The sequence below is a fragment of the Hypanus sabinus genome, chromosome 11, assembly GCF_030144855.1.
Source record: "Hypanus sabinus isolate sHypSab1 chromosome 11, sHypSab1.hap1, whole genome shotgun sequence".
Lineage (NCBI taxonomy): Eukaryota > Metazoa > Chordata > Chondrichthyes > Myliobatiformes > Dasyatidae > Hypanus > Hypanus sabinus.
In genome coordinates, this window is record NC_082716.1 from 3018318 (window position 1) to 3162496 (window position 144179).

The window sequence follows — 144179 nt, forward strand, 5'->3', positions numbered from 1 at the left end:
GCCTGTAACAACCGTTCTACTCCTTGCCTGTAGCAACCGTTCTACTCCCTGCCTATAACAATCATTCTACTCCTTGCCTGTAACAACTGTTCTACTCCCTGCCTGTAACAACCATTCTACTCCTTGCCTATAACAATCATTCTACTCCTTGCCTGTAACAACCGTTCTACTCCTTGCCTGTAACAACCGTTCTACTCCCTGCCTGTAACAACTGTTCTACTCCTTGCCTGTAACAACCGTTCTACTCCCTGCCTGTAACAACTGTTCTACTCCTTGCCTGTAACAACCGTTCTACTCCCTGCCTTTAACAGCCATTCTACTCCTTGCCTGTAACAGCTGCTCTACACTTTATTCTGCATTCTATTATCACTCACTTTTCTACTACCTCAGTACACTGATACAATGAAATGATCTTCATAGATGACAGGCAAAATAAACATTTTCACTGTTCTTCCATAACACCAATAAACCAATGATACATGTCTTGTTTTATGCCGGATGTTGGAATCCTGGGAGACCCAGAGTCTCCCAGGGAACAACATCCTGTGTGAGGTGCATCCGGCTGCAGCTCCTTGAAGACCGTGTTAGGGATCTGGAGCAGCATCTGGATGATCCTCAGCTTGTACAGGAGTATGAGGAGATCATCGATCGGAGTTACAGGGAGTGGCCACCTCAAAGTTTCAGGAGGCGAGTAGCTGGGTGACTGTCAGAAGAAATGATGAGGCGAATAGGCAGTTAGCGCAGAGCACCCCTGCAGCCATTCACCTCAGTATAGGCATACTGCTTTAGATAATGTTGTGGGGGATGATCTCCCGGGGAATGCCACAGCGACCAGGTTTCTGGCACTGAGCATAGGTCCGTGGTGCAGAAGGGAAAGAGGCAGAGGAGGGGAATGGTAGTGAGAGGGGACTCAATAGTCAGAGGAACAGACCTGGAGATTCTGTGAACGTGAACCAGGGGGCACCTGGATGTTATGTAGCCTCCCAGGTGCTAGGGTCAGGACATCACGGATCATATCCACAGCATTTTGGAGGGGGAGGGAGAACAGCCTTCGTACATATTGGTACCAATCACAAAGGAAAAGCAAGGAGGTCCTAAAGAGAGAATTTAGAGAGCCAGGTAGAAAGCTGAGGTGCAGGACCTCCAGGGTTGTAATTTCTGGATTGCTATCTGTGCCACACACCAGGATGATTTGGCAGATTAATGTGTGGCTGAGAAGCTGGTGCAGGGGGAAGGGCTCCATGTTCCTGCATCAGTGCAATCTCTTCTGGGGGAGGTATAACCTGTACAAAAGTGTCGAGTTGCACTTAACCTGAGGAGGACCAATATTCTCGCAGCCAGGTTTGTTAAAGCTGTTGGGGAGGGTTTAAACTAATTTGGTGGGAGGGGGCGTTGGGAGCCCGAGTGAAGGGACTCAGGATAGGATGGATGGTAGAAAAAAGTGTCCAGTCAGACTGTCAGGAAGGGCAGGCAGATGATAGGACAAAATTGCAGCCAGCAGCGTGAGTAGTGCATTTGGGATGCAGACTCAGAAAGCTTAGCAAATACAGTACTCGAAGTGTTATATCTCAATGCACAGTGTTGCACTTCTACAGATTGTCGGGTATGATGTTGTGGCCATCACTGAATCGTGGATGAAGTATGGTTGTAGTTGGGAGATGCTAAGGTTACAGACTGTATCACAGGGATAGGAATGTAGGCAAAAGGAATGGTATGGCTCTGCTGGTAAAGAATAACATCAAATCAGTAGAAAGATGTGACATAGGATCAGAAGATGTTGGATCCTTGTGCGTTGAGTTAAGAAACTGCAAAGGCTAAAAGGACCCTGATTGCAGTTATATACAGGCCTCCCAACAGCAGCTGGGATGTGGATCACAAATTACAATGGGACATAGAAAAGGCGTGTCAAAAGGGGAATGTTATGATAGTCATGGGAGATTTTAACATGCAGGTAGATTGGGAATATCAGGTTGGTAATGGATCTCAAGAGACTGAATTTGTTGAATGCCTATGACATGGCTTTTCAGGGCAGTTTGTCACAGGGAAGTCAAAGCTAATATAAAAGCAAAAGAGGGGACATAGAACAAAGCCAAAATTAGCAGGAAGACAGAGGATTTTGAAGCTTCTAAAAATCTACAGAAAGCAACTAAAAGAATCATTAGGAGGGAAAAGATGAAATATGAAAGCAAGGTAGCAAGCAATATCAAGGTGGACAGAAGAAGCTTTTCCAAGTATATAAAGAATAAAAGAGAGATGAGTGTGGATATAGGACTGTTAGAAAATGAGGCTGGAGAAATAATAATGGGGGATAAGGAGATGGCAGATGAACTAAATGAGTATTTTGCATCAATCTTCACTGTGGGAGACACTAACAGTGTGCCAGATGTTGAAGGTGGGAGGGAAGAGAAGTGAGTGCAGTTACTACTACAAGGGAGAAGGTGCTCAAAGTCTTTCATAAGTCACCCAGACCAGATGAACTGCATGCTAGGGTTCTGGAACAGGTAGCAGTAGAGATTGTGAAGCATTAATAATGATATTTCAACAATCACTGGAGTTTGGCATAATGCCAGAGGACTGAAAAATAGCGAATTATACGACACTCTTTAGGAAAGGAGGAAGGCAGCAGAAAGGAAATTATAGACCAGTTAGCCTGACATCCGTGGTTGGGAAGATGTTGGAGTCAATTGTTAAGGATGAGGTGATAGAGTACTTGGTGACACAGGTCAAGATAGTATGAAGTCAGCACGGTTTCCTTAAGGGAAAATCTTGCCTGACAACCTGTTGGAATCCTTTGAGGAGATTACAAGTAGGATAAATAAAGGGAATGTGGGGGATGTTGTATATTTGGACTTTCAGAAGGTCTTTGGCAAGGTGTCTCACATGGAAAGTTGCTGGCATGGGTAGAGCATTGGTTGATTGGTAGGATGCAGCAAGTAGGAATAAAAGGATCCTTTTCTGATTGGCTGCCAGTGACCAGTGGTGTTCCACAGGGGTCGGTGTTGGGACCACTTCTTTTTCTGCTGTATATCAATGAGTTAGATGATGGAGTAGATGGCTTTGTTGCCAAGTTTACAGCTGGTTTGAAGGTTGGTGGAGGGGCAGGTAGTGTTGAGGAAACAGGAAGGCTGAAGAAGGATTTAGACAGATTAGGAGAATGGACAAGAAAGTGGCAAATGAAGTACAAGAGCAGGGATTGACGCTGAGGCTTTACAAGGCACTGGTGAGGCCTCACCTTGAGTATTGTGAATAAGTTTGCATTCCTTATCTAAAAAAAGATGTGCTGGCTTTGGAGAGGGTTCAGAGGGTTTACAAAGATTATTCTGGGAATGAAAGCGCTATCATCTGAGGAACATTTGATGGCTCTCAGTCTATACTCACTGGAATTTAGTAGGTGGGGGGGGGGGATCTTTCCCCCTTAAAACCTTTCAAATGTTGAAAAGCCCAGACAGTGAAGATGTGGATAAAGCTACATCCTTTTCAAACAGAGATGCGGAGAAATTTCTTTGGCCAAAGTGTGGTGAATTTGTGGAATTTGTTGCCACATGCAGCTATGGAGGCCAAGTCATTGAGCGTATTTAAGGCAGAGATCAATAGGTCCTTGATTGGACATGGCATCAAGGGTTACGGGGAGAAGGCCAAGAACTGGGGTTGAGGAGAAGAAGGAAAAATAGGATCAGCCATGATCATAGATGGCCTAATACTCCTATGTCATATGGTCTTATACACTCCTCTGTCCTGAGGCTGTGCCTCTTGTCCTAGACTCCGCCACCATGGGAAACATCCTTTCTACATCTACACTGTCAAGGACTTTCAACATTTGGAAGATTTAAATGAGGTCCCCCCTTATCCTTCTGAATTCCAGTGAGTACAGACCCAGAGCCATCAAACGTTCCTCATATGATAACCCTTTCATTCCTGGAATCATCCTTGTGAACCTCTTCTCAACCCTCTCCAATGCCAATGCACCTTTTCTAAGATGAGGGGCCCAAAATTGTTCACAATACTCAAGGTGAGGCCTTATAAAGCCTCAGCACCACATCCCTGCTCTTGTATTCTAGACCTCTTGAAATGAATGATAACCTTCCTCACCACCAACTCAACCTGCAAGTTAACCTTCAGGGTGTTCTGCACAAGGATTCCCAAGTCCCTCTGCATCTCAGATTCCTGAAGTTTCTCCCCATTTAGAAAATAATCTGCACATTTATTTCTACTACCAAAGTGCATGACCATGCATTTTCCAATGTTGTATTTCATTCGCAAACAAGAGGAAATCTGCAGATGCTGGAAATTCAAGCAACACACACAAAAAATGCTGGTGGAATGCAGCAGGCCGGGCAGCATGTATAGGGAGAAGCGCTGTCGACGTTTCATGCTGAGTCCTGATGAAGGGTCTTGGCCTGAAACGTTGACAGCGCTTCTCCCTATAGATGCTGCCTGGCCTGCTGTGTTCCACCAGCATTTTGTGAGTGTTGCTTGTATTTCATTTGCTACTTTCTTGCCCATTCTCCGAATCTGTCTAAGTCCTTCTGCATCCCTACCTGTTTCCTCAACACTACCTGCCCCTCCACCAAGCTTTGTATCATCTGCAAACTTGGCAACAAAGCCATCTATTCCATCGCCCAAATCATTTATATACAGCATAAAAAGAAGTGGTCCCAACATCAACCCCTGCGGAACACCACTGGTCACTGGCAGCCGATCAGAAAAGGATCCTTTTATTCCCACTCGCTGACTCCTACCAATCAGCCAATGCTCTAACCATGTTAGTAACTTTCCTGTAATACCATGGGCTCTTACCTTGGTAAGCAGCCTCATGTGTGGCACCTTGTCAAACGCCTTCTGAAAGTCCAAATATACAACATCCACTACATCCCCTTTATCTATCTTACTTGTAATCTCAGAATCAGAATCAGAATCGGGTTTATTGTCACCGGCATGTGACATGGAATTTGTTAACTTAGCAGCAGCAGTTCAATGCAATACATAATACAGAGAGAATAAAAATAAATAAAATAATAATAATAAATAAATCAATTACAGTATAGATATATTGAATAGATTAAAAAATGTGCAAAAATCAGAAATTGCAAAAAAAAAGTTCAAAAAAAAAGTGAGGTAGTGTCTAAGGGTTCAATGTCCATTTAGGAATCAGATGGCAGAGGGGAAGAAGCTGTTCCTGAATCGCTGAGTGTGTGCCTTCAGGCTCCTGTACTTCCAGCCTGATGGTAACAATGAGAACAGGGCGTGTTCTGGGTGCTGGAGGTCCTTGATAATGGACGCTGCCTTTCTGAGACACCGCTCCCTAAAGATGTCCTGGGCATTTTGTAGGCTAGTACCCAAGATGGAGCTGACTAGATTTACAACCTTCTGAAGCTTCTTTCGGTCCTGTGCAGTAGTCCCTCCATACCAGACAGTGATGCAGCCTGTCAGAATGCTCTCCACAGTACATCTATAGAAGTTTTTGAGTGTATTTGATGACATGCTAAATTTCTTCAAACTCCTCATGAAGTACAGCCACTGTCTTACCTTCTTTATAACTACATCAATATGTTGGGACCAGGTTAGATCCTCAGAGATCTTACCACCAGGAACTTGAAACTGCTCACTCTCTCCACTTCTGAGGATTGGTATGTGTTCTTTTGTCTTACCCTTCCTGAAGTCTACAATCAGCTCTTTTGTCTTCCTGGTGTTGAGTGCCAGGTTGTTGCTGTGGCACCACTCCATTAGTTGGCATATCTCACTCCTGTACGCTCTCTCATCACCACCTGAGATTCTACCAACAATGGTTGTATTGTCAGCAAAATTATCGATGGTATTTGAGCTATGCCTAGCCACACAGTCACATGTATATAGAGAGTAGAACAGTGGGCTAAGCACACACCCTTAAGGTGCGCCAGTGTTGATCGTCAGTGAGAAGGAGATGTTATCATCAACCTGCACAGATTGTGATCTTCCAGTTAGGAAGCTGAGGATCCAATTGCAGAGGGAGGTACAGAGGCCCAAGTTCTGCAACTTCTCAATCAGGATTGTGGGAATGATGGTATTAAATGCTGAGCTATAGTCGATGAACAGCATCCTGACGTAGATGTTGGTGTTGTCCAGGTGGTCTAAAGCTGTGCAGAGAGCCATTGAGATTGCGTCTGCCATTGACCTATTGTGGTATTAGGCAAATTGCAATGGGTCCAGGTCTTTGCTGAGGCAGGAGTTCAGTCTAGTCATGACCAACCGCTCAAAGCATTTCATCACTGTCGATGTGAGTGCTACCAGGTGATAGTCATTAAGGCAGCTGACATTATTCTTCTTAGGCACTGGTATAATTGTTGCCTTTTTGAAAAGAATGGGAACTTCCACCCATAGCAGTGAGAGGTTGAAAATCTCTTCTAAGATTCCAACAGGCTCGTCAGGCAGGATTTTCCCTGAAGGAAACCATGCCATGCTGACTTTGAACTGACTTGCCCTGTGTCACCAAGTACTCCATCACCTCATCCTTACCCTAACATCTTCCCAACCACTGAGGTCAGGGTAACTGGTCAATAATTTCCTTTCTGCTGCCTTCCTCCTTTCTTAAAGAATGGAGTGACATTTGCAATTTTCCAGTCATCTGGCACCATGCCAGAGTCCAATGATTTTTGAAAGATCATTTCTAATGCCACCACAATCTGTAACACTCCCTCTTTCAGAACCCAAGGGTGCAGTTCCTCTGGTGCGTGTGACTTGTGTACCTTTAGGCCTTTCAGTTTTTTGAGCACCTTCTCCCTTGTAACAGTAACTGCACCCACTTCTCTTCCCTCACACTCTTCAACAACAGGCACATTGCTAGTGTCGTCCATAGTGAAGATTGATGCTAAATACTCATTTAGTTCATCAGCCATCTCCTTGTTCCCCATTATAATTTCTCCTGCCTCATTTTCTAGTGGTCCTACATCCACTGTCATTTCTATATAACCATATAACGATATAACAATTACAGCATGGAAACAGGCCATCTCGGCCCTTCTAGTCCATGCCAAATGCTTACTCTCACCTAGTCCCACCGATCTGCACTCAACCCATAACCCTCCATTCCTTTCCTGTCCGTATACCTATCCAATTTTACTTTAAATGACAATACCAAACCTGCCTCTACCACTTCTACTGGAAGCTCATTCCACACAGCTATCACTCTCTTGAGTAAAGAAATTCCCCCTCGTCTTACCCTTAAACTTTTGCCCCCTAACTCTCAACTCATGTCCTCTTGTTTGAATCTCCCCTACTCTCAATGGAAAAAGCCTATCCACGTCAACTCTATCTATCCCCCTCATAATTTTAAATACCTCTATCAAGTCCCCCCTCAACCTTCTACGCTCCAAAGAATAAAGACCTAACTTGTTCAACCTTTCCCTGTAACATAGGTGCTGATACCCAGGTAACATTCTAGTAAATCTTCTCTGTACTCTCTCTATTTTGTTGATATTTTTTCTATAATTCGGTGATCAGAACTGTACACAATACTCCAAATTCGGCCTTACCAATGCATTGTACAATTTTAACATTACATCCCAACTCCTATACTCAATGCTCTGATTTATAAAGGCCAACATACCAAAAGCTTTCTTCACCACCCTATCTACATGAGATTCCACCTTCAGGGAACTATGCACCATTATTCCTAGATCACTCTGTTCTACTGCATTCTTCAATGCCCTACCATTTACCACGTATGTCCTATTCGGATTATTCCTACCAAGTCATTCAGCCCACTCTTCTAACTGGCCTAAATCTCTCTGCAAACCTTGAAAACCTACTTCATTATCCACAACGCCACCTACCTTAGTATCATCTGCATACTTACTAATCCAATTTACCACCCCATCATCCAGATCATTAATGTGTATGACAAACAACATTGGACAAAGAGAGTAAGTTTCTCTTTTACTTTTAACGTACTTGAAAAAACTTTTACTATCTACTTTGATATTATTTGCTAGCTTGCTTTCATATTTAATCTTTTCCCTTCTAATGATATTTTAGTTGCTCTGTGTAGGTTTTTAAAGAGTTCCCAATCCTTTATCTTACACTAATTTTTGCTTTGTTGTATGCCCTTTCTTTTGCTTTTACAATAGCTTTGACTTCCCTTGTTAGCCACGGTTGTACTATTTTACCATCTGAGAATTTCTTCATTTTTGGAATACACATGTCCTGCGCTTTCCTCATTTTTCCCAGAAACTCACACCATTGCTGCTCTGCTGACATCCCTGCCAGCAGCTCCTTCCAGTTTACTTTGGCCAACTCCTCTCTCTCACCACTGTAATTTCCCTTACTCCACTGAAATACTGCTACGTCAGACTTTACTTTCTTCCCATCAAATTTCAAGTTGAACTCAATCAGATTGATTCTTTTACCTTAGCTCCCTAATCGCCTCTGGTTCATTACATAACACCCAATCCAGTGTAGCTGATCCCCTAGTAGGCTCAATGACAAACTGCTCTAAAAAGCCATCTTGTAGACATTCAACAAACTCACTCTCTTGAGATCCATTCCCAACCTGATTTTCCTAATCAACCTGCATGGTAAAATCTCCAATGACTAACACAACATTGCCCTTTTGACTCATTGCCCGCTTCCTCTTGTAACCTGTGGTTGACCTCCCAGCGACTGTTGAGAGGCCTGTATATAACTGCCATCAACGTCCATTTACCATTGCAGTTTCTTAACTCAACCCACAAGGATTCAACGTCTTCTGATCGTATGTCACATCTTTCTACTGATTTGATGCCATTCTTAACCACCCCCTCTACCTACCTTCCTGTCCCTCCAATATAACGTGTAACCTTGGACATTCAGCTCCCAATACAACCATCCTTCCGCCACGATTCAGTGATGGCCACAACATCATACCTGGCAATCTGTAATAATGCAACAAGATCATTCACCTTATTTCTTATACTGCATGCATTTAAATACAACACCTTGAGTGCCGTATTTGCTATCCTTTCTGACTCTGCATCCCTAATGATTTGAAAATAGAGATGCAGAGAAATTTCTTTAGCCAGAGGGTGGTGAATTTGTGAAATATATTACCACAGACAGTGGTGGAGGTTAGGTCGTTGGTGTATTTGGGTTCTTGGTTGGACATGGCATCAAATGTTTTGCCAGGGAGTGGGGTTCAGGAGAAGACAAAAAAGGGATCAGCCATGACTGAATGGCAGAGCAGACTTGATGGGCCAAATGACCTAATTTTGCTCCTATGTCTTCTGGTCTAATTATCAGAATCAAGTTTCTTATCACAGACACATATGGTAAAATAATGAATAAGTAGTGTTAATAGAGAGAAAATGTAGATGTAGGCTTACTGAAGTGAGGCGGACAGATGGGACTTACAGTGTAAGTGACAGATTGTTGGGAGTCACAGTGTAATTTACAATCATGAAGAGTGATAGGTGGGGGGTACAGTGTAAGTTACTCTGGTGATGGCTGATTGTTGGGAGTTACAGTGTAAGTTACTGTGGTGATGGCTGACTGTTGGGTGTTCCAGTGTATGTTACTATACTGATGTGGAATGGTCAGAATTACAGTGTAAGTTACTGTTGTGGAGGATTGATGGGAGTAACAGTGTAAGTTTCTGCTGTGACGGTGGATTGCTGCAAATTATAGTGTAGATTACTGTAGTGATGGGTAATGGTGTGAGTTACAATGTAAGGTACTATATGATGGATTTTGTTGGACTTACACTATAATTTACTATGGTAAGACATTGGTGAGAGTTACAGTGTTAGTTACTCTAGTAACGGGGACTGGTTGGAGTTATAGTGTACGTTACCGTAGTGACAGGTGATTGGTGGGAGTTATGTTGTAAGTTACTCTGGAGATGGGAATTTGTTGGAGTTACACTGTACATTACAGTGGTAATGGGGTTTGTTGGGAGTTACAGTGTAACTTTGGTGACTGGGATTGGTGGGAGTTACAGTGCAAGTTGCTACAGTAACTGGGATTGGTGGGATTTGCAGTTAGGGAATTTGAAAACTACAATTGGAGAAATAAACTACAGCTGAATCTTTAGAGAGAATACAGAAAGGATTTACCCGATTGCTGCCTGGATCAGAGAGCATGTCTTATGAGGACAGACTGAGTGAGCTGGGGCTTTTCTGTTTGGAGAGGAGGATGAGAGGTGACTTGATGGAGGTATTGATGGTGTAGACAATCAGAGGCTTTTCCCTTGCGGCTAAAATGGCTAACATGTGTGGGCATAATTTTTAAGCGACTGGAGGGCATGTTAGATGCAGGCTTTTAACAGAGTGGTGGGTATGCGAACATGCGGAGAGGGGTGCTGCTAGACACCGATACGTTGGGGACATTAAAGTTGAATAGGTACATGGATGATAGAAAGATGGAAGTGTTATGTTGAAGGAAATGGTTACATTGGTCCTACAGTGAGTTAAAAGGTCGGCACAACAGCGTGGGCCGAAGGGCAGCACTGACCTGCACTGCTCTATGTTGTCTGTTGTCAAGGAAACTGAAGTGACGCTTTGCGGTAATGCACACCTAGTTCTTCCCTCAGTTTAAAATACAACTCTAACCCTGCAACAAACTCACGATAAATGTCGGTGATATAAAGACAGAAAGACTGACTTAGGCCATTCGGCCAATCGAGTCCGTTCCGCCATTCTGGCACAGCTGATTTATTATCCCTCTCAACCCCATTTTCCGTAACTATTCAAGAACCTTAAAATCTGACTCTGATCCCCACCTAATATTCACTGTTTGTAGCTCCAGGTTTATTCCAAAGCAGAACATTGCCCGATGCCGCGCTGTGAATAAGAAGTTCCAACGCAGATTCGTTTAAAATATTTCTAGAAACCCAAATAAACCCTTTTAAGTCGTCCGTGCGTGGAACCAGGATATCGGAGTACATCTCGGCTAAAGTGCCTCCACTTTCCAACGATTTTTGAAGCGCTCAGTTAAATAGAAGCCGCCGCGTTAAACTCCCACGGGCACATTGGTGATGGAGAAATGAAATCAGGTTTAGTAACACTGGTATATTCCGTGATTTTTTTTGTTTTGCGGCAGCAGTACATTGCAATAAATAATAAAATCTTTAAATTACAACAAGTATAAAAAAGTAAATTAAATAAGTAGTGCAAAAATAATGAGGTGGTGTTCATGGGTTCATTGTCCATTCAGAAATCTGATGGCGGAGGGGAAGGAGCTTTTCCAGAAACATAAAGTGTATGCGCCTCCTCCCTGATGGTAGTAATGAGAAGAGGGCATGTTCTGGGTGATGCCGCTTTTTTGAGGCATCGCCTTGTAAAAGTACCTGGAAGCTGGGTGGAGCTGGCTGAGTTTACAACTTTTTCCGATCCTGTCCGGTACCCCCCCCCCCCCCCCCCCATACCAGACGGTGATACAACCACTACCAACGCTCACGGCACATTTGTAGAAATTTCCCAGTGCTCGGTGACAGGCCAAGTCTCTTCCTTTGTGAGACGAAAGGGTTAAACTGATCTTACAGTAGTTCACCATGGGCTGAAAGGTCTGCACGGAGTTCTGTGTTCTATGGCCTATGTACCGTTCTAGCGTCCCGCGGATGAATCGATCGGTATTCAATACTTTTCCAACTGGCCACCGGCGGCAGTTTCGAGGGTATGTGAGAAACAGGTTAGCGTGTATTTGAAAGGAACGATTACGTGTAAATCATGAACTTGAATGTCAGAATTTATATCAGAGTAAATCTGTGAAGGGGAAACTCATCAAAAATTGCCTTCGCCGCAGCTGGCAGAACATACCAGATAGAGAGGGAATATTGTCACCCTCAAGATAATTTAAAAACATTTAAAATAATTGAAACATTATAATAATCTGAAAATATTTCCGTTTATTTATAAATAAATGGCCATTCTTTCGTGTCAGATCTAACAAAAAATAAAATGAACAACACACACTAAACGCCGGAGAACTCAGCAGGACAGGCAGCATCTCTGAGGGGAATAAAGAGTCGACATTTCGGGCCGAGACGCTTCATCAGGAAATGATTATTCCATACCCACAGACGCTGCCCGACCTGCTGAGTTCCTCCAGCATTTTGTGTGTGTTGCCCTGGATGTCCAGCATCTGCAAGATCTCTGGTGTTTAATATAAAATGAGTTTTCACGCTGTCAGGTGCCCACAGTAACAGCTTCCCAATCTAGTCTCAGAGGAACATCGTTCACGAACTCACTGAGGTTACAAAATTAAATTCGTAACGCACAAAATCATTACAAATTGTGAAATATACATGTCAGGGAGACTTACAGGAGTGTGTGTTTCCTACAAGAATGTAGACACAGTGGGTGTATCAAAGAACATAGTATTTAAAGTGTTTATAAAATCCGTAACACAGTGATTCACTTGCACCGATAGAGTTGGGTTGCATCCGTTAAAAAATAAATTTTAGATCTTTTTTCATTTGAACAATTGTCGGCTAAATATAGCTTACCCAAAACTCAGTTGTTTAGATATCTACAAATCAGAGACTTTCTAAGATCTCAATTATGCCCATTTGCTATAAGTGCAGATAATAACTTACTAGACTTAATGTTTAATTTGACACCTTTTCATAATAGTTCTGTATCTAATATTTATGGTATGTTACTGGAGACGAGAAATGTTCATTAAGACAAAATTAAGAATCTCTGGGAACAAGATTTACAGACATTGATATCTGAGGAAACTTGGAATGAAAGGTTTAAACTGGTTAATACTTCATCACGATGTGCTCGTCATTCCCTCATACAATTTAAGGTGGTACATAGAGCTTATATGACTAAGGATAAGCTATCTGGTTTTTATTCAGATATATCTCCCCACTGTGACAGATGTAATGATGGAGAAGTCTCATTAATTCATATGTTTTGGACTTGTCCAAATCTTGAAAAATATTGAAAGGAAGCTTTTCAAACTTTTCCCTTACTTTAAAGTCAAATTTAAGCCTAACCCTCTGACAGCTCTATTCGGTATTGTTGCTGGACAAGATATTAAAATGAAGGCATTTGATTTACATATTTTGGCCTTCAGCTCTCTTATGGCCAGGAGGACACTTTTGTTTACATGGAAAGAAGTTCTTCCTCCTGCTCATGCTCAATGGCTATGTGACGTTATGTCATGTTTAGATTTAGAGAAGATTTGTTGTTCAATTTCTGAATCTCGTCAGGACTTTCAAACATTGTGGGGACCTTTTCTGAATTATTTTCAAAACCTTCAATTCGTTGTTTAAATTCAGATGTTGGCTATTGTTAATTTTTATTGTACAAGAAGGTATTTTACCACCTTTTCTCCTTAATGAACAGCTTCGGTCTTGGTAGGGGTTAGACTTTTTTTGTAATAAATTAGTATATTTCAATATAACTATTGATTAACTTACATGAATACAAGGTAATGAGATTGTTATTATGAATAGATATAATGTAATTGGTAGTTTTTAAAAATCTTTTTTGACCTTTTATTTGTACTTGTACTCTGTATTCTTCAATGTAGAAACTAATAAAAATATTGGAAAGAAAAAATAAATTAACACTGAATTTCCAACTAAAATAATCGGGGGGTGGGGTGGGGGGGGGGGGGAGTCCACGAGAAGCCAATGTAGCAGTTGCTGTGAAGATTTCTGAGCCGTCTCCCAAGTCTAGCTGCTGAAAACTCGGCGTGCTTATGTACGTACAAAATGCTGGAACAGCTCAGGCAAAATCAATAGAGAGAAATAAACAGGTGAACTGCTTGGGGGAAAGTAAAGGCTTTTGAGTTCAATCACAAACAAGAGAAATTCTGCAGATGCTGGAAATCCAAACGCAGGAGGAAATGTGGAAAAGAGTACAGTCGACGCTTCAGGCTGAGACCCTGCATCAGCACTGTCTGATGGTCCTGGAGTGGGTGACACGTAGCCTCCTCCCTGACGGCGGTGGTACGGACAGTCCACGAGCAGGGAAAGCGAGATCCTGCATGATGATTATGGGTAATCTCCGGCACCGTTCTGTAATGACGCATCACACTGGGCAGTTTTGACTGCCCTTTGTAGAGGCTTCCTGTCCCAAATTGATTCCAGTTCTGGGTTACGATCTGTCGGATGCTAGGTTGTACAGAGGTGACTGACGAGAAATAATAAAGTCCCGGTTAGTGGGTGGAGGTGTTGATCAGCCTTACTGCTCAGGGAAAATAACTGTTTTTGAGTCTGGTGGTAGTGGCGTGGATGCTACGCAGCCTCCTCCCTGATGGGAATGGGAGATGGATGAAATTAAAGAGCTACTTTAGAATCAGATTTATTATGAATGATTTACATGACGTGAAATTGGCCGTTTTGGGGCAGCAGTATAATGCAAAGGTATAAAATAATTCAAGTTACAATATAATTAGTGCAAAATAACATCAAAGGCACAATATCAATAAGCAGCAAAAATTACGCACAATCTTTACAAGAGAGAACTCAATTAGAACAAATGGAAACACGCTCGTACGACCATTCCGCCCATCGATTCTGCTCTGCCATTCTATCATGGCTGATTTATTATCCCTCTCAAACCATTCTCCTGTCTTTTCCCCTTAACCTTTGTCACCCTGCCTAATCAAGAACATAGCAACCTCCGCTTTAAGTATACAGTGCTCAATGAATTGGGCTGAACAGCCATTAGTGGCAATGAATTCCACAGTTTCACCACCCTTTGGCGAAAGAAATTCCTCCTCGTCCCTGTTCAAGCAAACAAAAAAAATCTGTGGCCCGCACCCACTTTCCACAACTAGAAGCTCTCTGCTCCCATGCCGGGCATGGACGTGGACCCGGACCCCAAATGTTGGGGTAAGCCCTTGGCAATAAACGAACTAGCAAATCAATTCCCTCTTCTTCCCTGGTGTTCTGCCCCCTGGACGCTCCTCCTTCCAACGATCAAACTAAAAAATAAACCCGCCAGTAACCCAGATTCAAAATCAGGTTTATTATCACTGACACGTCGTGAAGCTTGCTACTTCGTACGAGAGCAGTACAGTCTTCTTCTGCAAAGCATCACTTAACCTCGGTCCTGGGCCAGTCTTCCGAGGTGCGGCCCACCTTGACCTTCCTCTCCCGGGGATGAGGTCCTTTGAGCTTCTGCTGGTGTTTCTGTAGGTCTGGGTTTTTAAAGGGGTGGGGTCCCTAGCCCCAAGCCCAACCCTCCTTTCGCAGCCGGCTTGGCGGAGTTAGTTCAATACATAAAATCTGCTGTAAGTTACAATTGGAACGAAAATAGCGTAATTCACATTGGGTTCATTGTCCCTTCAAAAGCGCCATGGTGACGAAGCTGCTCCTGAAACATTGAGTGAGCCTTGTACCGCCTTCTCAATAACGATGAGAAAAGGGCATGTCAATAGACAACAGGTGCAGGAGTAGTCCATTCGGCCCTTCGAGCCAGCACCTCCATTGAATGTGATCATGGCTGATCATCCACAATCAGTACCCCGTTCCTGCCTTCTTCCCATATTCCTTGGCTCCGCTGTCTTTAAGGGCTCTATCTAACTCTCTCTTGAATGCATCCAGAGAATTGGCCTCCACTGCCTTCTGGGGCAGAGTATTCCACAGATCCACAACTCTCAGGGTGAAAAAGTTTTTCCTCAACTCCGTTCTAAATGGCATACCCCTTATTCTTAAACCGTGGCCTCTGGTTCTGGATTTCCCCAACATCGGGAACATGTTTCCCGCCTCTAGCGTGTTCAATTCCTTAATAATCTTATATGTTTCAATTAGATCCCCTCTCATCCTTCTAAATTCCAGTGCTCCAATCTTTCAACATATGACAGTCTCGCCATCCCGGGAATTAACCCCGTGAACCTATGCTGCACTCCCTGGGTGATGGGGACTTAATGATAGATGTCGCCTTTTTGAGACATCGCTTTTTGAAGATGCACTCGATGCTGGGGTGGCTAGTGCCCTTGATGGAGCTGGCTGAGTCTACTGTAGACTTTTCTGTGCAGCTGTCCCTCCATACCGATTAGAATGCTGCACAGTACATCCGCGGAAATTTGTGAGAGCCTTTCTTGAATGAGTGGTTTCTTTGCCAAGAAGAGTTTGCGTCTGTGAAAAGCGTACTTTAGACAGTGTCAAACTGCACCGGGTCGGGAGTCGCCGAGTTGGTGACCCCCCCCCCACCCACCCCGGTTGTTTCTCTGTCAGCCCGACTAATGCCCGCGTCACTGGGATGCCGACTCTTCTCCTGTAAGGTGTTGGATACAGAGCGTCCCTCCAGCACTATGTCCATACGAACGACCATTTCAAACTTCAAAGCAAGTTCATTAACAAAGTACATATATGTCACATTTACAACCCTGAGATTCATTTTCTGCGGACATCGGCAGTAAATACAAAACACACACAATAGAATCAATGAAAAGCCGCGCGGAGAGGTGGATAAAGTGCAATAAAACTGTAAATAAACAAAAATAGTAGTTGTGTCAATAATAATAACAATCTGATTACTTACGCAGGCACAATCAAGCGGTTAACATCATTCATCAAAATCTTGCTTTAAAATACAAACCCATGAATGAAATCACACCTTACTATAAATACAAACCTGATCCAGTTTTAGAGTCAGAATACCACAAATTATATTATGACTGTTGTTATTACAGAAAGGATAATCTATAATAACCATTCAGATAATAATACAGGATAAACAAAAACAACTTATTTAATAGATATAGCCGTCCCAAACACACAGAACTTAAAGAAATCAATCCGTGAAAATCACCAGAAATGTGCTGAATTAAAAGAGGAAATTGAACTATTGTCCCGATAGTAATATCGACAACTGGGATCATCCCAAAGGACTGCACAATAGTATTAAACTAATAGAGTTACACAGCAATATTTATGTAAATCTTAAGAAAGCCAGAATACTGAACACTAATCCGAAAGTTCCTAACAACTGAGAAATGAGTGTTTGGCTATGCCCACAATTCAGGTTTCACCAACTATAGCTTAGAAAAAAAATAATAAATGAGCAATAAATATCGACACGCGAAAGGAAGAGTCCTTGAGAGTGAGTTCATGCATTGTGAGAACATCTCAATGATGGGGCGAGTGAACTGGATTGAAGTAATCCCCTCTGGTTCAGAAACCTAATGGTTGAGGGGTAATAACTGTTCCTGAACCTGGCGGTGCGGGTCCTGAGGCTCCTGTACCTCCTCCCTGATGGCGGCTGCCAGAAGAGGGAATGGTGGGTGATGGGGGTCCTTGATAGATGCTGCTTTCCTGCAGGCGTTCTCGGGGCAGGACAAAGGACTAGAATTAGGGTATTCGGCTCATGGAGTCTGTTCCGTCTTTTGATCATGCCTGATTCAACGCCCTCTCAATCCCATCCCCTCGCTTTCTCTCCGTAACCTTTCACGCCAAGAATCGACTAACCTCGGCCTGAAACACTCCCAATTACCAGGTCTTCACAGCCACCCGGGGCAACGGAATTGACAGATTCACCCCTCTCTGGCCCTCCTCATCTCCGTTCTAAATTCGCGTCCCTCTATTCAGGTCGTGTCCTCCGGCCCTCGTCTCCCACCAGAGGACCTGTTCACGTCCGCTCTTCGATAGGTTTCACTGAGAAACCTTCTAAACTCTAGTGAGTACAGACCCAGAGCCATCAAACGCTCTTCATATCATCAGCCTTTCGGTCACAGAATCATTTTCGTGTTGTCAGTATATCCTTTCTTAGAAAAGGGCCCAAAACTGCTCACAATACGGTGAGTGAGGCCTGATAAGACTCGGCATACACGCTTGTTTTTATATTCTAGCCCTCCCGCAATGAATACTAAGACTGTATTTGCCTTCCTCGCCACCGACTCAACCTGCCAGTTCTCCTCTAGGGAATCCTGCACGATGACTCACAAATCCCTTTGCGCCTCGGATTTCTGAATTTCCTCCCCGCTTAGAAAATAGTTTACACTTCTATTCCTTTGACCAAAGTGTACGACCGTACACTTCCCAACCCAGCATCGCATCTGCCACTTCTTTGTGCATTCTCCTATCTGTTGAACATTCTTTAGCCTCCCTGCCTCCTCAACACTTCCTGAATCTCCATCGCATCGTCCACAAAGCCTCACCCAGGTCATTGACTTACAGCGTAAAAAGACGCGGTCCCAACACCACCAGCCATTCAAAAATGCTCCCTTTATTCGCGCTCTTTTCCTCCTGCTAATCAGCCAATGCTCTGTCCATGCTAGTATCTTTCCTGTACTACCATGGGGTTTTAACTTGTTAAGCAGCCTCGTGTGCGGCGCCTTGTCAAGTGCCTTTTAAAAGTCTAAGTACACAACATCCACCGATTCTCTTTTATAAATCCTGCTTGTTGTTTCCTCGAGGATTACTAACAGATTTGCTCAATGGCGGGAAGGACTTTACCTGTGTGGAACGTGATGGTTACCCACCTACATTAATTGGTAGATTGGGTTATCATACGGTGAAAACTTGACTTGTATTCTGCTCATACAGATCAAATCATTACTCCGTGCATTTGGTGATAAACTGCAGAGCCTCTTTCCATTTACATGCGACGGCGATTCGTAGAACTTTGAATAGTTCCAACAGAAACTTTGGATTGTTGGAATTTTGCATGGTAGGGGAATTATGGGAAAGGCCGACGGTGGAGGCAGATCCACGGCCAGATCAGCCATGAATGGCGGAGTGGTCTCGGAATGGCTTACTCCTGCTCCTATTTCTTCTATCCTCGTAACAGAACAGTACAGGCAATTCGGTCCATGATCTTGTGCTGACTCTTTAACTCACTCGAAGACCAAACTATCCCTTCCCAAAGCCCTCCATTTTTCTTTCATCCAGCGGTACCCAGCTTCTGACCCCTTCTTTTCCGGTCCTGATGAAAGATCTCCGCCCAAAACGTCGACTGCTTATTCCCCTCCATAGATACTGCCTGACCTGCCGAGTTCCTCCAGCATTTTGTGTGCGTTGCTCTTGATTTCCAGCATCTGCGGAATCTCTTGTGTCTGTCCTCAAGGATTTGTTTAGGTAGATGCAGAGCCCCATCGCCATCAGTGCGATTCCAGGTGAAGCCAAGAATTGTACCCGCGGTCATACCCTCCCTTACGACTGATTCCAGGAACCTGCAGGGTTTCTCTGTGTGGCAATGATTGCCTCTATTAGCGATTGCACCCGGTGTAAGAGGTGCCCGCTTATTGGTAGTGATTAAAGACCCATTTCTCGTGGGCTTTGTCCCTAGTGAAATATTATTAATATGGTTCAGATGTCGGCGATTACCGGTGGGAAGTTTAATTACAGTAGCACAGGGAGCTTCTCTTTCTCAGCGGGAGAAACACGCCTGGACTCAGAGGGAATAGGGAGCGGCCACGCACTATGCCGTGCCGAGATTGCAAATATTTTCATCTGCTCGTTCCCTTCAAAGACTGCGGGGGTTGTAACCCGAGCCCGTGTTTGGATTTCAACAGAGCCCTGTAACCGATCAGAGATAAAAAAAAAAGATGGTTAGATTAGACTACTGGCTCAGCACGGCAGAGGAAGGGGTGGGGGGTGAACTAGATGTTTTTTTTGCTCTTATTGAATAAAAGTTCTCCGATGGCCAGGGGCTGTTACGTTGCGGAGGTGTGGTCTGCTGCAGTAAAACTTCCATCCGCAGAGGTAACTTTAGTAGAAATGACACTGTGACCATACGGAGCGCGGGGAGCGCACGCGATGCGGATTTGACTTCCAGCTACCATTACATTTGTGTTTCAAAGGGGGTCACTGGGAGCCCGGCGGGGTGGAGAGCGCGACGGTGACGGAGATGTACTGGAAGAGCAGCGCGGAGCCGCTGATGTGCTGCGCGGAAGCCGGCGAGAGGCGGGCAGGCAGTGCGTGTTTGAGAGAGGTAAGAGGGTCCTTCTGAAAGAGAAGACAGGCGGCCAAATCAAAGCAGCAATAGTGAGCCAGCAACTCTTCCGTGGTGGGGGGAGGATCTTCTCTTCCTTTGTCTTGTTGCCTCCATGACCCTGTTAGCGCATCAAACCTCGCTGTTTTACGGATTTATTTATTGTTAACGTGTTCTTTTCCCTTTTGAGCTACATCGGATCCAGAGGAACACTTATTTCGTCCGCCTTTCCACTCGTGTACTAGAAATGACATCAAACTATCCTGAATTGTCCCGGTAGATACACCCAAGGCCCATAACCCGAGGGAGCCCCCGCCGGTGTTCGTTTCACCGAATTCACCCGGGGGCTGGCTCAATAGTCGGCCCCAATATCAATTTGTTCAGTGAACGGCGGTTTCCATGTTTACGAAAACGACTGAAACCAAGATATTCTCATGTTTAACGGCGGTGAGCGGCGGGAGGTTGATGTGTCCGTTGTAATCGTACAAAATGCTGGAGGAACTGGACAGGTCAGGCAGCATCGATGGAAATGAATTAACCGTCCCGATGGGTCTCGGCCCAAAACTTCGGCTTATTCCATAGGTGCTGCCTGACCTGTTGAGCTCCTTCAACATCTGCATAATCTCTTGTGTTTAGACAAAAATAACCCCGTGGAGTAATTTCCTTCTGAAAGGTTAATTTAGAGAGAGTTTTAATCTTTGGCCAGTTAACGTGAATCACCTGCGCGGGTGATTATTGTGAGTGGTTGCTCACCAATGAACGAGCCGGAGCGCTCCCGCAGCAATTACCTGTCAAGTGTCGGATGTTAAATTCATTCGCTCGGCGTTGTCTCTCCAAAGATGGAAAAAAAACGTTAATTATTGGGGAAGAGAAGGCAGCTCCCCACCCCGCCCCTTCAAAGACCGGACTCGCTTATACTGACGTTAACCAGCGGCTATAAAGTCTTCACCTGGTCGCGGGTCGCAGAGAATCAGCACTAAGTACTCGCTCCGGGCAGTGGGCTGCCTCGTAGTAGACCCAACCCGGGCAATGTGATTTCCCGTCTTTGGGTGGGCAGGCAGCTGGTCTACAGGGTGATATTGGGAAACCGTTGCTGACTGCTGGCATTACAAACGCTCACCCCGCATTTTTCTCTCTTGCAGTTGAAAGCGATGTCGGCGATGTCGGCTCCGTCGGAAGCTGTCTTCATACGAGGAGGTCGGAACCCCAGGGGCGCCTGCAGCTCGGTACCTAATCCCACTCGCTTTCTACTCTCCCCCTCCCTCCTGTCGGGCGACACGGGAGGTGTTTCAGCGCCTGGGATGCGGGCTCAATTCCTGCCGCTGCCCCCCGGAGTAACACGCACAAAGTTGTGGATGAATTCTGCAGGTTATGCAGCGTCTATGGAGGAGAATAGACTGTCGACATCTTTGGATGAGGACCTCGGCCCAAAACGTTGACTGTTTATTACCCTCTATTGGAGTTGCCTGGCCTGCGTCCTGTGTGTGTGTTGCTCCGGATTTCAAACATATGCTGAATCTGTTTACGGGACGTCCCCCCACCCCCACTCCCCACGTTCCAAAGGCGTACGGGATAGGGGTATTAAGTTGTGGGCATATAGCCACATGAGGCTGCGCTCAGCGCGGCTTTCGACTGTGTGGGTTGCTAACGCCGACGGCGCATTTCACTGTACGTTTCGACGTCCTTGTAAATAAAACTAACCTGAAGTTTGAGTATGCGTGCTAACTCTCCCGCACTGCCCCTCTCCATCTCTCCAGACTGGTTCCGACCAAGTGGCCCAGGACGACCACGGCTCACCCGCCTCGACTTCTCCGTCTCCGCAGCCGGCTGCCGTCCCCCGATCCGGCCGGAACGTCTGCAGCAGCTGCGGACTGGAGATCGTGGACCGCTATTTGCTGAAGGTGAGGTCGGGCCGGGGCTCCAAAGTTACTTTCAAGTTTGAGTTTGAGATTAGCGGATAAACCAGACGGCGCTGGCAGCAACTTTACCAGCGAAACTTGGGCGGGCAGGTTCATTCGAAGTTGAAATGTGTTGCATTGCTGCTGCAGCAGCACAGTGCAAAGGCATTAAAGTACTACAAACCGCAAAATAAAATAGGGTAGTGTTCACGGACCGGTCAGGAATTTGAGGGAGGGGGAACAGCGGGTCGAGAAGCAGTTGCGGGGTATGAGAGGGCGCGGGAGAAGGGTTGGGAACTAAGACCGTGTATCAGTGTTCAAAAAATTCGTAATGGATTTATCAAAGTACACACGTCGCCATATACAACCTGCAAGATTCATGTTCTTGTAAATACAAGCAACACAATAGAATCAATGGAAGGCCAAATGCAAAACAAAAACAGGCAAGTAAACAACTTGGGGAAAACAACGAACTGTGCAAATACAAAAGGAAATAACAATATAAATAAGCAATAAATATTGAGATCATGAGATGAAGGTTCTTGAAAGTGAGTCCATAAGTTGTGAGAACAGTTCCAGGTCGGGGTACTTGGAATTATCTCCTTTGGTTCAAGAGCCTGATGGTTGAAGGGTAATAACTGAACTTGACCTGGTGGTGTGGGTTCTGAGGCACCTGAACCACATTTCTAATGGCAGCAGGGAGAGGAGAGCGTGGTCCAGATGGTGGGGGTCCTTGATAATGCTGCTTTCCTGCCACAGTGCTCCGTGCATATGTGCTCGATAATGGGACGGTGTTGCCTCTATCGGGGGTTTAAGGTACCCAATAATAGCATTAGGGTTTATATTGGGGACTGGTTTTTCTGAATGTTGTCTGTGATATGCCCTGACTCCACACCATCAGATCCGAGATTCAGAAGGCAGTAAGATGCCAGTATGTGGGAGATCTGAGATCCCACAATCCCAAACAATTCAAGCCCCGATGACTTATTGAACCACTGTCACTGAATGGTGTCCTGATACAGGGACCCAGTTCCAGCCTTTGACCCGTGCTAAAGGGATGGGTTGCACTTGAATCCGAGAGCAACCAATATTCTTGTATGCAGGTTTACAAGAGCTGTTGGGGGTGGTTTAAATTAACATGGCGGGGGGGGGGGGGGGGGGGAGCCAGTATGATGGAGCTGAGGATGAGCCAGCAGGTTTAGAAGTGGATGATGGGTGTAAGGTGGATGTAAGGAAGAACAAGACAATGATTGGGTACAAATACAGACAGCAAAGAATTAAATTTTACACATGCAAAATTCAAAATGTAATAGTTTCTTCCCAAGCTATCAGACACCTCAATACCCAGAGCCTGGACTGACACCAACTTACTGCCCTCTACTGTGCCTATTGTCCTGTTTATTATTTATTGTAATGCCTGCACTGTTTTGTGCACTTTATGCAGTCCTGGGTAGGTCTGTAGTCCAGTGTAGTTTTGGTGTTGTTTTTCATGTAGTTCAGTGTAGTTTTTGTACTGTTTCATGTAGCACCAGGGTCCTGAAAAACATCTCGTTTTCACTGTGTACTTACTGTACCAGCAGTTATGGTCGAAATGACAATAAAAGGTGACTTGACTTGAAAAGGGAAAAGAATGCAGGACTGAAGGTGCTGTATTTAAATCGGTGTAGCATTTGGAATAAAATGGATGAGCTCGTGGTGCAGTTAGAGATTGGTCAGTATGATGTAAGCATCAGAGTTGCGGCTGACAGATGGTCAAAATTGGGAGCTTAATGTCAAAGAATATACTTTATCAAAACAACAGGCAGGAAAGCATAGGGAGTGGAGTGGCTGTGTTGGTAAGAAATGGAGTTATATCTTTAGGAAGATGACATCGGGTCAGACAATATCAAATCTTTGTGCTTGGAGTTAAGAAACCGCATGAGTTAAAAAAAAAACAACACCACATTATGGGAATCGTATATAGACCTCCAAATAGTAGCCAAGGTGTGGGATTGAGACCGCAAGGGAGCTGGAAAAGACCTGTAATAAGGGTAATGACAATTGTAATGGGGACTTCAATATGCAAGGGGATTGGGAAAATCTGTTTAGTGTTGGATCACAAGAGGGAATTTGTTGAATGCCCATGAGATGGCTTTTTAGGGCAGCTTGAGCCTACTCGGGGAAAGGCCATCTTAGATTGGGTGTCGTGTGGTAACCCAGATCATATTAGGGAGTTTAACGTAAAGGAACCCTTGGATGGCAATGATCATAACATGATTGAATACAGACTGCGATTTGAGGGGGAGTAGCACAAGTTACATGTATCAGCATCACAATGGAATGAAGGAAATTAGACCTGAGAAAGGAGCTTGCTGAGGCAGATTGGAGAAGGATACTGGCAAGGATGACAGTAGAGCAAAGATGGGTGAAGTTTCTGAGAATAGTTCAAAGTGCAGGATGGATATGTCCCACACAGGAAGAAGTTCTCAAATGACAGAGGTAGGTAACTGAGGCTGACAAAAGAAGTTAAGGACTGCAGAAAAGCCAAGGAAAGAGTATATAAGGTAGCAAAAGTGAGTGGGAAGTTGGATGATTGAGAAGCTTTTAAAATCCAACAAAAGGCAACTAAAGCTACAAGAAGAAGAAAAAAAAAACTAGCCAATAAGATGAAGCAGGATACTTTAATTATGTAAATAATAAAATGGAGGAGACAGTTGATATTGAACCATAGAAAATGATGCTGGTGAGGTAGTAATGGGGTTCAAAGAAATGACAGATGAACTGAATGGGTACTTTGCACCAGTCTTCACTGTGGAAGACAGGAGCAGTGTGCCAGAGGTCTGAGTGTCATGAAGCAGGAATGAGTGCCATTGCTATTACAAAGGAAACAGTTCATGGCAAATTCAAAGGGCTTAAGGTGGGTAAGTCACCTGGACCAGATGGACTACATCCCAGAGTCCTGAGAGAGGTTGCTGAAGAAATAACAGATGTATTAGTCGTGATCTTTCAAGAATTATTTGATTCTGGCATGGTCCCAGAGGACTGGAAGATTGCGAATGTCATTCTACTCTTTAAGAAGGAAGGAAGGCAAAAAGGAATTTATAGGCTGATTAGCCTAACCTCAGTGGTTGGGAAAGTGGAGTCTAATTAAAGATGAAATGTTGAGGTGACTAATGATAGTGTAGTGTTCTCGTGCAGGGTGTAGAAACTTTGAACTAACACCAAGTTAAACTGAAGTCAATGAGGGCAGGATGGCAGTAAGATTAACCGTTTACTGTTTACTCTTCCTCATTAATGTATGATGAAAACTGTTGATAAAACAATACCAAATACAGTATGTTTCCTTGGCATCACATTTACATCATAAATACTTGTAAAAGTAAAACTACACCAAACCATATTACATTAGTCTCATTAAAGAACAACATACAGTCAGAATCTACCTATGCCATCAACAGCTTTAAATACACTTCAACACAAACTTTCCAGTAATGCTTTCAATAGCACAAGAAAATAATTTATCAACCGTCATTTCTTTTAACAGAATCAGCGTTAACATTTTCACTTTTAACATATCGACTGTCATATGAACTTATGGCATTGCTTCTATGATGTTTCTTAGTGCGTAGAAATGAAACTTTTCTCACATTGATCCTACACACACAAGCCCCCGCCTTCCCGTTACTCCAAACCAGTATTTACCCACAAGATGCGTCGAAACTGGGTGCGAAGTCATCACATGCCGCGATACGTCACAGATAATGAATTTACTTTCAACAACTGCAACGTAGTTATCAACTTTAACTTTAACTAGAAAATAATTACAAATGAATTACAAAAGCAAAAATGTAATAAAGCTAAATAAATGCCTTAAGGGCAACACAGATAGAATAATTCAAAGTCAGCATGGTTTCTGTAAAGGGAAATCTTGCCAGACAAATCTGTTAGAGTTCTTTGAGGAAGGAACAAGCAGGATGGATAAAGGAGAGGTAGTAGACGTCATTCACTTGGATTTTCAGAAGTCATATGATAAGGTGCCACACATGAGGCTACTTAAGATAAAATCCTATAGCGTTACAGGAAAGATGCTGTCATGGATAGTGGAATGGGTGACAGGCAGGAGGGAGGGAGTGAGTAGAATTAAAAGGGGCCTTTTTTGGTTGGCTGCCAGTGACTAATGGTGTTCCTGGGGATCAGTATTGTGACCACTACTTTTCAAGTTGTTTGTCAATGATTTGGATAATGGAATTGATGGCTTTGTGGCAAAGTTTGCAGATGATATGAAGATAGGTGGGGGGTAGCCATGTGATGGCAGCAGGACTTGGACAAATTGGAAGAACGGGGAAAAAATGTGGCAGATGGAATAGTGTTTGGAAATGTATGGTGATACATTTTGGTGAAAGGAACAATAGTGTGGACTATTATCAAAATGGGGAGAAGGTTCAAACATCAGAGGTGCAGAGGGACTTGGGATTCCTCATGCAGGACTCCCAGAAGGTTAATTTACAGGTTGAGTCTGTGGTGAAGAAGGCAAATGCAATATTGGCATTTATTTCAAGAGGAATAGAATATAAAAGCAAGGAGATAATTCTGAGCCTTTATAAGACACTAGTCAGGCTGCACTTGGAGTATTGTCAACAGTTTTGGGCCCCATATCTCAGAAAGGGTGTATTGTCTGTGGAGAGGGTCCAGAGCAGGGTCACAAGGATAATTCTGGGAATGAAAGGGTTAAAATGAGTAGTATTTGGCAGCCTTGGGCCTGTACTCATTGGAATTTAGAAGAATATGGAGGGACCTCATTGAAACCCATTGACTTTCAAAAAGACTAGATAGGGTGGTTGTGGAGAAGATGTTTCCTAAGGGAGGGTATTCAGAACTAGAGGGCAGAACCTCAAAATTGATGGGCAACCCTTTAGTACAGGGGTAAGGAGAAATTTTAAGCCAGAGTGTGGTAAATCTGTGGAATGCTCTGCCACAGACTGTGGCAGAGGTAAGTTCGTGGGTATATTTAAGGTGGAAGTTGGTTGTTACCTGGTCCAGTCAGGGCATCAAAGGATGTGTATGGGGTTGAGTGGAATCTGGGATCAGCCATGATGGAATGGTGGAACAGACTCAATGGGCCGAATGGCCTAATTCTGCTCTTATGTCTTGTGAAGCAATTAGTCCCCCTCCCCAACTGATATATGGCCCTGGTTCAAACATTAACCAGTACCACCTCCTCCCGCCACCCCCCCCCCCCACCCCACCAACACTGAGTCCTGGTTCAAACATTGACCAATACCTCTCCTCCCCCCTCCCAAACCAACACTGGGTCCTGGTTCAAACATTGACCAATTCCTCCCCCACCCCTCACTGTCAAGTGTTCCTGGCCCCAATTGTTGACCAATTCCTCTTCATCTCCTTACTGATACTGGGTCCTATTTCCAATATCAATCAATTCCTCAAACACCCCTCACCATCCAGACTTCTGATTGCCACTATTGACTGGTTCCTCCCCTATCCCTCACTGATGTAGGGTACCAGTTCCAAATCCTACACTTCCACCACGCCCCCCCCCCGCCAACACACACAGAGTTCCTCCAGCAGCAAACACATTGATCCATTTACTCCTAATGGCCTGAAACATTGCATGTTTGTTCCCGTGTGGATGCTTCCTGACCTGCTGAGTTCCTCCTGCATTATGCATGTGTGTGTTGCTCTGGATTTCCAGCATCTGCAGAATCTCTGGTGTTTATGATCCATTTGTACCAATCACCATCCCCCCATATTTACATTGGCTCCCTGCAGATTCCACCCCTTGCCCACACACTAGGGGCAATTTACAGCAACCAATCAACCCACCGGTTTGCACGCCTCAGATGTGGGAGGGAACCAATGCCAATGTTTATCTGACATACCCTGGTCTTGGCCTTCAAATAATTTCTTCACTCTCCAGATTGTATTGTATTTGCCAATTTGCGCATTGCAGGTTGAGTTGGTGGTAAGGAAAGCAAATGCCATGTTAGCTTTCCATTTAGAGAGGACTAGAATACAAAAAAACAATGTTGTGCTGACAACACAATGCTGGAGGAACTCAGCAGTCCAGGCAGCATCCATGAAAAAGAGTACAGTCAACATCTTTGGCCAAGAGCCTCCACAGGATCCTGATGAAGGGTCTCAACCCAAAACATCAACTGTACTTTTTTTCCATACATGCTGGCTGGCCTGCTGAGTTCCTCCAGCATTTTGTGTGGGTGTTGCTTGGATTTCCAGTGTCTGCAGATTTTCTCTTGTTAATGTTCTGCTAAGGCTTTATAAGGCTTTTCTCAGACCACACCTGGAGTATTGTTAAGTTTTGGATCTCTTATCTAATAAAGAATGTGCTGGCATTGGAGAAGGGCCAGAAGAGGTTTGAGAATGATTCCAGAAATGAAAGTGTTAATGTATGAGGAACATTTGATGGCTATGGCCCTGTACTCACTAAAGTATTGGGGGGGGGGTTCTCACTGAAACATTGAAAGGCCTAGAGAGTGGTTGCAGATGGGATGGTTTCTATAGTGGAGGAATCTATGACCAGAGGGCCCAGCCCTTGGAGTAGAAGAATGTCTATTTAGAACATAAATGAGGAATTTCTTGAGCCAGAGGGTGATGGATCTGTGGAATTCATTGTCATGGATGGCTGTGGAGGACAGTCATTGGGTATATTTAATGTGGAGGTTGATAGGTTCTTGATTAAGCAGGGCATCAAAGGTTATGGGGAGAAGGCAGGAGAATGGGGCTGAGAGGGGTAATAAATCAACCGTGATGGAATGCCGGAGCAGATCTAATGTACTGAATGGCCTAACTCTGTTTGTCTTGCCTTATCTGAGTGGACCGGTTTTATACTGGGATTCTACCCAGAACACTGCTGTTGGTACTCCACGAGGGAAAGGTGTCCGAGTGTTGGTGGTTCATGTGAAAGTGCTTTCTGCTTGCACAGAGCAGGCCCTCTGACCCATTGAGTCTGTGCTGAACACCAACCATCCATTCACCCAATCCTACACTGATCTCATTTCATTTCGCTCCACATTCCCATCAAATCCTCCTAGATTCCACCCCTCACCCACACACTGGGGACAGCTTACAGCAGCCAATCAACCCATAGACCCATACGTCCCTGGATGTGGGAGAGAACCAAAATACCCGAGGGGAACCCACATGGTCACGGAGAGAGTAAAAACTTCACACAGACAGCAGTGGAGTTCAAACGTGGGGTCTGTGGATCTGTGAGGCTACAGCTCTACCTGCTGTGCCACCCAGGTATTTTTCAATTCCTGTTTGTTTACTGGTTTCCATGGACTTCCAAACTCCGATTAGTTTTCCTGTGGATCCTTCCCTCTGATCCTGTCTGTGGAAGGATACTGTGGTGAGGCTAATGGACAATCCAGGTGGCATGTCTTAAGCCCATCTCCCCTACAGGGGTATAGCCTGCTAATAGCAGCTCACCAAAGTCCTCTGTTCTGGGTCAGTCTTTCAAACTGTCCCCACCACAGATTGTTCCCCTCCCAGGAACAAGGTCTCTGGAGCTTCTGCTGGTGTTTCTGTAGTTTTGGGCTTTTACAGGATGGGGTTGCTGGCCCTTTGCCCAACCCTCCTTTTGCACTCAGGCTTGGGACTGTCCATAGTGGAGCCTGGTTACTCCATACACTACTGACTAAGACCTTGCCTTCCTCCCACAGGTGAATGAGCTGTGTTGGCATGTCCGATGTCTGGCTTGCAGTGTATGTAGAACTTCCCTGGGTAGACATATCAGTTGCTACATCAAGGATCAAGAGATATTTTGCAAACTGGATTATTTCAGGTACCATTTGCAGCTACTTTGTTGGATAGTGTGGGCTGGCTGGGGTCCCACCGTATAACTACCTGGCCTCTGGTTTCTCTGCCCTGCCACTCTGGGTCCGAATAAGCCCTGTTCTCAGGTGAGGTGGAAGGGTGCCTTGGCCTCCGGTGGAACTCTAGGAATTGTACTAAGTTGGAATTTGTGTGAAGCCCACAGACCACTTAGTGACTACTATAGTGGATGTGGGCTTGACTTCAACATCCAACAGAAATTTGGATTGTTGTACGGATGGGAGGGATATAGAGGGTTATGGTCCAGGTATACGTCAATGGATTCAAAGTTTCATTTTGTTATCAAAGTATACAGCGCCTAAATTCAGATCTCCAGGTGGCCAAAAAACGAAGAAAGAAAAGCAAAGCAGCTTGATCAACCACCCCCAAATCCCAACACCCCATTATATATATTTTTTAAAAATGAACAATATGGATCAGGCACAGCAACCCGCAGATCCCTCCTCCCGCACAAAAATACAAACCGATCAGGCACATCAGGTGGGACTAAGCAGATACCCGCCTCCGCACCGCTCCCTTGTCCTCCGGTCTGCGTTCCCATCTTCGCGACTCTCCCTCATTCTCCGGCCAGCTTTTCAGCCTCCATACCTCAGATCCTCATTGACTCTGGCTGTTTTCGCAGGCGTTACGGCACCCGGTGCGCTCGCTGCGGCCGGCACATCCACGCGACGGACTGGGTCCGACGAGCCAAGGGCAATGTTTACCACTTGGCGTGCTTTGCTTGCTTCTCCTGCAAGCGGCAGTTGTCCACAGGCGAGGAGTTTGCTCTAGTGGAGGAGAAGGTGGTTTGTCGGATACACTATGACTGCATGCTGGACAATCTCAACAATGGTAATACTTCATCTGCATGTGGGGATCAGAATCAGGTTTATTACCAGTGATGTACAGTGCCTATGAAAAGTATTCACTCCCCGGGAAGTTTTCACATTTTATTGTTTTACGACATTGAATCATGGTGCATTTAATTTGGCTTTTTTTACACTGATCAACAGAAAAATCTCATGCCAAAATGAAAATAAATTTCTACAAAGTGGTCTAAATTTTATTACAATTATTAAATACAAAATAATTGATTGCATAATCACTCACCCCCTTCAAGTCAGTATTTAGTAGATGCACCTTTGGTAGCAATCACAGCCTTGAGTCCGTGTGGACAGGTCTCTATCAGCTTTGCACATCTGGACACTGCAATTTTCCCCCATTCTTTACAAAACTGCTCAAGCTCTGTCAGATTGTGTGGGCATCATGAGTGAACAGCCATTTTCAAATCCAGCCACACATTCTCAATTGGATTGAGGTCTGGACTCTGATTTGGCCACTCCAGGACATTAACTATTATTTTGAGCCTTTCCTGTGTGTCTTTGACATTATGTTTGAGATCATTGTCTTGCTGGAAAACAAATATTCTCCCAAGTTGCAGTTCTCTTGCAGACTGCATCAGGTTTTCCTCCAGGATATCCCTGCGTTTTGCTGCATTCATTTTACCCTCCACCTTCACAAGCCTTCCAGGGTCTGCAGCAGTGAAGCATCCTCACAGTATGATGCAGCCACCACCGTGCTTCACGGGTGGGATGGTGTGTTTTTAATGATGTGTGGTCTTTGGCTAATACGAAACATAGCATTTAGTCTAATGGCCAAGATGCCCAGTTTTGGTTTCATCAGACCATATCGACACGTTCCAGCAGGCATCAGAGCCTCCCACGTGCCTTCTGGCAAACTCTAGCCTAGATTTCATGAGCTTTTTTTTCCCAACAGTGGCTTTCTCTTTGCCACTCTTCCATAAAGCTGTGACTGGTGAAGCACCTGGGCAACAGTTGTTTGCGCAGTCTGTCCCATCTCGGCCACTGAAGCTTGTAACTCCTCCAGAGTTATCATAGGTCTCTTGGTGGCCTCCCTCACTTGTCCTATGCTTGCACAGTCACTCAGTTCTTGAGGACAGCCTGCTCTAGGCAGATTTACAGCTGTGCCATATTCTTCCATTTCTTTTTGATTGAATAACATTTGGAGTTCAGTTTAGTCAGTGATTTGGAAATTTTTTTCTTGTATCCCTCCTGACTTGTGCTTTTCAATAACCTTTTCATGGTGTTGCTTGAAGTCTCTTCTGTCATGGTGTAGTTTTTGCCAGGATACTGACTCATCAGTGGCTGGAGCTTCCAGATACAGGTGTAATTTTATTACAATCAATTAAAACATCTTGATTGCACTTGGTGATCTCCACCTAACCAATTATGTGACTTCTAAAACCATTTGGCTGCACCAATGATGCTTTGATGTGTCATATTAAAGGGGTGAATACTTGTGCAATCAATTATTTTGTATTGTACATTTCTAATTAATTTAGTTCACTTTGTAGGAATCTGTTTTCATTTTGACATGAATGTCTTTTTCTATTGATCAATGTCAAAAAAGCCAAATTAAATTGACTGTGATTCATTGTTGTAAAACAAAATATGAAAACTTCCAAGGGGGTGAATACTTTTATAGGCAGTGTATGTCATGAAATGTATGTTTTGCTGCTGCAGTGAAGTACAATACATAAACTATAAGTTACAATGGTTGGGCGAGGTAAGTGGACTTCATTTTTGGTTTTTCTTTGTTTTATTTTGAGGAATAGTGAACATGTCGATAGGGTTAGTATTTTACTCTGGGTGTCGGATGTGGTAATCCTGGGAATCTTCCAGTCTCCCAGATGGCCACATTTGGGCCAGGTGCACCAAGATGCAGCTCCCGAGAGAACATGATAGGGATCTGAAGCTGCGGCTCGATGACCCACAGCTTATTAGGGAGATAGAGAGGAGCTACAGGGAGTTAGTCACCCTGAGGCTGTAGGAGTTAGATAAGTGGGTGACGGTCAGGGAAAGGAAGAGCTCAGACAGTAGAGAGCACCCCTGTGGCCATCCCCTCAGTAATTGTTATCTTATTTTGGATGCGGTTGAGGGAGATGACCTGACAGAGGATGACCACGGCAATCTGGTCTCTGGCACTGAGCCTGGTTCCGTGGTGCAGAAGGAGAGAAGAAGAGGAATGCGGTAGTAATAGTGGATTCCATAGTGAGGGGAACAGAGAGGAGGTTTTGTTAGCCTGATGGAGATACCCGCATGGTGTGTTGCCTCCCAGGTGCCGGGGTACGGGATGTCTCAGATTGGGTGCAAAGTATTCTGAAGGGAGTTGGTGAACAGCCAGAAGTCTTGGTACAAGTTGGTACCAATGACATGGATAGAAAAAGGGAGGAGATCCTGAAGAGAGAATTCAGTGAGTTGGGTAGGAAGCTGAAAGGCAGAACCTCGAGGGTAGTAATGTCAGGATTGCTGCCTGTGCCATGTGCTAGCCAGTGCAAGAACAGGCATATTAATGTGTGGCTGAGAGACTGGTGCAGGGGGCAGGTCTTCAGATTCCTGGATCATTGGGAACCTCTTCTGAGGGAGGTATAACCTATACAAAAACCCACCTGAACCCAAAGGGATCCAATATCCTAGCAGGCTCACTTAATAGAGCTGTTAGGGAGGGTTTAAATTAATTTAGCAGGGGGATGGGAACCAGAGTGACAGGACTGAGGAAGGGGAAAACGGAAATAAATCAAAGATAGTGTGTAACAGTGATCATAGAAAGAACAGGCAGGAGATGAGGCTTAATCACAGCCTGTGGCATGAGCTACAGGACAATAGAGGCGTGATGCAGTGAAAACCAAAAGTAACAAATACTGGACTGAAAGTGTTATTTGAATACACACAGCATAAAGGATAAAATGGATGATGTTGAAATTCAGCTACAGATTGGCAAATATGATGTTGTGCCCATCTCTGAAACTTGGCTAAACGAAAGCTGCCATTGGGAGCTGAACGTCCAAGGATATACAGTGTATCGGAAAGATAGGTTAGTGGGCAGAGGGGGTGGTGTGGCTCTGTATATAAGAAATAATATTAAATCATTGGAAGGAGATGACATAGGATTGGAAGGTGTAGAGTTTCTGTGGGTTGAGTTAAGAAATGGCAAGGGTAAAGGGACTCTAGTTGTATACAGGCTGCCAAACAGCAGCCGGGATGTGGATTACAAATTACAGCAGGAGATAGAAAAGGCATGTCAGAAAAGCAATGTCATGATAATCATTGGGGAATTTAACATGAAAGTGGATTGGGAAAACCAGGTCAGTACTGGACCTTGAGGGAGAATTTGTAGAATTTCTAAGGGATGGCTTTTTAGAACAGCTTGTTGTTGAGCCCACTAGGGGATCGGCTGTTGTGCAATGATCCGGAGTGGTGATAGAGCTTAAGGTTAAGGAGCCCTTGGGGAACTATGATCGGGTTCACATTGAAATTTGAGAGGGAGAAAATAAAATTCAATATATTGGTATTTCAGTGGAATAAAGGAAACTACAATGGCATAAGAGGAGAACTGGCCAAAAGTTGACTGGAAAGGGACATTTGCAGGAAGGACAGCAGAGCAGCAATGGCTGGAGTTTCTGTGAAAAATGAGGGAAGTGCAAGATGGTATATTCCAAATAAATTTTCAAAGGGAGGAAGGACACTACTGTGGCTGAGAAGTGAAGTCTGAGCCAAAGTAAAAGCAAAAGAGGGCATATTAAGAAGCCAGAACTACTGGGAAGATAAAGGATTGGGGAACTTTTTTAAAAACTTGCAGAAGGAAATCAAAGTTCATTTGGAAGGAAAAGATGAATTATGAGAGGAAGCTGGTGACTAATATCAAAGATATTAAAAACTTTTAGTATATAAAGGGTAAAAGACGGGGTAGATATTGGACCGATACAAAATGATGTTGGAGGTATTGTAATGAGAGATGCAGAGATGGCAGAGGAACTGAATGTGTATTTTGCATCAGTTTTCACAGAGGAAGATGTCCACAGTACACTGGACATTCAAGAGTGTCAGGGAAGTGAAGTTTGTGCAATAAAAATTCTGACTGAGAAGGTGCTCAGGAAGTTTAATGGTCTGAGGGTGGATAAATCTCCTGGACCTGATGGAAAGCACCCTCATGTTCTGAAGGAAGTAGCTGGAGAGATTGCAGAGGCATTAACAATGATTTTTTCAAGAATCGATAGATTCTGGCATTGTACTGGATGACTGGAAAATTGCAAATGTTACTCAGCTATTTAAGAAGGGTGGAATGCAGCAGAAAAGAGAGTGATCTGTTAGCCTGGCATGTGGTTGGGAAGTTGGAGTTGATTGTTAGGGATGAGATTACAGAGTACCTGGAGGCACATAACAAGATGGGCCAAAGCCAGCATGGTTTCCTGAAGGGAAAATCCTGCCTGACAAACCTACTGCAATTCTTTGAGGAAATTACAAGCCTGGTAGATAAAGGAGATGTAGTAGATGTGGTGTACTTAGATTTTCAGAAGGCCTTTGATAAAGTGCCACACGAGTCTGCTTGGCAAGATAAGAGCCTATGGGATAACATGGAAGTTACTAGCATGGGTGGTCAGCAGAAAACAATGGGAATAAAGGGAACCTATTCTGGTTAGCTGCTGGTTACTAGTGGATGTTGGGACTGCTGCTTTTTATGATGTATGTCAATGATTTGGATAATGGATTAATGGATTTTTGACTAAATTTGCCGGTGATACAAAGATGGGTGGAGGAGCCGGTAGTGTTGAGGAAACAGAGAGCCTGCAAAGAGTCTGAGATAGTTTAGGGGAATGGGGAAAAGTGGCAAATGAAATACAATGTTGGAAAGTGTATGGTCATGTACTTTGGTGGAAGAAATAAATGGGCAGACTATTATTTAGATGGGGAGAGAATTCAAAATGCAGAAATGCAAAGGGACTTGGGAGTCCTTGTGCAGGATACCCTAAAGGTTAACCTCCAGATTGTGTCGTTGGTACAGAAGGCAAATGCAATGTTGGCATTCATTTCTAGAGGTATAGAGTATAAGAGGAGGGATGTGATGTTGAGGCTCTATAAGGCACTCGTGAGACCACACTTGGAGTATTGTGTGCAGTTTTGGGCTCCTTATTTTAGAAAGGTTATACTGACATTGGAGAGAGTTCAGAGAAAATTCACGAGAATGATTCCAGGAATGAAAGGGTTACCGTATGAGGAACATCTGACAGCTCTTGGGCTGTATTCCTTGGAGTTCCAGAGAATGAGGAGGGATCTCGTAGAAACATTCTGAATGTTAAAAGGCCTGAACAGATTAGATATGGCAAAGTTATTTCCCATGGTAGAGGAGTCTAGGACAAGAGGGCACAACTTCAGGATTGAAGGACGTCCATTTAGAACAGGGATACGGAGAAATTACTTTAGTCAGAGGGTGGTAAATCTGTGGAATTTGTTGCCACAAGCAGTTGTGGAGGCTATGTCATAGGGTGTATTTAAGGCAGAGATAGATAGGTTCTTGATTAGCCAGGGCATCAAAGGGTCTGGGGAGAAGGCAGGAGAGTGGGGATGACTGGACGAGTTGGATCAGCCCATGATTGAAAGCCAGGGCTGACTGGACAGGCTGAATGGCCTACTTCTGCTCTTATTATCTTGGTCTTGATTTTTCTGGAGCCACATTTCTGCAAGAAGCAGCACACAGCAGTTTCTCACCACGTGTTAGTGCAGCCACAGACAACTGCAATCCAGATCATCTTCCCCTGATGCTGGGGGACTAGCACCCTGATGGAGCTGGCTGAGTTTACAGCTTTCTGACCCTGGGCATTGGAGCCTTCATACCAGACAGTGTTGTGAATGCTCTCCATTGTTCAGTGTCCCTTGCAGACAAATAACAATGGGTGGAGAGACGGGTAGTGTTGAGGAAACAGGGAGACTTGAACAGATTAGAAGAATGAGCAAAGGCATGGCAGATGGAATATAGTTTAGGGATGTGTATGGTCATGTGAAGGAATAAAGTTGTAGTCTATTTTCTAAATGGGGAGGGAAATTCAAAGTCAGAGGTGCAAAAGGAATTGGGAGTTCTTGTGTAGGGTTCCCTGAAGGTTAATTTGCAGGGTGAATCAATGGTAAGGAAGGTAAGTTAAAGGTTGGCATTCATTTCAAGAGGACTATAATATTACCTTGTGATCGGAATCCTCATCTAATGAAGGTGAAATCACCATAAACCCTATCGACTTGCACAGTAACCTCAGAATTTATGGATGTGGACTCCAAGATCCCTCTACCTCCACATTGCTACAAATCCTGCCTGTAACCCTGTACCGTGCCTTCAGGTTTGACCTTTGAGGGAGAATAGGACCAATCAAGTGTGGCAGTGGAAAAGTGTGTATGGAACCAGAGATATTTAATGAATACTTCAGTATTCACTACAGAAAAGGATCTTGGTGATTGTAGGGATGACTTGCAGCGGATTGAAAGCTTGAGCATGTAGACATTAAGAGGGTGTGCTGGAGCTTTTGGAAAGTATCAAGTTGGATAAGTCACCGAGACTGGATGAAATGTACTCTAGGCTACAGTGGGAGGCAAGGTTGCTGAGCCTCTGGCAATGATCTTTACATCATCTATGGGGACGGGAGACGTTCCGGAGGATTGGAGGGTTGCAGATGTTGTTCCCTGATTCAAGAAAGGGAAACAGCCCAGGAAATTATAGACCAGTGAGTCTAATATCAGTGGTTGGTAAGTTGATGGAGAAGATCCTGAGAGGCAGGATTTATGAACATTTGGAGAGGTATAATATTAGAACATAAGAGGAGCAGGAGTAGGCCAATCGGCCCCTCAAGCCTGCTCCGCCATTCAACAAGATCATGGCTGATCCAATCTTAACTCTAGTTTTCACCAAATCCCACAAGGCAACAGTGCCAACCAACAGGGCACCATGCCACCCATTTCATTTTATTATTCATCCCTCCCAAACCCATGTGATCACCCCGGGGGGGACGGGGGACGGGACCGATTTGCCAATTGAGGAGAAAAAATCTGGAAAATTCCTCTCCGACCCATCCAGGCTATCGAAAACTGGTCCAGGAGATCACATGGCTGATCTAAACCTAGCCTCATGTCCACTTACCTGCTCGTTCACTGTATCCCCTAATGCCCAGGAAAATGTCTATCTCTGTTTTGAATTTATTGAGTGTAGTAGCTTCCACAGCTCTCTGGGGCAGTAAATTCCACAGCCCCACTACCCTCTGAGTCAAGAAATTTCTCCTCATCTCAGTCCTGGAACGGCATCCCATTTTAAGATTATGCCCCCTAGTCCTAGCTTCACCCATCATTGGGAACATTCTCCCCGCATCCACCCGATCAAGCCCCTTCACAATCTTATATGTTTCAATAAGATCGCCTCTCATTCTTCGGAACTCCAATGAATTGAGTCCCAATCTACTCAACCTCTCATCATACATCAACCCACCCATCCCCGGAATTAACCTAGTGAACCTTCTCTGCACTGCTTCGAGAGCCAGTATGTCCTTTCTTAAATATGGACACCAGAACTGCACGCAGTACTCCAGGTGTGGTCTCACCAATACCCAGTACAACTGTAGTAAGACCTCCCTGTTCTTATACCCCTAGCGACAAAAGCCAGCATTTCATTGGCCTTCTTGACCACCTGCTGCACTTGCATACTAACTTTTTGTGTTTCCTGCACCAGGACCCCCAGATCCCTTTGCACAGAAGCACTTTCCAGTTTCTCTCCATTTAGATAATAACTTGCTCTATTATTTTTCCTGCCAAAGTGCAAGACCTCACACTTGTCAGTATTATATTTCATCTGCCAAATGTCTGCCCAATCACTCAGCCTATCTATGTCCCCCGCAGGGTTTCAATGTCCTCCGCACTCATTACACTCACACCCATCTTTGTGTCATCAGCAAACTTCGATACGTTGCACTTAGACCCTTGTCCAAATCATTAATATAGATTGTAAAGAGTTGGGGTCCCAACACCTACACCTGCGGAACACCACTAGTCACCAACTGCCAGTCTGAGAATAGACCATTTATCCCAACTCTGTTTTCTGTTAGAAAGCCAATCCTCCACCCATGCCAGAATATTATCCCCAATCCCATGATTTTTTTACTTTAAGAAGTAATCTTTGGTGTGGCACCTTGTCAAATGCCTTTTTGGAAGTCCAAATACACCACATCCACTGGTTCCCCTTTATCTACCCTATATGTTATGTCCTCAAAGAACTCCAACAAATTTGTCAAACATGACTTCCCTTTTGTAAAGCCATGCTGACTTTGTCCTATTAAGCTATGTTTATCCAAATGCCCTGTTACTGTTTCCTTAATTATCGATTCCAACATTTTGCCAACCACAGATGTTGGGCTAACTGGTCTATAATTCCTAGCCTTCTGTCTATTGCCCTTTTTAAATAAAGGAGTTACATTAGCATTTGTCCAATCTGCTGGGACCATTGCTAAGTCCAGCAAGTTTTGAAAAATTATCACTAATGCATCCACATTCCCGACCGCCACTTCCCTTAAGACCCTAGGATGCAAGCCATCCGGTCCAGGGGATTTATCCACCTTCAGTCCCATTAATTTATCAAGTACCATTTCCTTGGTGATTTGAATCATAGTTTCTCTCCCCCTAGAGCCCCCCGTTTATCCAGTGTTGGGATATTTTGAGTGTCCTCTACTGTAAAAACTGATACAAAATACTTGTTCAGCGTTTCCGCCATCTCCATGTCCCCTACCATTAATTTCCTGGTCTCATCTTCAAGGGGACCAACATTTACTTTAGCCACCCTTTTTCTTTTTATGTAACTATAAAAACTCTTACTATCTGCTTTTATGATTTTCGCCAATTTACTTTCATAATCTATCTTCCCCTTCTTAATCAATTTTTTTGTTATTTGCTGCTGATCTTTAAAAGCTTTTCGATCTTCAATTTTCTCACTAGATTTAGCTACCTTATAAAACTTTCTTTTTAGTCGTATACTTTGCTTTATTTCTTTACTTAGCCACGGATAACTATTTTTTTTCTTTTACACTCTTTTTTTCTTCAGTGGAATATATTTTTCTTGATAGTTGTAAAATAACTCCTTAAATATACACCACTGATCAAGTACCGATCTACCCTTTAATCTATTTTCCCAATCCATCTTAAGCAATTCCGCTCTCATACCATCATATAACCATATAACAATCACAGCACGGAAACAGGCCATCTCGGCCCTCCTAGTCTGTGCCGAACTCTTAATCTCACCTAGTCCCACCTACCCGCACTCAGCCCATAACCCTCCACTCCTTTCCTGTCCATATACCTATCCAATTTTACCTCAAATGACACAACTGAACTGGCCTCTACTACTTCTACAGGAAGCTCATTCCACACAGCTATCACTCTCTGAGTAAAGAAATACCCCCTCGTGTTTCCCTTAAACTTCTGCCCCCTAACTCTCAAATCATGTCCTCTTGTTTGAATCTCCCCTACTCTCAATGGAAACTGCTTATTCAAGTCAACTCTATCTATCCCTCTCAAAATTTTAAATACCTCGATCAAATCCCCCCTCAACCTTCTACGCTCCAATGAATAGAGACCTAACTTGTTCAACCTTTCTCTGTAACTTAAGTGCTGAAACCCAGGTAACATCCTAGTAAATCGTCTCTGCACTCTCTCTAATTTATTGATATCTTTCCTATAATTCGGTGACCAGAACTGTACACAATATTCCAAATTTGTCCTTACCAATGCCTTGTACAATTTTAACATTATATCCCAACTTCTGTACTCAATGCTTTGATTTATAAAGGCCAGCGTTCCAAAAGCCCTCTTCACCACCCTATCTACATGAGACTCCACCTTCAGGGAACTATGCACTGTTATTCCTAGATCTCTCTGTTCCACTGCATTCCTCAATGCCCTACCATTTACCCTGTATGTTCTATTTGGATTATTCCTGCCAAAATGTAGAACCTCACACTTCTCAGCATTAAACTCCATCTGCCAACATTCAGCCCATTCTTCTAACCGGCATAAATCTCCCTGCAAGCTTTGAAAACCCACCTCATTATCCACAACACCTCCTACCTTAGTATCATCGGCATACTTACTAATCCAATTTACCACCCCATCATCCAGATCATTTATGTATATTACAAACAACATTGGGCCCAAAACAGATCCCTGAGGCACCCCGCTAATCACCGGCCTCCATCCCGATAAACAATTATCCACCACTACTCTCTGGCATCTCCCATCTAGCCACTGTTAAATCCATTTTATTACTCCAGCATTAATACCTAATGACTGAACCTTCTTAACTAACCTTCCATGTGGAACTTTGTCAAAGGCTTTGCTGAAGTCCATATAGACTACATCCACTGCCTGACCCTCGTCAACATTCCTCGTAACTTCTTCAAAAAGTTCAATAAGGTTTGTCAAACATGACCTTCCACATACAAATCCATGCTGGCTACTCCTAATCAGATCCTGTCTATCCAGATAATTATTAATACTATCTCTAAGAATACTTTCCATTAATTTACCCACCACTGATGTCAAACTGACAGGTCTATAATTGCTAGGCTTATTTCTAGAACCCTTTTTAAACAATGGAACCACATGAGCAATACGCCAATCCTCCGGCACAATCCCTGTTTCTAATGACATCTTAAAGATCTCTGTCAGAGCTCCTGCTATTTCTACACAAGCTTCCCTCAAGGTCCTGGGGAATATCCTGTCAGGACCTGGAGATTTATCCACTTTTAAATTTCTTAAAAGCGCCAGTACTTCCACCTCTTTAATTGTCATAGGTTCCATAACTTCCTTACTTGTTTCCCACACATTACACAATTCAATATCCTTCTCCTTAGTGAATACCAAAGAGAAGAAATCGTTCAAAATCTCTCCCATCTTCCTCGGCTCCACACATAGCTGACCACTCTGATTCTCTAAGGGGCCAATTTTATCCCTCACTATCCTCTTGCTTTTAATATAACTGTAGAAACCTTTCAGATTTACTTTCACCTTATTTGCCAAACCAACCTCGTATCTTCTTTCAGCTTTTCTAATCTCTTTCTTAAGATTCCTTTTACATTCTTTATATTCCCCAAGCAATTCCTTTACTCCATGCTGCTTATATCTATTGTAGACATCCCTCTTTTTCCGAACCAAATTTCTAATATCCTTTGAAAACCATGGTGCTTTCAAACCTTTAACCTTTCCTTTCAACCTAACAGGAACATAAAGATTCTGTACCCTCATAATTTCACCCTTAAATGACCTCCATTTCTCTATTACATCCTTCCCATAAAACAACTTGACCCAATCCACTCTCTCTAAATCCCTTCGCATCTCCTCAAAGTTAGCCTTTCTCCAATCAAAAATCTCAACTCTAGGTCCTGTCCTTCTCCATAATTATATTGAAGCTGTTGCTATTGTGATCACTGGACCCAAAGAGCTCCCCAACACATACATCTGTCAGCTGACCTATCGCATTCCCTAACAGGAGATCCAACACTGCCCCATCTCTAGTCGGTTCTTCTTTGTATTGTTGCAAAAAACTATCCTGCACACATTTCACAAAGTCATAGTCTCCTTTATTTAAGCTCAGTACGCTTGTTTGAGATCCAACCCTCTCATCCTCTAATTGAATATGGAATTCGACCATGTTATGGTCACTCATTCCAAGGGGATCCTTTACTAGGACATTTTTTTATTAGTCCTGTCTCATTACACAGGACCTGATCTAAGACTGCTTTCCCCCTTGTCGGCTCAGTAACGTATTGTTCAAGGAACCCATCTCGAATACACTCAATAAACTCTCTTCAAGGCTGCCGTGTCCGACTTGATTAGTCCAGTCAATATGAAAGTTAAAATCCCCCATAATTATAGCTGTTCTCTTATTACAAGCCCCAACTATTTCCTGATTTATGCTCCAACCAACTGAGTTTCAGGTTTTTGGAGGCCTATAGACTACTCCCACCACTGCTTTTTTCTCTTTACTATTTCTTATTTCTACCCAAATTGTTTCATTATCCTGACCCTTTGAGCCAATATCATTTCGCTTTATTGCAGTGATTTCTTGCTTTATTAACATAGCCACCCCACCTCCTTTTCCTTCTTGCCTGTCTCTCCTAATTGTCGAATACCCTTGTATGTTTAATTCCCAGTCCTGGTCACCCTGCAGCCATGTTTCCGTAATTGCCACAATACCATAACCATACGTAATTATTTGTACTGTCAACTCATCAATTTTATTCCTAATACTACGTGCATTCAAATAAAGGACTTTCAAATATGTTTGACACTTATTTCCTACCTTTTCCTTTTGTACAACTTTATGCTTATCTCCGTACATTCTTTCCCCTCCTGACAGTCTTTTTATTCCTCCACTTTTACCTACATCCATTACCTTCTCCATTGTCTTTTTAATTATTTGCTCTCTAGAATCCTCCCCTCCCCCCCCCCTCCCCCCCCCCCCCCCCCACTAGTTAGTTTAAAGACCTCTCTGCAGCCCTAGTTATGATTCGCCAGGACACTAACCCCAGCCCGGTTCAGGTGAAGCCCTGAAACCCGTCCCTCTGGAACAGTTCTCTCCTGACCCGGTACTGTAGTATTAGGAGTAGTCAGCATGGCTTTGTCAAAGGTAGGTTGTGACATACGAGCCTGATTTAATTATTTGAGGATGTGACTAAACACATTGAAGGTAGAGCCGTAAATGTAGCGTACGTGGATTTCAGCAAGGCATTTGATAAGGTAGCCTATGCAAGGCTTATTGAGAAAGTAAGGAGGCATGGGATCCAAGGGAACCTTGCTTTTTGGATCCAGAAGTGGCTTGCCCACAGAAGGCAGAGTGGTTGTAGACTGGTCATGTTCTGCATGGAGGTCAGTGACCAGTGGTGTGCCTCAAGGGTTTGTTCTGGGGGTCCCTTCTTGTTTATGATTTTTATAAATTACCTGGACGAGGAAAGTGAAGGGATGGGATAGCTAACTTGCTGATAACTCGAAGGTTGAGGATGTTGTGAACAGTGTGGAGGTTACAGTGCAACATTGATAGGATGCAAAACTGGGCTGAGAAGTGGCAGATGGAGTTCAAGCCAGATAAGTGTGAGGTGGTTCATTTTGGTGGGTCAAATATGATGGCAGAATATAGTATTAATGGTAAGACTCTTGGCGGTGTGGAGGATCTGAGTCCATAGGACACTCAAAGCTGCTGCACAGGTTGACTCTGGTTAAGAAGGCGTATGATGCATTGGCCTTCATCAACCATGGGATTGAGTTTAAGAGCCAAGAGGTAATGTTATAGCTCTGTAGGACCCTGGTCAGACCCCACCTGGAGTACTGTGCTCAGTTCTGGTCATATCACTACAGGAAGGATGTGGAGACCATAGAAAGGGTGCAGAGGAGATTTACAAGGATGTTGCCTGGATTGGGGAGCATGGCTTATGAGAATAGGTTGAGTGAACTCAGCCTTTTCTCCTTGGAGTGACGGAGGATAAGAGGTGACCTGATAGAGGTGTATAAGATGATGAGAGGCATTGATCGTGTGGATTGTCAGAGGCTTTTTCCCAGGGCTGAAATGACTAGCATGAGAGGTCACAGTTTTAAGGTGCTCAGAAGTAGGTACAGAGGAATGTCAGGAGTAAGTTTTTATGCAGAGAGTGGTGAGTGTATGGAATGGGCTGCCAGCGACGGTGCTGGTGGCGGATATGATAGGGTCTTTTAAGAGGCTCCTGGACGGGTACATGGAGTTTAGAATTGTAGAGGGCTATGGGTAACCCTAGGTAATTTCTCAAGCAAGTACATGCCCAGCACAGCTTTGTGGGCCAAAGGGCCTGTATTGTACTGTAGGGTTTCTATGTTCTTCAAAAGTGAATTTCTATAAATTGTGCCAGATTGATCTCCATCTGCCTCTTCTCTGCCCATCTCCTTAACTTGTCAGTCTGCTAATTCTGTCTGGAGATGTGGGAGCAAGAGGATTACATGTTGTGTTCATTAGATTTTTCAATAAAACTGCAGAGCACCTTCAAAAGCACAAATTGTGAATCTGGCATTTTGCAGGACGTGGACTCAGTACGGAAGGAGAAGCATCGACAGAACAGGAGCTGAATCGGTCCAAACCAACCAAACGAGCTCGAACCAGTTTCACGGCAGACCAGCTTCAGGTAATCACCTGAAAGAAATCAATTTGTGTTCTCCCTTTGTAGCCCACTGGCTTGGAGGATGTGATTTTTCTCTGACACCTTTTCTATCACCACAATAACGCTGAAGGATCTCGGCCTGAATCGTCAACTGTACTTGGATGCTGCCTGGCTTGCTGAGTTCCTCCAGCATTTTGTGCGTGTTGCTCAGATTTCCAGCATCTGGTGATTTTCTCTTGTTTGTGAAGTGTAGTTGGTTGTGCAGGAAATGCCACAGTGGTAGTAGTCTGGTTTGTATGGGAGTCGATGCAAGTGCTGAAAAGCTGGAATAAAAATCAGCAGCATAAGTACAGGTTGGGCAGTGTCTCTGAGTGAGTGAATGTTTCAGGTCTAGGACCTTCAGAATTGGGTTCATTGTCATAAGACGTAGGAGCAGAATAAGGCCATTCAGCCCATTGAGTCTGTTCCAATATTCCATCATGGCTGATCCCAGATCCCACTCAACCCCTTATAGGGGCTTTGCCCATATCCTTTGATGCCCTGACCAAAACTATCAACTTGGGCTTTAAATATGCCCACGAACATGGCCTCCACTGCAGTCTGTGGCAGAGTATTCCACAGATTTACTACACTCTGGCTTAAAGCATCCTTACCTTTGGTCTAAAAGGTCACCCCTCAATTTTGAGGCTGTGTCCTCTAGTTCTGGATATCCCCACCATAGGAAACATCCTTTCCACATCTACCTTATCTTGTCCTTTCAATATTTGGTAGGTTTCAATGAGATTCCCCCCCCCCCCCCACATTCTTCTAAATTCCAGTGAGTACAGGCCCAAAGCTGCCAGACCCTCGTATGTTTACCCCTTGATTCCTGGAATCATCTTCATGAACCCCTTCTAGATTCTCTCCAATGACAGCAGCTCCTCTCTGAGATATGGGGCCGAAAACTGTTGTCAAAACTCTAAATGCGGCCTGACTAGTGTCTTATAAAGCCTCAGCATTATCTCCTTGCTTTTATATTATATTCCCCTTGAAATAAATGCCAACATTGCATTTGCCTCCTTTACCACAGACTCAACCTGTGAGTTAACCTTCTGGGAGCCTTGCATGGGGATTCCAAAGTCCCTTTGAAACACTGATGTTTGAGTTTTCTCCCTGTTTAGATGATCGTCCACACTATTGTATATCATTAATTTTTGACATTAAATTAGTTTTTCATGGTGGCAGGGCAAAAATGCTATTAAATACAAATATAAATAGTGCAAATATGAAAGGAATCGTGTGTTTATGGGCCGAATTCTCTGTAACTTCCGCCACCTCCAACAGGATCTCACTACCAAGCACATCTTTCCCTCTCCCCACCTTTCTGCTTTCCGCAGGGATCACTCCCTATGCGACTCCCTTGTCCATTCGTCCCCCCATCCCTTCCCACCGATCTCCCTCCTGGCTCTTATCCTTGTAAGCAGAACAAGTGCTACACCTGCCCTTACACTTCCTCCCTCACCACCATTCAGGGCCCCGGACAGTCCTTCCAGGTGAGGCGACACTTCACCTGTGAGTCGGCTGGTGTGGTATACTGTGTCCGGTGCTCCCGGTGTGGTCTTTTATATATTGGTGAGACCCAACACAAACTGGGAGACCGTTTCGCTGAACACCTATGCTTGGTCTGCCAGAGAAAGCAGGATCTCCCAGTGGCCACACATTTTAATTCCACGTCTCCTTCCCATTCTGATATGTCTATCCATGGCCTCTACTATCAAGATGAAGCCACACTCAGGTTGGAGGAACAACACCTTATATACGGGCTGGGTAGCCTCCAACCTGAAGGCATGAACATTGACTTCTCTAACTTCTGTTAATGCCCCTCCTCCCCTTCTTACCCCATCCCTGACATATTTAGTTGTTCGCCTGTTCTCCATCTCCCTCTGGTGCTCCCTTCCCCCGTTCTTTCTCCCTAGGCCTCCCGTCCCATGATCCTTTCCCTTCTCCTGCTCTGTATCACTTTCGCCAATCACCTGTCTGGCTCTCAGCTCCACCCCACCTCCTCCGGTCTTCTCCTATCATTTCACATTTCCCCCTCCCCACCACTATCAAATCTCTTACTATATTTCCTTTCGGTTAGTCCTGATGAAGGGTCTCGGCCCGAAATGTCGACAGTGCTTCTCCTTATAGATGCTGCCTGGCCTGCTGTGTTCCACCAGCATTTTGTGAGTGTGTTTATGGGCTGTTCAGAAGTCTGATGGGAAGAAACTGCGCTCCCCAGTTAGTATAGATTGGCAGCAGCATTTCCACAGGCGCATGAGCCAGTCCCCATTGGGGAATTGGAGATGGAGAGGGTTAGTAACTTCAAATTCTTCGGTGTTAACATACCAGAAGATCTGCCCAAAACAGCACAAAAATGCAACCACAAACAAGGCACAGCAGTGCCTCCACTTAGAAGTTTGTACAGATTTAGTCCATCAGTTAACACTTTGACAAACATGTATAGATGCACCATATCCTAAATGGTTACATGATAGTCTGGTATGGAGACATCTATGCTCGGGAACAGAAAATGGCAGATACAGCCCAGTCCATTGCAGGGAAAGCCCTCCCCACCACATGGAGTGCTCCCACAAGAAAGCAACATTCATCCTCGGGGACCTCCCCCCCCCCCCCCCCCCCCACCCCATCATCCAGGCCATGCTCTCTTCTTGCTGCTACCATTAGGAAAGAGGTACCACCAGGTTCAGGAACAGTTATTACCCCTCAACCATCAGGCTCCTGAACCGGTGTGGATAACCTCACTCACCACAATGAGCCTCAGGTCCCACACCACCAGGTTCAGGAACAGTTATTACCCCACAACCATCAGGCTCCTGAACCAGTGTGGATAACTTCACTCACCTCAATACTGAACTTGTTCTATGACCTACACACTCACTTTCAGGGACTCTGCACCTTATTTCTCAGTATTTGTGTACAGTTTACCATAACTTCTATTGTCTTTATCTTCCTGTGAATGACTGCAAGAAAATGTATCTATCAAATATAGTAACGTGTATTTCAATGATTTCACTTTGAACTTTGATTAACTTTTAACTTTAAAAACTTCTGAATCGTTGTGTGAGTCTTCCGGGCCCTGTACTTTCTCCCCACAGAGATTTAGCAGCTTGAATAGAGGTTAATTATTGGCCTAGGCATAAAGGGTCCTTCCCAGATCTTTTAAATTTACTTCATGGATCTGTACTGCTGGCCATCCCATCATAAGTAAGAACGAGCCATCTCATTGAACCTCTGCAGTGCTTCCAGTGAAGGTGCCCTGTAGTGCTGTTGGGGAGAGAGTTCTTGGGTCTGGCTCCAGTGACAATTCCAAGTCGGGATGGTCCTCGGTGGAAGGTGCAGCAAGTGTGGGAGGAACTATTGTAGATGACAAGTGGAAGTGGATAGGACATTTCCTACAGTGGGGGAAGTTTAGGAGCAGGGGGCACAACCTCTGATGTCTATTTAGAACAGATGAAAAGGAATTTCTCTATCTGGAAGGTGATGAATCTGTGGAATTCTATGCCGCAGGCAGTTGTGGAGGCCAAGTCACTGGGTATATTTAAGGTGGAGGCTGATGATTCTTGATTAGTCAGGGTGTCAAAGGTTATAGGGAGAAACGAGAGAAAATCTGCAGATGCTGGAAATCCAAACAACACACACACAAAGCTGGAGGAACTTGGGTTAGGCAGCATCGATGGAAAGAGTAAATAGTCGATGTATATTCCTGCTGAAGGGAGAAGGTAGGAGAGTGGGGTTGAGGGAAATAATGAATCGGCCACGACTGAATGGCAAAGAAGACTCCATGTGTTGAATGGCCAAATTTTTCTATGTATACTTGGTTACTTAAATAAACCTTCTGTTTACCTCCCCCCACATCACACCCAGCTTCTCATGTTTTCTGTACTAATTGAAGCTTTTACCCACCCTCTGGTGCAGTCTGTGTACAGTTTGCATGACTACATGTGTTCCTTCCCCCAGCCCCCCACCGCCACATCCCAAAGACATACAGGTCAGTGGGTTAATCAGCCTCGGTAAATTATTCCCAGTGTGTGAGTGAGAGACGGAACCTGGGGGGAGTTGATGGGAGTGTGGGGAGGAATAATTTATTAATTGAAAAGCAGCATGGAATAGGCCCTTCCAGCCTTCTGGGCCACACTGCCCAGCAAACCCCTGATTTAATGCTAGTCGAATCACTGGACAATTAACCTACCAACTGGTATGTCTTTGGACTGTGGGAGGAAACCAGAGCACCAGGAGGAAACCCCTGCAGTCATGGGGAGAACATACAAACTCCTTGTAGGCATCGGCAGGAAATGAATCCGTTGCTGGTACTATAAAGTGTTGTAGTAACTACAGAATTAGTAGAGGAGGGTGAGAGATGGAATGATGGATAAGCTTAAACAGCATCAATAACATGGATTTTTCCCCAGGTTAGAAATGGCTAATATGAGAGGGTGTAATTTTCAAAAAAGTGATTAAAGGAATGTATGGGGGTTGGGGGAAATGCGAGATGTGGTTTTCAAAGTAGTGGGGTATGTGGAATTCACTGCTGGGGTGGTAATAGAGGCATATTGGGGACTTATAAGACTGAGACACATAGATGATAGAAAAGTGGAGGGCTATATGGGAGGGAAGAGTTAGATTGATCTTGACATTGTTTAATACATTGACACAACATTGTCAATGTTCTATGCAATAAAATGGGATCATTATCAATGGACACAAACAACACACACAATGCTGGTGGAACACAGCAGGCTAGGCAGCATCTATAAGGAGAAGTACTGTCGACGTTTTGGGCCGAGACCCTTCGTCAGGACTCGCACTAAGGTCTTTGCCTGAAATGTCGACAGTGCTTCTCCTATAGATGCTGCCTGGCCAGCTGTGTCCCACCAGCATTTTGTGTCTGTTGTTTGAATTTCCAGCATCTGCAGATTTCCTCGTGTTTGCTCATTATCAATGGATGTTGTTGGTCTGGATGTGATGGGTGAAGGGTTACTGCTCTGTGCCATGTGATCCAAATTGAAGATAAAATTGGAGCAATTAAGACAATAATTTACAGGAGCAGAATTAGGCCATTTGGCCCATTGAGTCTGCTCCACCATTCAGTCATGTCTGATCTAATTTTCCTCTTGGCCCCAATCTCCTGCTTTCTCCCTGTATCCTTTCATGCCCTGACCAATCAAGAATCTATCAACCTCTGTCTTAAATATACATAAAGTTGTGGCCTCCAGTTGGCAGTGACGAAGAATTCCACAGATTCACTACTCTCTGCCTAAAGAAAGCTCTAAGAGTACTCTACTCTGAGGCTGTGGCCACTGGTATTAGAATCTCTCATCATAGGAAACATCCTTTCTACATCCACTCTATTAAGGCCTTTCACCATTAGGTTTCAATAAGATCACTCATTTTTCTGAATTCTAGTGAATACAGGCCCAGAGCCAGCAAATGCTCTTCATATGACAAGCCATTCAATCAAGGAATAATTTTCATGAACCTTTTGTTTTCAACCCTCTCCAGTGTCAGCATATCCTTTCTAAGACAAGGGGCCCAAAATTGCTCATAATACTCTAAGTGAGGCCTCACAGGTGCTTTATAAAGTCTCAACATTACATTCCTTGGCTTTTGTATTCTAGTCCTCTTGATATGCATGCTAACATTGCATTTGCTTTCACCACAGGCTTGACCTGCAAATTAACCTTTAGGGAATCCTGGACAAAGACTCCCAAGTCTCTTTACACCTCAGTTTTTTTTGTACTTCCTTGCCATTTAGAAAAAGTCAGTCCTTTCATTTCTTCTATCAAAATGCATAGCCATTCAATTCTCAATGCTGTATTCCATCTGCCAATTTGCCTGTTCTGCCAATCCAAGTCCTTCTGTAACCTCACTACTTCAACTGCTTGTTCCTCCACCTTTCTTTGTATCCTGCGAACTTTGCAACAAAGGCATCAATTCCATCATCCAAATCATTGACATACAATGTAAAAAGAATCAGTCCCAACTTAGACCCCTGTGGAACACCACTAGTTACCTGAAGCCAACCAGAAGAGCCTCTCTTTATTCCTTCTTTGCCTCCTGCCTCTCAGCCAGTGTTTAATCCTTGCTGGAATTTTTCTTGTAATACCATGGGCTTGAAGTTTGTCAAACTGCCTCATGTGTGGCACCTTGTTAAAGGCCTAAAAATCCAAGTACACATCATCAACCAATTCCGCTTTGTCTATCCTGCTTGTTATTTCTTCAAAGAATTCCAACAGATTTATCAGGCAAGTTTTTCCCTTGGAACCATGCTGACCATGGCCTATTTTATCATGTGCCTCCAAGTACCCTGAAACCACATCCATAACAATCAACTCCAACATCATCCAACCACTGAGGTCAGACTAACTGGTCTATAGTTTCCATTCTTCTGCCTCTCCCCCTTCTGGAGGAGTGGAGTGACACTTGCAATTTCCCAGTCTTCTGGGACCATTCCCAATCTAGTGATTGTTGAAAGATCATTACTAATGCCTTCACAATCTCTTCAGCCACCTCTTTCAACACCCTGGGACATACACCATCTGGTCCAGGTGGTTTATCTACCTTCAGACCATTCAGTTTCCCAAGAACCTTCTCTGGAGTTACGGTAACTTCACACACTTCATGACCCCTGATACCTGGAACTTCCACTGCACTGCTACTGTCTTCCACAGTGAAGACTGATGCAAATTATTTAAGTTTGTCTGACATTTTCTTGTCCCATGTTACTACCTCTCCAGCATTGTTTTCCCATGGTCTGATATCCAATCTCGCCTCCCTTTTATACTTTATCAGAAGAAAATTTTGGTGCTCTCTTTAATATTATTGTTAGTGCTATTGGTGGTGAGGGGGGGTTTAAACTAGATTTGCAGGGGGTGGGAACCAGAGTGCCAGAGCAGATAGTGGAGCGGGGGTGAAAATAAATGATGTTCAAAGTTCATGCAAAGTCACAAATAGAAGGGTTGTGTGTGTTGGTAATAATCTTCTGAGGTGTGTCTTTTTCAATGTGAGGAGTATTGTGGGGAAGGTTGACAAGCTGAGGGTGTGGATTGACACATGGAATTATGACATTGTAGCCATTAGTGAAACTTGGCTACAGGAGGGGCAGGACTGGCAGCTTAATGTTCCACGGTTCCGATGTTTCAAACGTGATAGAGGCAGAGGGATGAAAGGTTGGGTGTGTGGCAGTGCTAAACTGTTACAGCAGTGATCAGGCAGGACAGTTTAGAGGGCTTGTTTACTGAGGCCATATGAGTGGAACTGAGAAACAGGAAGGGTATGACCACATTAATAGGGTTGTATTATAGACCACCCAATAGTGAGCGACAATTGGAGGAGCAAATCTGCAGAGAGATCGCAGACAACTGCAGGAAACAAAGTTGTGATAGTAGGGGATTTTAATTTTCCACATATTGATTGGGCCTCCCATACTGTTAAAAGTCTAGATGGGTTAGAGTTGGAAAATGTGTTCAGGAAAGTTTTCTAAATATATAGAGGTACCGACTAGAGAGGATGCAATATTAGATCTCCTATTAGGAAACGAGTTACGACAGGTGACAGAAGTGTGTGTAGGGGAACACTTTGGTTCCAGTGATCATAACACCATTAGTTTCAACTTGATCATGGATAAAGATAGATCTGGTCCTCGGGTTGAGGTTCTAAACTGGAAAAAGGCCAATTTTGAAGAAATGAGAAAGAATCTAAAAAGCGTGGATTGGAACAGGTTGTTCTCTGACAAGGATGTCATTGGTAAATGCGAGGCCTTCAAAGGAGAAATTTTGAGAGTGCAGAGTTTGTATGTTCCTGTTGGGATTAAAGGCAAAGTGAATAAGAATAAGGAACCTCAAGGGATATTCTCAAGGGATATTGGCACTATGATAAAGAAGAGAAATGTATGACATTTATAGAAACGAGCAAATAAGGTGCTTGAGGAGTATAAAAAGTGCAAAAAAAAACTTAAGAAATCAGGAGAGCTAAAAGAAGACATGAGGTTGCTTTGGCAGTCAGGGTGAAGGATAATCCTAAGAGCTTCTACAGGTATGTTAAGAGCAAAAGGATAGTAAGGGATAAAATTGGTCCTCTTGAAGATCGGAGTGGTTGGCTGTGTGGGGAACCAAAAGAAATGGGGGAGATCTTAAATGGTTTTTTTTTGCATCTGTATTTGTGAAGGAAACTGGCATGGAGTCAATGGAAATGAGGTAAACAGGTAGTGAGGTCGTGGAACCTATACAGGATTGAAGAGGAGGTGGTGCTTGTTCTCTTGAGGCAAATCAGAGTAGATAAATCCCCAGGACCTGACAGGGTATTCCCTTGGATCTTGAAGGAGACTAGTGTTGAAATTGTAGGGGCCCTGGCAGATATATTTAAAATGTCGGTATCTACGGGTGAGGTGTCGGAGGATTGGAGGATAGCTTGTGTTGTCCTGTTGTCTTTAAAAACGGCTCTAAAATTAATCTGGGAAATTATAGGCTGGTAAATTTGACATTGGTAGTAGGTAAATTATTGGAAGGAGTACCAAGATGGGATCTACAAGTATTTGGATAGACAGGGACTTGTTAGAGTCAACATGGCTTTGTGCATGGTGGGTCATGTTTACCAATCTATTAGTTTTTCAAGGAGGTTACCAGGAAAGTAGATGAAGGGAAGGCAGTGGATGTTGTCTACATGGACCTCAGTAAGCCTTTGACAAGGTCCAGCATGGGAGATCAGTTAGGAGGATTCAGTCACTAGGTATACATGGAGAGGTAGTAAATTGGATTAGACATTGGCTTAGTGGGAGAAGTCATAGTAGTAGTGGAGGATTGCTACTCTGAATGGAGGCCTGTGACTGGTGGTGTGTCACAGGGATCAGTGCTGGGTCCATTGTTATTTGTCATCTATATCAATGATTTGGATGATGTGGTAAATTGGATCAGCAAATTTGCTGATGATACAAAGATTGGAGGTGTGGTGGACAGTGAGGAAGGTTTTCAAAGCTTGCAGAGGGATCTGGACCAGCCAGAATAATGAGCTGAAAAATGGCAGATTGAGTTTAATGAGTTTAAAGTGTGAGGTATTGCACTTTGGAAGGACAAACCAAGGTAGAATATACCAGGTAAATGGTAGGGCACTGAGGAGTGCAGTAGAATGGAGGGATTTGGGAATACAGATACAAAATTCCCTAAAAGTGGCATCACAGGTAGATAGGGTAGTAAAGAGAGCTTTTGGTACATTGGCCTTTATAAAAGTATTGAGTATGAGAGTTGGAATGTTAAGGTAAGGTTGTATAAGGCATTAGTAAGGCTGAATTTGGAATATTGTGTGCAGTTTTGGTCACTGAATTACAGGAAGGATATTAATAAGGTTGAAAGAGTGCAGAGAAGGTTTACAAGGATGTTGCTGGAACTTGAGAAACTGAGTTACAGAGAAAGGTTGAATAGGTTAGGACTTTATTCCCTGGAGTGTAGAAGAATGAGGGGAGATTTGATAGAGGTATATAAAATTATGATGGGTATAGATAGAGTGAATGCAAGCAGGCTTTTTCCACTGAGTCTGGGGGAGGGGAAAAAAAGACGTGGGTTAAGGGTGAAGGGGAAAAAGTTTAAAGGGAACATTGGAGGGGGGGCTTCAAGGCAGAGTACAAAGTAAATGGCAGGATACTTGGTAGTGTGGAGGAGCAGAAAGTTCTGGGGGTACATGTCCACAGATCCCTGAAAGTTGCCTCACAGGTAGATCGGGTAGTTAAGAAAGCTTATGGGGTGTTAGCTTTCATAAGTCGAGGGATAGAGTTTGAGACGCGATGTAATGATACAGCTCTATAAAACTCTGGTTAGGCCACACTTGGAGTACTGTGTCCAGTTCTGGTCGCCTCACTATAGGAAGGATGTGGAAGCATTGGAAAGGGTACAGAGGAGATTTATCAGGATGCTGCCTGGTTTAGAGAGTATGGATTATGATCAAAGATTAAGGGAGCTAGGGCTTTACTGTTTGGAGAGGAAGAGGATGAGAGGAGACATGATAAAGGTGTACAAGATATTAAGAGGAATATACAGAGTGGACAGCCAGCACCTCTTCCCCAGGGCACCACTGCTCAGTACAAGAGGACATGGCTTTAAGGTAAGGGGAGGGAAGTTCAAGGGGGATATTAGAGGAAGGTTTTTCACTCAGAGTGGTTGGTGCGTGGAATGCACTGCCTGAGTCAGTGGTGGAGGCGGATACACTAGTGAAGTTTAAGAGACTACTAGATGGGTATATGGAGGAATTTAAGGTGGGGGGTTATATGGGAGGCAGGGTTTGAGGGTTGGTACAACATTGTGGGCTGAAGGGCCTGTAATGTGCTACACTATTCTATGTTATACGTTCACAGGAGACACTGTCAAAGGTTGGAAAGGCGAACCATTGTCTTTCTGAGTGATGATGCATTCTCAGATGTGGCTGCCTATGTGTTCCACATTAATGTGGATTCCAGAGTTGGAGAGTCATCAGTCTGCACAACTAGATTGCAAAACCAACACATGGCAACTGGAAGACAAAAAGATTGTCTTCTACTGATACTGTGGTTAGGATCAGTAGAGAGGGTTAAATTTCAATGTCAATTGATGAGCTTGACATCCCTCTGCACTCATTCTTACTCTGGTGTAAGAAGAGATGACGGCTGATCTGTGTGCAGGCCACCTTCCAAACAGTTGATATTGGCTGTGAAACGAGAGCAATCTATCCCTCAGCACAAGTGCAATGGGTCCAAGTACACTCATCTTGGGCATCAGAATCTGCTTTATCAGTGATGTACAGTATGTCATGAAATTTGTTGTTTTGCAGTAGTACAGTACAATACATAAAATACAATATAGATTTCAATAAGATGTGGAGTGGGTTCCCTTTAGTGGGGGCACATCAGGACCAGTACACTTTGGCCCAATTAAGCAACTGCCCCAATTAGCTGAAATTTCTTGGAAATAGTTAAAAACATTTTAAAAAAAAAACAGTGCCATTTAGCTGAGTAACAAATCAAGTATTTAAATGTAATGCAGAACAAATTAGAACACTAATAATACTATTGTGCCATAAAACTGTGGTTCCTAACAGCTGTTGACGGAGAAATTCATCCAGTGTACACTGCTGTGCTCTTTTGACTGTAAATGAGCAAAATCAGTGTGCAGATAATGAACTGCCTTCATACAATGATTTTTGATTGCATCCTCCAAACCTTCATTTTAGCATGCAAGATTGTCGATAGGGTAAATTCAGGTAGGTTTTTCCCCCAGAGGCTGGGTGAAAGTAGATCATAGATTAAAGGTGTTTGTTTTCCGATGTTGGTTGAAAGATGAAATGTTTAAGGACAAGCTGACAAGAACTACTTCAGTCAGAGGGTAGGAAGTTTGTAGAATGGGCTGCCAGCACAAGTGGTGGACACAGGTTTGATTGCAACATTTGGATAAGAACATGATGGGATGAGTATGGAAGGCTCTGGTCCATGTGTGGATCAATGAGACTGGGCAGAATAGTTCAGCATGGACTAGATGGGCTGAAGGGCCTGTTTCTGTTCGGCATGCTTCTATAACACTAATTTGCTCTTGCAGATAATGCAAGCACAGTTTTCACAAGACAATAATCCTGATGCACAGACACTTCAGAAGCTAGCAGACCGGACTGGGTTAAGCCGCCGAGTTATACAGGTAGGTCTGTTTTAAGTGTTATGGGAGTTAGAGTTGGGGTTAGTGTGGTCTTTGATTCATCATCAAGGTACCTAGGAGTTTATGTGAATCTCCATCTCCCATTAATGTGGCAGGTGCTGGCTGTGTATTGTGTACCTAGGACTCGGGCTGAAATGATTCAGGACTCAGTGTAGGAGGGACAGACAACTGTTGGAGCAGCCTTAAAATATAGGACAATACAGGCCCTTCAGCCCACAATGTTGTTCCAACCATTCTACCCTCTTGAACATCAATCTAACCCTTCCCATCTTCATAGCCCTGCATTTTTCATCTATGTGCCTATCTAAGAGTTTCTTAAACATGAATAATGTATCTATCGCTACCACCACAGCTAGCCCTGCATTCCACATTTTAATAAAAAGCCTACCACTTTCCATCAAACATTATGTCCCTGTATGTTAGCCATTTTGTGACCACATGGGTTTCCTCTGGTTGGTAGGTTAATTGGTCAGATGGGTGTAATTAGGCAGTGTGGGCTCATAGAAACATAGAAAACCTATAGCACAATACAGGCACTGAGGCCCACAAAACTGTGCCAAACATGTCCTTACCTTAGAAATTACCTAGGGTTACCCATAGCCCTCTTTTTTTCCAAGCTCCATGAACCTATCCAGGAGTCTCTTAAAAGACCTTATCATACCCGCCTCTACCACCATTGTCAGCAGCCCATTCAACACACTCACCACTGAATTTAAAAAAAAACTTACCCCCGACATCTCCTCTGTAACTACTTCCAAGCACTTTAAACCTGTGTCTTCTTGTGCTAGCCATTTCAGCCCTGGGGAAAAAGCCTCTGACTATCCACATGATCAATGCCTCTCTCATCTTGTACACCTCTAACAGGTCACTTCTCATCCTCTGTCGCTCCAAGGAGAAAAGGCCAAGTTCACTCAAACTACTCTCATAAGCCATGCTCCCCAATCCAGGCAGCATCCTTGTAAATCTCCTCTGCACCCTTTCTGTAGTTTCCACATCCTTCCTTTAGTGAGGCGACCAGAACTGAGCACAGTACTCCAAGTGGGGCCTGACCAGGGTCCTATAGAGCTGCAACGTTACCTCTTTGCTTTTAAACTCAATCCCATGATTGGTGAAGGCTAATGCACTGTATGCCGCCTTAACTAGAGTCAACAAGCACAGCAGCTTTGAGTGTCCCATGGACTCAGACCCCAAGATCCTCCTGATCCTCCACACTGCCAAGAGTCTTACCATTAATACTATATTCTGCCATCAAATTTGACCTACCAAAATGAACCACCTCACACTTAACTGGGTTGAACTCCGTCTGCCACTTCTCATCCCAGTTTTACATCCTATCAATGTCGCACTGTAACTTCTCATAGTCCTCCACACTATTAACAACAGCCCCAACCTTTGTGTCATCAGCAAATTTACTAATCTATCCCTCCACTTCCTCATCCAGGTCATTTATAAAAATCACAGAGTAGTTGTCTCAGAACAGATCCCTGAGGCACACCACTGGTGACTGACCTCCATGCAGAATATGATCCATCAACAACCACTCTTTGCCTTCTGTGGGCAAGCCAGTTCTGGATCCACAAAGCAATGTCCCCTTGGATCCCATGCCTCCTTACTTTCTCAATAAGCCTTGCATGGGGTATCTTATCAAATACTTGCTGAAATCCATATACACTACATCTACGGCTTTACCTTCATTAATGTGTTTAGTCACATCCTCAAAGAAATTCAATCAAGCTCGTAAGGCATGACTTGTCTTTCACAAAGTCATGCTGACTATTCCTAATCATTACGCTTCTCCGAATGTTCATAAATTCTGCCTCTCAGGATCTTCATCAACTTACCAACCACTGAAGTAAGACTCACTGGTCTATAATTTCCTGGGCTATCTCTGCTCCCTTTTTTGAATAAAGGAACAACATTCACAACCCTCCAATCCTCTGGAAACTCTCCCGTCCTCATTGCCAAGATCATCGTCAGAGGCTCAGCAATCTCCTCCTTCACCTCCCACGGTAGCCAGGGGTACATCCCATCCGATCCCAGTGACTTATCCAACTTGATACTTTCCAAAAGCTCCAGCACATCCTCTTTCTTAATATCTGCATGCTCAAGCTTTTCAGTCCACTGCAAGCCATCCCAACAATCGCCAAGATCCTTCTCCATTGGGCGAGGAGGGACTGTTGTTTTGCTCTATCGCTAAATAAAAGAACTCACAATTGTGTAATACCATTTCCAGTGCACTAGAGTAAAGGAAAATAAGTGTTGCTCTCTATCTGATGCAGCATAAAAAGGATAAATGACATTTTCAAAAAATAAATATAAGCTAACTTATATACACAGGAGTAGTGGTAGTTGGGGGTGTGGAGTGGTGGGTTAGTTGGTAGTTATATTTGATCAGCCTTAGTTTGGGGAAAGTAACTTTTTGAGTCTTCTGTTCTTGGTATGTATCATAGAACCATAGAACATTACAGGCCATTCGGCCCTTCTTAGCTGTGCCAAACCATTTTTCTGCCTACTCCCACTGACCTGCACCTAGACCATATCCCTCCATACACCTCTCATCCATTTATCTGTCTAAGTTTTCTTAACTGTTAAAAGTGAGCCCGCATTTACCACTTCATCTGGCAGCTCATTCCACACTCCCACAACTCTGTGTGAAGAAGACCCCCCCCCATGTTCCCTTTAAACTATTCTCTCCCCCCCCCCACCCTTAACCCATGTCCTCTGGTTTTTTTTTTTCTCCCTTAGCCTCAGTGGAAAAAGCCTGCTTGCATTCACTCTATCTATACCCATCATAATTTTATATACCTCGATCAAATCACCCCTCCTACGCTCCAGGGAATAAAGTCCTAACCTATTCAACCTTTCTCTGTAACTCAGTTTCTCAAGTCCCAGCAACATCCTTGTAAACCTTCTCTGCACTCTTTCAACCTCCTTAATATCCTTCCTGTAATTAGGTGACCAAAACTGCGCATAATACTCCAAATTCAGCCTCACCAATGTCTTATACAACCTCACCATAACGTTCCAACTCTTGTACTCAATACTTTGATTTATAAAGGCCAATGTACCAAAAGCTCTCTTTACGACCCTATCTACCTGTGATGCCACTTTTAGGGAATTTTGTATCTATTTCCAGATTCCTCTGTTCTACTGCACTCCTCAGTGTCCTACCATTTACCTTGCCTGTTCTACCTTGGTTTGTCCTTCCAAAGTGCAACACCTCACACTTGTCTGCATTAAACTCCATCTGCCATTTGTCAGCCCATTTTTCCAGCTGGTACAAATCCCTCTGCAAGCTTTGAAAACCTTCCTCACTGTCCACTACACCTCCAATCTTTGTATCATCAGCAAATTTGCTGATTCAATTTGCCACATTATCATCTAGATCATTGATATAGATGACAAATAACCATGGACCCAGCACTGATCCCTGTGGCACACCACTAGTTACAGGCCTCCACTCAGAGAAGCAATCCTCCACTACCACTCTCTGGCTTCTTCCACTGAGCCAATGTCTAATCCAATTTACAACCTCTCCATGTATACCTAGCAACTGAATCCTCCTAACTAACCTCCCATGCAAGACCTTGTCAAAGGCCTTACTGAAGTTCATGTAGACAACATCCACTGCCTTCCCTTCATCCACTTTCCTGGTAATTTCCTCAAAAAACTATTAGATTGGTTAAACATAATTGGTATGAGCCTCCTCCCTGATGGAAGTGGTTCTATAAGTGGGGTGGGTGGGATCCTTCATGATATGACTGGCTCTTTTCTGGCCCCTATCTGTACATGTCCTTGATGGTGGGTAGGCTAGTGTAGGTGATGTGTTGGCAGTTTTGACCTCCCACTGTAGTACCTCCCTGTCAGACACAGTGCAGTTTTTTTTTACCATACCATGGTGCAGCTTGTTTGGATGCTCTCTACTGCACTTCTGCAGAAAGACCTGCGTGTATATGTGCATAATCCAGCTCTTTTCAGTCTCCTCAGAAAGGAGAGGTATTGGTAAGTTTTCCCGATTGTCTAGAATGTTCTGAGGTTGTGCAAGATGAGCCCTTCAATGTGTTTGAACTGCTCCCAGTTTCCACTGCTGTGTTGCAGATGTAAAGAGGAGTGTGAGTTGTGCAAGTTCTGGTGAAGTCGATAACCATCTCCTTTGTCTTGTTGACATTGAGAAAGAAGTTATTTGCATGTTACCAGGCCTTGAGCTTTCCCCCCCACCGCTTTAGGCAGTCTCATCATTGTTGATGAGCCCCACTGTTGTTGCATCATCAGCGAAAGACAAGCACTTGAACTACAAAGACAGGGAGCTGCTGGAGAATGGGATGTGCTGTGGTATTTGAGAAGAACACTGAGCTGAAAGGAGTGCGCTGTATTAATCCGTAATGTGAGCAAACATCAAAAGTGTCACTGATACAAAATGTATTTGGACCATAAGACGAGCAAACTTAAATCATTTTGTCTGCTCCACCATTTCATCATAGCTGATTTATTATCCCTCTCAACCCCATTCTCCTGCCTTTTTTCCCCCGTAACATTTGACGCTCTGACCAATTAAGAACCTAGTTGTGTGTTACATTTTCTGAAAAGGAAAAATGATGTTACAGGTTTGGTTTCAGAACTGTAGAGCTCGTCACAAAAAGCACGTGGGTCCCACTCAGCTGTCGGCTGCCACCATGACTACTGTGCACCAGGAGAACATCTCTCAACCTGTGCTGGATGAAATGGCTTACAGAGCATATGTCACCCCAGATGGGCAGATGTTGACCAGCCTGCACACCTACATGGATGGTGAGTTCACTGGCCACTGTCTGCTGTGACTTAATGAGCAAACAGCCCTTGGACATAGGTTTAGAAAATAACAATATAGGCACTTTGTTCACGTTGTGCCAACCTTTTAACCTACTGCAAGATCAGTCTAACCCTTCCCTCCATGTAGCCTTCCATTTTTCCAATGGCAACTATAAAACACTAATTAAGAAGGAAAAGATTGATTATGAAAGTAAGCTATCCAGTAATATTTGAGGATGTAAGAGCTGCTTCAGATATATACTGTGATAGAGAAATGAGAGTAGATATCAAACCTCTGGGAGGCAATGCTGGAGAGGTTGTCATCGGGGACAATGAAGTGCGCCATTCCTCACTGTGGAAGACACGAGCAGTATGCTGGCAGTTCGAGAGTGTCAGGCGGCAGAAGTGTGTGAAGTTGCAATTACCAGGGAGAAGGTTCTTGGGAAACTGAAAGGTCTGAAGGTAGATAAGTCACCTGGACCAGATAATGTACACCCCACAGTTCTGAAAGGAGTGGCTGAAAAGATTGTGGAAACGTTTGTAATGACCTTTCAAGAATCACTAGATTGTGGAATGGTTCTGGAAGACTGGATAATTGCAAATGTCACTCCATACTTCACGAAGGGAGAGAGGCAGAAGAAAGGAAATTATAGGCCAGTTAGTCTGACCTCAGTGGTTGGGAAGATGTTAGAGTTGATTGTTAAGGATGTGGTTTTGGGGTCATTGGAGTCGCATGATAAAATATGCCATAGTCAGCATGGTTTCCTCAAGGGAAAATCGTGTCTGACTAATCTGTTGGAATTCTTTGAAGTAACAAGCAGGACAGACAAAGGAGAATCAGTACTTGGATTTTCAGAAGATCTTTGACAAGGTGCCACACTTGGGGCAGCTTAACAACTTGGAGCCACGGGAAAGATTCTAGCGTGGATAAAGCAGTGGCTAATTTGCAGGAGGCGGAGTGGGAATTAAGGGATCCTTTTCTGGTTGGGTGCTGGTGACTAGTGTTATACAGGTCTGTGTTGGGACCAATTCTTTTTACATTATGTCAATGACTTAGATGACAGAATTGATGATGAGTCATGATGAAATGACAGAGCAGTCTTGATGGTTTAAATGGTCTAATTTTGCTCCAATATCTTATGGCCTTTTCTATCATCCATGTGCCTATCTAAGAGTTTCTTAACTGTCCCTAATGTATCCACCTCTTCCTCCTCCTCTGGTAGCACGTTCCACGCACCTACCACTCTGTATTTATACAAAAAAAAACTCTGCATCTGACAAATTCTCATCTTATTAACCATTTCTGCCCTAATGCAAATTCTACTAGCTGTCCACTAGATCTATGCCTCTTGCACACCTCTATCAAGTTATCTCATACTCATTCACTTCAAAGAGGTAAACTTTGGCTCGCTCAACCCATCCTCTAATCCAGGCATCATCCTGGTAAATCTCCTCTGCACCCTTTCTAAAGCTTCCACATCCTTCCTATAATGAGATGACCAGAACTGAGCACAATGCTCCAAGTGTGGTCTAACCAGGGCTTTATAGAGCTGCAACATTACCTCATAGATCTTGAACTCAATCCCCCAGCTAATGAAGGCCAACACACCATGCACCTTAATGACTTGCTCAGCAAACCTGAGGAATCTGGACATGGACCCCAAGATCCCTGTTCCTCCGCACTACTAAGAATAATTAATTACACTCAAATTGCCTTCAGCTGATGTGAGGGTGGATCATTTCTGCCTTCTGGTCTGGTAAAGTAAATGTTTGCTTGTATGCATCTTGATCTGTGGAATGCATCACCTCAAGGTTCAAGTTTTGGTTTATTGTCATGGGCGCACACACCCAGGGTATAAATGCAATCAAAATGAGCTTTTTCTGCGTAGCAGCATAGAACATGGCAGCCAAGTTAACAGACTGAAATTAATGAAAATATTATGATTTCCATGACAACAGTAAACGTAACACTGGTGCGAGTTGAGGGGAGTAAGGAAATGTAGTTCAAGGCAGTCTTGGGATTTTTCAGGTTGGCTCAGAACCTGATGGTATGGGAAGAAACTGAACCTTCAGGTGTGGGTTTTTGAGCTCCTGTTAGCAGCATTAATAAGGTATGGCCTGGATTGTGGATGTCACCTCTTGTAGATCTCCTCAGTAATGGAGATAGTGGTATTTGGAATGGAGTCAGCCAAGTCAGGAGGTTGTCAGCAAAGCCCAAATCTTGTTGGAAAGGAGAATTGTGAGAGATGTGAATTTCTGTAGTCCTCTTTACAATACTTCAGTTTGCAAGATCTTATTGCAAGATTTCAGAAATAGGAAGTTGGAAACACACAGCAAGTTGGCCTTTGGAGAGAAAAACAGTGAATGTTTCATATCAGAGCCTATCTTCAATCTGAAGCAGTTTGTTTTTCCCCTCTACATAGGCAGTGAGTGTTTCTGACTGCTGGTGCAGGTGTTGAACTTTGGTAGGATCAACCAGGGAAGGTCTTGCACAATGAACGGTAGGGCACTGAGGAGTGTGCTAGAACAAAGGGATGTGGGGAAATAGGTCCATAATTCATTGAAAGTGATATCACAGGCAGATAGGGTTGTAAAGAAAGCTTTTGGAGCATTGACCTTTATAAATCAAAATGTTGACTATCGGGTTTGGGATGGTATGGTTAAGTTGTACAAGATTTTTTTAAAAAAGCAAAATTCTACAGATATACTGTGGAGAACATTTTGAGTGATTGCATCACCATGGAGGTTCCAATGTACAGGATCAGGAAAAAGCTTTAGGGGGTTGTAGCACAAAATGCTGGAGGAACACAGCAAATCAGGCAGCATCTGAGAGGAAAAGGCAGTTGATGTTTAGGGCTAATACATTTCATCAGACCTTCAACTCAGCCAGCTCCATCTTGGACACTAGCCTCCCCACCATTGCAAAAGTCTTCAACAGGCAATATCTCAAGAAGTAGCGTCCATCATTAAGGACCCCACCACCCAGGACATGCCCTCTTCTCATTACTACCATCCTGAAGGAGCTCCAGGAACTCAACATGTTAGAACAGCTTCTTCTCCTCTGCCGATGCCTACAGACATCTGAATAGTCAATGAATCCATGAACATTACTTCAGTACTTATTGCATTGATATTTTTACTTATTGTAACTTGTAGTCATTTTTAATGCATTGCTCCATACTGTTTCTTCAAAACACCATTTCACAATCTGTACCAGTATCGATATTCTGTAGATGAGTAGTGGAGAGGCTATGTTCAGGTTGCATCATGGCCTGGTATGGAAGCACCAATGCCCCTGAACAGAAAATCCTAAAAAAAAAATAGTGGCTACGGCCCAGTCCATCATGGATAATGTCTTTCCAACCATTTAGTACAGCTGTGTGGAGCGTTGTCACAGGAAAGTGGTGTCCATCTTCAGGGGCCCTCCAACACCCAGGACATGCTCTCTTCTCACTGCTGCCATCAGGAAGAAGGTGCAGGAGCCTCAGGACTCTCATCACCAGGTTCAGGAACAGTTATTACCCCTCAACCATCAGGCTCCTGAACTGGAGGGGATAACTTCACTCAGTTTCACTCACCCCATCGCTAAACTGTTCCCATAATCTACGGAGTCGCTTTCAAAGACTCTTCATCTCATGTTCTCCACATTTGCTTGCTTATTTATTTATCTATTTATTTATTTGCAAAGTAGTTGTTCTTCACACATTGGCTGTTTGCCCTATTGGTGCAGGTTTACACTGCTCCTATTGGATTTATTGAGAAAATGCATCTGAGTTGTATACAGTGATATATTGCACTTTGGTAATAAACCTGATTCTGTTTCTCCAACAGTGCAGCCACCGTCACTGGGGCTCCAAACTCTTGCCTCTCATGTGATGACAGAGTTGCCCACAGGTCATGCGTGAATCCCCTTTCTCAGCAGTTTTGACCATTGGATTCTCAGCTTGGAAGGACTGCTGCATTTGGGGCAACTTCCCACAGAGTGCTGTGTGAGGAAACCTCCTGTCTCTCCTCCCCTCCCCCACCCCTGCCACTGCCCCCCAATATTCTATTTATTGACATACTTTGTACTAGTGGAGCACTTTGACTAATTCCTGGTCACAAGCGTGCCAAATGTTTACAATCTTGACCTTTGTGTAAATGTTACACTTGTTTATATTGCTAAGTTATTATAGTATGTTTTCAGTGTTGCTAACTCTGTTTTATACTGTTGACTATTGACAGAAAGGAACATGAAGTCCTGTTGTTTCACTGTTTAAGTTGGCACCTTTTGGATTCTAGACATGAAAAAAATAAACATTTGCTACTGTTGTTACTAGTTCTGCCTTGAATAGAATTTGCATTGTAGAGATTCCACTTGCCCTAGTGCTGAAATCATTGCTCTTTACCTGAGGAGGAGGGCGAGTGAATAAACATAACCCTTGCTTGGAATGAGAACACTTCAATTCCTATCCCCATTCCTGTTCTGACATGTCGGCCCACGGCCTCTTGTCGTGATGGGGCCACTCTCAGGGTGGAGGAGTAAAGCATTGTATTCTCTCTAGATATCCTCAACCTGATGGCATGAACCTAGATTTCCCCTTTGAGTAATTTTTTTTCCTTTTTTCCATTTTTAAAATTTTCCCTTCCTCATTCTCTTCAATTCCCCACTCTGGCCTCTTGTTTCTTCTCCTCACCTGCCTCATCTACCGTTGTTTTCACTTTCTCCACTGGTCTAGTCTCTATCAGATTACCTCCTGTACTTAATAAAGTGACCAATAAATGAATGGTGTTCTGCTGTAAACCATCCATTTCAAGGTTCATGTTGTGCATTTAGAGATGCTCTTCTGCACAACATTGTTGTAACACATTGAGTTACTGTCACCTTCCTGTCAGTTTGAACCAGTCTGGCCATTCTCCTCTGCCCTCTATCATTAACAACGTTTTCTTCCACAGAACCACTGCTCACTGGATTTTGTTTTTCACTCCATTCTCTAAGCTGTAGAGATTGTGTGGAAACCTGAGGAGATTGGCAGTTTCTGAGATACCCCGATCACTGTCTGGCACTAACAATCATTCCATGGTCAAAATCACAATCATTTCTTCCTGATTCTGATATTTGATCTGAACAACTGAATCTCTTGACCATGTCTGCATACTTTTATTTTTGGAGTTGCTGTCGCATGGTTGAATAATTGGATACTTGCATTAATGAGCAGGTACAAAGATGTCCCTGATAAAGTGGCCTCTGAGTGCATATCTGGGTTTCTGAATCATTAGAATTTTTCTTATTTCAGTTTCTCTATGAATTTATTTTTGAGTTCTTGATGTGACAATTTGAGCAAGATGGAGAGGATGTATGCTCTGTCATAGCGAGGCTAAATGCAAACAGGCTCTTTCCACTGGTTGAATGAGATGGGAACTAGAGCTTGTAGATTAAGGGTGGAAGGCGATGTATTCAAGGGGAACTTCACTCTGAGGATGTTGAATGAGCTGCCAGTGGAAGTGGTGGATGTGGATTCAATTTCAACATACAAGAAGTTCGGATAAGTACAGGGATGGGAGGAATCCGTAAGAACAGAAGACAAAAGGAACAGAATTAGGCCATTCACCGCCTCCATTTCATCATGGCTGATATATTTTCCCCCTCAACCCCATACACTTGCCTTCTCCCTATAACCTTTCATACCCTGACTAAACAAGAGGCTTTCAACTTCTGCCTTAAATACACCCAATGACCTGGCCTCTACAGCTACCCATGGCAATGAATTCCACAGATTCATTATTCTCTGGCCAAAGAAATTTCTCCATCACCATTCCAAATAAACATCCCTCTATTTTGAAGTTGTACCCTTTGGTTCTACCCTACCCCCAATATAGGAAGCATCCTCTCCACATCTGTTCTATCAAGGGCTTTCACCGTTCGATAGGTTTCAATGAGGTCACCCCTCATTCTTCTAAATTCCATAGTGTATAGGCCCAGAGTCGTCATACGATCCTCAAATGATGACCCTTTAATTCCTAGTATTGATCTCACGAACTTCCGCTGAATCCTTTCCAATGTCAGTGCATCCTTTCTTGGATAACTGCTCTCAATACAAGTGAGGCTTCACCACTGCTTTATAAAGTCTCAACATTATATCCTTGCTTTTATATGCTTGTCCTCTTGAAATAAATGTCAACATTGCATTTACCTTCATCACCACTGACCCAACCTGCAAAATAACCTTTATGGAATCCTGCACAAGGCCTCCCAAGTCCCCTTGCACCCTGGATTTTTGGATTTTCTCTCCAGTTTGGAAATAGTTTTACTTCTACCAAGGTGCAAGACCATACATTTCCCATCATTGTTTCATCCGCACCATTTTGTCCATTCTCGTAATCCAAGTCCTTCTATAGCTTCTCTACTTCCTCAAAACTACCTGCTCCTCTTCATAGCATCTGCAAACTTTGCAACAAAGCCATCAATTTGATCATCCAAATTATTGATATATAATGTTAAAAGAATTGGTCCCAACGCAGACCTCTGTGGGACACAACTAGTTTCCAGCAGCAATAAGAAAAGGCTGCCTTTATTCCCATTCTTTGCCTCCGGCCAATCCTTTATTCATGCCAGAATATTTCTTGTAATACCAAGAGCTCTTAACTTGTTCAGCAGCCTTGTGAGGGACCTCATCAAGGTCTTTCTGAAATTCCAAATATACAACATCCACCAGTTCTCCTTTGTCTATCCTGCCTATTACTTCAAAGAATTCCAACAGGTTAGTCGGGCAAGATTTTCCCTTGAAAGAAATAAGCTGACCACAGCCTACTTTTTCATGTGCCCAGAAACCACATCCTTAACAATTGACTCCAACATCTTCCAAACCAGTGAGGTCAGACTAACTGGCCTATAATTTCTTCTGGTTCTCTCCCTTCTTGAGGAGTGGAGTGATATTTGTAATTTTCCAGTCCTCCAGAACCATTCCTGAATCTAATGATCCTCCATGATTTCTTCATCTAGTTCTTTCAGAATCCTCAGGTGTAGTCTATTTGATCCAGCTGACTTGTCCAGCTTCACTTTCCCAAGCACCTTCTTCATCATAATGGCAACTACCCTCACTTATACCCCCTGACACACTTGTACGTCTGGCATACTACTAGTATCTTGCACAGTGAAGTCTGATGCAAAAAATGTATTCAGTTCATCTGCCATTTCCTTGTTTCACACACCTCCATTTTCCAATGGTCTGATATCTATACTTGCCTCTCTTTTACTGTATTTGGGAAAACATTTGGTATCCTCTAATGTTATTGGCAAGCTGACCTTCATGTTCCACCTTATGGCTTTTTTTAGTTGCCTTCTGCTGGTTTTAAAAATAATTCCCAATCATCTAACTTCTCACTAATTTTTGCTCTTATACACGCTCTTTTGCTTTTGTTAGCTTTGACTTACCTCATCAACCATAGTTGTGTCATCCTGCCTTTAGAATACTACTGCTATGGAATGCATCTGCCATAATGCTCCCAGAAACTCTGGCCATTGCTGCTCTGCCAACATACTTGCTATTTTCCCCTTACAATCAAATTTGGCCAGCTCCCCTCTCGTGCCTCTAATTCCCTTTACTCCACTGTAATACTGGTACATCTGACTTCAGCTTCTCAAGTTGCATGGTGAATTCTATCATTATAATTACTGGCTACTACAGGTCCCTTAAGCTCTCTAATCAATTCTGGTTCATTGCATTAGGTCACAATCCAGAAGAACTGATCCCTGAGTGGACTCAACCACATGCTGTTCTGAAAAGGCATCTTGTAGGACTGGGCAAAATAACCATTTGGCATAGGCTGAAGGGCCTGTTTGTGCTGTAAAGCTCTGTGACTCCATACTAACTCCCTTCACTCTGGAGAAAATATACTTAGCTGATCCAATCTCCCCTCATAATGCAAGCACCCCTATGTTCGGGAGTGTTTTTTAACTTCCTGGATTGAGTTTGAACTGTTAGGCCTGAGCCCTGGGTTGGCAGAATTCCACTCTGAGCCTAGGGCCAGTGCAGTTTAAATTCAATTGTTGAACCTGATGTGACCACCTTTAGCAAAGGAAGTCAGGTCCATACATAACTCCAGGCCCATCAACGTGCTAATGGAGAGGATTTTAACTCTCTGATATGGATGGGCCACGGCACAGGATTGGAAGAAAAATCTGAATGCTCAAAGTATATGTATGCCACTGTCTATGACTTTGAGATGTTTTCTTGCTCAATAAATCCAATAACCATAATAGAAACATAGAAAACTTGCAGCACAATACAGGCCCTTTGGCCCAAGTTGTGCCGAACATGTCCCTACCCTAGAAATTACTAGGCTTACACATAGCCCTCAATTTTTCTAAGCTCCATGTATGTATCCAAAAGTCTTTTAAAAGACCCTATCATATCCACCTCCACTACCATTGCAGGTAGCCCATTCCACGCACTCACCACTCTGAGTTAAAGAAACTTACCCCTGACATCTCCTCTGTACCTACTCCCCAGCACCTTAAACCTGTGTCCTCTTGTGGCAACCATTTCAGCCCTAGGAAAAAGCCTCTGACTATCCACACCATCAGTGCCTCTCATCATCTTGTACACCTCTGTCAGGTCACCTCTCATCCTCTTTCGCTCCAAGGAGAAAAATTCTAGTTCACTCAATCTGTTTTCATAAGGCATTCTCCCCAATCCAGGTAACATCCTTGTAAATCTCCTCTGCACCCTTTCTATTCACCACATCTTTCCTGTAGTGAGGTGACCAGAACTGAACACAATACCCCAAGTGGGGTCTGATCAGGGTCCTATATAGCCGCAACATTACCTCTCCGCTACTAAATTCAATTCCACGATTGATGAAGGCCAATACACCATATGCCTTCTTTACCACAGTCAACCTACACAGCTGCTTTGAGCATCCTATGGACTCAGACCCCAAGATCCCTCTGATCCTCCACACTGCCAAGAGTCTTACTATTAATACTATATTCTGCCATCATATTTGACCTACCAAAATGAACCACCTCACACTTAACTGGGTTGAACTCCATCTGCCACTTCTCAGCCCAGTTTTGCATCCTATCAATGTCCTGCTGTAACCTCTGACAGCTCTCCACACTATCCACAACAACACCAACTTTTGTGTCATCAGCAAACTTACTAACCCATCCCTCCACTTCCTCATCCAGGTCATTTGTAAAAATCACGAAGAGTAAGGGTCCCAGAACAGATCCCTGAGGCACACCACTAGTGACTGACCTCCATGCAGAATATGACCCATCTACAACCACTCTTTGCCTTCTGTGGGCAAGCCAGTTCTGGATTCAAAAAGCAATGTCCCCTTGGATTCTATGTCCCTTACTTTCTCAGTAAGCCTTTCATGGGGTACCTTATCAAATGCCTTGCTGAAGTCCATATACAGTACATCTACTGCTCTTCCTTCATCAATGTATTTAGTCACATCCTCAAAAGATTCAATCAGGCTTGTAAGGCACGACCTGCCCTTGACAAAGCCATGCTGGCTATTCCTAATCACATTATACCTCTCCAAATGTTCATAAATTCTGCCTCTCAGAATCATCATCATCAACTTACCAACCACTGAGGTAAGACTCACTGGTCTATAATTTCCTGGTCTATCTCTACTCCCTTTCTTAAATAAAGGAAAAACATTCTCAACCCTCCAATCCTCTGGAACCTCTCCCATCCCTATTGATGATCAGAGGCTCAGCAATCTCCTCCCACAGTAGCCTGGGGTACATCTCATTGGGTCCCAGCAACTTATCCAACTTGATGCTTTCCAAAAGCTCCAGCACATCCTCTTTCTTAATATCTACATGCTCAAGCTTTTCAATCTGCTGCAAGCCAACAGTACTATCACCAAGATCCTCTTCCATAGTCCTTTTCTCATGGCCCCTTCTGGCTCTCCTAATTTCCTCCTTAAGCGCCTTCCTGTTAGCCTTATAATCTTCTAGATCTCTAACATTATCTAGCTCTCTGAACCTTTTGTAAGCTTTTCTTTTCATCTTGACCAGTGGTTCCTGTACCCTACCATAACTTCCCTGTCTCATTGGAACGTACCTATGCAGAACTTCACACAAATATTCCCTGAAGGTATGTCACATTTCTTCTGTACTTTTCCCTGAGAACATCTGTTTACAGTTTAAGCTTTCAATTTCCTGCCTGATGGCCTGTTAATTCCCCCTACCCCATTTAAACACTTTTCTAACTTGTCTGTTCCTATCTCTCTCCAATGCTATAGAATCAATGAAAGACCAATATGCAAACACAACAAACTGTGCAGATACAATAGAGGAAAAAATGATAATAAAACGAAACAAACCAACACATAACGGGATCCTGCAGCAGGATAGGTTTTTGCAGAGTAGGACGAGGGCTACTGTATGTGGAAAAGGCAGGTAGGTGGAGATGAGTCTATGGTCAGATCAACCATGACCTTATTGAATGGTGAAGCAGGTTCAATGGGCCAGACACCCTACTCCTGCTCCGAGTTCTTATGTTCTTAACAATCTGATTACTTACACAGGCACAATCAAGTGGGAAACATCATTAATCAAAATCTTGCTTTAAAATGCAAACTCATGAATGAAATCATGCCTTACTATAAATACAAGCCTAATTCAGTTTCAGTGTCAGAATATCATAAATTATGTTATGACCAATCAGTTATTACAGACAGGACAATCCATAATAACTGTCCCAATATAATAATACAGGATAAACAGGCAAGAACAACTTATTTAATAGATATAGCTGTTCCAAACTCACATAGCTTACAGAAATCAGTCAGTGAAAATCACCAGATATATACTGAATTAAAAGAGGAAATTGAAAAACTTTGGAACATGGACAGGGGATACATTGTCCTGATAGTAATATCTATAACTGGGGTCATCCCAAAGTCACTGCGCAACAGCATTAAACAATTAGAGCTACACAGCAATATCTATGTAACTCTTCAGAAAGCCACAATATTGAACACCGTGAGAATAATCTGAAAGTTCCTAAATTAAGCCCAGTGGAAAATAAGAAATCTTTCACGTTGCTATATTGACAACCAAAGGCTTTTGACTCTGTCCCAGATTTACGGTTAATAGAAGTTCTTAATGTATTTAAATAACACCCAATATTTGTGAAAATCTTTCAACATCTGACGAAGCATTGGCATACTATAATCACCCTATCTATTAACAACCAAAAAAGAACAATCACCATTATCAAAGTAAACAAAGGCATATTCCAAGGTGACTCCCTAAGTCCATTATGGTTCTGTCCAGCTTTAACCCACTCTCTAAATTACTTAATTGGACAGAGACTGGGTATCAAATCAGAAACAATGAAATGAGCTATACCTTAACACACCTTTTATACATGGATGACTTGAAATTACGTACTCCTTTATCAGTTAAGCTAAAGCAATGAATTCGAACAGTAAAACTATATTTGAAAGATATAAACATGGATGTTAGATTGGATTAGCGCAGAACACTCAACATAAAGAAAGGTGTAATAGAGCTAGTAGAATAGAAAACAGAGCAGCAGGATACAATACAACCGATGGATGAATATGCAACATATACGCATCTGGGATATCGACAAGCCAAGTAAATGGATCATAGTGTGATAAAGGAAATCTTCTAACAGTATTTTTGTCAAGGCTTAAGAAAATCTGCCAAACAGAGCTCAACAGTAAAAATACAACAAGGGCAATAAACACTTTTGCTACACCTATATGAATGTATTCTTTCGGCATAATATCTCGGTCTGAAACTGATCTGGAAAATCTACAAAGAAAAATAAGAACTGAAATTACAAATTTCAGAAAACATTATGTACATTTGAAAGCACTTAGATTAACACTACCTAGGACAGAAGGGGGAGAAAGAGAAATGATAGTCATTAAAAATCTACACAACAGTTAGATAAAACTTATAAGGATATAGTTTCATCAACAAAAACAGGATTCAGCACTCTATGTGAGCATACACAATTCTGATAAGAATTATATACCATTAAACTAATGGTATAAATGGGGGGGGGGGGGTTTAAACTAAATTTGCAGGGAGCGGGGATCCAGAATGTGAGAGAGGATAGCGAGAGGAAGAATAAAGGACAGGTGGGGACTACATGGTTCCGGAATATTAAGTGTGTAGTAGAGAAAGGTGAGGTGGAACAAGTGATAAGGAGGACACATGTACAGAGGGATGGTCTGACGGAACATGAAGTTAAATGTGTTGAAAGAATAAGTAAATTTAAGAAGGACAACAAAATTCTAGGGGCATCTAGCCCGATGGGAGTTCGGGGAGCTGGGTTAAGCACAATAGGCAGCGATTCAAACAGAGAGAGGAGAAATGGGCTAAGAATTCTATATCTGAATGCACGAAGTGTCAGAAATAAGGCGGATGAACTTGAAGCTCAGGTGCGAATGGGTAACTATGATGTTGTTGGGATAACGGAGACATGGCTGCAGGGAGATCAGACCTGGGAAATGAATGTACAAGGGTATATGTGCTATCAATAGACAATAGACAATAGGTGCAGAAGTAGACCATTCGGCCCTTCGAGCCTGCACCGCCATTTTGAGATCATGGCTGATCAACTACTATCAATACCCGGTTCCTGCCTTATCCCCATATCCCTTGATTCCCCTATCCATAAGTTACCTATCTAGCTCCTTCTTGAAAGCATCCAGAGAATTGGCCTCCTCTACCTTCCGAGACAGTGCATTCCAGACCCCCACAACTCTCTGGGAGAAGAAGTTTTTTCTTAATTCTGTCCTAAATGACCTACCCCTTATTCTCAAACCATGCCCTCTGGTACTGGACTCTCCCAGCATCTGGAACATATCTCCTGCCTCTATCTTGTCCAATCCCTTAATAATCTTATATGTTTCAATCAGATCCCCTCTCAATCTCCTTAATTCCAGCATGTACAAGCCCAGTCTCTCTAACCTCTTTGCGTAAGACAGTCCAGACATCCCAGGAATTAACCTTGTGAATCTACACTGCACTTCCTCTACAGCCAGGATGTCCTTCCTTAACCCTGGAGACCAAAACTGTACACAATACTCCAGGTGTGGTCTCACCAGGGCTCCATACAAATGCAAGAAGATTTCCTTGCTCTTGTACTCAATTCCCTTTGTAATAAAGGCCAACATTCCATTAGCCTTCTTCACTGCCTGCTGCACTTGCTCATTCACCTTCAGTGACTGATGAACAAGGACTCCTAGATCTCTTTGTATTTCTCCCTTACCTAACTTTACACCATTCAGATAATAATCTGCCTTCCTGTTCTTACTCCCAAAGTGGATAACCTCACACTTATTCACATTAAACATCATCTGCGAAGTACCTGCCCACTCACCCAGCCTATCCAAGTCTCCCTGAATTCTCTTAACACGCTCATCACATGTCACACTGCCACCCAGCTTAGTATCATCAGCAAATTTGCTGATGTTATTCTCAATGCCTTCATCTAAATCGTTGATGTAAATTGTAAACAGCTGTGGTCCCAATACCGAGCCCTGTGGCACCCCACTAGTCACTAGTCCCAGAGAAAGAAGAGTTCCTTGCGGCAATACAGGACTAGCTGGTTAACACAGAAAGTATCAAAAATACATATATAAAACCAATAAAATCAAGATGGTAAATGTAGAAAATTCCAAGGAAATCCTGAAACAGTCCAGCATATTATAGGATCCCGCAGATGTTTAACTCAACTTGATTACTTACACCGGCACAATCAAGAGGCAAACAGCACTCACCCAAATCTTGCTTAAAATACAAACTCATAAATGAAATCACACCTTGCTATAAATACAAGCCTGATCCAATTTTAGAGTCAGAATATCATAAAGTAATTGTAATGCCCTGGTTCACATGGAACATATTTTTCATCTGTTATGCTTTTCTGTTCTCTGTGTTAGCGGCGTGTTTGGGTTACTGTTGAATAGGAGAGATGTGTGCATCCAGTGGGAGGTTTCTCTGGTGAGGGGCATTAAGGTTGGGCTTGGGCTTTTGTTGAGAGAGAAGATGCTAGAGAGAAGAAGTCGAAGGAGTCGACCGGGAGCGGGGCCATGATTCGATGAAGCCCAGAGAGATGGAAGGAGGATCGGCGAAGGGAAACTGTGAGCTCCAACTTGTGCACGTTAGACTGTTTCATTAAAATGGGCCTTTTTCTTTTTTGCTTTTTCATTACTAAACCTTTAGTCAAACTAAGAATTATGAAGTTAAATCTTTTAATTGTGTGCGGTATACTGTCTGTTATTTCGTGGTACTTACATCACACAGCATCCACACAAACAGGCATTAAGGGGGCTTACACTTCAATCTCCCACGTTTGGTGGAGCCAGAGGGTGTCTCCCCTAGACTTACACAACCAACAGAACCAAGTGTTACATATTACACACAAAATGCTGGTGGAACACAGCAGACCAGGCAGCATCTATAAGGAGAAGCACTGTCGACGTTTCGGGCTGAGACCCTTCATCATGACTAACTGAAAGGAAAGATAGTAAGAGATTTGAAAGTAGGAGGGGAAGGGGAAAATGCAGAATGATAGGAGAAGACTGGAGGGGGTGGGATGAAGCTAAGAGCTGGAAAGGTAATTGGCGATAGTGATACAGAGCTGGAGAAGGGAAAAGATCATGGGAAGGGAGGCCTCGGGAGAAAGAAGGAGGGAGGGGAGCACCAGAGGGAGATGGAGAACAGTGAGAGTGATGGGCAGAGAGAGAGAAAAAAAACAAACAACTAAATATTGTCAGGGATGGGGTAAGAATGGGAGGAGGGGCATTAACGGAAGTTAGAGAAGTCAATGTTCATGCCATGGGGTTGGAGGCTACCCAGCTGGTATATAAGGTGTTGTTCCTCCAACCTGAGTGTGGCTTCATCTTGACAGTGGAGTAGACACCTTATATACCGTCAGGGAGGAGCTACAGGAGCCTGAAGACAGACACTCAATGTTTCAGGAACAGCTCTTTCCCTCCGCCATGAAATTTCTGAATGGACAATGAACCCATGACATTACCTCAGTATTTTTCCCCTATTTTTGCATTTTATATATATATAGTAACTTATAGAGTTTTAATTGCAATGCTGATTCTGATTCTGAATATGACACGAATGGTCCATGTCCCTCTGCTGCTCCAGCACTGACCTGGGTCGATCAAAGTTTAAAAGTATATAAGTATATCTGTTATCAAAGTAATTATATACTGTATATACTATCTGAGATTCATCTTCTTGCAGGCATGTACAGGGAAGAAAAAAATGCAATAGAATTTATGAAAAGGTGCACTTAAGTAAGATTGACAAACAAACAACTTGCAAAAGAAGACAAATTGTGCCAATAATACATAAATAAATGAATAATACAGAGAACATGAGTTGTGGAGTTAAACACTGAGGAACTGGGAACCTGTTCCTATTTGCATTGTCTTTGGATGTATTGTGCAGCCGTGGCAGGCAATGGTAGAGAGGTACACCAAATGGAAATTAATTTTTCCAGCCCAACTCTTCTATGCTAGCCACACAGTTTGTGTTATTTCTATTTCTGGAGTTATCGAGTCATTCAGCAGTATGGCACAGAAACAGGCCCTTCAGCCCATCATCCATGCTGAACTGTTCTTTTGACTAGTTCCATTGACCCTCACCCACACCATATCCCTCCATACCTCTCCCATCCATGTCCTTATCCAAACTTCTTTTAAATGTTGCAACCTCTTCCACTGGCAGCTCAGTCCACTCTCTGAGTGAAGGTGCTCTCCCTCAGGTCCCCTTTAAATATTTCACCCTTAACCCTTTGCCTCCAGTTGTAGTCTCACCCAATCTCAGTGGAAAAAGCTTGTTTGCATTTACCCTATCTATACTCCTCATAATTTTGTAAATCTCTCCTCATTCTCCAATGCTTCAGGGAATAAAGTCCTAGCCTATTCAACCTTTCCCTGTAACTCAGGTCCTCACATCTCGATGACATCCTTGCAAATATTAGTGTAATAATTAGTTGAGCTCAATGTCATGGACTGAAGGGCCTGTTCCAGGAGAAGCTGCACCAACATTGGGCCTGCATCCTTCCCTGTTCAATCGTCTCTTGAACAATTCAAGATCAACGTTGATTTATCACGTGTACATTGGAACATGCAATTATTGTCATTTATGCCGCACATTCCAGCAGCAACATAGAATTCTGGGCAGAACAACAGAGAACACAAGAAGCAATAAAACAGCAGCAGCAAAATGCCCTGTACCTCCCTCCCATCCATGCCCCAACATAGTCCTCTAACCCCGGCACGTGCCAATTGCCTTCAGCCTCCAGCAGGCTCGGACATGGGCTCACAGATGTTGGCCTATCATGTTGCCAATGATCGATGTCCACCAGTTGCTCTGGCAGCTCGTTCCAAACATTCAACACCCTCTGTGTGGAAGAAGATAGCCCCTCTGGTCCCGAAGACCATGGAAGTCTGCTCCGCCATCCCATCACAGCGAATTTATTTTCCCCCTCAGCCCCATTCCCCTGCCATCTCCCTGTAGACTTCGATGCCCTGAATAATCAAGAAACTATGGCCTCTGCTTTAAATGTACTCAATAACTTGGTTCCACAGCCATCTGTGGCAATGAATTCTATAGATTCACCACTCTATGGCTAAAGAAATTCCTCCTCATCTCTAATTGGACATCACTCTATTCTGAGGCTGTGCCCTCTGGTCCTAGACTTTCCTACTACAGGAAACATCCTCTCCACATCCACTCTATCAAGCCCTTTCACCATTCATTAGGTTTCAATGCGATTCACCCCTTGTTCTTCTAAACTCCAGTGAGTACAGGCTCAGAGTCATCAAACACTCCTCATACATTAACCCTTTAATTCCTGGAATCATCCTGGGCCTCCTTTAAATTGCAAAGGTAAGACTACTTTGAATCCTCCACTTCGTAAGTGCTGTGGTTTTGGGTCAAAGGGGCAGGAAAGACCCAACCAACCCCCTCACTGATGAATCATGGCCCCTCCTGGAAAGAGGCATTGAGAGCAGCCAGAACACTGACTGAATTAGACAATAAGGTAATGTTGAAGCTCTATAAACTCTGGTTAGAGTATTGTGTTTACTTCTGGATGCCTCATTACAGGAAGAGTGTGGAAGCTTTTAGAGGGTGCAGAGAAGATTTACCAGGATGCTGCCTGGATTAGAGAGGGTGCAGAGGAGATTCACCAGGATGCTGTCTGGATTAGGGAGCACGTCTCATGTGGACGGGTTGAGTGAGCTTGGGCTTTTCTCTCTGGAGTGAAGGAGAGGTGAGAGGTGTAGAAGATGAAAAGAGGTGACAATAGAGCGGACAGCCGGAGACTTTTTCTCAGGATGGAAACGGCTAATACGAGGCGGGTATAATTTTAAGGTGATTGGAGGGAAGTATAGGAGGATGTCAGAGGTAGGTTTTTAACACAGACAGTGGAGAGTGAGTGGAATACCCTGCAAGGAGTAGTGGTAAAAGTAGGCAAGGGCATCGAAGATACTCTTAATAGGTACATGGAGGATAGAGAAATGGTAGGCTATGTAGGAGTTAGGTTGATCTTAGAGTAGGGTAAAAGGTTGGTCAACATCATGGGCCGAAGGGTCTGACTGTGCTGCAATGTTCTATGTAACCTTACCGTAACCACCTCAACCGTTTCCTCTGGCAGTTCATTCCATACACTCACCATCCTCTGTGCGAAGATGTTACCCCGCAAGTCCCTTTGAAATTTCTCCCCTCTCATCTTAAGTATATGCCCTCTAGTGTTTGTTTCTATTTGCCTAGGGAACAGACCAATCAGTTCTGCTCCTGATGTTATTCACCTCTGTAAGGTCGCCCCTCAGTCTCCTGCACTCCAGAGGAATAAAGCTCAACCTCTCCCTATAACTCAGGCCTTGGAAAGAAATCTCAGCACTTCTCCACTTTCATAAACCAGCATCCTGTGGTTCAGCATTGAAGCTTCAAGATTGTTTAATGTCATTTCCATTACACAAGTGTAAAGGAGAACAAAATAATTGTTACTCCGGATCTGATGCAGCACAAAAGAACACAATAAGATAAATAACACAATAATAAAAACACAATAAATATAAATACATAAAATAGTTTATATAAATTGAGTGAATGTCCATAAAGCGGCACTCGGCACAGGAGTGTCTGTGCATAAGGTGACTGACAGGAAGTGACAAAGTAGTGGTGGTTGGGGGCGTGGAGGGAGGGTTAGTGGGAGGAGGTGTTGTTCCATGAAGGAAAATAGACAATTGGTGTTTTGGGTCAGGACCCTTCAGCTGACTCACCGAGCTCCATCAGGGCCTCCCCGTAGGGCAGGACAGTAGCATACTAGTTAGCATAATCACTTTACTGTGCCAGTGATCCTTGATCAGGGCTCAATTCCCATTGCTGTCTGTAAGGAGTTTGAACATTCTTCCTGTGAGCACATGGGGTTCCTCCTACAGTTCAAAAACCTACAGGTTAGGGTTAGTAAGTTGAGAGCATGTCACATTGTCACCGGAAAGACCATAAGACATAGGAGCAGAATTAGGCCATTTGGCCCGTCAAGTCTGCTCCACCATTCCATCATGGCTGAACCCATTTTACCTTCGTCAGCCCCACTCACCTGTGTTCACCCCATAACCTTTCAGGCCATGTCCGATTAAGAATCTATCAAGCTGTGCCTTAAATACACCCAGCGACCTGGCCTCCACAGCTGACTGTGGTAATAAATTCCATAAATTCACCATCCTCTGGCTAATTTCTCTGCATTTCTGTTTTAAGTGGATACCCCTCTATCCTGAGTCTGTGCCCTCTTGTCCTAGACTCCCACACCATGGGAAGCATCCTTTCCAAATCTACCATGTCTAGGCCTTTCAACGTTCAAAAGGTTTCATTGAGACACCCTCCCCCCATCCTTCTAAATTCCAACGAGTACAGACCCAGAGCCATCAAACTTTCCTTGTACGATAATCCTTTCATTCCCGGAATCATCCTTGTGACCCTCCTTTGAATCCTCTCCAATGCCAACACATATTTTCTAAGATAAGGGGCCCAAGGTGAGGCCTCACTAGTACCTTATAAAGCCTCAGCATCACATCCCTGCTCTTATACTCTAGACCTCTTGAAATGAATGTTAACATGACATTTGCCTTCCTCAACACCGACTCAACTTACAAGTTAACCTTCAGGGCATTCTGCACAAAGACTCTCAAATCCCTTTGCATCTCAAATTTTTGGATTTTCTCCCTGTTTAGAAGATAGACTTATTTCACCATTTATTTCTACTACCAACGTGCATGACCTTGCATTTTCCAACACTGTATTTCATTTTCCTCTTTCTTGCCCATTCTCCTAATCTGTCTAAGTCCTTCTGCAGCCTACCTGTTTCCTCAATACTACCTGTCCCTCCACCAGTCTTTGAAGTGGTCCCAACACCGACCCCTGTGGAACACCACTCGTCACTGTCAGCCAACCAGAAAAGGATCCTTTTATTCCCACTCGCTGCCTCCTACCAATCAGCCAATGCTCTAACCATGTTAGTAACTTTCCTGTAATACCATGGGCTCTTGACTTGGTAAGCAGCCTCATGTGTGGCACCTTGTCAAAGGCCTTCTGAAAGTTCAAATATACAACATTCACTGTATCCCCTTTATCTATCCTACTTGATATCTCCTCAAAGAATTCCAACAGGTTTGTCAGGCAGGATTTTACCTGAAGGAAACCGTGCTGACTTTGTACTGTCTTGACTTGTGTCTCCAAGTAGTCCATAACCTCATCTTTAACAATTGATTCCAACATCTTCTGAGGTCAGACTAACTGGCCTATAACTTTCTTTCTGCTGCCTCCTCCTTTTTTAAAAAGTGGTGTAACATTTTCAACTTTCCAGTCCTCTGGCACCATGTCAGAGTCCAATGATTTTTGAAAGATCATTTCTAATGCCTCCACAATCTCCACAATTACCTCTTTAAGAACCCTAGGGTGCAGTTCATCCGGTCCAGCTGACTTATGTACTTTTACGTCTTTCAGCTTTTTGAGCACCTTCTCCCTTGTAATAGTAACTGCACTTACTTCTCTTCCCTCACACCCCTCCGCATCAGGCATACTGCTAGTGTCTTCCACAGCAAAGACTGAAGCAAAGTGCTCATTTAATTCAGCAGCCATCTCCTTGTCCCACATTATTATTTCTCCTGCCTCATTTTCCAGTGGTCCTATATCCACTCTCATTTCTCTTATTTTTAACACACTTGAAAAAACTTTTATTATCTATTTTCATATTATTTGCTAGCTTGCTTTCATATTTCATCTTTTCCCTTCTAATGATTTTTTTTAGTTGCTCTCTGTAGGTTTTTAAGAACTTTCCAATCCTCTATCTCCCCACTAATTTTTGCTTTGTTGTATGCACTTTCTTTTGCTTTTACAATAGCTTTGACTTCCCTTGTCAGCTACAGTTATACTATTTTTACCATTTGAGTATCTCTTCAATTTTTTGAATGCACAAGTCCTGAACCTTCCTCAATTTTCTCCAAAACACACACCATTGCTGCTCTACTGACCTCCCTGCCAGCAGCTCCTTCCAATTTACTTTGGATGACAACTCCCTCATACCACTGTAATTTCCCTTACTCCACTGAAATACTGCTACGTCAGACTTTACCTTCTATTAAATTTCAAGTTGAACTCAATCATATTGTGATCACTGCCTCTTAAGGGTTATTTTACCTTAAGCTCCCTAATCACCTCAGATTCATTACACAACACCTAATCCAGTGTAGCTGATCCCCTAGTAGGCTCAGGGTCAAACTGTTCTAAAAAGCCATCTTGTAGGCATTCAACAACTTCATTCTCTTGAGATCCATTACCAACCTGATTTTCCCAAGTTAAAGTCTCCCATGACAATCATAACATTGCTCTTTTGACACACCTTTTCTATTTCCTGTTGTAATCTCCACATTCTATCTACTATTGGAAGGCCTGTATATAATTGTCATCAGGGTCCTCTTACCCTCCCAGTTTCTGAACTCAACCCACAAGGATTCACCATTTTCCGACAAGGTGACACTCGTGGGCTGCCCCAGCACATCTCCAGACTGGGTTCTTCACTGACACAAAAGATGCATTTCTCTGTTTCAATGTGACAAATAAAGCTCATCTTAATCTTCTTTGCCACTCCTGATTACCGCGTCTGCAATCCTTTGTGTCAGCCTTGAGTCTGCTGCCCTCTGGAGCTGACAACATGTCTTGCATCATGGTTGAAATGACTCCGTCACAGTCACACAGCACAGAAACAAAGCTCAAAGCAAATTTATTATCAAAGTACGTATATGTCACCAAATACTACCCTGAGATTTATTTACTGGCAGGCTTTCACAGCAGAACAAAGAATTACATAAAATCAATGATCAACTAATCACAAAGACTGACAAACAGCTAATTTGCAAAAGAAGACAAACTGTAAATACAAAAAAAAGTAAATAATTACACTGAGAACATGAGATGAAGTGCCCTTCAAAGTGAGTCCATAGATTGTGGGATCAGTTTAGTGTTGCGGTGAGTGAAATTATTGGCACTGGTTTAGGAGCCTGACGGTTGAAGGATAATAACTGTTCCTGAACCTGGTGGTCTGGGTCCTGAGAATCAGAATCACATCTAATATCACTGAAATGTGTTGTGAAATTTGCTGTTTTGTGGCTGCCAAGACGCCTGTTCCTCCATCCCGACGGCAGCAGGGCCAGTATGGTGGGGGTCCCTGACGATGGGTGCCGCTCTCTTTGTAGATGTGCTCAAGGGTGAACGGGGGGAGAAGGGGGGGTATTTTCTGTGATGGACTGGGCTGTAACCAACAATCCTTGTTAGGCTTTTCTGTTTCTGTACATCAGTGTTTCCATACCAGATTGTGATGCTGCTAGTCAATACACTCCCCACCACACATCTACAGCAGTTTGTCAACGGTTCAGATGAGATGCCGAATCTGTGCAAACTTATAAAAAAAAGTGATGTTGCTGTGCTTTCTTTGTGGAACCCAGGACAGATCTCCTGAGATGATAACACAGAGGAATTTAAAGTTGCTGACCCTCCCCACCTCTGATTGACCCAATGATGACTGGCTCATAGACCTCCGGTAATCAGAAACCAGCTCCATGGTCTTGCTGATGTTGAGCGAGAGGTTGTTGTTCTGGCTCCACTCAGCCAGATTTTCACTCTCCCTCCTGTACGCTCATTTGTCACTGCCCCCGATTCAGCCAAGAATGCTGATGTCATCAGCAAACTTAAGAATGGCATTGGAGCTGTGCTTAGCCTCATGGTCATGTTTAAAGTGAGGAGAGCAGGGGGCTAAGCACACAGCCTTGTGACACACCGTGTGGGGATGTTGTTGCCAATCTGAACTGACTGTGGTCTGCAGTGAGGAAATCGAGGATCCAAATGCACAAGGAGGTATCAAGGCCAAGGTCTTGGAGCTTATTGATTAGTTTAAGGGGTGATGGTATTGATGCTGAGCTGTCGACCATGAAGAGCATCCTGATATCTGCAGCTTTGCAGTCCACTGGTTCCAGGGTCGAGTGAAGAGGCAATGAAATGGCATCTGCTGTGGTCTTGTTGCACTGGTAGGCAAACTGGCTATATAACCAACCTCTGAAAGCACAGTATAACTGACACCTGCTCAAAGGAGATGGGTACTTCAGACTGCTGAAACGAGATGTTAAAGAACTCCGCCTTGGCTAGGGACCTCTGCCAGGGCCCCTGCGTTTCCACAAGGTTCAAGGGAACCTTATCAGCCTGGGGGATTTATCCTCTGGACAGCAAACACCTCCTCTGTATTCTGTACAGGGCCCATGACATCGCCGCTGCTTTGCCTCACTTTGATAGACTCTGTGTCCAACTTGTTATGTTACTTCTGTTTAAACGTACCGTGAGTTAACTATGAAGAATTATATTCTGGAAGAGTTAGAGAACTTTTATTTACAGTAATAAAGAAACACGTCCTAACCCCGCCATGTGCTGGAACGTTCTGGCAATTCCACGCATGCTCAGTGCTCTGGACTGGCACATCATTACATGTGATATCACCACACATCTCCCCAGTAAATACAGACGCAAAAAATCCATTTAAGATCTTTCATCTCTGCATAGATTGCTACTCTGATCATCAGATTCCTTGCCATCCTCTGTAGAAGCCCTTCTGATCCTCATTGTTGGTCGTTGACACAAACGACACATTTCATTGTATGAGTTGATGTACATATGACAAAAAAAGCTAATCTTTGAATTAATTTTAGCTCCTCTCCAATAAGGTGCAGTCCTTCCTACAGCAAGCCCCGCTTTCTGCTCCAGAGGGCACCATTCTCAAAGGGAGCTAGGAAACTCTGGTGCCAGCTCACTTTCCCAGATTCAACAACTTCCTACAGCCAAATCTTTCAAAGTCACAGTAGGTAAGGAACCTTCTTAGGGTCCAAGGAAAACAGGTCCATTTCTGGTAGCTTCCCACCCAGTAAAACACTCCTATGATCTTTAGGTTCTTGAGCCGAGCTGGAGATCCGCAACACTCAGGTGTACCGCCAACTATATTTCTTCTCTCTCTCAACTTGCACTGTTCCTGTTAAGTTTATTCTGTGCTGTGAGTCATGTACAATTACTGTTAAATTGTTTATAAGACGGAAGACCATAAGACATAGGAGCAGAATTAGACCGTTCTGCTGCCTTCCATTGAGTCCCTGACACATCAAAAGCTTATCGACCTCCATTTTAAACATACTCAATGATTTAGCCTCCACAGCTGTCCATGGTAATGAATTCCACAGATTCACTATCCTCCTCATCTCTGTTTTAAATGGACATCTTTCTATTCTGAGGCTGTGTCGTCTGGTCCTAGACTCCCACATTATAGGAAACATCCTTTCCACATCCACTCAGTCTAGGCCTTTCAAATTTCCACCTCCAATGGGATCCCAATACCTAGCACATCTTTCCCTCCCCCCTCTTTCTGCTTTCCGCAGGGATCGCTCCCTACATGACTCCCTTGTCCACTCATCCCCCCCATCCCTTCCCAGCAATCTCCCTCCTGGCACTTATCCTTGTAAGTGGAACAAGTGCTACACCTGCCTTTACACTTCCTCCCTCACCACCATTCAGGGCCCCGGACAGTCCTTCCAGGTGAGGCAACACTTCACCTGTGAGTCGGCTGGTGTGGTATACTGTGTCTGGTGCTCCCAGTGTGGCCTTTTATATATTGGTGAGACCGGACGCAAACTGTGAGACCGTTTCACTGAACACCTATGCTCGGTCCGCCAGAGAAAGCAGGATCTCCCAGTGGCCACACATTTTAATTCCACTCCCATTCCCATTCCGATATGTCTATCCATGGCCTCTTCTACTGTCAAGATGAAGCCACACTCAACACCTTATATACTGGCTGGGTAGCCTCCAACCTGATGGCATGAACATTGACTTCTCTAACTTCTGTTAATGCCCCTCCTCCCCCTCTTACCCCATCCCTGACAATATTTAGTTGTTTGTTTTTTTTTCTCTCTCTCTGCCTGTTCTCCATCTCCCTCTGGTGCTCCCCCCTCCCCCTTTCTTTCTCCCGAGGCCTCCCGTCCCATGATCCTTTCCCTTCTCCAGCTCTGTATCACTTTCGCCAATCACCTTTCCAGCTCTTAGCTTCATCCCACCCCCTCCGGTCTTCTCCTATCATTTCACATTTCCCCCTGCCCCCACTACTTTCAAATCTCTTACTATCTTTCCTTTCAGTTAGTCCTGACGAAGGATCTCAGCCCGAAATGTCGACAGTGCTTCGCCTTATAGATGCTGCCTGGCCTGCTGTGTTCCACCAGCATTTTGTGTGTGTTGATGGAATTTCCAGCATCTGCAGATTTCCTCGTGTTTGCTCTTTCAATATTTGATAAGGTTTCAATGAGAAACCCCTTCATTTTTCAGAACTCCAACAAGTACAGGGCCAGAACCATCAAAAGCTCCTCATACATTAACCCTTTCATTTCTATTATCATTCTCATGAATCTCCTCTGAACCTTCTCCAACACCAGCACATTCTGTTCTTAGATGTTCTGGGTGTTCTTGTACATCAGTCAATGAAAGCAAGCATGCAGGTACAGCAGGCAGTGAAGAAAGCTAATGGCATGCTGGCTTTTATAACAAGAGGAATTGAGTATAGGAGTAAAGAGGTCCTTCTGCAGCTGTGCAGGGCCCTGGTGAGACCCCACCTGGAGTATTGTGTGCAGTTTTGGTCTCCAAATTTGAGGAAGGACATTCTTGCTATTGAGGGAGTGCAGCGTAGGTTCACAAGGTTAATTCCCGGAATGGCGGGACTGTCATATGTTGAAAGATTGGAGCAACTGGGCTTGTATACACTGGAATTTAGAAGGATGAGAGGGGATCTGATTGAAACATATAAGATTACTAAGGGATTGGACACACTGGAGGCAGGAAGCATGTTCCTGCTGATGGGTGAGTCCAGAACCAGAGGCCACAGTTTAAGAATAAGGGGTAGGCCATTTAGAACAGAGATGCGGAAAAACTTTTTCACCCAGAAAGTGGTGGATATGTGGAATGCTCTGCCCCAGAAGGCAGTGGAGGCCAAGTCTCTGGATGCATTCAAGAGAGAGTTAGATAGAGCTCTTATAGATAGCGGGGTCAAGGGATATGGGGAAAGGGCAGGAACTGGGTACTGATTGTGTACGATCAGCCATCATCACAGTGAATGGCGGTGCTGGCTACAAGGGCCAAATGGCCTACTCCTGCACCTACTGTCTATTGTCTATTGACTGGATAAGGGGCCTAAACTGTTCACAATACTCCAAGTGTGTTTTGACTGGTGCCTTATAAAGCCTCAGTATTACGTCTTTGCTCTTAAAGCACTGGTGAGGCCTCATTTGGAGTATTGTGAGCAGTTTTGGGCCCCTTATCTTAGAAAGGATGTGCTGAAACAGGAGAGGGTTCAAAGGAGGTTCATAAAATGATTCCAGGATTGAATGGCTTGTCATATGAAGAGCATTTGATGGCTCTGGGCCTGTATTCACGAGAGTTCAGAAGAATGAGGGGTGACCTCATTGAAACATATCGAATGGTGAAAGGCCTTGATAGAGTGGATGTGGAGAGGATGTTTCCAATGGTGAAAGGCCTTGATAGAGTGGATGTGGAGAGGATGTTTCCTGTGGTGAAAGGCCTTGATAGAGTGATGTGGAGAGGATGTTTCCAATGGTGAAAGGCCTTGATAGAGTGATGTGGAGAGGATGTTTCCAATGGTGAAAGGCCGTGATAGAGTGGATGTGGAGAGGATGTTTCCTGTGGTGAAAGGCCTTGATAGAGTGGATGTGGAGAGGATGTTTCCTGTGGTGAAAGGCCGTGATAGAGTGGATGTGGAGAGGATGTTTCCTGTGGTGAAAGGCCGTGATAGAGTGGATGTGGAGAGGATGTTTCCAACGGTGAAAGGCCTCGATAGAGTGATGTGGAGAGGATGTTTCCTGTGGTGAAAGGCCTTGATAGAGTGATGTGGAGAGGATGTTTCCTGTGGTGAAAGGCCTTGATAGAGTGGATGTGGAGAGGATGTTTCCAGTGGTGAAAGGCCGTGATAGAGTGGATGTGGAGAGGATGTTTCCAACGGTGAAAGGCCTCGATAGAGTGATGTGGAGAGGATGTTTCCTGTGGTGAAAGGCCGTGATAGAGTGGATGTGGAGAGGATGTTTCCAACAGTGAAAGGCCTCGATAGAGTGATGTGGAGAGGATGTTTCCTGTGGTGAAAGGCCTTGATAGAGTGGTGTGGAGAGGATGTTTCCAATGGTGAAAGGCCTTGATACAGTGATGTGGAGAGGATGTTTCCAATGGTGAAAGGCCTTGATAGAGTGGATGTGGAGAGGATGTTTCCAATGGTGAAAGGCCTTGATAGAGTGATGTGGAGAGGATGTTTCCTGTGGTGAAAGGCCTTGATAGAGTGGATGTGGAGAGGATGTTTCCTGTGGTGAAAGGCCTTGATAGAGTGATGTGGAGAGGATATTTCCAATGGTGAAAGGCCTTGATAGAGTGATGTGGAGAGGATGTTTCCAATGGTGAAAGGCCTTGATAGAGTGATGTGGAGAGGATGTTTCCTGTGGTGAAAGGCCGTGATAGAGTGGATGTGGAGAGGATGTTTCCAACGGTGAAAGGCCTCGATAGAGTGATGTGGAGAGGATGTTTCCAATGGTGAAAGGCCTCGATAGCGTGATGTGGAGAGGATGTTTCCTGTGGTGAAAGGCCTTGATAGAGTGGATGTGGAGAGGATGTTTCCAATGGTGAAAGGCCTCGATAGAGTGATGTGGAGAGGATGTTTCCTGTGGTGAAAGGCCTCGATAGCGTGATGTGGAGAGGATATTTCCTGTGGTGAAAGGCCTTGATAGAGTGGATGTGGAGAGGATGTTTCCAATGGTGAAAGGCCTTGATAGAGTGGATGTGGAGAGGATGTTTCCAATGGTGAAAGGCCTTGATAGAGTGATGTGGAGAGGATGTTTCCTGTGGTGAAAGGCCGTGATAGAGTGGATGTGGAGAGGATGTTTCCAACGGTGAAAGGCCTCGATAGAGTGATGTGGAGAGGATGTTTCCAATGGTGAAAGGCCTTGATAGAGTGGATGTGGAGAGGATGTTTCCAATGGTGAAAGGCCTCGATAGAGTGATGTGGAGAGGATGTTTCCTGTGGTGAAAGGCCTCGATAGCGTGATGTGGAGAGGATATTTCCTGTGGTGAAAGGCCTTGATAGAGTGGATGTGGAGAGGATGTTTCCAATGGTGAAAGGCCTTGATAGAGTGGATGTGGAGAGGATGTTTCCAATGGTGAAAGGCCTCGATAGAGTGATGTGGAGAGGATGTTTCCAATGGTGAAAGGCCTCGATAGAGTGGTGTGGAGAGGATGTTTCCTGTGGTGAAAGGCCTCGATAGAGTGATGTGGAGAGGATGTTTCCTGTGGTGAAAGGCCTCGATAGAGTGGATGTGGAGAGGATGTTTCCAATGGTGAAAGGCCTTGATAGAGTGATGTGGAGAGGATGTTTCCTGTGGTGAAAGGCCTCGATAGAGTGGATGTGGAGAGGATGTTTCCAATGGTGAAAGGCCTCGATAGAGTGGATGTGTGGAGGATGTTTCCAATGGTGAAAGGGCTTGATAGAGTGGATGTGTGGAGGATGTTTCCAATGGTGAAAGGCCTTGATAGAGTGGTGTGTAGAGGATGTTTCCAACGGTGAAAGGCCGTGATAGAGTGGATGTGTAGAGGATGTTTCCAATGGTGAAAGGCCTCGATAGAGTGGTGTGGAGAGGATGTTTCCAATGGTGAAAGGCCGTGATAGAGTGGATGTGGAGAGGATGTTTCCTGTGGTGAAAGGCCTTGATAGAGTGGATGTGGAGAGGATGTTTCCTGTGGTGAAAGGCCTTGATAGAGTGATGTGGAGAGGATATTTCCTGTGGTGAAAGGCCTTGATAGAGTGGATGTGGAGAGGATGTTTCCTGTGGTGAAAGGCCTCGATAGAGTGATGTGGAGAGGATGTTTCCAATGGTGAAAGGCCTCGATAGAGTGGATGTGGAGAGGATGTTTCCTGTGGTGAAACGCCTTGATAGAGTGGATGTGGAGAGGATGTTTCCTGTGGTGAAAGGCCTTGATAGAGTGGATGTGGAGAGGATGTTTCCTGTGGTGAAAGGCCTTGATAGAGTGGATGTGGAGAGGATGTTTCCTGTGGTGAAAGGCCTCGATAGAGTGGATGTGGAGAGGATGTTTCCAATGGTGAAAGGCCTCGATAGAGTGGATGTGGAGAGGATGTTTCCTGTGGTGAAAGGCCTTGATAGAGTGGATGTGGAGAGGATGTTTCCAATGGTGAAAGGCCTTGATAGAGTGGATGTGGAGAGGATGTTTTCTGTGGTGAATGGCCTTGATAGAGTGGATGTGGAGAGGATGTTTCCAACGGTGAAAGGCCTCGATAGAGTGGATGTAGAGAGGATGTTTCCTGTGGTGAAAGGCCTTGATAGAGTGGATGTGGAGAGGATGTTTCCTGTGGTGAAAGGCCTCGATAGAGTGGATGTGGAGAGGATGTTTCCAATGGTGAAAGGCCTCGATAGAGTGGATGTGGAGAGGATGTTTCCTGTGGTGAAAGGCCTTGATAGAGTGGATGTGGAGAGGATGTTTCCTGTGGTGAAAGGCCTTGATAGAGTGGATGTGGAGAGGATGTTTCCTGTGGTGAAAGGCCTCGATAGAGTGGATGTGGAGAGGATGTTTCCAATGGTGAAAGGCCTCGATAGAGTGGATGTGGAGAGGATGTTTCCTGTGGTGAAAGGCCGTGATAGAGTGGATGTGTAGAGGATGTTTCCAATGGTGAAAGGCCTCGATAGAGTGATGTGGAGAGGATGTTTCCAATGGTGAAAGGCCTCGACAGAGTGGATGTGGAGAGGATGTTTCCTGTGGTGAAAGGCCGTGATAGAGTGGATGTGGAGAGGATGTTTCCTGTGGTGAAAGGCCTCGATAGAGTGATGTGGAGAGGATGTTTCCAACGGTGAAAGGCCTTGATAGAGTGGATGTGGAGAGGATGTTTCCAACGGTGAAAGGCCTTGATAGAGTGGATGTGGAGAGGATGTTTCCTGTGGTGAAAGGTCTCGATAGAGTGGTGTGGAGAGGATGTTTCCAATGGTGAAAGGCCTCGATAGAGTGATGTGGAGAGGATGTTTCCAATGGTGAAAGGCCTCGATAGAGTGATGTGGAGAGGATGTTTCCAGTGGTGAAAGGCCTCGATAGAGTGATGTGGAAAGGGTGTTTCCAATGGTGAAAGGCCTCGATAGAGTGATGTGGAGAGGATGTTTCCAATGGTGAAAGGCCTCGATAGAGTGGATGTGGAGAGGATGTTTCCTGTGGTGGGAGAGTCCAAAACCAGAGAACACAGTCTCAGAGTAGAGGGGTGTCCGTTTAGAATGGAGATGAGGAGGAATGTCTTTAGCCGGAGAGTAGTGAATCTGTGGAATTCTTTGCCACAGGTAGCTGTGGAGGCCAAGTCCTTATGTATTTGAGAAGAGGACAGGAGATTGGGTCTGTGAGGCCATGATGAAATGGTACAGCAGACACCATGGGCCAAATGACCTAATTCTGCTCCTATATCTTATAGTCTTATATTCTAGTCCTTTTGAAAAGAAAGCTAACTTTCTTTCCCCAGCTTAACCTGCAAGTTAAACTTTTGGAAATTGTGCACTAGGTGGTGTTTACTAATGTTTGTAATATATGTACTAATGTTCATGCTGTTTATACACTGGTTATGTCAGCCCATGACAATAAACATCATTTTCGATTTGCACGGACGAGGTTTGAAATGGATGGACCCAAGGCCATGTCCTCAACCCCCCCACTCTACTCCCTGTACACTCACCACTGTGTCCTCAACCCCCCCACTCTAATCCCTGTACACTCACCACTGTGTCCTCAGTCCCCCCACTCTAATCTCTGTACACTCACCAGTGTGTCCTCAGCCCCCCCCTCTCTACTCCCTGTACACTCACCACTGTGTCCTCAGCCCCCCCACTCTACTCCCTGTACACTCACCACTGTGTCCTCAGCCCCCCCCCACTCTACTCCCTGTACACTCACCACTGTGTCCACAACCCCCCCACTCTACTCCCTGTACACTCACCACTGTGTCCTCAGCCCCCCCGACTCTACTCCCTGTACACTCACCACTGTCTCCTCAGCCCCCCCACTCTACTCCCTGTACACTCACCACTGTTTCCTCAGCCCCCCCACTCTATTCCCCATACACTCACCACTGTGTCCTCACCCCCCACTCTACTCCCTGTACACTCACCACTGTGTCCTCAGTCCCCCACTCTACTCCCTGTACACTCACCACTGTGTCCTCAGCCCCCCCACTCTACTCCATGTATACTCACCACTGTGTCCTCAGTCCCCCCACTCTACTCCCTGTACACTCACCACTGTGTCCTCAGACCCCCCACTCTACTCCCTGTACCCTCACCACTGTGTCCTCAGTCCCCCCACTCCACTCCCTGTACACTCACCACTATGTCCTCAACCCCCCCCACTCTACTCCCTGTACACTCAGCACTGTCCTCAGCCCCCCCACTCTACTCCCTGTACACTCACCACTGTGTCCTCAGCCCCCCCACTCTACTCCCTGTACACTCACCACTGTGTCCTCAGCCCCCCACTCTACTCCCTGTACACTCACCACTGTGTCCTCAACCCCCCCACTCTACTTCCTGTACACTCACCACTGTGTCCTCAGCCCCCCCACGCTACTCCCTGTACACACACCACTGTGTCCTCAACCCCCCCCACTCTACTCCCTGTACACTCAGCACTGTGTCCTCAGCCCCCCCACTCTACTCCCTGTACACTCACCACTGTCCTCAGCCCCCCCACTCTACTCCCTGTACACTCACCACTGTGTCCTCAGCCCCCCCACTCTACGCCCTGTACACTCACCACTGTGTCCTCAGCCCCCCCACTCTACTCCCTGTACACTCACCACTGTGTCCTCAGCCCCCCCACTCTACGCCCTGTACACTCACCACTGTGTCCTCAGCCCCCCCACTCTACGCCCTGTACACTCACCACTGTGTCCTCAGCCCCCCCACTCTACGCCCTGTACACTCCAGGCTGTGTTGTCAGAATCTGCTCTAATTCCATTTACAATGGAGGTTCCCATCCTCTGTTATACCATGGACCCCAGGTTGAAACCCTTGATCTACGTTTGCAATGATACCACCGTAGTAGGCTGTATTTTAAATAACACTGATTGTTGCACAGGAAGAAGATTGAGAACCCGGTAACATGTTGTCATGACAACAACCTTCCCCCAGCATCAACAAAACAGATTTCAGAAAGGGTAGTGCAGGTGCTCCTGCTAATGTCAAAGACAATGAGGAGATCGAGGTGGTTGGGAGCTTCAGGTTCCTAGGAGTAAACATCACCAATAGTCTGTCCTGGTCCAATCATGTAGATATCACGGGCAAGAATGCCTTTAACTCCTCAGGGCTTTAAAGAAATTTGTCATGTCTCCTGCAATCTTCACCAATTTTTATCAATGCACCATATGAAGTATCCTATTCAGATACTTTAGTATGGCAGCCGCTCTGCAGAGCATTCACAATGGGTCTACGGCAGACACGATCTCAATGGCTCTTCATGCGGACACCCACATAGTACTGACCCCTGTGTCACGGTGCTGTTTGCTCAGTGTTTAACACCATCATCCCTCTAACCCAATTGATAAGCTACAGAACATGGGCCTCTGTACCTCTCTCTGCAACTGGATCCTCAGCTTCCTAACTGGAAGACCACAGACTGTGCAGATTGGTGATAATATCTTCACCTCGCTGACGATCAACACTGGTACACCTCAGGGGTGTGTGCTTAGCCCACTGCTCTACTCTCTCTATACCCATGACTGTGTGGCTAGGTACAGCTCAAATACCATCCATAAATTTACTGATGATACATCCATTGTTGGCAGAATCTCAGATGGAGACGAGTAGGAGATGTACCAGCTAGTGGAGTGGTGTTGCAGCAACAACCTGGCACTCAATGTCAATAAGACATAAGAGCTGATTGTGATCATGTACCAATCCTCGTAGAGGGATCAGAAATGGAGGCAGTGGGCAATTTCAAGTTCCTGAGTGTCAAGATCTCTGAGGATCTAACCCAGTCCCAACATATCAATGTAGATATAAAGAATGTAGATGTAAAGATAATAAAGTGCTATATTTCATTAGGAACATAGAACACAGAACATATAGATTCTCAGCACATCACAGGCCCTTCAGCCCACAATGTTGTGCCAACCATGTAACCTACTCTAGAAACTGCCTAGAATCTCCCTAAGCACAGCCCTCTGTTTTTCTAAACTCCATGTACCTATCTAAGAGGCTCTTAAAAGGCCCTATTGTATCTGCTTCTACCACCATCTCTGGCAGTGCATTCCACGCACCCACCACTCCCTGTGTGATAAACTTACCCCTGACATCCCCACGGTACATATTTCCAAGCACCTTAAAATGGTGCCCCCTTGTGCTAGCCATTTCAACCATGGGAAAAAGCCTCTGGCTATCCACACGATCAATGCCTCTCAACATCTTATACGCCTCTTGTCAGGTAACCTCTCATCCTCCGTCACTCCAAAGAAAAGGCCAAGGTAGGCCCTTCAATCCAGGCAACATCCTCTGGACTTGTTCCACATCCTTCCTGTAGTGAGGTGACCAGAACTGAACACAGTACTCCAGGTGAGGTCTGACCAGGGTCCTACATAGCTTGAGGAGTTTGAGGAGATTTGGTTTGTCACCTAAGACACTTTAAAACTTCTACAGATGTACCGTGGAGAGCATTCTGGCAGGCTGCATCACCGTCTGGTATGGAGTTGTGGGGGGGGGGCTACTGCACAGGACTGAAAGAAGCTGCAGTAAGTTGTAAGATCAGTCAGCTCCATCACAGGTACTAGCCTCCGAGGTATCCAAGACATCTGCAAGGAGCGGGGTCTCAGAAAGGCAGCGTCCATCATTGAGGACCTCCATCACCCAGGGCATGCCCTTTTCTCACTGAACCCATGAACACTACCTCACTTTTTAAAATTATTTGTCTTTGTGGTATTTGTAATTTAACTGTTTAACACACACACACACACACACATATATGTATATATATATGTGTGTGTGTGTGTGTGTGTGTGTGTGTGAGTGTCTGTGTGTGTGTGTGTGTGTCTGTGCGTGCGTGTATGTGTGTGTATACACACACTTTCTATAATTGATTTTTTATGTTTATCATGTATCGCATTGTACTGCTGCCACAAATTTAACAAACTTCATGACGTATACCAGTGATATTAAACCTGATTCTGATTTTGATTCGGAGTTGTGGACGCAGCTCAGCACATCACAGAAGCCAGCCTCCCCTCCATGGACTCTGTCTATACTTCTCATTGCCTCAGTAAAGCAGCCAGTATAATCAAAGACCCTCCCACATTGGACATTCCCTCATCTCCCCTCTCCCATCAGACAGAAGATACAAAAGCCTGAAAGCACGTACCACCAGGCTCAAGGACAGCTTCTACCCCGCTGTTATCAGACGACTGAATGGACTCTTGACCTCACAATCTACCTCGTTATGACCTTGAACCTTATTGTCTACCTGCACTGCACTTTCTCTATAACTGTGACACTTCATTCTGCATTCTGTTATTGTTTAACCTTGTTCTACCTCAATCTGCTTAAAATGAAATAATCTGTAAGGATGGCATGTAAAACTAAGTTTTCACTTTATCTCTACGTGTGACAATAATAAACCATTTTAGCAATAAAGAAGTAAAAATGGATGAACAGATAAAGGGAGAGAAAGAAGGGAAGAAGAAAGAACAGAAAGAGGTAAAGGAGGGAAAGCAGAAGGATAACAGCATCTCTTGAAAACATCGGGCACTTTGTTCAAACCTTTAAGCGACAATTTTGTTACGTTGCATGGTTAAAGACTTCTTTCCTGTTCAAATTCATTTTTTTGTCATTCAACCAAACACATGCAGACCACAGACAAAAACAATATTCCTCCGGACCAAGGTGCACAACACAGTACATATAACTCAAACACATAACACAAAGTGATATTACCACAAATAATAAGATGCATGTGAACAGTGTGACACGACTGGTGCTTCATCCGTGATGAGACATCGGTAGTGACAGGGAGTTTCTCACAGCCAGGGGGACGTGGCTGTTTCCCATGCTAACAGCTCTTGTCCTACTGTTACAGTTTATTCTGCGTTTCAACAGGACCCTGCCACAAACACATAACTACCTTCCCTTCACTCTCCACTTCCTGCAGGGATCGCCTCTTCTGTGATTGCCTTGTCCATTTGTCCCTCCCCACTAACCTCCTTGCCTGCACTTATCCCAGCAAGAAGCCAAAGCTCTACACCTGCATACTCACCTCCATTCAGGGCCACAAACAGTCCTTCCAGGTGAAGCAACATTTCATCTGTGAATCTGGAAGGGTCATTTATTTGCATCCGGTGCTCCCGATGTGGCCTCTACAATGCTGAGGCACAATGTAGATTGGGGGACCATTTAGTTATGCACCTTCACTCCATTTCTTGGTGGCCAAACATTTTAATCCATTCCCCATTCCCATTAGAACATGTCTGTCCACTGCTGTCACGATGAGGCCACTGTCAGGTTGGAGGAGCAACACTTCATATTCTGTCTGGGTAGCTTCCAACCTGTTGCATGAACATCAATTTCTGGTAGTATATTCCCCACCCATTCTCTCACCTTTAAGTTCCCAGTCTGGCTTCCCTTTTATCTTTTCTTCTCCTCACCTGCTTATCACCTCCCCCTGGTGTCCCTCTTCCTTCCCTTTCTCCTATGGTCCACTCTTCCGTCCCATCAGATTCCTTCTTCTCCAGTAATCACCTTCTCCACTAATCACCTCCCAGCTTCCTACTTCATCTCAGCCCCACCCATCTGGCTTCACCTATCATCTTCTGGCTTGTAGTCCTTCCCCTCCCATGCCCCCCCCCCCCGCCTCCTTATGATGCGTCTTGGCTGAAAATGTTGACTGCTTATTCATTGCCATAGATGCTGCCTGACCTGCTGAGTTCCTCCAGCACTTAGTGTATGATGTTCTGGATCCTAAAGTTCAAAGGTCAGAGTAAAAGTTATTATCAGAATACATGTGTGTCACCACATACAGCCCTGAGACTGATTTCCTGCGGGCATACTCAGCAAATCTATAGAATAGTAACTATAACAGGATCAATGGCAGATCAACCAGAGAGCAGAAGACAACAAACTGTGCAAATGCAAATTTAATTAAATAGCAATAAATCACGAGAACATGAGATAATGAGATAAAGAGTCTTTAAAGTGAGATCACTTGTTGTGGGAACATCTCAATGGATGAGTAAGTGAATGTAGTTATCCCCTTTTGTTCAAGAGCCTGATGTTTGAGGGGTAGTAACTGTTCTTGACCTAGTGGTGTGAGTCCTGAGGCTCCTGTACCTTCTACCTGATGGCAGCAGTGAGAAGAGAGCACGGACTGGGTGGTGAGGATCTCTGATGATAGATGCTGCTTTCTCACTACAGAGATTCACGTAGAAGTGCTCAGCGGTTGGGAGGGCTTTACGCATGATGTACTGGGTTGAATCCACTACCTTTTGTAGTATTTTCCACTCAAAGGCATTGGTGTTCCCATACCGGGCCGTAATGCAGCCAGCCGGCACACTTCCCACCACTCACCTATAGAAGTTTGTCGAAGTTTTTGATGTCATGCCAAATCTCCACAGACTCCTAAGGAAGTAGAGATGCTGTTGTGCTTACTTCACAATTACATTTATGTGCTGGGTCCAGGAATTTAAGGTTGCTAACCCTTTCCATCTCTGGCTGATGGACCTCTGGTTTCCCTCTCCTGAAGTCTACAATCAGTTCCTTGGTCTTATTGACATTGAGTGAGAGGTTGTTGCTATTACACCTCTCAGCCAAATTTTCAATCTCCCTCCTGTATGCTGATTCATCCCCACCTTTGATACGGCCCACAACAGTGGCGTCATCACCAGACTTGTATATGGTGTTGGAGCTGTATTTGTCACGCAGTCACAGTCGTAAAACAAGTAGAGCACGGGGCTAAGTACACATCCCTGCAGTGCTTCTGTGCTGATGGAAATTGTGGGGCAGATGTTTTTGCCAATTCGAACTGACTGGAGTCTACAAGTAAGGAAATCCAAGATCCAATTGCACAAGGGGGTATGAAGGCCAAGATCCTGGATTTTATTCATTATTGTTCTTCGTCAATGCACTGTGTAATGATCTGATCTGTATGAACAGTACGCAAGACAAGCTTTTCACGCTATCTCAGTACATGTGACAATAATAAACCAACTTACCAGTTGGCCATACTGGCCATAGTCCCACTGCCTGAGCATTGTGGGCATACCGTGTTGGCACTGGAATGTGAAACGACACTTGTGGGCTGCCCCCAGCACATCCTTAGGTGCGTTGGATGTTAACATAATCACTGTATTTCATGGTATGCTTCAATATACAGAACTATGCAAAAGTCTTAGGCATATGTAAAAAAAATCTGAAAAGCAAAGATGCTTTCAAAAATGATGAAATTAAATGTTCCCAAATTACTATAAGGAGCAGTAAACAGTAAAAAAAAACTAAATCAGATCAATATTTGGTGTGACCACCCTTTGGCTATAAAACTGCACCAATACTTTTAGGTACCCTGTCGTGCTGTTGCGTAAGAAAATCGGCTGGCATCTCCAAGCATCTTGGGGAACTTGCCACAGTTCTTCTGCAGACTTTGGCTGTCTTTCTTGCTTCTGTCTCTCCAGGTGATCCCAGATGATGTTGCGATCAGGGCTCTGTGAAGGTCACACCATCTGAAACTGGATAACACAGGGCCTCCCAATCTTCCTTATGCCATTAACTGAGGGGTCCGTCCATCACAGGTTGGGGACCCCAATATAAAAAATAACTGATTGCACTGTACTGTATGTATGATAAATAAATCTGTAGTGGAATCTGAGCCCTGGTGGACTTGAGGATGCAGATCTCACAGCAGCAACGTTTCAGGAACAGCTTCTTCCTCTCTGCCATCAGATTCTGAATGGATGAACACTACCTCAGTATTATTTTCTGAAATTAAATTATAATTTATATTATAAATTTATAGATTGTTTTATTACTGCAGGTGATTTTTTTGCATCTGTATTTACTGAGGAGATGGACATAGAAGTCAAGTAAAGCAGCATCAACTTCATGGACCCTGGACAGATTACAGAAGAGGAAGTGTTTGCAGTCTTGAGGCAAGTTAAGGTAGATAAATCCCCAGGGCCTGACAATGTATTCCCTCAAGCCTTATGGGTGGCAAGTGCAGACATTGCTGGGGCCCTAGCAGAGATATTTAAATAACCCTTAGCAACAGGTGAGGTACTGGAGGATTGGAGGGTAGCCATGGTGTTCCACTGTTTAAGAAAGGCCCTTAAAAAAAGCAGGAAATCATAGGCTGGTGAGCCTGACACCAGTAGTAGGAAAATCATTGGAAGGTATTCTAAGTACTGGATATACAAGTATTTGGATAGACGTGGACTGACTAAGAATAGACAGCATTGCTTCATGCATAGTTGGTCATGTCTAACCAATCTTATAGAGTTTTTTGAGGAAGCTACCAGGAAAGTTGATGAAGCCAAGGCAATGGATGTTGTTTATATGGACCTTAGCAAGGCATTTGACAAGGTCCTGCGTGGGAGGTTGGTCAAGAAGGTTCAGTCCCTTGGCATTCCAGATGAGGTAGTAAATTGGAATAGACTTTAGATTTGCAGGAGAAGCCGGAGAGTGGTAGTTGGTTTAGTGGTGAGCTGCAGGGATCGATGCTGGGTCCTTTGTTGTTTGTCATCTGTATCAATGATTTGTATGATAATGTGGTTAACTGGATCAGAAAATTTGCAGATGACACAAACTGGGAGTGCAGTGGACAGCGAGGAAGACTATCAAAGCTTGCAGCAGGATCTGGATCAGTTGGAAAAATGGCCTAAAATAGGTAGATAGAATTTAATGCAGACAAATGCAAGGAGTCGCACTTTGGTAGGACAAGGACCATCCAGGGTAGGTCTTACACATTGAAGAGCAGGACACTGAGGAGTGTGGTAGAGCAAAGGGATCTAGGAATACAGGTCCATGATTCATTGAAGGTGGTGTCACAGTAGATTCGGTCAAAAGAAAGCTTTTGCCACTTTGGCCTTCATAAATCAAAGGATTCAGTACAGAAGATGGGATGTTAAGTTGAAGTTGTATAAGACATTGGTGAGACCTAATTTGGAGCATTGTGTGCAGTTTTGGTGATTCTCCTACACAAAAGATGTAAGTAAAGCTGAAAGAGTATAGAGAACATTTATAAGGATGTTTCTGGGACTGGAGGACCTGAATTATTGAGTTAGGACTTTAACCTATTCAGTAGTAATGGCTGGAATTTCTGGAAGCAATTCAGAAGCACAGGATATATACATCACTAAGAGGAAGATGTATTCTAAAGGAAAGATGACACAACCATGGCTAAGAAGAGATGTCAAAGCCAACATAAACGCCAAAGAGAGGGCAGATAATTGAGCAAAAATGAGTGTAAAGTTAGAGGATTAGGAAGCTTTTAAAAACCAATAGAAGGCAACTAACAAGTAATTAAGAAAGTAAAGATGGAATACCAAAGGAAGTTAGCCAATAATATTAAGGTGGAAACCAAAAGTTTCTTCATATACATAAAGTGTAAAAGAGAGGCAGGTGTGGATTGGACCACTGGAAAAGTAGTAATGGGGGACAATGAAATGGTGGATGAGCTGAATAAGTACTTTCCATCAGTTTTCACTGTGGAAGACGCTAGCAGTATGGTGGAAGATCGAGTGTCGGGGGGCAGGATGAGTGAAGTCTAGGGAGAAGGTTCTTGGGAAACAGAAAGGTCTGGAGGTAAATAGGTCACCTGGACCAGATGGTGTACACCCCAGGATTCTGAAACAGGTGGCTGAAGAGATTGCAGAAACATTAGTAATGATCTTTTAAGAATCATTTGATTCTGGTATGGTCCCAGAAGACTGGAAGATTGCAGTTGTCACTTCACTCTTTAAGAAGGGAGAAAGGCAAAGGAAAGGAAATTACAGGCGGGTTAGTCTGACCTCAGTGGCTGGGAAAGTGTTGGAGTCTATTATTCAGGATGAGGTCTCAGGGTACTTGAAGGAACATGATAGAATAGGCCACAGTCAGCATTGTTTCCTTAAAGGGGAAATCTTGCCTGACAAATTTGTTGGAATTCTTTGAAGAAGTAACAAGCAGGATAGACAAATGAGAACCAGTGAATGTTGTGTACTTGGATATTCAGAAAGCCTTTGACAAAGTGCCACACATGAAGCTGCTTAAAAAGCTATGAGTCCATGGTATTACAGAAAAAATTCTAGCATGGATAAAGCAGTGGTTGATTGGCAGGAAGCAAAGAGTGGGAATAAAGGGAGTCTTTTCTGGTTGGCTGCTGGTGACTAGTGGTGGTCCACAGGGGTCTGTGTTGGAACCAATTCTTTTTACATTATATGTCAATGATTTGGATGATGAAATTGACTTAGATTAGAAGAATGGGCAAAAAAAATGGCAGCAGATGAAATATAGTGTTGGGAAATGTACAGTCATGCGCTTTAATAGAAGAAATGAAAGGGTAGACTATTTTCTAAATGGAGCAAAAATACAAAAATACTGAGATGCAAAGGGATTTGGGAGTCCTTGTGCAGGATTCCTTAAAGGTTAATTTGCAAGTTGAGTCTGTGGTGGTGAGGGAAAAGGCAATGCTAGCATTTATTTCAAGAAGACTAGAATATAAAAGCAAGGACGTAATCTTGAGCCGTGGCCTCACCTGGAGTATTGTGAGCAATTCTGGGCCACTTATAGAGCTTTGACCAGTGGCCAATCTGGATATTGGGACATTGGAGAGGAGGGGACCTCAATCAGATGCACTGCACAAGGTTAAAAGGCAGCAGTGATCTGCAGCTGTGTAATAGAGCTTTGACCAGTGGCCAATAAGGTGTTTGGAATTGATTATCAAGAGGAAATTAAAGGAAGGCAGGGACAAGCACAGCGGCCATCATCTGAGTAGACAGAGTCAGAGTGGTGATCTTAAGGCTTTAGCTCTTCAAGGCTTTCTAAATGGTCTCCTCTTTCTTTATCCCTAATTGGCCGAATTAATTCAATTAAAATGAAGATTCTTCCTAAGTTTTTATATCTTTTTCAGGCCTTACCTATTTTTATTCCTAAGACCTACTTTGATTCTTTAGATTCAATTTTAACATCTTATATTTGAAATAATAAACAAGCTCGTCTAAGTAAAGTTTACCTACAAAGAAATAAAGAGATGGGTGGATTAGCCCTACCCAATTTTAGGTTTTACTATTGGGCTGCCAATATAAGGAATATTACTTTTTGGTTCTATTATACTTATCGTAAAAATCCCCCATCATGGGTCTCCTTAGAAGTTAATTCTGTAAAAAATTCCTCTATTGTCTCTCTTCCTGGATCATACTCTTCTTTTTCAGCAAATAAAACAACAGATAACATAATTGTTAAGCAAAGTTTAAGTGTCTGGTCACAATTTAGAAAATTTTCTGGTTTAGCGAAGTTTTCATTATCATCTCTCATTCTCCTTAATTATTTTTTTATCCCTTCCATGACTAACAAAGTCTTTAAAGATTGGGATGAACTGGGTATTAAGTGTTTTTGGGACCTGTTTATCTCAGGATCTCTTGCTTCATTTGACCAATTGTCAAATAAATTTGCACTCCCAAAAACACATTTTTACAGATACCTTCAAATTAGAGATTTTCTACATTTCCAATTAACTACTTTTCCTATAGGTCCTGATAAAAATTTACTGGACGATCTTTTAAATTTAAAACCTTTTGCTAATGGTTCTATTACCGGTATCTATAACTTGTTGATTGATTCTAGACAAGACTTTTTAGATAAAATAAAAAAAAGCTTGGGAGGATGACCTAAATTGTCAGATTTCTGATGAAAGATGGAATAAAATTCTTAAACAGGTTAATAAATCATCTTTCTGTGCTCGTCATTCTCTTCTACAATTTAAAGTGGTTCATAGAGCTTACATTTCTAAACAGAAGCTGTCCAGTTTTTATCCGAACGTTTCTCCACTTTGTAATAAATGCAACTCTGCTGATGCCTCTTTAATTCATATGTTTTGGTTTTGCCCTAAAATTAAAATGTTTTGGCGGGAAGTATACCATACCTTCTCACAACTTTTTAGGGTCCAATTTGACCCAAATCCCCTTACTGCCTTGTTTGGTATTATTGCAAATGAAGATATAACTTTAAATACTCCTAACCTACAGGTTTTAGTTTTTACCTCTCTTTTAGCAAGGAGAGCAATCTTGCTTAAATGGAAGGAGTCTACCCCTCCTACACATCTTCAATGGCTACGTGATATTATGTCTTATTTAAATTTAGAAACGATCTGCTGCTCAGTCTTAAATTTGAAACAATCTTTTTATGATATCTGAGGACCTTTCCTAAATTACTTTTCCAATTTATAAAGTTTAACAGTGCACAGACTTTTATGTATATTTTTATCTTCTCTTCTTAAGCGAATGTTTTTTTTCTAATTATCCATTATCATCCATCAGCTTTTTTCTTTGGCAGTTGGTAGGGGGTTGACTTTTTTTATATAGAAAATTTCTTTTATGATGTATGACCTATCTTTAAATTTTTGGTTATGGAGTGGTATACCTTTATACCAGCCCAGGATCTTAAGGCACAAACTAACGGAGATGGGAGTAGACTCACACATGGTGGCTTGGATAACGGACTACTTGACAGACAGACCTCAGTATGTGCGGTTGGGAGACTGTAGGTCTGACACGGTGGTCAGCAGCACAGGAGCGCCGCAGGGGACCGTGCTCTCTCCGGTCCTGTTCACCCTGTACACATCAGACTTCCAATATAACTCGGGGTCCTGCCACGTGCAGAAGTTCGCTGATGACACGGCCATAGTAGGGTGTGTCAGGAATGGTCAGGAGGAAGAGTATAGGAAACTGATACAGGACTTTGTGATATGGTGCAACTCAAACTACCTGCGTCTCAATATCACCAAGACCAAGGAGATGGTGGTGGACTTTAGGAGATCTAGGCCTCATATGGAGCCAGTGATCATTAATGGAGAATGTGTGGAGCAGGTTAAGACCTACAAGTATCTGGGAGTGCAGTTAGAGGAGAAGCTAGACTGGACTGCCAACACAGATGCCCTGTGCAGGAAAGCACAGAGTCGACTGTACTTCCTCAGAAGGCTGGCGTCATTCAATGTTTGTAGTGAGATGCTGAAGATGTTCTATCGGTCAGTTGTGGAGAGCGCCCTCTTCTTTGTGGTGGCATGCTGGGGAGGCAGCATTAAGAAGAGGGACGCCTCACGTCTTAATAAGCTGGTAAGGAAGGCGGGCTCTGTCGTGGGCACAGAACTGGAGAGTATGACATCGGTGGCAGAGCGGAGGGCGCTGAGTAGGCTATGGTCAATCATGGAAAACCCTGAACATCCTCTGCACAGCACCATCCAGAGACAGAGAAGCAGCTTAAGCGGCAGGTTGCTGTCAATGCAAAGCTCCTCAGACAGGATGAAGAGATCATTACTCCCCAACGCCATTCGGCTCTACAATTCAACCACCAGGGGCAAGACATGTTAAAATGCCGGGGTTAGGACTGAGCTTAAGTTACCACTCAACGCACTTTAGTAAACTATTTAAGAACTTTTTAAAAGCTATTTATTAATGCTTTTGGGAGGGTGATTTTAGATGCATATCATATTTATACTGAGTTAAATACTGTATGTAATTAGTTTTGCTACAATAAGTGTATGGGACACTGGAAAAAATGTTGAATTTCCCCTTGGGGATTAATAAAGTATCTATCTATCTTATGTGATATGCTATAACATTTAGATGAATTTTATTACAATATATGAATGTACACAATTTATGTTGAGATGTATCTGTGTTGAACTCTGTAAATCTTGTTTTTTCTTCTGAATAAAAATATTGTAAAAAGAAAGCTCTTCAAGGCCTGAGCAAAGAGAGATTTCACTCAGGGGAAGAAAAGCTCATGTTTTTTTTTCCTTTCTCTTCTTTATATCTGCTCAGCAAGGGCAGTAGAAGTATCAGGCAGGACAGTGAAATTGCAGGATTTGGGAAGGTAGGGGGAGTTCCAGTGTCTCTGATGACCACAACTGTGAGATGTGCATCCAGCTGCAGCTTCTGACAATCAGTGTGAAGGAGTTGGATCTGGAACTGGATGAACTCCAGATCGTTCGGGAGTCTGAAGGGGTGATAGATAGGACATATAGAGAGGTAGTTACATCAAAGGTGCAGGACACAGGAAACTGGGTGACAATCAGGAAGGGGAAAGGGGTTGAGGAGCCAGTGCAGAGTACCCCTGTGGCCATCTCCCTCAACAACAGGTATCTCACTTTGGATAGTGTTGGGTGGGGGGGGGGGGGTGGTGACCTAACAGGAAAGTCACAGTGGTCAGGTCTCTAGCACTGAGTCTGCCTCTGTGACTCAGAAGGAAGAGGGGGAGAGGAGGCATGCTGTAGTGATAAGGGATTTGTTATTAGGGGAAAAGGACAGGAAGTTCTGTAGGCAAAAACAAGATTCCCTGATGTTATGTTGCTTCCCAGGTGCCAGGGTTCAGGATATCTCTGATTGAGTCCTTGGAATTCTTAAGTGGGAGGGTGAACAGCCAGAGGTTGTGGTCCATGGAGGTACCAAAGACACAGGTAGGATGAGCGACAAGGTTCTGCATAGGGAGCTCAGGGAGTTAGGAGCTAAGTTAAAGGGCGGGCCCTCCAGGGTTGTGATCTCAGGATTGCTACCCGTGCCACGTGCTAGTGAGGCCAGAATTAGGAAGATTATGTAGTTTAAAGCGTGGGTAAGGAGTGGATGTGGGAGGGAGGGCAGAAGATTTCTGTATCATTGGACTCTCTTCCGGGAAAGGTGGGACCTGTACAGAAGGGGCAGCCTACACCTGAACTGGAGGGGGACTAATATCCTAGTGGGAAGGTTTGTTAATGTTGCACGGTGGGGTTTAAACTAGAGTTTCAGGGGGATGGGAACCAGAGTGCCAGAACAGTTAGTGGAGAGGTTGTGGAGGCAGATGTTGGTAAGACCTCAGACAGTCAGGAATCAAAAGGTTCAGCAAGGTGCGCTGAGCTGCCTGTATCCCAATACAAGAAATATCATAGGAAAGACAATGCTGAAGATGAGGTAGCTGGTTTACAGAGGCAATACATAACATAGAAACGTGGAAACCCTACAGTACAATACAGGCCCTTCAGCCCACAAAGCTGTGCTGAACATGTCCTTACCTGAGAAATTACCTAGGGTTACCCATAGCCCTCTATTTTTCTGAGCTCCATATACCTATCCAGGAGTCTCTTAAAAGACCCTATCGTATCTGCCTCAACTACCATTGCAGGCAGCCCATTCCATGTACTCACCACTCTCTGCGTAAAAAACTTACCCCTGACATCTCTTCTGTACCTACTTCCAAGCATCTTAAAACTGTGCCCTCTTGTGCTAGCCATTTCATTCCTGAGAAAAAGACTCTGACTATCCACATGATCAATGCCTCTATCAGGTCACCTCTCACCCTCCATCGCTCCAAGGAGAAAGGGCCAAATTCACTCAACCTATTCTCATAAGACATGCTCCCCAATCCAGGCAACATCCTTGTAGATCTCCTTTGCACCCTTTCTATGATTTCTACAGTTTCCACATTCTTCCTATAGCGAGGTGCCCAGAACTGAGCACTGTACACCAGTACTGTGGTCTGACCAGCGTCCTATGTAGCTGCAACGTTACCTCTCGGCTCTTAAACTCAATCCCACGATTGATGAAGGCCAATGCACCATAAGCCTTCTTAACCACAGAGTCAACCTGCACAGCAGTTTTGCGTGTCCTATGGACTCGGACTCCAAGATCCCTCTGATCCTCCACACTGCCAAGAGTATTACCATTAATACTATATTCTGCCATTATATTTGACCTACCAAAATGAACCACTTCACACTTATCTGGCTTGAAATCTATCTGCCACTTCTCAGCCCAGTTTTATATCCTATCAATGTCCCACTGTAACCTCTGACAGCCCTTCACACTATCCACAACACCCCAACCTTTATGTCATCAGCAAATTTACTAACCCATCCCTCCATTTCCTCATCCAGGTCATTTATAAAAATCACAAAGGGAAAGGGTCCCAGAACAGATCCCTGAGGCACACCACTGGTCACTGACTTCCATGCAGAATATAACCCATTTACAACCACTCATTGCCTTCTGTGGGTAAGCCAATTCTGGAACCACAAAACAATGTCCCCTTGAAACCCATGCCTCCTTACTTTCTCAATAAGCCTTGCATGGGGTACCTTATCAAATGCCTTGCTGAAATCCATATACACTACATCTACTGCTCTATCTTCATCAACATGTTTAGTCACATCCTTAAAAAATTCAATCAGGCTCGTAAGGCACAACCTGCCTTTGACAAAGCCATGCTGACTATTCCTAATCATATTATGCCTCTCCAAATGTTCATAAATTCTGCCTCTTGGGATCTTTTCCATTAACTTACCAACCACTGAAGTAAGATTCACTGGTCTATAATTTCCTGGGCTATCTCTACTCCCTTTCTTGAATAAGGGAACAACATCTGCAACCTTACAATCCTCCAGTACCTCTCCTGCCCCATTGAGTTGCAAAGATCATTGCCAATGGCTCAGCAATCACCTTCCTCGCCTCCCACAGTAGCCTGGGGTACATCTCATCAAGTCCCAGTGATTTATCCAACTTGATGCTTTCCAAAAGCTTCAACACATCCTCTTTCTTAATGTCTATATGCTCAAGCTTTTCAATCTGCTGTAGGTCATCCCTACAATCGCAAGATCCTTTTCTGTTGTGAATACTGAAGCACAGTATTCATTAAGAATCTCTGCTATCTCCTCCGGTTCCATACACACTTTTCCACTGTCACACTTGATTAGCCCTATTCTCTCAAACCTTATCTTCTTGCTCTTCACATACTTGTAGAATACCTTGGGGTTTTCCTTAATCCTGTCCACCAAGGCTTTCTCATGGCCCCTTCTGGCTCTCCTAATTTCATTCTAAAGCTCCATCCTGCTAGCCTTATAATCTTCTAGATCTCTATCATTATATAGTTTTTTCGAACCTTTCGAAAGCTTTTCTCTTCTTCTTGTCTAGATTTTCAACAGTCTTTATACACCATGGTTCTTGTATCCTACCATCCTTTCCCTGTCTCATTGGAACGAACCAATGCAGAACGCCATCCAAATGTCCTCTGAACATTTGCCAAATTTCTGCCGTATATTTCCGAGAACATCTGATCCCAATTAATGCTTCCAAGTTCCTGCCTGATAGCTTCATATTTCCCCTTGTTCCAATTAAACATTTTCCTAACTTGTCTGTTCCAAACTTTGCCCCATCTAAACCCCTTGCTCTAGTGAGATGTCAATCAATATTTGGGAAATTAAAATCTCCCACCATATTTAAGGCAGAGCTTGATAGATTCTTGATTGGTCAGGGCTTGAGTCGAGTGTGATGTCACTGTGGTATCACTGTGGTGTCAGTGTGATCACTCAAGAGTGAGGTCACTGTGGTGTCAGTGTGATCACACAAGTTGAGTATGATGTTCTCCATGGTGACTGTCCATTACTGGGTTCCCACATGGGTGTAGAGACCAATTCAGGATCCACGTAATCCAGGATGTTAAGGTGGATTCCCTTAATGGAAAACTCATGTGCATGACTTTGTTTTGTTATGTGTGCTGAACAAACAAGATGGAAATGGGGTCCAGAGCTGGCCTCCCCCGGGAACTATGCTGCTAATGAGAGAGAGAGAGATGAACAGAGGTAGAGCTATGCACCTGCTACAGATAAGAGAGAGAGAGACGACTGATTTATGTATTATGGCTTCTTCACTGATTATTTACCTTTTGCTGCAAGGACTCTTCTTTGCTCGTTAACATTCTTGCTGAGACAGCAGGGAGTGGACCAGTTTGATGGACATGGACATGTGGAGTTGATGGATAGCTGATACCCCGTCAGTGGGGATAAAAGACGGGTCTGGGGAGACACCCTCAGACACACCAGTGGACACTGACCGAGTGTTGTGCACCCACTGGAAGGTGGGGGCTTCGAGGACCGAATCAGGAGATCTGTCACAAAGCTCACAGTGTGAAGGCAGGGCCGGTGGGGGCTTGTGTGTGTGTCCACTCATGCCAGAGTGACGAGCCCACTACTGAAGAACGGTCTAGCCGAGAACGGAGGGGTCATAACCGAATGACCACATCAGTACAACGGCACAAGAAGACAACGGAAGGTTTGCCTGCTGCAGCTGCTCCCATCTCGCTCTCTCTCCAACGTCACAACAGCAACTACCTCAGCACGAACTGAACTGAACTCTATATTCTTCTATGACAATTCATTTACCCCTAGACTTTGATAGAGCTTGTTTTTTACTGTTGATTCTTATTCCTACATTTTTATTTTTATTATTGCTAACCTGTTTTATATGTATATTGGCATTTTTGATACTGTATTGTTTAGTTTACTAATAAACATCTTTAGTTACAGTACCACCAGACTCCAACGCATCATTCCATTTCTGCTGGTCTGTTAACCCAGTTACGGGGTACGTAACAGTTTAACTTGGGGAGTCTGGTGTGCGGGCAGCTCAGGGTCAGGGAACGTAAGACAACAGGGGACCTTTCAGTGCTGCAGCATTCTGCCGCCTTTTCTACTGTTGTGACATGTCAGCATCTTCTGCCTGCTCCACCAGTGAGATCTTGGTTCGATCACACCCTACGAGGAGCCAAGTTCCAGACAGCATTGCCCTTGGGATCTCAGGAACTCACCCTTGGAGAAGAATGGTAAAGGCACGTTTAACCTCTCCGTGATACATACAGCTGTGTAGGTGTTCCTGCACTGGGCCGAGACGGTGATGCAGGAATTCTTGGTGTGTCACTTCGTGCTGACCGCTCCAGCTTTCTCTATAGCCCTTCCGTGGGCTCTTCCCGCTGAGCTGGGGGGAGAGTCACACTGTGCTTGTGGTGGTCTGTGGTGCCATGATAATATAATCGTTACTGTGACATTATTCCAGCTTGGGACGACCGAGTTCAGAGTTCAACCCCAACATCCCCTGTGAGCAAGTCTGCACTTGTGTCCCACGTGCACATGGATTTCTACTGGGTGGCTCTGGTTTCCTCCCACAGTCTAACGATGGCCAGTTTAAATTTCTCTGGCATCAGACTAAGGTTAAATTGATGGGTAGCTGACCAGCACAGCTCATTAGGCTGCGAGGGCCTGTTCAGCGCTTAACCTCGGAATAAAATAATCAATCCACGGTTTGGATGGCATGGTAACGTAACGGTTAGCTGAATCACTTTACAGCACCAGCGACCACGATCGGGACTCAATTCCCGCTGCTCTCTCTCAGGAGTTTGTATGTTCTCCCTATGACCGTGGGGGTATGGTCCAGATGCTCCACATCCCTCCCACGTTCCAAAGATGTCGGGTTGATGCTCAGAAAGTTGCAGGCATGCAATGTTGTCGTTGGAAGCTCCCAGCACATCTGAGACCATGTGGGTTGTTGACGCAAACAACGCATTTCACTGTATCTGTGACAAAAACATGAAAAAATGCATGAAGCTAATCTCTAAGAAGTGCGAGTGGACCAATATTTTACAGATAACTGGTCCAATCTGGTTATGCTCAGGTCAAAGGTCATCTCCACAAGCAACAGCCCAGTTACTTAAAAACCTTTATTAAATGGAAATATTTCAATGCAGTGCTATTCAATAAAATTGGGCCAACCGAGGGGACAGATAGGAATGGACAATACAAGGCATCAAATACCAAACGTTGCCAGTTAATCGCACAAAGCATTTACAGCAAAAATCGCTCCGCTTTCTGCACAGCAGAAGAGATGGGTTAGAATATAAAGCTTAAAGTTGTCATGCAGCCATCAGTTTGTGTGGAGCAACAGTAGAGTTGTATGGCCCTGTTAGTAATCCTTAAGAAAACCAGTCAAAGAAATGCCAGATCACCGGGATCCCATGTTTGGCTCCTACCCACGATCACAGCCCAGTGAAGACGGGGCAAGAACAGGACTGGTCCCTCTCATTGTGTGGTTCATCCCTTTGAACTCACATATCCGCCGTGACTGGGAGACTATGCCCAGAGGGACCCCCTCCCTGATCAATGCTATAAAACTTCAGAGCAGAATTTGGCCACTCAGTTCATCGTGCCAGCTCCCTGGCTGGGACACTTGCTCCTGGGTTCGATCCCGACCTCCGGTGCTGTCTGTGTGGAGGCTTCCCCTGGGTGTTCCAGTTCTCAAAGACGTGGGTTAATTGTCCCCCGAGTGTGGGGGAGTTGTGGCAAAGGAGAAAGGTATCAATAGGTGATTAATGATTAACAAGAACAGCATTGTTCTGTGGGCAGAATGGCCTCCTCCAAAGGAGTAAAGGAGTTTTCCCTCATCCAGAGGGAGAGGCATTGGGAAGTCTTTCCCTCAGGGGCTGAATACCCTCACCCTCATTGGAAGGTAGTAGAATCGCGCTGTGATGCACCACCCTCTGTGACTGGACAGCTGCTCCCCACACGAATCTGGCCAAATCTCTCACCACCACACCTTGTGGAAAGGGTCGGAGCTCAGGGTCTTTGCAGACCGGTATTCGCCGGTCACAGGACGCACCACGGACACCAGCGCATCCAACGAACAGACGGGTCACGTCCTCCTAGAACTCCGGGCTCCTGCACACTGTTACTGGGAGACGAAAGCGAGGCCTCTTCCCCAAACACAGAAAAATTGCTTGTAAGTAACTTGAATACATCAAGGGTTAGAGAACGTTCCAGCGAAACTCCTCAGGACCGCTTCTGGACATTGTCGGTGCCAGGTGAATGCGGGTTAGCGGCTCTTTCGCCTCTCCTCATTCTCACGGTTCCTCTTGTTCAGAATTTTCATCAGAGTTTTACTCATGAAGTACGGTCTCTCCTCTGAGCCGTCGTTTCGCTCCAAGTCTTCCACTGCGGACAGCAAGACAGGCAGACCGATTTACTGAGATACAGCACAGGCATCCCGTCAACATAACCCTGACCAAATCACACCACAATTTACAGTGACCCACTAACTGGCACATCTTTGGACTGTGGGAGGAAACCCACGTGGTCACGGGGAGAGTGTACAGACTGCTTACCGAGAACGTCATGATTGAACTTGGATCTCCCATACCCCAAACTGTAATGGTGTCACACCAAGGTGCAACCCCCGCCCCACTCCAAACACCCCTCCTCACCTCACATACTCCACCCCACACCCTCCCCTCACATCCCACCCCTCCTCATATACACCCCCACACCTTCCCCTCACCACCCCTCCCTACCCCAAACCTCTCCTCACCAATTCCTTTCCCACACCACCTCACCCCACTCCTCCTAACCCTGCCCCCACTCATCCTCAACTCACCCCTCCCCTCCGCACCTCCCCTCACCTCACCCCACCCAACATCTCTCCACACACACCCCTCCTCACCTCACATACTCCTCCCCACCCTGCCCCTGCTCACATCCACCCCCACACCCTCCCCTTGCCACCCCTCCCCACATCACACCCTCACCCCTCCTAACCCCACACACCACTCCTCACCTCACATACTCCTCCCCACCCTACCTCACCCCTCCCCACCTCACACCCACCTAACCCCACCAACACCTCCCCTCTCCATCCCATTCCAAATACCCCTCCTCACCTCACATACTCCTTCCCACCCCCTACCCCTGCTCACATCCCACCCCTCCTCATGTACACCCCCACACCTTCCCCTCACCACCCCTCCCATACCCCAAACTGTAATAGTGTCACACCATGGTGCAACCCCCACCCCACTCCAAACACCCCTCCTCACCCCACATACTCCACCCCACACCCTCCCCTCACATCCCACCCCTCCTCATATACACCCCCACACCTTCCCCTCACCACCCCTCCCTACCCCAAACCTCTCCTCACCAATTCCTTTCCCACACCACCTCACCCCACTCCTCCTAACTCTGCCCCCACTCATCCTCAACTCACCCCTCCCCTCCGCACCTCCCCTCACCTCACCCCACCCAACATCTCTCCACACACACCCCTCCTCACCTCACATACTCCTCCCCATCCTGCCCCTGCTCACATCCACCCCACCCTCCCCTTGGCACCCCTCCCCTTGCCACCCCTCCCCACCTCACACCCTCCCCACATCGCACCCTCACCCCTCCCAACCCCACACACCACTCCTCACCTCACATACTCCTCCCCACCCTACCTCACCCCTCCCCACCTCACACCCACCTAACCCCACCAACACCTCCCCTCTCCATCCCACCCCACACCACTCCTCACCTCACATCCACCTCACACCCTCCCCTCACCACCCTGCTCCTCCTCACACCCCTCACCCCTCCTCACCCCAAACCTCTCCTCACCAACTCCTTCCCCACATCACTTCAGCCCACTCCTCCTAACCCCGCCCCCACTCATCCTTACCTAACCTCACCCACCCCTCTCCTCCTAATGTCAATGCTCCTCTCCCCACCCCTCACCCATCCCACCCAATTCCACCCCTCCCTTCCTCACCCCACCCCTTGCCTCATCACCCCTATGTGATCTTATGGACCGGGAATTGAGCGCCCGCACCCCCGGAGTGATTGCAAAAGGAAGAGCCGCTGCTTCACGTCTCCAGAGATCTGGGTTCAATCCCGACCTCTGCCACAGTCCACCGGAGTTTGCACGTTCACTCCCTCTGGGTGCTCCTATAAACTTGCACAACCCAAAGATGGGTTAATGTGTGGGTGAGGGGAGCCGATGAGAATGGGTTACAGGGAAAGGTGTGGGGGCGGGGGGAATCAGCTGGGTAAAGCAGCCTGGGAGTGATGGTATCATGGCCTCTCATTACGTCACAAGAAATTAAAGTAAAGCTGTGATCATTTGGCATAGGTGTGGATTTAGAACATGGTCAGCTCCACATTGTGGGCCAAAGGACCCTGGCTATTCTAGTTCACCTGCTCTAAGATCTATCTCATGGTACATCGGCCTCCAGTTTTCTATCATCCATGTCCTTATGAAGCCCAGCATCGAGGACACCTTCAAAAGGCAGCACCCAGGACATGCCCTCTTCTCACTGCTACCGTCAGGGAGGACTGGAGCAGCCTGCCGCCTTTCCGAACGGACTTCCTCACTATTTTCCTCTCTTTCTGCACTGTTTACTTTTGAGAAATCTCTGTGATATGAAACCTCATACTGAGGGTCCCTTCAACGTCCCTGACATACCTGCCTCACACACCCACCACTCCCTGTGAAGAATCTTACCTGACACCCCCTATACTTTCCTCCAATCACCTCAGAATGATGTACCCTCGAATGAGCTGTTCCACTCTTGGAGAAAGTCTCTGGCTGTCCACTTGATCTGTGCCTCTCAACTTCTTATAAACCTCTGCAAGTCTCCTCTCACCTTCCTTCGCTCCAGAGAAAAGCCCAACTCGGTCAGCAAAGGGGTCTGTGGGTCAAAGTGGGAGGGGTGAGGGGGAGTTGGGAGGAAAGGGAGGGGGAGAGTGAGGAATGGGTATGGGGAGGGGTGTTAGGGTGGGGGGGGAGGGAGGGGGGGCAGAAGGAGGGTGTGGGAGGGGTTCCTGCCTAGTGGGAGTTTGAATCTGACAGGGAGACAGTGCCTGATGTGTGGCTGAGGTTGGGATGTGCACCGTGGTCAATGGGATGCCCAAGAATGACTGTCCCCAGCTCTGAGAAGTGGACCCAACCCCTCCTGAGAATCAATACGAGTGTTCTCACCCCTGCTGAGATCCAGTCTGAGTGACCCTCCCTCCCAAGGGCCAGTCCACACCCCCCCGAGGTACTCACAGAAACAGAGGAACAGGGTGTCCACACACATGGCGTAGACACTGAAGAATCCGTGTGCAATCAGGTAGGAACCGAAAATGACTGTCTGTGGAGAGCAGAGAGATGAGTAAACTCAGAGAAACTCCCACTCACATACCCTCTCCCTCCCTCGTTCTCAGTCACAGAGAAAGGCTTTCACCCCATTATGCCCATTCTGACCCTCCGGTACCCACCCATACCTACCCATTCCCCAGCCCTTTGGTCTGTCCTGGTGAGAGAAATTCTCATCCTGATACTCGCCGTATCCAGAATGTGGTGGGGATCTCTGACCCCCACCCCCAACACCCAGTCCTTCGGGAGAGGGAGGGTCACGACAAGCAGGTGAGAAGACCAAGCTCTCATTGGCTAACGGAATGGTGCAGAGGGGCCAAATGGCCATCCCTTTTTCCTATCTCTCTGACCCTGTTCTGTGTTCCTGGTCTTCGCTGTTTTAGCTACAGTCAGAGATTACTTCTTGCAGAACACAGAACATCACAACACAGAAACAGGCCCTTCGGCCCATTGGGTCTGCGCTGAACCATTAATCTGCCTAGTCCCATCGACCTGTTACTCCTCCCATCCATATACTTATCCAAACTTCTCTTAAATGTTGAAAGCGAGCCCACATCTGGTTGCCTCGGTAACATAGCAGTTAGTGCGGCGCTATTACAGCTCGGGGTGTCGGAGTTCAGAGTTCAATTCCAACGCCGTCTGTAACGAGTCTGTATGGAATGCGTGGGTTTCCACCCACGCTCCAAAGATGTACTGGTTAATTGTTGGTTGTAAATTGTCCTGTGATGAGGCTAGGGTTAAATCTGGGGTTCCTGAGGTAGTGGTTTGACAAGCCGGGAGGGCCTATTCCTCACTGTACCCTCTTCCACTGGTAGCTTGTTCCACACTCTCACCACCCCCTGAGTGATGACATACCCCTCAGGTACCCAAAAAATGTTTCACCTTTCACCCATGACCTCGAGTTTGAGTATCACCCAACCTCAGTGGAAAAGGCCTGCTCACATTAACCCCTATCTATACCCCTCGTAATTTTGTATACCTCTATCAAATCTCCCCTCATTCTCCTCTGCTCTAGGGAATAAAGTCCTAACCGATTCAACCTCTCCCAATAACTCAGGTCCTCAAGCCCTGGCGCTGTTTTTGTAACGTTCAGCTTGCATATTTCCGTGTGAATACTGTGTGTGTGATCCTATGCTCACTGGGCTTTGTGCAGACAAGAGTAAACTCCACTTTGATTCTGTCCACGCTCACTGGTTGGAGGGTGGGGGGGAGGGAAGATGGTCAGAACAGTCCATACCGCCAGAGGGACCCAGTAATAGTTCAACGAGGGAGCTTCCTCAGCGATGACGGTTATCCTCCGCGTGAAGAAGAAAAAGGCTAGAACTCCTGGAAACATAGGGGAACATCAATCATTAGACAAAGAGTCTCTGCACGTCCTCCCTGAGGAATATATGGGCTTCCTCCCGGTGCTCTGGGTTCCTCCCACAGTCCAAAGATGTACTGGGTAGATTAATTGCTCTTTATAAATTGTACTGTGAGGAATTAGGGTTACATTGGGGGTGCTGGGTGCTGTGACTCAAAGGGCAGGAAGGGTCTACAAACAAAAAAAAGAACACAGGCCCATCGGTCCCACCACATTGACCTTTTAATCTACTCTAAGATCAACCAAACCCTTCCTTCCCACGTAGACTTCCCTTTTTCTATAATGCAAAGTCGAAATATATTATCAAAGCACATATAATGTATACGTACAGGCAGCTACAAATCAAAGGACCCCAAAAGAACCCATTAAAGAAAGGACCGTCAAACACCCAATATGCAGAGAGAGAAAAAATAAACCAAATCGAGCAAACAGTAAAAGTAAGCAAATAGCATTTAGAAGAAATCTGGGTCCTCAGACACGAAGCCCAGAGCAGCGGTGAAGGCTCCAGTCACAGCCTCAGTGCAGCACACAGTGGAGTAAACTTCGCGGAGCCCACGGAACGAAGCCCGGAGAAGGCCCCAGTCACAGCCTCAGTGCAGCACACAGTGGAGTAAACCTCGCGGAGCCCATGGAACGAAGCCCGGAGAAGGCCCCAGTCACAGCCTCAGTGCAGCACACAGTGGAGTAAACCTCGCGGAGCCCATGGAACGAAGCCCGGAGAAGGCCCCAGTCACAGCCTCAGTGCAACACACAGTGGAGTAAACCTCGCGGAGCCCACGGAACGAAGCCCGGAGAAGGCCCCAGTCACAGCCTCAGTGCAGCACACAGTGGAGTAAACCTCGCAGAGCCCACAGAACGAAGCCCGGAGAAGGCCCCAGTCACAGCCTCAGTGCAGCACACAGTGGAGTAAACCTCGCAGAGCCCACAAAACGAAGCCCGGAGAAGGCCCCAGTCACAGCCTCAGTGCAGCACACAGTGGAGTAAACCTCGCAGAGCCCACGGAACAAAGCCCGGAGAAGGCCCCAGTCACAGCCTCAGTGCAGCACACAGTGGAGTAAACCTCGCGGAGCCCGCGGAACGAAGCCCGGAGAAGGCCCCAGTCATAGCCTCAGTGCAGCACACAGTGGAGTAAACCTCGCAGAGCCCATGGAACGAAGCCTGGAGAGTTTATTCACTCCTCTGTTGGTGCAAAGCATCGGCCTAAACTAGCCTCGCTTCGCTGGCCTAGCATGCCGAGGCTGGTGAAGTCCCTGAGGGTCATCCTCAGACGGAAGGGGAAGGGGAAGAGGAATGCTGTGTCAGGGAATGACAGGCGACAGCTGAAATCCTTCCTGGATGACCTGGTGCGGGACATGATGATCAAAAGCAGCCTCGCTCCTTCGGGAGATGGTGGGTCACAGGGTAGCGATGGTAGCAGTCGGGCCCGGAAAGCAAAGGATATTCTCGGTTTTCTTCGGGAGAGTGCGGCTGAGGGCGCCATCGCTCTCAGTGGGAAGGGGACTGGTGCTGAGGCCTAGTGTGCTCCCGACATGAAGCTTACCATAGCTAGTCTCAACGTGAACGGTAGCAGGGGCTCTCTCCGCAGGTATAACAGTCTCTCAGTCCTAAGGGACGGGAGATACGCGGTGAGTTTCCTGCAGGAAACCCATACCACCCCGGGGGACGAGTCCGCTTGGCTCCTGGAGTGGCAGGGCGGGGTCTACATGAGTCACCTTAGCTCCAACTCTAGTGGGGTGGCGATCCTGTTGGCCCCAACCTTCCGGCCAGAAATCGTAGGAGTCCAAGATGTTGTGCCCGGCCGTCTGCTCCACCTGGCTGTGTGCCTGGATGGTGTACCGTTACATTTTATCAACCTGTACGCTCCGAGGCCGCTCCATCCAGGACAATGTCCACCTAGTACGGGACCTGATCCACCTGCACCAGGAGACTGGGTCCCCAGCAGCGTTTCTTTCTCTTGACCAGGAGAAGGCGTTTGACTAGGTAGACCACAGTTTCCTGGTGGGCACTCTGCAGGCCTTTGGGCTCGGACCACACTTTGTGGCCCGAGTTCGGCTCCTCTACTCTGCCGCAGAGTGCCTTGTTAAGGTCAATGGATCACTGGCAGCACCCATTCCCTTCAGGAGAGGAGTACGTCAGGGATGCCCCATGTCTGGTCAATTGTATGCGATCTGTGTCGAGCCATTCCTGAGCCTCCTACGGCGAAGACTGACAGGTCTGGTTCTGCGTGAACCGGACATGGAGGTCGTCCTCTCGGCCTACGCCGATAATGTACTCCTCATGATGACAGATCCCAATGACCTGCGGAAGATGCGCGAGTGCCAAGACGTTTTCTCGGCGGCATCCTCCGCCAGGATCAACTGGGCGAAATGTTCCGGACTCTTAGTGGGTCAGTGGCAGGTGGACTCCCTGCCGGAGGAGATGAGAGCTTTTGAGTGGAGTACTAGGCGTCTCCTCTATCTGGGAGTCCTTCTGGGGAGACCTGGCTGGCGAACTGGCAGGACCTGGAGACGAAAGTCATGGCCTGGCTGGGGCGCTGGTGCGGCCTTCTCAGGGTGCTTTCCTATCGAGGCAGGGTGGTGGTCATAAACCAGCTGGTGGCCTCCATGTTGTGGTATCGGATGGTCACCTTGGCCCCTCCTGCCCCGTTTGTTGCAAGACTGCAGAGGAAATTAGTGGACTTCTTCTGGGGCAACAGGAAACACTGGGTCTCTGCAGCGGTCTTGAGTCTCCCAGTGGGAGAGGGCGGACAGTCGCTGGTGTGCGTCCGAACGCAGCTGGTGGCTCTCCACCTCAGGACTCTGCAGAGATTCCTGTACGCCGAGCACCCTCCCAGGTGGCACGTGTTGGCGACTTTCTTCCTCCGGAGGGGCTGCTGTCTTCACGAAGACATGCGGCTACCACCGGCGGGTGTCAGCCGTACTGCTTTGCGGAGTCTGCCCGGCTTCTATCAGGACCTACTGAGAGTCTGGAACATGGTCGCCTCAGGCCGGGAATCCCCTCCTCTGGTGGAGGGCGGGGTCCCGGCTGACCCTTGCCCTACCTCAGTGGCTGTCGGTGCGGCTCAGTTGTGTGGACCGACTCAGGCCGAGCTGCTGGTCGGGCCCAGACCCCGCAATCTTCTCCGGGAGCTGTGTCCACACAACTTGAGCCGTCTCTCATCGATACCCACAGTCCCATTCAGGGATGCAAGTAGGAGGTATCTGTATGGGCTGCTACTCCACATCCTCCACTTCCTTGCCCTTGTCCACCGTCCCGACACGCCATGGCGGTCGGTCCTTCCACCCAGAGGTCAGGAGGGTCCCCACTGGAAGTCCCTTTATGCCGGGGTTCTTCCCATGCACCTGGGGGATCTCGGCTGGAGGGTACTGCATAGGGCAGTGCCCTGCAATAAGTTTTTCAGTTTGTACATGGACTTCCCACCCACATGCCACTTCTGCGGGCTGGAGGAGACCGTGTACCACATGTACATGGAGTGTGTGAGGCTGCAGCCTCTTTTTGCATATTTGCGTGGGCTGCTTCTCGCCTTCTGGCTGCATTTTAGTCCCACCCTGTTTATATATGGTCATCCAGTAAGGAAGGGGGCATGGAGGGATGAGGATGTCCTAGTCAACTTGCTCCTGGGGCTGGCGAAATCTGCCATCCGTGGGTCTTGGAAACGGGTGGCGGGAGGATCTCCCCGGGCAGACTGCCTGGCAATGTTTAGGGGGTATGTTCGTGCCCGGGTAACTATTGAAAAAGAACACGCGCAGTCCACAGCGGCCTTGGAGGAGGTTCGAGATCGTTGGGCTCCGCAGGGTGTAAATGCCATCGTAGATAGGGATGGCAACATTCTGGTGTAATGTCTATTGTCTATTTGTAGTGCTGTAATTGTGTTTTGTATATATTGTACAGCACCGATATTTGTAATAAAGGATTTTGTAATATAAAAAAAAGAAGAAGCCTGGAGAAGGCCCCAGCCACAGCCTCAGTGCAGCAAAGAGGGGATTACATGTTCGTATCTAAGATTTTCTTAAATGTCCCAAATGCATCTACCCCTACAACCACTCCAGGGTGTTCCACATATCCCTTTCAGTGTGTAAAACAACCTACCTCTGAAAATCCCCCCCCCTATACTTTTCTTCAATTACCTTAAAAGTTATGCCCCCTTTTATTCGTCATTTCTACCTTGAAAATGTCTTTGGCTTCCCACTCAATCTATCCCTCCTATCATCTTCTACAGCTCTATCAAATTACCAGCTTCAGAGGGAAAAGCCCGAGCTCACTCAACCTATTCTCATTATCAATGCACTCTAATCCAGCAGTATCCTGGTGAATCTCCTCTGCACCCTCTCTAATCCAGCAGTATCCTGGTAAATCTCCTCTGCACCCTCTCTAATCCAGCAGTATCCTGGTAAATCTCCTCTGCACCCTCTCTTAACATTCCGCATCATTCTTATGAGGTGACCAGAACTGAACACAATACTCCAAGTGTGGCCTATCCAGTATTTTAAAGAGCTGTAACGTTATCACAGCTCTTGAACCCAATTCACCCACTAATGAAGTCCACACACCACACACCTTCTTACTACCCTGTCAATTTGCACAATGAGGATCTGTGAAGATCCCCAATGAGGATCTGTGGACGTGGATGCTAAGATCCCTCTGTTCCTCCCCAAAGAGGAGAGAGAAGCATCCGGATAGTTTCCAGTAACAAAGGCCAGGAGTCTGTACAATGCGAAGTGTACAGGGCACCACAATCGTGAAGTGGTTAGCACAATGTTATTACAGCTCAGCATCTTGGAGTCCGGAGTTCACTGCTCTCCTTGCGGAATGCCTGGATTTTCCCCAGGTGCTCTAGTCTCCCTCCACAGTCCAAAGGCATACTGATTAGTAGGTTAATTGCCTTTGTGAATTCTCCCGTGATTAGGTTAGGACTGAAATGGGGGCTGCTGGGCAGTGTGGCTCGATCGGCCGGTACCACGATATATCTCTGCGTAGAACAGAAGAGTCCCAGGACCACTCACTAGGCACACTACCATCAGGACCCTCTGGAACAACGGTTAATGGCTGGCCAACAGGAGAACACTACAGGAGAGAAGTGGGTGGGGTCAAGAGGGTACAAGGCTTGGGACAAGCGCAGCTGAAACACGGTCTGCAGCTGGGGGGCGATGGGTATGCAGAGAATGGGAAAGATGATTGATCATGAAGACAATGGATAGAAAGTAAAAGAAAGATCAGTCACATCTGTCACATATATAGCGAAATATCAAAATACACCATGAAATATATCACAACACACCAAAATGCTGGAGGAACATAGCAGGTCAGGCTGCATCAGTGGAGCAGAATAAACAGTGGCTGTTCTGGGCTGCCACCCTTCGTCACTGAAATGCGTTGTTTAAACCAACAACCCAGTCCGAGGATGTGCTGGGGGCAGCCTGCAAGTGTCACCATGCATCCAATACCAACATAGCATGTCCACAACTTACTAACCCTAACCCATACGTCTTTGGACTGTGGGAGGAAACCAGAGCACCCAGAGGAAACCCACGTAGTCCCAGGGAGAACGTACAAATTCCTTACAGACAGCGGCGGGAATTGAACCTGGATTGCTGGTGCTGTATTGCATTATACTAACTGCAACATGCTGAATAAGGGAGGATAAACTGTGTTTAATGTTCGTAACCAGAGGACACAGGGTGAAGGAGAGGGGCTGAGCAGGAGAGGTGCAGAGGGGAGAGGGTGAGAGGGGCAGAGAGGGAGGGGGGGAAGTGGGGGAGAGTAGGAGAATGCTCCCCTAGCAGGAATCTCTGCCAGATTAGGAAGCAGATTCAACAGGGTTGAGGGAATGTGCAGGGATGCAGGGAGTGAGTTGGGGATTTCAAAGGGCTAGTACATGCTTGTTGGGCCAAACAGCCTCCTTCTCTGCAGTGAATCAAGTGCAAAGGACCATCTTGTTGGTGAACGTGAGGAACCCTCTGGGAGCTGATGTGTGTGGGAGTGTTACAGGCAGACTGTGGTGAGACCAGGACTTACCCACACCCCCAACGATGAGAAGTTTGCCCAGAAACAACAGGAAGTCCGTCACTTTATCCAGCACTGCCACCCTGCAGGATGAGATCAACATGATTTATGAGAGAAGGAACTGGTGAAGGTGGAGCTGTGGATGTGGTGTACTTCCCAGTTACTCAGCTGCCATTGGCATTGGTTCATTATTGGTACGCGTACTGAGATAGAGTGAAAAGCATCCGCTTGTACGCCATCCAGACAAATCACTCCATTACCCAAGAACATCGGAGTAGCAAAATGAAAACAGAATGCAGAATATATTTATTCCAGGAACACTTGATGGCTTTGGCCTGTACTCGCTGGAGTTGAGCAGCACAAAGGGAGATCTCATTGAAATCTGTCAAATGTTGAACAGCCTACATAGTGGATGTGGAGAGGAAGTTTCTTATAGTGGGGGAGTCAGAGGACACAACCTCAGAATAGAGGGACGTCCATGTACTACAGAGATAAGGAGGAATTTCTTTAGCCGGGGGGTAGGTGGTGAATCTGTGGAACTAATTGTCCTAGACAGCTGTGGAGGCCAAGTCATTGGGTATATTTAAGGCAGGGCTCGACAGGTGTTTGATTAATCAGCGCATCAAAGGTTACGGGGAGAAGGCAGGAGGACAGGGTTGAGAGGGATAATAAATAACCTATGATAACACCATAAGGTTTAGGACCAGAAGTAGGCCATTCGGCCCATCGAGTCTACTCCACCATTCAATCATGGGCTGTTCCAGTTCTTCCAGTCATCCCCACTCCCCTGCTTTCACCCCACACCCTTTGATGCCCTGGCTAATCAAGAAACTATCTATCTCTGCCTTAAATACACTCAGTAACTTGGCTTCCACAGCCGCTCATGGCAACAAATTACACAGATTTACCACCCTCCGACTAAAGTAATTTCTCCGCATCTCAGTTCTAAAAGGACGTCCTTTGATCCTGAAGTCGTGCCCACTTGTCCTAGAATCCCCTGCCATGGGAAATAAGTTTGCCATATCTAATATGTTCAGGCCTTTTAATATTTGGAATGTTTCTATGAGATCCCCCCTCATTCTCCTGAACTCCAGGGAATACAGCCCAAGAGCTGCCAGACATTCCTCACATGGTAACCCTTTCATTCCTGGAATCATTCTCATGAATCTTCTCTGAACCCTCTCCAATGTCAGTATATCCTTTCTAAATGGCATTGGCAGAGCAGATTCGATGGGCCAAATGGCCTAATTCTGCTCATATATCTCATAGTGGTACAGTGATTTGCTTTCGTGTACCATCCAGACAGATCGTCCACACACCTGTACATTGGGGTAGTAAACATTTGCAGTATAAGACCGCTGGAACTTACAGAACAGTAAGTATTACTTTAGTGGTGGGCAAATTATTGGAGAGGATGAATGAGCATTTGGAGAGACAATCTGATTAGGGATAGTCTGCTCGCTTTGTGAGGGGCAGGTCGTGCCTCACAAGCCTGATTGAATTCTTTGAGGATGTGACAAAGCACATTGATGAAGGTGGAGCAGTGGACGTGGTGTATATGGATTTCAGTCAGGCATTTGATAAGGTTCCCCATGGTCAGCTCATTCAGAGAGTCAGCAGCCTTGGAATCCAGGGAAATCTAGAACTGGCTCATCCACGGAAAGTAGCGGGTGGCTGGCGCCTGGAGGATGGTGACCAGTGGTGTTCCACTGGGATCTGTCTGGGACCCCTCCTCTTTGTGATTATATTCTATTCCCCTTGAAATAAACTCCAACATTGCATTTGCCTTCTTCCTCGCCGACTCAACCTGTAAATTAACCATCTGGGAGTCTTGTATGAGGACTCCTAAGTCCCTCTGCACCTCTGATCTTTTCAATCTTCTCCCCATTTAGATAGCAGTCCACACTATTGTTCCTTTTACCAAACTGCATTGTCATACATTTCCCAACACTGTATTCCCTCTGCCAATTTTTTGCCCAATCTTCCAATTTGTCTCAGTCCTGCTGCAATCACATTGCTTCCTCAGCACACCTACCCCTCCACCTGTCTTTGTATCTTTCAAAAACTTTGCCACACCGCCATCAATTCCATTATCTAAATCATTGACAAACAATGTGAAAAGCAGTGGTCACAATACTGACCCCGAGGAACATCACTAGGTTCTGGCAGCCAACCAGAAAAGGCCCCTTTTATTCCCACTCACTGCCTCCTGCCTGTCAGCCATTCCTCTATCCATGCCTGTATCTTTCCTGTAACACCACAGGATTTTATCTTGTTAAACATTTATTATCCCTCTCAATCCCATTCTCCTGCCTTCTCCACATAAACTTTGACACCCTGGTTAATCAAGAACCTATCAACCTCCACTTTATACAGTATTGACTCAGTGTCTTGGCCTCTACACCAGTCTGTGCAATGAATTCCACAAATTCACTACCGTCTAGCTAAAGAAATTCCTCCTCATCTCTGTCCTAAATTGACGCTACTCTATTCTGAGGTTGTGCGCTCTGCGCCTAGACTCCCCTACTGAAGGAAACATCCTTACCACATCCACTCTAACTAGGCTTTTCAATCTTCAATAGCTTGCAATGAGATCCCCCTCATTCTTCTGAACTCCAGTAAATACAGGCCCAGAGCCATCAAACAGTCCTCGTACATTAACTCTTTCATTCTTAGATCATCCTCCTGAACCTCCTCTAGACTTTCTCCAATTCCAGCACATCTTTTCTTAAATAAGGTGCCCAAAACTGCTTACAATATCCCAATGCTGTCTTCCCATTGCCTTCTAAAGACCCAGCATTACACCCTTGCTCTTAAGAACATTGTAGGTAGATGGAGGTAATTGGAAGGGTGAGGCTTGGAGGGATATGAGGCAAACGCAGGGAGCTGGGACTAGTTGGGTCAACATTGTGGTCAACATGGTCTGGTTGGGCCAAATCTGTTTTATACCGCCCTATGACTCTATATTGATGACAAGTGGGTGTGAATGAGGGAGTTATGAGTGTGATAGCCCCAGAGTTGGTGGAGTGGTGGACAGCAAGAATGATTGGCTGAGGTCACAGCAGGACAAAGATCAGACGACACTCTGGGTGGAGCGTTGGCAGGCGGAACCTCATCCTGACTAGTCCGATGCATGTAAGTGGGATTAGTGTGGACAGGCAAAATGATTCAGCATGAACAAGATGGGCTGAAAGGACTGTTTCTGTGCTGTACCACTCTGTGACTCTAAGGTAAACTAACTGTACTTAAGAAAATCAGAAGCAAGAGTAGGCCATTCGGCCTGTCAAACCTCCTCCACCATTCAACAAGATCACGACTGATCCGACTGTGGACTCAGCTCACAGTAAGCAGCTTGAAGTTTCTGGGTGTCAGTACCTCTGAGGATCTATCCGAGGCCCAAAGTATCCGACATATTATAGCAATTACAACGAGGAAGCACAGAAGTGTCTACATTTCATTAGGAATTTGAGGAGACTTGGTATGTCACCAAAGACTCATGCAAATTTCTGCATTTGTACTGTGGAGAGTATTCTAACTTGGACTTAGATCCACTCCAATTTACCTACTGAAGCAGATGCCATCTCATTGGCTCTTCACACAACCCTGGAACATCTGGACAGCAAAGATGCACACATCAGAATGCTCCTTATTGACTACAGCTCGGCATTTAATACCATTGTCCCCTCAAAGCTAATCAGTAAACTCCAAGACCTGGGCCTCAATACCCCCTTGTGCAATTGGATCCTGGATTTCCTCACTTGGAGACCTCAGTCAGTTCGAACGGCAAAAACATCTCCTCCACAATCTCTTCATCAGGTCTGAGTTGACTGTACTTTTTCCACAGATACTGCCTGGCCAGCTAAGTCCCTCCAGCATTTTCTATGTATTGCTTGGATTTCCAGCATCTCTAGATTTTCTCCTGTCTCCTCCGCAATCTCCATCAGCACAGGGGCACTGCAGGGATGTGTACTTAGCCCCCTGTTCTACTTGCTTTACACCTTTGACTGCGTGGCTAGGTACGGCTCCAACACCATGTACAAGTTTGCTGATGACACCACTGTTGTGGACTGTATCAAGTATAGCAATGAATCAGCATACAGGAGGGAGATTAAAGACTTGATTGAGTGGTGAAATAACAACAACCTCTCAATGTCAATAAGACCAAGGAGTTGATTGTAGACTTCAGAAGAGGAAAACTGAGGTCCATGAGCCAGTAATCACTGGAGGATCAGAGGTGGAGAGGGTCAGCAACTTTAAACTCCTGGGTGTTATTATCCCAGAGAACCTGTCCTGGACCCATCATATAAATATTATGGCAAAGAACACACAACAACCTTAAATCCTCAGGAGTCTGGAGATTCGGTATCTCATCGAAAACCTTGACAAACCTCCAGATGTGTGGTGGGAAGTGTGCTGACTGGCTGCATTACAGCCTAATATAAGAACACTAATGCCCTTGTGTGGAAAATCCTACAAAAGGTAGTGGATTCAATCCAGTACATCACAAGTAGAACCATCTCAACTGTTGAGCACAGCTACGTGAAACGTTGCTGTCGAAAGCAGCATCCATCATCAAAGATCCCCAACACCCAAGCCATGCTCTTTTCTCGCAACTGCTATTGGGCAGGAGTCTCAGGACTCACACCACCAGGCTCAAAAACAGTTACTACCCTTCAACCATCTTGAACAAAAGGGGATAGCTACACATTCTATTTCGGGTGTTCCCACGACCAACAATCTCACTTTAAGGACTCTTGTTATTTATATTTGTTTATTTCTGCATTGATCCTGTTGACAGTTACTGCTCTATACATCCGTTAAATATGCCGGTACGGAAAAAAAATCTCGGTGTTATATGTGGTGACATGCGTGTAACCTGACAATAAATTTCACTTCGCAACAACACACACAAAATGCTGGTGGAACACAGCAAACCAGGCAGCATCTATAGGAGAAGCACTGTTGACGTTTCGGGCCAAGACCCTTCGTCAGGACTAACCGAAGGGAAAGATAGTAAGAGATTTGAAAGTGGGAGGGAGAGCGGGAAATGTGAAATGATAGGAGAAGACCGGAGGGGGTGGGATGAAGCTAAGAGCTGGAAAGGTGATTGGCGAAAGTGATACAGAGCTGGAGAAGGGAAAGGATCATGGGACGGGAGGCCTCGGGAGAAAGAAAGGGGGAGGGGGGGGAAGCACCAGAGGGAGATGGAGAACAGGCAAACAACTAAATTTGTCAGGGATGGGGTAAGAAGGGGAAGTGGGGCATTAATGGAAGTTAGAGAAGTCAATGTTCATGCCATCAGGTTGGAGGCTACCCAGCCGGAATATAAGGTGTTGTTCCTCCAACCTGAGTTTGGATTCATTTTGACAGTAGAGGAGGCCATGGATTGACATATCAGAATGGGAATGGGACGTGGAATTAAAATGTGTGGCCACTGGGAGATCCTGCTTTCTCTGGCGGACTGAGCATTGGTGTTCAGCGAAACGGTCTCCCAGTCTGCATCGGGTCTCACCAATATATAAAAGGCCACACCGGGAGCACCGGATGCAGTATACCACACCAGCCGACTCACAGGTGAGGTGACGCCTCACCTGGAAGGACTGTCTGGGGCCCTGAATGGTGGTGAGGGAGTTTTACTTTGAGTTTTAACCGGTTGTATCACTGTCTGGTATGGGGGGGGGGGGGGGGGGTGCAATGCACTGGATTGCAAAATGCTGCAGAAGGCTCCAAACACATCCAGCTCCGTCATGGGCACTGCTCTCCCATCAATGGGACATCCTTAAAAGACGATGCCTCAGAAAGGTGGCATCCGTCAGGATCCATCCCTCTTCTCATTGCTACCATCAAGGGGGAGGTACAGGAGCCTGAAGACACACTCAACGTTTCAGGAACAGCTTCGTCCCCTGCACCATCAGATTTCTGAATGGACAATGAACCCATGAACACCACCTCAGCAGTTTTCATCTCTTTTTGCACTACCTATTTAATTTAATTAATATATACTGCATATATTTACTACTATAATGTATAGTTTTTTATTTTGTATTGCAATGTACTCCTGATACAAAACAACAAATTTCATGACACATGCCAATGATATTAAACCTGATTCTGATTCAACCTGCTATTTCCCCATTACTCTTAATCCCCTCTGCAATGCAAACGTCTTAAGTGTATTTATTGAGTAGCCCCTACTATTTCCAGGGCAGAGAACTCCACAGATTCATTACTCTCTGGGAAAGGAAACTGTTCCTCATTTGAAATCTGTTCCCCTAAATCTTGAGGCTATGTCCCCTGGTTCTAGAAGAAACAACTTTCCTGCATCTATCCTTCATAACTTTATATGTTCCTGTAAGATCCCCTTTCGTTCTTCACGTGGTATAGCAGCACAACGTATGTATGGCACACATGCCCTTCTGCCCCTCTACTCTGTACTGAATGCTCACCTGATCCCTGAACCACCTCTCCACAACACCCTCCCCATCTCATCTCCACAATGCCCCCTTATCTTATCTCCACAACACCCTCCCCAACAGAAAACAGAAAAGTCGAGTCAAAAGGGCAATGTTATGATAGTCATGGGAGATTTTAACATGCAGGTCAATTGGGAAAATCAGGTTGGCAATGGATCTCAAGGAAGTGAATATGTTGAATGCAGAAGAGATAGCTTTTTAGAGCAGTTTGTCATTGAGCCTACTCGGGGATCAGCTATACTGGATTGGGTGTTATGTGATGAACCAGAGGCGATTAGGGAGCTTAAGGTAAAAGAACCCTTTGGAACCAGTGATCACAATATGATTGAGTTCAACTTGAAATTTGATAGGAAGAGAGTAAAGTCTGATATAGTAGTATTTCAGTGGAGTAAGGAAAATTAAAGTGGTATGAGAGAGGAGTTCTGTGTTACTCCACTCTTTAAGAAAGGAGGAAGGCATCAGAAGGTAAATTATAGACCAGTTCGCCTGACCTCAATGGTTGGGAAGATGTTGGAGTCAATTGCTAAGGATGAGGTTATGGAGTACTTGGAGACACAGGACAAGATAAGACAAAGTCAGCATGGCTTCCTTCAGGGAAATTCCTGCCTGATGAACCTGTTGGAATTCTTTGATATTACAAGTAGGATTGATAAAGGGGATGTAGTGGATGTTGTATATTTGGACTTGCAGAAGGCCTTTGACAAGGTGCCACACATGAGGCTGCTTACCAAGTTAAGAGCCCGTGGTATTACAGGAAAGTTACTAACATGGTTAGAGCATTGGCTGATTGGTAGGAGGCAGTGAGAGGGAATAAAAGGATCCTTTTCTAGTTGGCTGCCAGTGACTAGTGGTGTTCTGCAGGGGTCGGTGTTGGGACCACTTCTTTTTATGCTGTATATCAATGATTTAGATGATGGAATAGATGGCTTTGTTGCCAAGTTTGCAGATGATATGAAGATTGGTGGAGAGGCAAGTAATGTTGAGGAAACAGGTAGAGATGCAGAAGGACTTAAACTAATTAGGATAACGGGCAAGAAAATGGCAAATGAAATACAATGTTGGAAATTGCACGGTCATGCACTTTGGTAGTAGAAATAAATGTGCAGACTATTGTACACTGTATTGTGTACAGTTCTGGTCACCAAATTATAGGAAAGATATCAACAAAATAGAGAGAGTACAGAGGAGATTTACTAGAATGTTACCTGGGTTTCAGCACCTAAGTTACAGGAAAAGGTTGAACAAGTTAGGTCTTTATTCTTTGGAGCGTAGAAGGTTGAGGGGGGACTTGATAGAGGTATTTAAAATAATGAGGGGGATAGATTGAGTTGACGTGGATATGCTTTTGCATTGAGAGTAGGGGAGATTCAAACAAGAGGACATGATTTGAGAGTTAGGGGGCAAAAGTTTAAGGGTAACACGAGGGGGAATTTCTTTACTCAGAGTGTGGTAGCTGTGTGGAATGAGCTTCCAGTAGAAGTGGTAGAGGCAGGTTTGATATTGTCATTTAAAGTAAAATTGGATAGGTATATGGACAGGAAAGGAATGGAGGGTTATGGGCTGAGTGCGGGCCAGTGGGACTAGGTGAGTGTAGGCGTCAGCACAGACTAGAAAGGCTGAGATATCCTGTTTCTGTGCTGTAATTGTTATATGGTGATATTTTTTAAACGGGGAGAAAATCCAAAAATCTGAGTTGCAAAGGATAGTCCTTGTGCAGAACACCCTGAAGGGTAACTTGCAGGTAGCGTCGGTGGTGAGGAAGGCAAATGAAATGTTAGCATTCATTTCAAGAGGTCTAGAATACAAGAGCAAGGATGTGATGCTGATGCTTTATAAGGCACTGGTGAGGCCTCACCTCGAGTATTGTGAAGCAAACACAAGGAAATCTGCAGATGCTGGAAATTCAAGCAACACACACAAAATGCTGGTGGAACACAGCAGGCCAGGCAGCATCTATAGGGAGAAGCACTGTCAACGTTTCAAAGGGTCTCGGCCTGAAACGTTGACAGTGCTTCTCCTTATAGATGCTGCCTGGCCTGCTGTGTTCCACCAGCATTTTGTGTGTATTGCTTGAGTATTGTGAACAGCTTTGGGCTCTCATCTTAGAAAAGATGTGCTGGCATTGGAGAAGTTCCAGAGGAGGTTCACAAAGATGATTCCAGGAATGAAAGGGTTATCATATGAGGAATGTTTAATGACTCTGGGTCTGTACTTGCTGGACTTCACAAGGATGAGGAGGATCTTATTGAAATGTTTCGAATGTTGAAAGGCCTAGACAGAGTAGATGTGGAAAGGATGTGTCCCATGATGGGGGAGTCTAGGACATTAGGGCATAGCCTCAGGATAGAGGGGCGCCCTTTTATAACAGAGATACAGAGGGATCAGTTAAACATTTGATTGGCTCAGCACAGCATTGCTGGCTGAAGGGTCTGATCCCATGTTGTACTGTTCTGTGTTCTATATGTTCTATGATTATGCTCCGGATTCACTGTGTAAGGAAATATTTCCACAACCTCCCACCAAACTCCTGCTCTGTCCGCGTTCCCGGATTGGCCCCAGCCGTCCCTTCTCCATCCGAAGGGTCCCAGCATGTTGACGGCTCCCAATGAAAAGAGCCTTTCGGGTGCCGGGTTGGGAATGGTGTTCCCAGTGGGTAGCAAGGGTGGGACCATCTCCCCCTCACCTCACAACGTTCCTCATCAGCAGAAAGAAAGCTTCCTTTGCCGATGTGCAGAAGTTTTTACCATAGATGGCAATCTGTAAGAAAGAACGGTCACAGAGATAAATGTCGCGGTCAACAGGCCTTCAGACCATCCCGACAATAAGCCACCCATTGACACCAACCCTACACTAATCCCATTTCATTCTCCCCACACTTTCATCAACTCCAACCAGGTTCCATCCCTCACCCCACACACGTTGGGGACAACATAGAGCAGAGAATTAAACCACTAATGAGCACATCTTTGCGATGTGCACTGGGGAGAAAACCCACGTGGTCACAGGGAGAATGTGCAAACTCCACAGAGACGGTTGGGATCACGGGTCATGAGGCAGTGGCTCTATCCACTGCATCACTCTGTTGTCCTATGAAGACAATACAAGTTTAGCTATTCCCACAGTATGACCCTCCCTCAGTATCACACTCCCACAGTGTGACCCTCCCTCGGTACCACCCCTCCCACAGTCTGACCCTCCATCAGTACCACCCCTCCCACAGTCTGACCCTCCCTCAGTATCACACTCCCACAGTGTGACTCTCCCTCAGTACCACCCTTACAACAGTGTGACCCTCCCTCGGTACCACCCCTCCCACAGTCCGACTCTCCCTCGGTACCACCCCTCCCACAGTCTGGCCCTCCCTCGGTACCACCCCTCCCAAAGTGTGACCCTCTCTCGGTACCACCCCTCCCAAAGTGTGACCCTCCCTCAGAACCGCCCCTCCCACAGTGTGACCCTCCCTCGGTACCACCCCTCCCACAGTGTGACTAGCCCTCGGTACTGCCCCTCCCACAGTGTGACCCTCCCTCTGTACCACCCCTCCCACAGTGTGACCCTCCCTCAGTACCACCCCTCCCACAGTGTGACCCTGCCTCAGTATCACCCCTCCCACAGTGTGACCCTGCCTCAGTATCACCCCTCCCACAGTGTGACCCTCCCTCAGTACCACCCCTCCCACAGTGACCCTCCCTCAGTACCACCCCTCCCACAGTGTGACCCTGCCTCAGTACCACCCCTCCCACAGTGTGACCCTGCCTCAGTACTGCCCCTCTGTTGACGTTGTTAGTACTGAGGTTGTGTGTTTACTGCCTCTCAAGTGGACGGTATAACTGATGCACACTTCGGACAGCTGACTCACCATTATGTAAGCATTCCTGTTCAGAAATTTGATGAATTTTTCTAAACACCAAAAGCAACACTTGAGACAGCACAACAGGAACCTGGCGACCTTGTTCTGTGCCCCTGGAGGGGAGAGTGAAACACCAGTCAATCGTGAACAATATACACAAAATGCTGGAGCAACTCAACAGGTCAGGCAGCTTCTATGGTGGTGAGCAAATAGTCATCGTTTCAGGTAAAGACTGTTGAGTTCTGGTTTTTAAATCTGTTCTTTTAGTAGGCAGGAATGAGACATTAAACTTGCTGCTTCACCATCATTTTATTGAGAGTTGAAAGAACAAAGAGAACAGTGACAGGGTTGAAGAGAGGATCTACAATAAGCCTAGCATAAAACAGCTACATTTATATCCAAAAATAAGGAATTCCAGAAATAACAATAACCCAATTATAAAATATTTATACAAGACTGCAGGAAAATTAACCAATGAGAAAATACTTATTCACTTATAGAAGAACAAAGAAGCTTCCCAAATTTTACTTTGTTTAGCCACTAGAGGCTTATTAAACTGTTATGTAGATAAATGCTACTTAAAATACAAGCAGATAATTAATTGTTAAACTGCAAAGAAACTGACAATTGAACAGTCGGGTCCAACTAGACCCTTCATCAGGACTGGAAAGAAAAGAGGGAAAAGTCAAAGAAGGTGGGGGGAAGGAAAGAATAAAGATGTACCTGCACCCCTCCCACCAGAAACTCAAACATTAGGAGGGAGGTACAGGAGCACCAGGACCAGGGCTGTCCAGCTGGGTAACAGCTCCTACCCTCAGAATGTGAGATTGATGAATGCCCTGCCACCACCAAGGTTTGTCACCAGGACAGCGAGCTGGTCTCTGTTTACCTGTGCTGTGCACTGCTTGTACTTTAAATTACTGTATATTTTATTTGGTAATATTTGTTTTATGTGCTATGTGTGTGATATATTTTTTGTGGGTGCACCGTGATCTGGAGGAATATTGTTTCATTTGGTTGTATATATATACAGATAAGACCATTAGATATAGGAGCAGGGTTAGGCCATTTGGCCAATCAAGACTGATCCATTTTTCCTTTCAGCTCCAATTTCCTGCCTTCCCCCCACCCCCTATATTTCTTCATGCCTTGACCAATCAATAATCTATCAATCTCTGCCTTAAATATACTTAAGGACTTGGCCTCCACAGCTGCCTGTGACAATGAATTCCACAGATTCACCACTCTCCGGCTAAAGAAATTTCTCCTCATCTCTATTCTAAAAGGACACCCCTCTATTTTGATGTTGTGTCCTCTGGTCTTAGACACTCCCACCATAGGAAACATCTTTTTCGCTTCCGTTCTATCAAGGCCTTTCACCATTCAAAAGGTTTCAATTTGATCACCCCTCATTCTTCTAAATTCTGGTGAATACAGGCCCAGATCCATCAAACACTCTTCATAGTACAAGCTGTTTAATCTTGGAATCCTTTTCATGAACTTCCTTTGAACCCTCTCCAGTTTCAGCACATCCTTTCCAAGATAAGGGCCCCAACACTGTTCATAATACTCCAAGTGAGGCCTCACCAATGCTTTATAACGTCTCAACATTACATACTTGCTTTGAAATTCTAGTCCTGTTGAAATAAATGCTAACACCACATTTGCCTTCCTCACCACTGACTCAACCTGCAAATTAACCTTCAGGGAATCCTACACAAGGCCTCCCAAGTCCTTATCCATCTCAGATTTTTGTATTTTCTCTGCATTTAGAAAATAGTCTACCCTTTCATTCCTTCTACCAAAGTGCATGACCATACACTTCCCAACACTGTATTCCATCTGCCATTTCTTTGCCCATTCTCCTAATCTGTTTAAGTCCTTCTGTAGCCTCTCTACTTCCTCAAAACTACCTGCCCCTCCACCTACCTTCATATCCTCTGCAAACTTTTCCACAAAGCCATCAATTCCATCATCCAAATCATTGACATGTAAGGTTAAAAGAATCTGTCCTAACATACACCCCTGTGAAACACCACTGGTCACTGGCAACCAGCCAGAAAAGGCTCCCTTTATTCCCACTCTTTTCCTCCTGTCAGCCTGCCACTGCTTTATCCATGTCCTGTAATCCCACAGGCTTGGAGTTAGTTGACAAGGTGTGGCACCTTGTCAAAGACCTGAAAATCCAAGAACACAACATCAACCGATTCTCCTTTGTCTATCCTGCTTGTTATTTCTTCAAAGAATTCCGACATATTTGTCAGGAAACTTTGCTGAATATGGCCTATTTTATCATGTGCCTCCAAGTACCCTGAAACCTCCTCCTTAACAAACGACTCCATCTTCCCAACCACTAACAGGCCTATAGTTTCATTCCTTCTCCCTCTCTCCCTTCTTGAAGAGTGGAGTCACATTTGCAATTTTCAGTCTTCCAGAAACATTCCAGAATCTTGTGATTCTTGAAAGATTACTACTAATGCCTCCACAATCTCATCAGCTACCTCTTTCAGAACTCTAGGGTGTACACCATCTGGTCCAGGTGACTTATCTACCCCCAGACTTTTCAGTTTTCCAAGAACCTTCTCTCTAGTTACAGTAACTTCACACACTTCACGACCCCTGACACCTGGAACTTCCACCACACTGCTGGTGTCTTCCATATCGAAGGGGATAATAAACCAGAACTTGAACTTGAAATTACTGGAGATTTTAGAAATCGATGTTCATGCCATCAAGTTGAAGGCTACATAAACGGAATTTGAGATGTCGCTCCTCCAACCTGGAGTGGCCTGATGGCGGCAGTAGAGAGGGCCGTGGACCAACATACCAGAATGGGAATGCGGAGTGGAATTGAAACGGGTGACCATAGGCGATCCTTAACCCAGAAGGACTGCAGTGGTTCACAAAGGTGGCTCCCCCCACCTTCTTGGGGACAGTTGGGGATGAGAAAATGCTGGCACATTTACACCTCATGAGAAAAGTACAAGCAGGCTGCATGAATGGGGGGGTCAGCTGTACTATGTCTGGGTCCTGAATCAGTCTTCCCTTGTCTCTCCCTTCTTCCCTGGGCTCACAAGGAGAGCTGTTGCAGGAAAGCAGCACCCATTATCCAGACTCCCGCCACTGAGGCCAGACTCTTCTCTCACTGCTGCCATCAGGCTCCTGGACCAGACATAACTTCTCTCAGCCCATCACTGAACTGTTCCCACAACCTATGGATTCACTTTCAAGGGCTCTTCACCTCAAGTTCTCCACATTTATATCTTATTTATTTATTATTATTTCTTTCTTTATGTATTTGCAGCTTGTTCTGTTTTGCACAGTGGCTGACTGTCCATCTTGTATGCAGTTTGTCAGGTTTGTATATGGTGACATATCTGTACTTTAATGATAAATTTACTTTGAACACTGCACATCCCCCCTTCTCTTCTTCATCACCCGCTCACCCCCACTCCCCCTCCCTGTTCCCGTCCCAGTGTGGACCACCCCCCCTTTTCCTTCATCACCCCTCCCCTGTACCATTCCCAGTGTGGACCACCCCTCCTTTTCCTTCACCACCCCTCCCCTGTTCCCTTCCCAGTGTGGACCACCCCTCCTTTTCCTTCACCACCCCTCCCCTGTTCCCTTCCCAGTGTGGACCACCCCCCCTTTTCCTTCACCGCCCCTCCCCTGTTCCCTTCCCAGTGTGGACCACCCCCCCTTTTCCTTCACCACCCCTCCCCTGTTCCCTTCCCAGTGTGGACCACCCCCCCCCTTTTCCTTCACCACCCCTCCCCTGTTCCCTTCCCAGTGTGGACCACCCCCCCCCTTTTCCTTCACCACCCCTCCCCTGTTCCCTTCCCAGTGTGGACCACACCCCCCCTTTTCCCTCACCACCCCTCCCCTGTACCTTTCCCAGTGTGGACCACACTCTCCCTTTTCCTTCACCACCCCCACACCCCTGTACCATTCCCAGTGTGGACCACCCCCCCTTTTCCTTCACCACCCCCACTCCCCCTCCCTGTACCATTCCCAGTGTGGACCACCCCCCCTTTTCCTTCACCACCCCCACGCCCCTGTACCTTTCCCAGTGTGGACCACTCCCCCTTTTCCTTCACCACCCCCACACCCCTGTACCATTCCCAGTGTGGACCACCCCTCCCCATTTCCCTTCCCAGTGTGGACCACTCCCCCTTTTCCTTCACCACCCCTCCCCATTTCCCTTCCCAGTGTGGACCACCCCCCCTTTTCCTTCACCACCCCCATGCCCCTGTACCGTTCCCAGTGTGGACCACTCCCCCTTTTCCTTCACCACCCCTCCTCATTTCCCTTCCCAGTGTGGACCACCCCCCCTTTTCCTTCACCACCCCCACGCCCCTGTACCGTTCCCAGTGTGGACCACACCCCCTTTTTCTTCACCACCCCTCCCCTGTTCCCTTCCCAGTGTGGACCACACCCCCTTTTTCTTCACCACCCCTCCCCTGTTCCCTTCCCAGTGTGGACCACACCCCCTTTTCCCTCACCACCCCTCCCCTGTACCATTCCCAGTGTGGACCACCCCCCTTTTTCTTCACCACCCCTCCCCTGTTCCCTTCCCAGTGTGGACCACACTCCCCCTTTTCCTTCACCACCCCTCCCCTGTTCCCTTCCCAGTGTGGACCACTCCCCCTTTTCCTTCACCACCCCCACACCCCTGTACCATTCCCAGTGTGGACCACCCCTCCCCATTTCCCTTCCCAGTGTGGACCACTCCCCCTTTTCCTTCACCACCCCTCCCCATTTCCCTTCCCAGTGTGGACCACCCCCCCTTTTCCTTCACCACCCCCATGCCCCTGTACCGTTCCCAGTGTGGACCACTCCCCCTTTTCCTTCACCACCCCTCCTCATTTCCCTTCCCAGTGTGGACCACCCCCCCTTTTCCTTCACCACCCCCACGCCCCTGTACCGTTCCCAGTGTGGACCACACCCCCTTTTTCTTCACCACCCCTCCCCTGTTCCCTTCCCAGTGTGGACCACACCCCCTTTTTCTTCACCACCCCTCCCCTGTTCCCTTCCCAGTGTGGACCACACCCCCTTTTCCCTCACCACCCCTCCCCTGTACCATTCCCAGTGTGGACCACCCCCCTTTTTCTTCACCACCCCTCCCCTGTTCCCTTCCCAGTGTGGACCACACTCCCCCTTTTCCTTCACCACCCCTCCCCTGTTCCCTTCCCAGTGTGAACCACACCCCCTTTTCCCTCACCACCCCCTCGCCCCTGTACCATTCCCAGTGTGGACCACACTCCCCCTTTTCCTTCACCACCCCCACGCCCCTGTACCATTCCCAGTGTGGACCACACCCCCTTTTCCCTCACCACCCCTCCCCTGTTCCCTTCCCAAGTGTGGACCGCACTCCCCCTTTTCCTTCACCACCCCTCCCCTGTTCCCTTCCCAGTGTGGACCACACCCCCTTTTCCCTCACCACCCCCACGCCTCTGTACCATTCCCAGTGTGGACCTCACTCCCCCTTTTCCTTCACCACCCCCACGCCCCTGTACCATTCCCAGTGTGGACCACCCCTCCCCATTTCCCTTCCCAGTGTGGACCACCCCCCTTTTCCTTTACCACCCCTCCCCATTTCCCTTCCCAGTGTGGACCACCCCCCTTTTCCTTCACCACCCCCACACCCCTGTACCATTCCCAGTGTGGACCACCCCTCCCCATTTCCCTTCCCAGTGTGGACCACCCCCCTTTTCCTTCACCACCCCTCCCCATTTCCCTTCCCAGTGTGGACCACCCCCCTTTTCCTTCACCACCCCTCCCCATTTCCCTTCCCAGTGTGGACCACCCCCCTTTTCCTTCACCACCCCTTCCCTGTACCCTTCCCAGTGTGGACCACACTCCCCCTTTTCCTTCACCCCCCCACACCCCTGTACCATTCCCAGTGTGGACCACTCCCCCTTTTCCCTCACCACCCCCACGCCCCTGTACCCTTCCCAGTGTGGACCACACTCCCCCTTTTCCTTCACCACCCCCACACCCCTGTACTATTCCCAGTGTGGACCACCCCCCTTTTCCCTCACCACCCCTCCCCTGTACCATTCCCAGTGTGGACCACACCCCCCCTTTTCCCTCACCACCCCTCCCCTGTACCATTCCCAGTGTGTACCACACTCCCACTTTTCCCTCACCACCCCCACGCCCCTGTACCATTCCCAGTGTGGACCACCCCCCCTTTTCCTTCACCACCCCCGCTCCCCCTCCCTGTACCATTCCCAGTGTGGACCACCCCCCCTTTTCCCTCACCACCCCCACGCCCCAGTAGAAACCACCTCCCTCCTTCTCTCCGTCATCCCTCACTCACCTTTCAGCTTGCTGTCCAGGTACTCCAGAATAACCCTGATGAACTGGACCAGGGCGAGAATGAGAGAGCCGAAAGCCAGCGACCCGGTGTGGTACCTGAGGTGCGGACAGAGAGTCACGATTACACCTCCAGCACCCCGGCAGCCTCATTCTTCCCATCTCCTCGCAGTCATTCACTCCCCCCTACCTCAACTGTGACCATTGTCCTCATCCTGTTTCTGAACCTTCCACCCAGAATCTTAATGCGAATCCCCACACCTTTGTTCTGTCATCCTTGTACCATCTTGTTCCCTCACCTGGGATTGTACCTTCTCCCCTCAGTCGTGTCCCATGATGAACCTTCTGTGCCAGTTCCCTATCACCCTCGGTCCCCAGATCTTCTCTCTCTTTCAGACATAGAACAGTGGGACACACACCTCTCAGCCCACATTGTTAGACCATGAAACCGTAAGACATAGGAACAGAATGAGGCCATTCAGTCCATCAGGTCAGCTCCCTATTCCATCACGGTCGATACATTTCCCTGTCAACCTCATTCTATTCGACATAGGACATGCTCTGCCAAACTAATTAAATAGGCAATCTTACTAATCCCCTCTGCCTGCAAAAGTCCTGATCCTTCCATTTTCCTTACGTTCACATGCCCATCTAAACACCTCTTATAAATCCCTAATGTATCTGCCTCTACCGTTACTCTAGACAACCCATACCAGGTACCCACCACTCTGTGTGAAAAACATGGCCCTCATATCTCCTTTAAACTCCACCTCTCTCAGCTTAGATACATGTCCTCAGGAATTAGACATTTCAACCCTGGGAAAGAAAGATACTGTCTACCTACGCTCCCCTTTGAATCCTGGTAGTGTTGCCATGATTCCAGCACCAACATGCCCACAGCTTGCTAACCCAAAACGGTATGTCTTTGGAAGGTGGGAGGAACCCGGAGAAAACCCATGGAGTCACAGTGAGACACACAAGCTCTATCCCGGAACTGAACCTGAGTCGCTGGTGTTGTAAAGCCGTACGCTAGCTGCTATGCTCCCAGACTGCCCCTTGGTTGCACCTACTAGTAGCAAGGATGGAGGCTGCCGGGCGCGCTCACCTCAAGGCGCGGCCGAAGGAGGCGAGCAGGGGAAAAGATGGTATGTCTGCCGGCTTCCTGAATGCCCAGTAGTAGGAGGCAAAGGCACCGGCCAAGGTGCACTGGCCCAGGGCAATGGCAAAGTTGACCAGCCACAGGAAGACAAAGAGGTTGCACAGCTGAAGGATGAAGATGTACTTGTGGTAAACGGTCTCTCCGCCGTAGAACGCAAAGGCACATTGTGCTCCCGGGCATAGCTTGGTAACATTGCTGGTATTGAATGTCTGTTGGGAAGAACAAAAAGGCTGTTGGCTCGTTTCCTACAGTGGAGACAATCGGCACAGTCTCAGAACAGAGGAGGAATTCCTTCAGTCAGAGGCTGGTGAACCTATGGAATTCATTGCCACAGACAGCTGTGGAGGCTCTCCTTTTCCACTATTCATTTATTTTTAAAATATATTTCTTATTGTATAGCTTTTATTGTTGTGTATTGAAATGTATTGCTGCCACAAAACAAATCTCACACAATACACCAGTGTTATTAAATCTGATTCTGATCCCATTTACCTGCACATGGTCCATATCCCACCACACTCTAAATGCTGTAATAACTGCTTCCATCAGCATTCCTGGTAGCTCATTCCATCTGCCTGGGCAAGTGAGGAAGCCATTCCCAGGGACAAAGTGTTCAAGGAGTGAAGAGGAGGGGTAGAAAGGGCCAGGGGGGAACATCGATCATGCAACATCTCAGCACCGTCCAGCTCCTTCAGCCCACAATGTTGTGTCGACCCCTTAACCTACTCCAAGATCAATCTAACCGTTCCCTCCCACACTCCCACATGCCTACCTAAGAGTCTCTTAAATGCTCCTAATGTATCTACCTTGTCCAGCATCCATGGCAGGACATTCCACGTAACCACCACTCTCCATGTAAGAAACTTACCTCACACATCCCCCTATACTTCCCTGCAGTCACAGTAAAATTATGTCCACTTGCATGAACCATTTTCACCCTGGGATAAGGTCTCTGGCTGTCCACACAATCTATGCCTCTTTTCATCTTGTACACCCCTGTCAGGTCACCTCTTATCCTCCTTCACCTCAAAGGAAATAGCCCCACAGTGGCTGATATCTTCCTGACAAAATCCAGGGGGAGAAGGAGCATATTGTCCTGGCGAGTTGCTGTCTGGGGAATTGGTGCCTGGATTGGTTCACCTTTGTAGAAGAGACGGGGTTAATGTTTAATGCTACCAATACCCAGAATAAAAGGCCAGTACGCTTTACTAGTACAGGAGTGGAACCCAGCGTGGTCTGCTGCTGTTCCCCATCCACTTCAAGGCAGTTTCTCTCACAGAAATGATGCTCACTGGATTTCTTTTTGTTTTTCGCACCATTCTCTGTAAACTCTAGAGGCTGTTCTATAGGAAAATACCAGGAGATTAGCAGTTTGAGTTACTTAAACCTCCCTGTCGAGCACCAACTATCATTCCATGGTCAAAGTCACTTAGATCACAGTTATAATCATATATAACCTAACAACAATCACAGCACGGAAAAAGGCCATCTCAGCCCTCCTAGTCCGTGCCGAACACTTACTCTCACCTAGTCCCACCTACCCGCACTCAGCCCATAACCCTCCACTCCTTTCCTGTCCATATACCTATCCAATTTTTTTTTTTTTTAATGACAATTTCGAACCTGCCTCTACCACTTCTACTGGAAACTCGCTCCACACAGCTACCACTCTCTGAGTAAAGAAGTTTCCCCTCATGTTACCCCTAAACTTTTGCCCCCTAACTCTCAAATCATGTCCTCTTGTTTGAATCTCCCCTACTCTCAATGGAAAAAGCCTATCCATGTCAACTCTATCTATCCCCCTCATAATTTTAAATACCTCTATCAAGTCCCCCCCTCAACCTTCTACACTCCAAAGAATAAAGACCTAACTTGTTCAGCCTTTCCCTGTAACTTAGGTGCTGAAACCCAGGTAACATTCTAGTAAATCTTCTCTGTACTCTCTCTATTTTGTTGACATCTTTCCTATAATTCGGTGACCAGAACTGTACACAATATTCCAAATTCGGCCTTACCAATGCATTGTACAATTTTAACATTACATCCCAACTCCTATACTCAATGCTCTGATTTATAAAGGCCAGCATACCAAAAGCTTTCTTCACCACCCTATCCACATGAGATTCCGCCTTCAGGGAACTATACACCATTATTCCTAGATCACTCTGTTCTACTGTATTCCTCAATGCCCTACCATTTACCATGTATGTCCTATTTTGATTATTCCTACCAAAATGTAGTACCTCACACTTATCAGCATTAAACTCCATCTGCCATCGTTCAGCCCATTCTTCTAACTGACCTAAATCTCTCTGCAAACTTTGAAAACCTACTTCATTATCCACAACACCACCTACCTTAGTATCATCTGCATACTTACTAATCCAATTTACCACCCCATCATCCAGATCATTAATGTATATGACAAACAACATTGGACCCAGTACAGATCCTTGAGGCACACCACTAGTCACTATTTCTTCCCCATTCTAATATTGGGTCTGAACAACAATTGAACCTCTTGACCACGTTTATGCATTGAGTTGCTGCCACATGATTGGCTGATTAGATACTTGCATTAACAAGTATGTCTACAGGTGTACCTAATAAAATGGCTACTAATGTAGATGCTAAAGTAACCCAATCACAGACAAGAAAAAAAATCTGTTGATGGGGGAGGGGTGAAGTAAAGAGCTGGGAAGCTGATTGGTGGAAGAGATACAAGGCTGGAGAAGGGAGAATCTGATAGGAGAGGACAGAAGGCCATGGAAGAAAGAAAAGGAGGAAGAGTACCACAGGAATCGCTCCCTACACGACTGCCTCCTGGCACTTATCCCTACAAGTGGAACAAATGCTGCACCTCCCCCCTCACTACCATTCAGAGCCCCAAAACATAAGAAATAGGAGCAGGAGTAGGTCATCCAGCCCATCGAGCCTGCCCCGCCATTCAATGAGATCATGGTTGATCTGTCCGTAGACTCAGCTCCATCTACCTGCCTTTTCCCCATAACGCCTTCATTCCCTTACTATGTAAAAATCCATGTAACTGTATCTTAAATATATTTAGTGAAGAAGCCTCAACTGCTTCCCTGGGCAGAGAATTCCACAGATTCACCACTCTCTGGGAAAAACAGTTTCTCCTCATCTCCGTCCTAAATCTTCTCCCCTAAATCTTGAGGCAATGTCCCCTAGTTCTAGTCTCACCTGCCAATGGAAACAATTTTCCTACTTCTATTCTTCTCTATCCCTTTCAAAATTTTGTATGTTTCTATAAGATCTCATTCTTCTGAATTCCAGAAAGTACAGTCCCAGGAGACTCAATCTCTCCTCATAGGTTAACCCCTTCATCTCTGGAATCAACCTGGTGAACCTCCTCTGCACTGCCTCCAAAGCCAGTATATCCTTCCTCAAGTATGGAGACCAGAACTGCACACATACTCCAGGAGCGGCCTCACCAGTACCCTGTATAGTTGCAGCATGACCTCCCTGCACTTGAATTCAATCCCTCTAGCAATGAAGGCCAACATTCCTTTTGCCTTCTTAATAACCTGTTGTACCTGCAAGCCAACTTTATGTGATTCATGTACAAGCACTCCCAAGTCCCTCTGCACAACGATGTGTTTCCAGGTGAGGCGACACTTCACCTGTGAGACTGTAGGAGTCAGCTACTGTATCCGGTCCTCCTGGTTTGGCCTCCTGTATATCAGTGAGACCCAACACAGATTGGGAGATCGCTTTGCCAAGCACCTCCAATCTGTCCGCCAGAAAAAGTAGGATCTCCCAGTGACACTCATTTCAATTCCACTTCCCATTCCCATTCCAACATATCAGTGTATCAGCCCTCCCTCCCCCTCCCCTTCCCCATTCCTCATTCCCATGTCCGTCTCACCTTATCCCTTTACCAGCCTATCACCTCCCTCCCTGTGGTAGTCCTCCCATGGCCTTCTGTCCTCTCCTATCAGATTTCCCTCTTCTCCAGCCCTGTATCTCTTTCACCAATCAACTTCCCAGCTCTTTACTTCACCCCTCCCCCTCAGTTTCCCCCATCACCTTGTGGTTCTCCCTCCCCTTCCCCACCTTCTAACTCTGACTTCTCATCTTTTCTCCCCCAGTCCTGCTGAAGGGTCTCGGCCTGAAATGCTGACTGTACTCTTTTCCATAGATGCTGCCTGACCTGCTGAGTGCCTCCAGCATTTTGTGTGTGTTGCTTGCAAAAGTAACTGCATCTCTCTCCTTAGGTGACTCCAGACCAAGAGGTATGTGCTCTGCCCCGATCCAGGCTGGGCTACCAAATGAACCCCTGCTACAGAACGTTGCACTTACCTCAGGATTGCACGTGGTGTTTGCATA

At 45.4% G+C, this 144179-nt stretch overlaps 2 protein-coding genes across 5 annotated transcripts in view; one reads left to right on the top strand and one right to left on the bottom strand.

Annotated features, from left to right (window-relative positions):
- Positions 1–14757: 14757 nt before the first annotated feature.
- lhx8a (LIM homeobox 8a) lies at positions 14758–64971 on the top strand. Its single transcript, XM_059985202.1, has 10 exons — positions 14758–14797; positions 19711–19841; positions 20984–21067; positions 21599–21742; positions 29416–29537; positions 30210–30418; positions 44491–44594; positions 56165–56260; positions 60883–61066; positions 64898–64971. Exons 1-10 carry the CDS (start codon positions 14758–14760, stop codon positions 64969–64971), a joined length of 1188 nt encoding a protein of 395 aa, XP_059841185.1.
- A 45448-nt stretch (positions 64972–110419) lies between these two features.
- Positions 110420–144179, bottom strand: part of LOC132401658 (choline transporter-like protein 5) — a 201084-nt gene continuing 167324 nt past the window's right edge. For all 4 annotated transcript variants that reach the window (XM_059983694.1, XM_059983696.1, XM_059983697.1 and 1 more), the window contains 9 exons: positions 144153–144179; positions 139776–140038; positions 138675–138769; positions 132362–132465; positions 131186–131259; positions 122042–122112; positions 115901–115989; positions 114574–114658; positions 110420–111704 (listed from right to left, as the gene is read on the bottom strand). The exon at positions 144153–144179 is cut by the window's right edge and continues 61 nt beyond it. In XM_059983694.1, the coding sequence (XP_059839677.1) occupies positions 111586–111704; positions 114574–114658; positions 115901–115989; positions 122042–122112; positions 131186–131259; positions 132362–132465; positions 138675–138769; positions 139776–140038; positions 144153–144179 (927 nt within the window). In that variant the 3' untranslated portion in view covers positions 110420–111585. The remainder of the gene's footprint in view (positions 111705–114573; positions 114659–115900; positions 115990–122041; positions 122113–131185; positions 131260–132361; positions 132466–138674; positions 138770–139775; positions 140039–144152) is intronic.

Bases quoted from the DNA above. Each gene is read 5' to 3' on its own strand.
- lhx8a (XM_059985202.1), top strand. From the start codon at position 14,758: ATGCCGGGCATGGACGTGGACCCGGACCCCAAATGTTGGG. The intron at 44,595-56,164 runs GTAATCACCTGA...TTGCTCTTGCAG, and splicing joins TCACGGCAGACCAGCTTCAG to ATAATGCAAGCACAGTTTTC. The intron at 61,067-64,897 runs GTGAGTTCACTG...TTTCTCCAACAG, and splicing joins CCTGCACACCTACATGGATG to TGCAGCCACCGTCACTGGGG.